The sequence below is a fragment of the Erigeron canadensis genome, chromosome 7 (genome assembly GCF_010389155.1).
Source record: "Erigeron canadensis isolate Cc75 chromosome 7, C_canadensis_v1, whole genome shotgun sequence".
NCBI lineage: Eukaryota > Viridiplantae > Streptophyta > Magnoliopsida > Asterales > Asteraceae > Erigeron > Erigeron canadensis.
Genome location: NC_057767.1, coordinates 36515023 through 36659201, shown reverse-complemented (window position 1 = coordinate 36659201; position 144179 = coordinate 36515023). Strand labels below are relative to the sequence as shown.

The window sequence follows — 144179 nt, the reverse complement described above, 5'->3', positions numbered from 1 at the left end:
AAATTCTTCCTTTTGAGTCATGCAACATTTTTTGGCCTACCCTGTAGTGCTACATTATGAACAGTGCCACCTCCACGTGGTATTGTTCTATTGGATGATTTTATACATTGTCCCACTATTTGGATTTTACCATATCGAATTCCATTTGGGTATTTCCTTTTTTTCTTTTTTCTTGGTTTTTTTCACATATTTTATTTGTGAATAGCAACTCGCATGCTTGACGAGTCGCTATTCGTTCATGTCACAACCGGTACCACTATTCGAATTTTGCCACATCGCATCTCTTTCGGATATTTTTTACGGGTTACTTTTGGTTTATTACACAATTTTTTTCTTCCTTTTGAGTCATTCAACCTTCTTGTGGGCTACCTTGTAGTGCTACATGCATTTTGTTGCATCGCATTTGCTTAAATTTTGAACTAATATATTAATGTTTTTGTCATATCACATCCCGTTTGAGTTTTTACTACGAGTTACTTTTTAGTTTTTTGCACACTTTTAAACAAATATATTCATATTTTAATAGAGTGGTTGAAGGTTCAACATAAATATACTAAAATAACATAGCCATTTTAGCAATACAATGGAGGGCCTGGAACGCAAGATCCAATTTTTATAGTCTATACTATTACGATTATTCAAACAATTATATTTTTGTACATTTATTATGAATCATGGGACTGATATGCTTTTAATTTATTTTTTTTCTTGGTTGTTATTACTATTAGTATATTTGATTATTATTATTACAGTGCTTTAAGTTAATTGATATATTGGTTAAAAAATAGCATGGTTCTTTTTGTATTCCGAACGATTTTTTATCTTTGATTTTTCTTTTATGATCATTGTTATTAGTATATTGATTATTATTATTATTATTATTATTATATCACTATAGTATTTTAAGTTAGTTGATTTGGGGCCTCAAATAATAATGCTTATTCAAAAAGCATGTTGAAATTTTAGGTCAATTATATGTTTAATTTGGCCACAAGCATACGATTAGATTTATTAGATTTAGGCGGATCGATTTAGTTTTCGTGTTATGTTTTTCCTAATTACATGTTATAAATTTTGTTACCACTACTTAGACATTAATGACTATTGTCAAAGACATCTGATGGTAGAGGGTATTACTCCGAAAACAATTGATCCTTATATTTGTTCGTGCATAATTTGAATATGAAATCATCTTTTTTTTCTAATCCATTGTTGTCCTAAAAATTTATGATTATTTTTCATATCAAGAGTTTTACATTACATACTTTTATAATACCCACATCAAATAAATATATAAACCTTATTATAGATAAATTGAAATATAAGTATCAATATTATATGTTAATCAGTAGTATTTATTTATAATATGATAGATGCAAAAAAAAAATTAATCAGTGGAAAAGAAATTATATGAATAAGTTTATTTACTTACTATTTGATTAGTTGTATGACATATCAACTATCATTAATCCACATCACATTGATCCCATATCTCACCAAAGAAGATTTTCTTAATATAATTAATTTGTTTACTAATTTATTCAACCTCTTTATATATTAAAAGATAGTTACTCTAATAATTTATTAACCAATCATATCGTATGGATACTAGAACTAGTTTAATATATATGACAATCAAATAAGAACAGTCTTAAAATAAGAACACGGTGAGAACACTTAAAAACTACATTTTTATGCATTAAAAGTCCATAAACTAACATAGTGTATAACTATTTATCATTATTTAAGTGTTTAACAACACATTGGTCCGTCAAAATCTAGAAAATCATGTTTTTTTGTTTTGTGCATCCATCTTGGATGCATATTCATCAAAATGATGCATCCAACAAAAAACTTGATTTTTTTTTTATTTTGACGGGTCAATGTGTTGTTAAACACTTAAATAATGATAATTAGTTATGCACTATATATGTTAGTCTTGTGGACTTTTAATGCTTCAAAATGATGTTTTTAAATGTTCTCACCAAGTCACCGTTCTTATTTTAAGAGTGTTCTCACCAGAGTGTTACCACACACACACACACACACACACACACACACATATATATATGTGTGTGAAAAAGATAGTTATAGTACAAGCATTTAAAAAAGTAGAAAAAGTACAAGGTTTTTCCTCCTTCTTTCTTCTTCATTCCATCTCCGACCACCACCACCACCACCATGATCATCTCCGACCACCACCATGATCCTCCGGCGATGGCGATCATCTCCGACGAGACTTACACATGTGTTTTATTTTAATAGTCCTTGGTATATAATAACTATGATTATATATAGGGAAAAGGGAATATAAGGTTGTCCGGTACCTAAGCTTAGGTGTAGAACCCTCACATACTAATATTTTATTATTTCTTGTTTAATGAATAAATGCATTGGTCCCTATGGTTTTTATGGATTAAAAAAACAATATGTGAGTGTTCCACACCTAAGCTTAGATACCCGACAACCATATATTTTCATCCCCTTATGTATATGACTATATACCAACATATGTTTTTGTTTTTTTTTTCTTTTTTTATCCAAATATAATGGATATAAAAATAGAAGATAGATATATATTTCGTGTATATATATATTGTTGATATATATATATATAAATTGTATCTGAAGGATTTTGAAACAATTGCTTTAAGGGATTTCTAATTAGGTATTAATTGATGATGAGTTTTAATAAAATTTAGGAAATGAGGAATGGTGATAATGAATATTATTGATAAAAAAAATGGCAGTTGTTTGGGATCTGTTACATCGATTAGGTAGGTTTTGGTAGGTGGAGTGGAAAAGGCGAATATGATGAAAAGAAAGTGGAGTGAAGGAAAGATGGAGGTGTTTTGCAAGTAAAAGGACGATTATACTGCATATGAGGCATTTAACGGCCAAAACTAATAAAAGTTAGTGTCAGGGACTATTGGTAATGAAAATGAAAAACTAAGGAACCATTTGCAACGAAAAAAACACATAGGGCAAAATGCGAATATGACAAACCATATGGACCATTTGTGACATTTTCTCTCTCTCTCTCTATATATATATATATATATAATTCTAAGTATATGAATCAAAGTTTTAGTTAAAAAAACAAATACTAAAATAAAACATATAAAACAATCATTTTTATTTGACTGAAATTGTTATGCATTATGAAAAATTTTATCCATCTCTATATATACTTATACTTATGTTCTATAAATTCTCATGCATAAGTTTTATTTTATCAGGGTCTAATGGTCAAGATCTTATTTTATTTATTTATTTTTTCAAACAGCAGTGGTGATTGGACTCAACAGCATGCCTTTTCATCGTCTGGTAAAGATGGACCATGTCACCAGCACAGTCAATCCGAGGGCATGACTGGCGGTAAAAGTCCCACTACCGTTCTGGAGGAAACTAACTAAATGCTAGAAAAACCCCCATGCTCCACCTCATTGGCAAAGACTTCCCAATATGTCTTTCAAATGTTTTGAACATGTGATCAACATTTGGCTGAAAGACATAAAGAGCATTAAATGTCCAGTTGGGCTGAATCCTAAGGATTATTTGTTTTATTTTAATACATGTTTTTACAATAATTAGCCCTTATTAATCAATATAATATGTACAGTTGGTATATATATATGTATATAATATAATAACTATGATTATATATATGGTTAGAGGACTAAGTATATTAAAAAAAAAGTTGTTTATATGATTATATCCATTTTATAGTTGAGATGAGTAGATAGAATCTTTTAGCGTCCATGAAGATGCAAATTAAAGACCACGGGGGCTTTGAACTTTGAAGTAATTTTGTCAAGACTGCCTTTTAAGCTTGATTACAAACACGTCGTTGAGGTTATAATCATTATTTTGGGCTAAACACGATCCGCCCATTGCAAGCATCTAAATCATTGGAATTTATGCATGTTATGTCATGAAATATTTGTAAGGTCAAATTTTATCAACCATCCTATAACGTGGCTAATACATGAGCCTTATCATTTGATATCTTATTATGACCCACATTTTGAGGGCTTCATCACATGATAAATAACACAAAAATATGAAACATTGAAACTAGTTCTCATATAAGCTACGTATGATCACCCAATTTTTTAGGATTATATCACATGGCCATGAAAGGTTAATTAAGCACTATAACTCGACTTGTTTTTCGAACGGCGAAAATTTTATTAATGGAGATCTACTAGCAAGATACTAGAGATCAAACCAAAGAAGTCAAGATATACAACAATACATAAGAAATAGCCAAAAACTAATAGACATGACTGAAACACGATTCAAAACTTTAACTGCGAGGATTGCAAGAGGGGTTACGAAAAAAACTCTTGCCAATTACGGTAAACCAAGACAAGAGAAAAACCCCATCAACGGAGGCCGAGCCATCGGTTTTCACTCCGATATGTTTTTATTGCAATTACATACAAGTCCTAAGGTGGCGGAATGCAACACTTAACCAAAGCTAGAAAACCGCAAAGAAAATAAATGGTACCACTTGACAAACAAGTTGTCGACCTTGGAAAACATTACCCAATAGGATTCACAGTCCATTTAGACCATTGCTTGACCATAATTCGACTCTAAATTGGTTTATTTTCGGTGTTTTTCGACCGATTTCATGACTAATTTATTAATAAATCTCGAAATATTATAATTAATTATTGTAAAGTAAGAACTTGAATTCTAGTCTTTGCTTGTGTTAGTTTGATTAGCGGATCATTTTATGTTTAGAAATCCCACTTTATCTTTGCTCGTGTTTGATTAGCAGATTATTTTATGTTTAGTAAACCCACTTTATAATACAATGACAAAATCAGAAAAATTATTATCTACCAATAAACTAAAACAGAATTGACATGTTCTTGAAACAACACGTGACGTAATCTTTAATCGACACGTGTCATTTTAATTTATTTATTTTATAAGTTAACTTTTTTAATTGTATATAGATTCAATTCCTTTATTAGACTTAGAATTAAACTCTAACTATTGGCTTATAAATACAAAACACATTATAACTTTATTTATTTATCGTTTTCTCATTAATAAAATTGTTTTTTTTTCCTTTCTCAATTCTTCAACTCCTATTACTAATATTATTTGTCGTCATTCATTATGCTTATAAGTTTTGATTTTGACGTGATTGTAAAAATTTAAAGTAAACCCAACGATCTAACTAAACATATATTATATTTATCATTATTGTTTATTATAATTTAGCTTCGATCATTGGTTTACTTTTAAACCATAATTTATTTCATACTCATGAATCATGTATGTGACATATTCAAATTTATTAATAATACAATCAATATAGTTATTGTACATCATACGGGTAATAAGATTAGATTAACCTAATATAGTATGATTGGCCATTTTTTTTCTTTTTATCTTTGAAAAGGCATGCTATGCTTGCCATTTAAACCCCTTTTTGGTGTTACGAATTACGAATTTTAAGTAACATCATTCACTAATTTGTCTTTAATGTCCATTCAATCAAAGACATCTCCGACATAAAACTAAAACCACTCATATATTAACGTATCTTAAAGAGTTTTATGTCATCTCAACATCAACCTAACCCCTACACTTTTTAAAGCATCCCATCAATAGTTCAATACCCTACTTGCTCCAAATCTTTAGAAAAAGTTGCCACTTACATTATCATTATGTGCATCCATTCATTCAAATGTATGTTTATCTATATGAGTAACTTTTATTTTTAAAAAAACTCATCTATCATCTCCAAGTCAAACTTGGTCTTAGACTATTTTTTTCATTACGTTAAAAATTGTTCTGTCATTTACTAAACTTCTTATTTCAATTCAAAGTATTTTGTTCTAAACCCCACTTACCAATACACTCACATTTCCTTATTTTTCACACTAAAAAACAAATAAAACCAAACATTCCACCCGTATCACTTCAAAGTAGATCTTTCACGTTGGCAACATGCTAAAAGCCGACGAGAAAAGCCTCTTCATGCTAGCTTCCGAGCATCTTTTGGAGATGAACTAACTAATTGTATCATTTGATTCATTTTAATTCGTTATTCATTAGTTTATGAGCCTTTTTGAACTTGAATGGATTTGAATTAAATTTGTTACGTTTGGAACAAAGTGCACCAAAATTCCGAGTATTCATTGTCGACACGAGTTTCTTTAAAGACATATAATAGTGAACGTATATAAAGTTGAAGTCACGTCATTCTGTATGTATAATATTGATCTGGAAGAAATTAACTTGAAACCCGAACTTTATTTTTAAACCCGAACCTAAAACGAAATTCAAACTACTTTGATCTAACTTTGTTAAATAACTAAATTTAGCAAAATTTTAATACCTTGAGGTAGTTCGAGTATGTATTTATTACCAGAATATAAGGGAGACGGATTTTAAATATTTAATCAACCATTGCCATCCATCAAAACCCACGTGCGACTATGTAGTAATTTTGTAACAAAATATATAGGAATCCTCTACTTACAAACATGGATAAAGATCTTTTCAAGTTAAACGAGAAATCAAGTTAACAAATTTTCAATCCTTATAGCGTATTTGGTTTATAAAATATTTTTAGAAAGATGAAATTTATAAAAAAAAATTGGATTTTAAAGGAATAAAATATAACGAAATGTAATTTGTCCTTTGAAGATTTAAGTGATTCGAAAATAAAATTTCTTCTTACAGCCCCAATAATTAGATATTCCATCGAATGTTTACGTTCTAATGAAATTAAATGAGATTGATCATTCCATTTTGAACACCAAATATATTGAGGAATAAAGTTAAATTTTATTTCCATTATATCTATACTATCTAATAAAACAAACCACCCCATTTATCATTAAACTTTCAGTCTTTGATCATTCCATTTTTGAACACCAAATATATTGAGGAATAAAATTAAATTTTATTTCCATTATATCTATACTATCAAATAAAACAAACCACCGCTTTTTATCCTTAAACCACCCCTTTGTTATAAACCAAAAATATTTGAAAAACAAAAAGTATTATGGGTATAAGAAAATTCGGGTAATAAGGATCACCTTGGCTCGATTTATATAAAAAAATTATCCAATAAATTACTATTTTATTTATTTATTAATTTAAATCTTCTTACTTATAGCTATAATACTTTTAATTAAATATTTCATAACATATATAAATTTCTCAAACTTTAAAATAATTACACTACTCTCCTTATTTTAATCACTTTTATATTCACTAGCACACCAATATGTGTGCACTAATCCATGAATGCAACTAGAGATTTTATTAATATGCTCAATACAACTCTGATTTACAATAAAAGATAAAAATATATATTGCTAAACAGATTATGGTGATTTGCTTGTTGGACAAGAAATTAATCGACATCTTAAACAACCTCAATAGTAACTATTGACCTCTTAAACAATCTCAATAGATCATGTCCTATGCTAAATAAGCCAAAAGGGCTTCACAAACCCGACCTTTGTTACCAAGATAAGGTGAACATTATGAAGGTTTTGACATGATATGATGTATATTTTATGTAAATGATTTGATGTTAGAATTACAAATTACTTTTTATTTAAAAAGCATACAATAAAATTTTTCTAATGGTCATTATCACAAATTATTCACGTGATTTGTTATTTTAAAAAAATAATACTTGCATTTTCTCTTAATAAACATCAGTAAATATAAATTTGTATTAGTGTTTGTTGGTTTATATCCACGTGTAATATATATGAGGAGTGATAAAATACATGAAGGGTGAGAAAGCTGATCATCAATAAAATTGACATAAACATTATTAAAAAAAAAACCATGAATATCTTCTAAAATAATGATGAAACACGTTACGATTTGTGATAACAATCAAGTTTTTACTTAAAACCCATAACATTTTTCCACTACCCATACCAAATTCATCTAATCTAATCTAATCTATTTTTTTTCACGTGATAATTATGATGTCAATGGTGAATTCAACATTTAGTAAAGTGACGAAAATTGACGGTGATATACACATATCTGTCTTCACCGTTACATATTCATATTCCTACACATTCTCACTCCCTACTTTCCGTTAATTCCGCACGTTACCCCCTAAACCCCACACACACTCACACACACATATAAAATACACACACCTAAAATCAAATTTTTCTTTTTTCTAATTTTATTTTCATTTCAAAACCTTTTCACTAATACTCCTACTGTTCAACCACATATATATATATATCAGATTCACAATTATATATATATATAACTTCTATTTAATTTCAATTATAATTTATTGTAAATAATTATAATTATGTATTTAAAAATTAATAAAAAATAAAAATAGATGAGCTAAATTTCAGCTGAATATTTGTAGATCTGGACGATTCATGTCCGTCGGTATCGCTCGGTGATGTCTGAACCTATTATCTCGCTTACTGGTGTGTATCTTTTATTTTTATTTAATCATTAAATTAACTGTATTATATAGTATATCCAATTTAATTTAATTTAATTTATTGTTAGTTTAGTTAATTTTTGTTTAGGTCCTTATATTTTCGTAATTATCTAATTTTGGTGTAAAAATTAGGTTGTTATTTGAAATTTGTTAAAATTAATTTGGCAAACTACATTTATTTTATTTTAATTGCAGTTTAGGTCCTTTTATTTTTATTTTCTTTGTAAATATGGCAAACTGCAATGAAATGTGTCTAATTTATGTTATACATGTACTGTTAATGTATGCATTTGTTGTTCAAATTTAGGACTAGTTGACATTATAGCTCACTGAAAAGGAACTGACCGTCTTCCACGGTTTGTGGACCCCAATACCTCGACGGTGTATAGGGGAGGTTAAGATGTACTTAGACCTTACCTCTACATAGATAGAGAGGTTGCTTCTAGTATTTACCTAAATGTTAGAAAAGGACATCCAGCCTTTGCATGGGATGAAGATCGAACCTTTGACCTCTGTTGCGAGAGGCTAGACCGCTACAATGAGCTAAAAATGGCTTACCATTCGGGGTTACCTTTAACCAAAGGAAAATCTATTTTTAGAAACTATAAAAATCATGAGAAAAATACATACAAAAGAATGTTTTATCTTATGATATTCCATAGGGTTTTGTGTAAACTGTAAAGTTAGATACATATTAGAACAAGGAAATCTATCTGCTGTTTTATGCATCTGGTGACCATTTCTTTGGGTATCCGGAGATCCGTACATATTGGTACAATGAATTCCATATAAGTTTCCATATAAGCTGCGTCACTCGTAGGTTTTCTTTTTTGTTTGCTGACGTGACATCCATATAAGTTGCGTCTTTTGCAAATCATTATAACTGCCACCACCTAAGTGCTTTACAAGTTATGATAGGTTAGATATACATACATACAATAGTAATGAAAAGAAAGTTTGTTATTTCAATAGGTAAAGTTATAAATTATTGCACTACAATAGCAAAACGTATATAGTTGAATACATTTCTACGCAGTTTGCCCTTTTATATAGGGAGGTGATCATACAAGGTAGAGCTGATTATGTTAATCGTAATTCATTTTGCAGGTTCAGTAAACAATACCCGTTGTTTGTTGCTCAAACAGTTGCTTATTCTTTGTATTGTTATATGCGTTGTTGATGCTAATGTTACGAATAACGGATCTGGTGTACGTATTATAACTCAACCTAAGAGGCGACTTTCTCACCATGGTGCACCGAAGACGGTGCTGGCACCCGCGGAACCACCTAATTATGGACCTTTTATGACTTCTAGCCACCCTCTTGCAAGCTCACATTTGTCAAAACCTTCGATGAAGAAGAGTGAAAGTGTGTCACCTGTTGCAGGGTTTACACCTCCACAGCTAGCTGATATTGCTCCTAGTCAATCTCGTCATGGTTCATTACCAACTGGTTTAGCCCAGCCCCCGTTATCCCCCCGTGCTTCCAGTAAGACATCTTTTTTTATTTGTGCTTTAAAATAATTAATATGAAGAAACATCCAAGTTTTCGCTACTGTTTTGTGATATCTGTCAGCTAGTTGGTTTGTGTATATGTCTAGAAATGCCTTTTACTACCCATTTATGTAGGGTAAGGACCCGTACCCATTTATGTAGGGTGATGACTTGTACTATATAATAATGCGGAACACGTTTGGTAGTATACGGCTATAAAAAAATGGTGTACGGATCACCTCCCGTTTATGTAGGAACAAGTCTTTTTTGGTCTTTGTTATATCTGAAATGGGTCAAATGGGTTCAAGTTTCGCAATAGTTTTTTTTTCTTAATATATTTATTGCGTACAACCTCTGTAATGCTTCATACAAAGATTTAAATTATTATTGAAAGGATTGAAAAAATATGGTGTTTTGTTCAGGATTCAGCCATCATAGTTAGGTTTTAGGACTGGGTACATAAACGTGGTGTGGGCTAGTAGAAGCCGTGCCAGACTGTTTCAAAAGGCTACTAAAATGACCCTTTTAACCAAACACCCATTTTGCAACCTCTAAATAGCTCTATGTTGAAGGGGTGTGTATTCGTTCTTGTGATATGCTTCTCCTGTTAACATTTGCTTGTGTTTCTCTTTTATAGATTGCTGTGGGCCTGAATCGGTGTTGAAGCGCGGTACTGAGGGATGTCACTGTGTATATCCAATAAAGCTTGACATTCTCCTTTTAAATGTCTCATCAAACCCAAATTGGCCTCTATTTCTTCAACAATTTGCAACTCAACTTGGTCTGAGGGCTTCCCAGATTGAGCTAATAAACTTCTATTTGCTCGGCTTATCGAGACTCAATATTTCAATGGACATAACTCCACATACAGGAGTCAGTTTTAGTTCCAGTGAAGTTTCTGCAATAAACTCTTCACTTTCTACGCACAAGGTTCAGTTAGACCCTAAGCTCGTGGGTGACTACAAGCTTCTCAACTTAACTTGGTTCAAGCCGGTTGCTCCTGCTCCAGGTAATTATGTGATATTAATCGCTGATTTTATTGAGTTCTTATTTTTTGCTATTTTAACCCTAATTGTTTCTATGTACTTGCAGCCCCTCGTGTCACAACTCCTCCAACAAAAGCACCTCCTGTAAAACCTTCATCTACAACATCTGCAAATACTTCAAGTAGTGGAAAACACCTCAGCTTAATTCTTCTTATTTGCATTGGTGCGGGTATCCTTTGTGTTGCTGTTATCTGCGTTCTTATCCTTTGCTCTTGTGCTTCGCATCGCCGAAAATCTGAACAATTGCCAAAAGAAACCGGTATGAATAATTTGTGTTGTCAAGTTGCATATAGTCAGTTTTATATGATCAGCTAAAGGACTAGTGGCAACAAAACTGGTTATCCACGGCAACAAACTTACCATAATACCTTTAGATTCCACTTTAAAAACTATTGATTTGATCTCTTATTGCTGCAACCCATTTTACTACACTTGATTATCTAATTCTGATTCTTCCATATTCATATATACTTTTTTAAGCACATGCAGACACCCATGTTTGGGGTGGTCGGTTTTGGATGATCATCCGTAGTGAAATGATCATCCAAGGCAAAAAGAAAGTTACCATAGCCTGTTTTGTACTATATTTACAACTGATTTTCTGATTCTCCGATTTGAGGGTTTCATATCACATAATTGCTTTATAAAGCTCTCACATCCAAATTCCAAACACATCCAAGGTTTTTTTTGTATTAATCTCTTACCTTTTTTTTACCTTCTCGTTTTCTTGAAAACAGTCAAGCCAAGGACGGTGGAGGCTCTTACAACTGTAGGATCTTTTGCGCATCCTAGTAGTACACGGTTTCTTCAATATGAAGAACTAAAAGAAGCGACAAACAACTTTGAACATGCTAGTATACTTGGCGAGGGTGGATTTGGAATTGTTTTCAAGGGTGTACTGAGTGATGGGACACAAGTAGCCATAAAGAGGCTTTCTAGTGGAGGTCAACAAGGTGATAAGGAATTTCTGGTCGAAGTTGAGATGCTTAGTAGACTGCATCATCGTAACCTTGTGAAACTTGTTGGTTACTATAGTAACCGTGACAATTCAGAAAATCTTCTTTGCTACGAACTTGTTCCAAATGGAAGTCTAGAGGCTTGGCTTCATGGTAACTTTGTTTAATTTTTTTTTTAACAAGACTGACTTTTTATAGTACTTCGTGTTAATAGCATTTATGTCTTTTTCGCAGGTCCACTAGGGGTTAATTGCCCTTTGGATTGGGATACCAGAATGAAAATCGCCCTTGATGCAGCAAGAGGACTTGCATATCTGCATGAGGATTCTCAGCCATGTGTGATTCACAGAGATTTCAAGGCCTCTAATATTTTACTTGAGAACAATTTTAATGCTAAAGTGGCAGACTTTGGCCTAGCTAAACAGGCGCCAGAAGGCAGAGCTACTTATTTGTCCACTCGTGTTATGGGTACATTTGGGTTAGTTCCTATGAAGCGTTTCAACTATTTCATCACTTTAAACATGTCATTTGTCTACAATTTGATGAATTTGAACTCTACAGGTATGTGGCACCTGAATATGCTATGACTGGGCATCTTCTGGTCAAAAGCGATGTCTACAGTTATGGGGTGGTCCTGCTTGAATTGTTGACGGGAAGGAAGCCAGTCGATATGAGCCAACCATCAGGACAGGAAAACCTTGTCTCTTGGGTTAGTTTAGTTGGGTGACATAAGTAATGTAGCCAGAGAAGATCAAATTGCATAAAAATAAGTAAATGTGTATTGATTTCTGACTTGGGAAACCGACACAAAAAGTCAAACTGCTCGAGCTTTCAAAATTTTTGATGAAAAACATCATAAAATTTTTTATTCAAGTCATTTGGAAATTGGCGCACTTAAATGAAAATTCTTTTTGGAAGTTGAAAATAAGCTTTTTACTAAAATTTGTGGAAAAAGAACATCAGAATTTCTCGGGTTAAGGTAAGCTGACCCGATTAACTGGTCAAAATGATGATATGGCAGCTAATGTGTCAGTAATCTCGACCAAACTGATTTATTTGTCTTCTTCCTGTTAAAATGATGATCACTCTTATTAAAAGTTGGAGCATTTTTTTGAGTGCAATATACGTTAGCTAGTGGTTATCCATGACAGAAATTTGATCAAAGTTGATAGCTTAATAGCAATTATACATGCTAGGACATGATTCACTCATGATTTACCCTAATTATTATAAATTCTGGTTATACAGTCAAGACCAATTCTAAGAGATAAGGAGCGGCTGGAAGAGCTAGCTGATCCAAAGCTTGGGGGAAAGTACCCAATTGAAGATCTAGCTAGAGTTTGTACAATAGCAGCAGCTTGTGTATCTCCGGAGGCAAACCAAAGGCCGACGATGGGGGAAGTTGTACAGTCGCTAAAAATGGTGCAACGGGTGACAGAATATCAAGACACATCAACAACAAATGACCGGGCCGCCCAGAAGCAATCATCCACTACTTTCGAATCAGATGGGACATCTTCTATCTTCTCTTCAGGTCCTTACTCAGGTTTAAGTGCCTTTGATCATGACAATATCTCTCGTACAGCTCTCTTTTCAGAAGACTTGCATGAAGGCAGATGATCTGCATCTTTTTGAAAATCCAAGGATCTTACGAGTGGAAGTTGGATGATCTGTGCCCGATTTGGAGGCAGTGCAAATGCTTATCTGTTGCTTCCTGGCCAAGATCAAACCTAGAGCTCCTTTGTACCGGAACAGAAAGAGGAAAGCCGCCACAAGTTAGCATTCCTAGAATTTCATTGTACATTAGCTACTGTCAGTTACGGTGTTTTTAATTGTTAAAAAGTTTCTCTTTTTTTTCCCTTCCGTTTTTTGTTTTTTTTGTTTTCTTTTGCCAAGTGTTGATTTACTAGTTTCTAGGTTTTTTCTGATCATACCGGCTGTCACTGATCATGAGACAAAAATTGTTCATCAAATCATCTCATTCTCTGCGTGTGTCACTGCATCATGATTATAGTACATGTTATGGTCCAACAATAAGATTACAGTCACCACACATTGGAAGCATTAAGGAGGCTGATATACTTGACGAAATCCTACATGCAAGCTCATGCTAATCTATATTCAAGTAAACGTTACATAAACATTGTTGGTAAATTGTTTCCGTGGTGTGGTGGTTCTCACGCTGGTCTTACACATTGAAGGTCTACAAGTTCGATCTCTGTTTTCCAGTAGAGGTCAGTTGAAGTCGGAATGCATGATTCCAGTTCCCTCTTCATACAGAAAAATTGATATGAGGGAATCAAGAGTTCCTTACGAGTATTCGCGTCATCTATCATCTTCCTTTTGGAGCAATAATCTGTGAGAATGCACCAGCGCCATTGGCATCATCATCATCATCGTCATCATCACTGTCTAGGCTTAATGTGTTAAGATGCATGGCTATCATATCACTGCTTTGGACTGGAAATTCCACCGCTCCACTAGAAGACCCCGATTTCTTATCATTTCTTGGCCTCTCATCATCCGTTTCCATTTTAAGCACGTATTCTAGGGTCCACAATACATCTCCCATCGACGGTCGCTCCAGCCCATGGTCTGCCAAACACCTCAATGAGCAATCAGTAAACTTCTGAAATGCCTCAGGCTTAATCGTTCCTTTCAATTGCGGATCTACCATCTCTTCCAATGTCCCTTTCCTTGCAGATTGCAAGGCAAAATCAGCTAAACTCACTTGTTCTTTCGGCAGACTTGGGTTTAAAGCTGGACGTGCACACAACACCTCGAAAAGAACTACCCCAAATGAATAAACGTCTGATTTTTCTGTCAACTGTTGCCTTCTAAAATATTCTGGATCTAGATACCCGAAACTCCCCTTGACCACAGTGCTAACATGGTTCTGGTTCAAATTCGGGCCCGTTTTTGATAACCCGAAATCCGACACTTTTGCTACCCAGTTATCGTCACACAAAATGTTGGTTGTTTTCACGTCGCGGTGAATGATAGTATACTTTGCCCCGGTGTGAAGGTAATGAAGTCCTTTGGCAGCTCCTACTAATATATCCAATCTTTGTTTCCATGTAAGTGTAATTTTGTTACCTTTGTAAAGATGTTCTCGCAATGTTCCCTTACCCATGTAATCATAAACCAACACCATTTCATTGCCTTCTTCACAAAATCCGATCAACGACACCAAGTGTCGGTGTCTTAATTTCGATAACATCTCAATCTCTGTAATGAACTCGTTAACACCTTGCTCGGAAGATGGGTTTGATCTTTTTATAGCCACCTTCATGTTTCCATCGATGATCCCTTTATAAACTTTCCCGAAACCTCCAACCCCAATCACGTTAGACTCCTCGAAATTATTCGTAGCACTTTTGATCTCCACTAAAGAAAAATACCGGCAGTTGCACACTGCATCTGTTGACAAACTGCTACCACATTGACTTCTCCCGGATATTGTTGATTTGCTAGTTGAATGACCATAAATTGGAAGCCAACTTGAAACAGCAGAATCTGAGCCTGGCACCCTTTTTCGTCGACGTATCATGAACATCACAGCAAATGCGACCCCGATTGTTGCCATTCCACCAACAGCACCACTAACAACATGTTTGATCTTAATGGCATCATCAGCCTCCCGGTTCGCGATTAATTGTTTCTGCATCAGCTCTGATGGAACTGGATTTGGTCCAGCCAGGTTTGATTTCGAGTCACTAAGTTTAAAAACCTCCAATCCATTCAAAAGTATATCATAAAACTCTGGTTTCAAGTCAATATTTGTATGCAAAGTCACCCATAACTCAACATCCTTACCGCGCTTATCACCAATATAAACCGCGTAATCCTTCCTCGTAGGGACCCCTTTCTCACCCGTCCATGCGATGATATCCGCCGTAGCAAACGCAGTTTCGTTGTTCAAATATATCTCAAACACCCTTTGGTTAATCTTGTCAAGTTGATACTCACAAAAATGAAATCTTACAAGATAAGTAAAATTTGCATCAACATGGAACACCCATGTCACATTGCTTTGTTTGTTAATATTTGGATCTGGTCCTTGAGATCTCGCCGTCCGATAAACATCCACCGGAGCCGTAGCCTCTGGCAGGTCTTTATAATCAACAGAAATATTTCCAATGTGTGTTATAGTACCTGTTTGTTAATCAAAATAGATTTAATTACATTTATATATGATTGTATAACTTTTTCATTTTATCCGGAAATGATCAGGTTGTTCTAAGTCCCAACACTGATCATTTCCGAGCCTTTCTGTTTTTCTTTTCTAAAGTTCTATATATACATACATATCAAACATTCCAGTAATATTACCTGCACCAAATATGTAGGGTGTATCATCATACCAACTTCTCATCAACCCACCCGAGTCATTTGTTGGCGGAATGTACTGTCCGCCAACGTTTAACCTAAACATGTTTTGCATGTTTGACGTTAAACCATCGATGGTGCCAGCACTCTCAGCCACTCCAACCAACCCAGCTTGATCATCAAATAGCTCGGGCTCCGTTATCAATTCAATCCCATTAACAAATGCAAATGATTTAGATTCTGGTTTGAACGTAAGAGTAATGGAATCCGAATTAAAAGCTGCCAATGAATACTCTTTAATCAAATAGGCTTGTGAAAGAGCTTCCGCAGTTATAAACGCGCTAAAGTTTCTCAACAATGTGATGGAAACATCATCAGGGTTTTTTGTTGTGACAATGAAAAATGAATTCTTGACATTGTAGTCAGGGTATTCCGAAGGGTAAAAATGTAACCGAATAATGTAACGACTAGTTGAATTAATGTTAAACTTATACGAGGTTTCACCCGTAAAGATTCTTGCTGTCATGTATGGAATGTCGGATGAAAGGGATGGTTCTTGTGTCAAGGCGGTTGATGTAATAGATTTGTCCGATGATACAAGGTATTTGTTGTCCGGTTCCCATTTTCGATTGTCCGCATCATTGCCACCTTCTTTCGAGCCGCAATTTAGGGATAACGGTGGTGGGGTGGAGGTGGAAGATGGTTGAGCAAGGGTGATGAGGATATTGGAAATATGAGATGTATATATGATGATTATGGAAATATAAATAGGGTTCATGATAAAGAAAAGAAAATGTTGGTAAATTTGTTGATGAAGAATGCATGGAAAGAAGTTGATAATTTAGGTGTTGTTAGATGGGCTTGTGAGATTGGCAAAAACCATAACTTGTTGGCCATGGATTGGGGTTTAAAGATGATAGATATTCAAAGATGACATTAGAGGTTTGTTGACAAATCTTGTTCTACTTCTATTTTTACTTTTGGTTTTTGGAATCAAAGAATGAAGGAGAGTGAATATAGGATGGAGGGATTATGATTATGATTCTCATACGGGGTTTAACTTCAGTTTGTAAAAAACATTGGGGGTGATATTTTCCATTACTAGAGAAACGAATAAATTCATGAACACTTAGATTGGTTACATCATGATAAATTTATGCGTTGAATTAAGATGGCACGAAGACAGAAAACAAAAATTTTATGTTAATAATAAGTACGATTCTAACATCATATTACGAGTAACAATTTTTTATAAAAAAAATAATCAAATATAGTGTAATGGCAAGTTGAATTGAGTAGGGATGTTTGTTAGCCAATACATGGTTTCGTTAGTTGAAATTCCTTGATTAGTTGATTTGACATTTTTAAGCCCAAATTGAAAATCCAGTTAAAAATCGACTAAAAACGAAACCAATTACCGTATTAGATTTCGGTTCGAATTCCATTAAAAAACTAAACCAAATTTAAAGGGTGGTAGGCGTTTGATAGGACAATTTTTAAAAATTTAACGTAGAAATATATTAACTCTATAATAGTATAATGTCAAAAGTTACAAAATAATAAACTTTAACATATTTTTATTATTACAAATTTTTTAAATTTTTAGGTACGAATATATGTAAGCATAGTCTTAGCTAGCGTATTCAACAAAATGAACCAATGAAATGATGGTTGATATTATAAAAAGCTTAAACTAATGCAATTTTAAATTTTTTGTTAAGTTATTGCACCCAAAATTGGATTTTATATTGATTTTAATTTTAATTGCAACATTTCCTAAAATACTTATACAGTTGTACTATATACTCAACAAGTTCAATAGTCAATACCATCAAAACAAATACAGAAAAGGATTATACAAATTCACACGAGCATTGAAATAGAAATCGATAAGTCAAATCGAAAATATAACTTTAAAAAGGAAAAAGGTAACGACCTTAACGTTATTAACTTGTATGTACAAATATACCAAAAGTCAAACCAAAATCCAATATAGCTTTCTATTACGAACGTAACCTATTCGTATTTAGTCGGTGACCTTCCAACATCCTATGTTTCACCTTTTTAAGCAAATTCTATGAAAGCAACATGTGCAAGTGCAAACAAAATTTATGTAATGTAATAATGTAATAATAATACATGCACAATACGACGGTGGTTGTGATGATAATAATGTGGTGGTGAGAGCGACTATTAGTGACGAAGACATCGTCGAGTGGTGTAGAATATAATTGATGTAAAAGTAATTGATTTAAATAGTTAATGTAGATATTTTAAAAGATAAAAGATTAATAGTGTAATTTAATAATTAACGGGGTAGTGTATGTGAACATATTTTAATAGGTGGTAAGGAAAATATACATATTTTTCAACACTTCCAAAAATAAAAGGTTGTTTTTTCTTATAAAATAATAGCACGGTACCCAACGCAATGCAGCGGTGGTCGCGTCGGCGACGTTGTGAAAGAGGGAGCAAATGTCGTTGGAGGTAGAGACGGGAGTGATGTAGATAATTGATGTAAAGAGTTAATAGAGATATTTTTAAATATAACAGATTGATAATGTAATTTAACTATTAAGAACATTTTCAGCAATTCTTTCATTTAACCTTTAAATTTTTTAATTTTTTATTTTTATAATATGGTATAAAAGTATATATCTAACCTTAAAATCAACCTAACTATAAAATAGTCATATTTGAAAAAACCTATAAATAAAACTAGAATAAATAAATAACGGAATTTGTATTAAAAGCTTTTAAGATTTTTGGTTGATTAATCAACCAATATATTGACTTATCATTTTAGAATAACTTTATTTCTATATATTTTTTTTCTCGGCAAAGAACATAGGAAGAATCTTTCGTCCTCAGACTCGGTATATCTACTAAGAGTTAAATTACTCATTGAACAAATATATCTTTCCATGACTATAAGATTGAATTTCAATTTCTAATATATTCCTGTCTCGACAAAAAATCGTCAAATACAAGGTAAACTAATCCTAATACCCGTATAATATACGGTAGTTATATAAATTGTATTATAAAGAAATTCAAATATGACTTATACCAGAGGCGGCCTTGCTAGTGGGCTGGATGAGCTCAAGCCCAAGGCAGGAAAAAACATGGAGGCAGCAGCTAGGTTCACTTTTTCTACTTTTAACATCATTTTTTTAAACAGACTTTTGTCAGAGCATTAAATAATAATACAAGTATATTACTGGCCTTTCATTATCCTTTTACCTTATTTTCATTCTTTTGTCATTAAAACTGTCGTTCGTGACTTCGTGATTAAAACTTCGATTAAAACACAATCATATATCAATCTAGGTGACATATTTCCTTTATTTTTATATATGTTTTATTTTTTCATATACAGTTTAGTTACTAATCAAATATATATATATATATATATATATTTGGAGTTTAATAATATGATATAGAAATGTAATATATATTTTGTAGTATCATTTCATAAATTTTATAATTGTTTATACATTAGTTCATATGAATTTCGTTAAAATATTTATATATTTCATAACTATATATATTTAGTAAAATCGGTGTGGGATGAGCCGTTTAGCTTGACTAGGTTCCAACCCTTCAAAAAATTGGGTTGTATTACTACTTCTTTTACATTGGCACAAATTATATCATCTTGTCCTGAGTATCCAAATCTTCTGGACTGACTCTGACTCATACATGATTCATGAGTATTAAATAAATTGTGATTAAAGTAAACTAATGATCGAAGCAAAATTATACGGAGTAATAAACGGTAATGATAAATATAATATATGTTTAGTTAGTATTTTGGATTTACCTTAAATTTTTAGAATCATATCATAATCGGAATTTATAAAAATAACAAATAACCTTGTTATTTCGGATCGTAAACTCAAATTTTGAAGTCTTCATGTTAATAACTTGTTAACTTGTTATAACTTATAAGTAATATAAGTAATAAGAGTTGAAAAATTGAGAAAGAAAAAGAGACAATTTATTAACGATAGAACGATCAATCAAATAAGGTTATAATGTTTGTTTTGTATTAACAAGCCAATTATTAGAGTTTAATTCTAAGTCTAATAAGGAAATTGAATCTATATACAATAAAAAAAGCTGATTTAGAAAAAATAAATTAAAAGAACACGTGTCGATCAAGGATTACACCACGTGTTATTTAAAAAACATCTCAATCTTGTTTTAGTTTATCGGTAAATATATTTATTTATTTTTAACTTGTGAAACACTTACAAATGTTGTTTTAGGTGACCAACAAACAAGACAGAGCTTTAATGGAAGTAAGTCATATATAAATACAAAATACAAACATGTAATGTAGTTTTATGTATAATAGATGCTTTCGAAATACTATGCAAGGAACGCGGTTTATTTTGTTGTGTGTTTATATATTATATGCAAATAATACTATATTTTAAATTTGAAGGTGAAGCCCGTACGGTTAAGACATTTGACTATCACACTCTATGACCTATCACACTTTATTACTTATCACTTCCACCATCTCACCGCCGCAATGTACGGGTACTTACTCTCGTTTTTTTTAAAAGAAGGAAGAAATAAAATGAGATATAAACTTGTTAGAATGATGAGATTATAAAAGAATAAGAAATATCGAATGACATTATGTAAAATAGTGAACGGTTCGTGATCACTTAATGGATTCTTATTAACGGCTAATCGGCTATGTATCTGTGAACCAACCATGAAACAAAAATGATTATCGATGTTTTGTTTAAAAATGAAATGACTAATAATGCATCAAACTGTAAATTACTTCGATAATTTAAAGAAAAAGAAATTCAAAATAGCTACCATTTTGTATGCCCAAAAATAGCATAACCTAAACTTAAAAGTATCAAAACTAAAAAACAAACAATAATAAAAAATATATATATATATATATAAATCTTATAGATAGTGTAGTACACTGTTATATACAACTCTTGTTGACTAAAACTCAGCTCATTTTAACTTTTATGTTTTTGGTGAATATTCCAATGTAACACAAACACACACACACACAAACACTCCCTCTCTCACACCTAATCTATACATTTATCATCCCTGTATCTATCTATCTATCTATCTTTATCATCATCATCATCATCATCATCATCAAACCCTAATCATCACCGTCATCTTATCCAGTCATGGCATCATCAACACCACCCACTTTGACCACCGCAAAGCCATACCAAAACCACCGTATCCAACCCATCCAAAACCACCACCACCACCGCCGCCAACCAGTTCAAAGAAAACCCGCCGGAGCCGCCGCCGGAGCTTCCAGTAAACCGCCGGCAGCCGTACCCGGCACCGTTTCTTCATCTGGGTCGGCTTATCTTCCCCCTAGTTACATACCCATATCATCAAAATCCGAACTTGCTGCGGATTTTTCGGGCCGGAGGTCGACCCGGTTTGTTTCCAAGATGCATTTCGGTCGGGTCAAGACAAACGGGTCAAGCCGGCATTCGGTTTTGGCTGAAGATGCTTTACATGAATTGATTCGGTGTAGTGGTGATGATCGGTTAGTTGAATCTGTTTTGATTAATTTTCAAAATAAATTATATGGTTCTGATGATTATAATTTCTTGTTAAGAGAATTAGGTAATAGAAATGAATGGTCTATGGCTATACATTGTTTCGAATTCGCGGTTTCTCGCGAAAGACGTAGAACCGAACAGGGGAAACTAGCTAGTTCTGTTATTAGTGTCCTTGGTAGGTTAGGTAAAGTCGAATTAGCGAAAAAAGTGTTTGAGACTGCTGTCAGTGAAGGATATGGAAACACTGTTTATGCTTATTCTGCTTTAATTAGTGCTTATGCGAAAAGCGGGTTATGTGATGATGCTATTAAGGTTTTTGAAACCATGAAGTTGTCAGGGTTGAAACCGAATCTTGTTACCTATAACGCGTTGATTGACGCTTGTGGGAAGGGTGGGGCTGATTTTAAACGGGCTTCGGAGATATTTGATGATATGTTGAGTAATGGGTTTCAGCCCGATAGGATTACTTATAATTCGTTGCTTGCCGTTTGTAGTGGTGGTGGGTTGTGGGAGAAGGCGATGAATTTGTTTAACGAAATGAGTTATAGAGGGATTGAGCCGGATATTTATACTTATAATACGCTTTTGGATGTTGCTTCGAGTGGCGGACATATGGATTCTGCTTTTCAGATAATGGCGGAAATGCCTACTAAGAATATTATGCCTAATGAGGTCACTTATAGTACGGTGATTCGTGGGTGTGCTAAATCCGGGAGGCTGGATCAAGCGTTAAGTTTGGTTAGTGAAATGAAGTATGCCAACATTCGTCTTGACCGGGTTTCTTATAATAATCTTTTGGCTATTTATGCTAGTTTGGGTCGGTTTGAAGAAGCTTTAAATGTCGTTAAAGAAATGGAAAATACGGGTTTTAGAAAAGACGTTGTGACTTACAATGCTCTTCTTGATGGGTTTGGGAAGCAGGGGAGATACGATAAGGTTAAAGAGTTGTTCAAAAGGATGAAAACCGAACGGATTCCTGCTAACTTATTGACTTACTCGACTCTAATTAGTGTGTATTTAAAAGGCGGGTTATACCAAGAGGCTACAGAAATGTACAAGGAGTTTAAGAAAGAAGGTTTGAAGGCCGATGTTGTTTTCTACAGTGAAATAATTGATTCTTTGTGTAAGAAAGGGTTTGTTGAATCTTCTGCTTTATTGCTCGACGAGATGACTAAAAAAGGGATTCAACCAAATGTTGTCACTTACAATTCCATCATCAACGCTTTTGGTCAGTCGACAGATGTTGGTTTTGCGATTGATCACAAACAAGAGATCCAGTGTCTAGCAAACGGTGATAAAAGACCTGATAACAGAGACGAAGATAGGATTATCAAGGTTTTTGAGCAGTTGGCTTATGGGAATTTGAATATTGTTGAGAAGGGTGGCAAGGGAAGAAAGGAGATAATATGTGTCTTGGGAGTTTTTCGGAAGATGCATGAGATGGAAATTAAACCAAACGTGGTCACATTTTCGGCTATTCTAAATGCTTGCAGGTTGGCACTAATCCAGTAATCCCTACCTTTCACCAATTCATTAAAAAAATATTTTTCCTTGTTTCCAAAAAACAATCGTAACACCTGTGTCACAACGTATATCTTTTGCAGCCGCTGCAGTACATTTGAAGAAGCTTCATTATTGTTGGAAGAACTGCGTTTATTTGATAACCAAGTGTATGGAGTGGCACATGGGCTACTGATGGGTCATCGAGAAAACGTATGGGTTCATGCTCTCTCTCTTTTTGATGAGGTGAAACGTATGGATTCTTCAACTGCATCCGCCTTCTATAATGCTTTGACCGACATGCTATGGCATTTTGGACAGGTAATCAACTACTTGTTTGATTAGAATTAGTGTTACTTGGGTAATTTTATATTTATTGATGCTGTAATTATTTAGAAACGAGGTGCCCAACTGGTAGTCCTTGAAGGGACGCGCAGACAAGTATGGGAGAACACGTGGTCTGATTCTTGCTTGGATTTACATCTCATGTCTTCTGGTGCTGCTCGAGCCATGGTTCACGCCTGGTTGCTAAATATATGCTCAATTGTTTATGAAGGCCATGAATTGCCAAATCTATTGAGGTAGCTTTCTTATTATTTTGTGAACAATTATTTATGGCAAAATGGGCTAGTTTGGTAGGTTGAGTAACTAGTCAAAACGACTCGGTAGACCTGCCAAAACAATTTATTTGTATCTTGATAAATTTATTTGCCAAATAACTAGAATTACATAATAAGTTGAATTTTTAGAAGGAAAATCGTTATGCATTTGAATATACTTGGATTACTTTCATACTGAGTGAAATATATGCATGATGCATTTCTGGTTTTCATCGTTGATGCAGCATTTTAACAGGATGGGGTAAGCACAGCAAAGTAGTAGGCGATTGTGCGCTTAAAAGAGCCATTGAAGCTCTTCTTGGCAGCATGGGTTCTCCTTTTAGGATTGCCACATCTAATATCGGCAGGTTCATATCACCTGGGCCCATGGTAGCTGCCTGGATGAGAGAATCAAACACCCCAAAGTTGCTTGTTCTTCAAGACGACAGAGCTTACCCTAAAACCGCAAATTTGCAACCACTTTTATTATAGTATTCAAGTATTGTGTGTTTATTTATACCCCCCCACTTTCTGCCTTTCGGTGGTAATTTTGTGTTATAAAGGGGAACGGATTGTAAGAGTGGTAAATGGTAATACAATGAACCATTTATCAATGTAAATTGAACTTAATTAAAACAGTAAATATGTTTTAAAGTTGCGTCTCATTTTCATTGTTTATTACTGTGCTTTACTTTTCATTTGCTCAATAATAATTTATGTCAATGATTTTGAGTACAAGCAAACATCAATGTATCTATCATGGAGATACAGAACCCATTGTGCTCATTTCTTGTTACACGTGAATAAGAATTAATGAAAGACATTAAAACAAGATCGTTCATTACTCAACCGTAACATTAAATAGTTGTACACAAACCATTCTGTATATAAATGCGTCTGTTAACCAGGACAGAAACATAATTACATTCGGTAGCAGGCTTGGTTTCACAAAACGAGTGATTTATGGCAGGCGTTTATAGAATCCTACTGATGTCAACTATCATGCTGCTGGTAGTAGTGAAAGGGCGACAAATTGATAAAGGAAGTGTCAATGAAGTTAGTGTTGTCGGAGGATTTGGTGGTGGTTGGGGAGGTGGATTTGGAGGCGGATGGGGTGGTGGGTATGGAACAGGAAATGGAGGTTTTGGAGGGGGTGGTGGTGGCGGCGGATACAACTTCATGTGGCTATGGAAGTTTTTAACCACTACAAATGACAACGTAAAAGGTTAATGCAACATCTCAGGTCGTTCCTCATTATTGGCAAAAGTTGTATTCGATCTTGATCTCGTTATAATCATACCTATTCTATGTTCTCTCTCGTAAGCATTACCACATTATTCTACTACCTAAATGAACTCGCTCCAAGTATGTTTGTATAATTCCGCATGAGATTTTAGTAAAGAAAAACAAACCAAAACCCTATGAACCGGCACATAGAATGGAAAATTTGCTCTAACAATTAACTACTCATTTCGACTAAAACTATTGTCGATCTTACTATATTAACACTACTAATGCAACTCTTTAGGACAGTTATTAGTACTATAAGTAAGTTTTTTTTAGAGCTGACAATCCTACTCCTGCTCCTAAACTACACAAATGCTTAGGATGCAGCGTAGGACTTTCCAAAAATCGCCCAACAATCCACCCCACAAATATAGAGAGTGAGACGCTGTTTGAACTTCCCAAAGTCAAAGACATGACCCATGGGCCACCAACCCCGTTTGATAACAAAATATTTCTGTCTAAACAAAATATTCGCCTACAAATAACAACCATAGACCAGTAACAGATATTACCAAATATGGATATAATAAATAAAAAATATTCTTACCCAATAAAAGGTTGATAACTGGCAACGCAAACAATATTTTTAATCGTATGCAAATGAAAAGACATATTACGAGTTTGTGCGTGAATCTAACGAATATACATATATGTGTATACAAACACACATTAATTGCCCAACAATTTATAAATTATCTTATTTTCTGGGCTTATCAATTTATTGATATCTCAAAAATCAAAGAAATTAGCAAAGCTCAATTTCCCAAATATATATATATATATATATATATATCAATAAACCAATAAGCCCATAAAACAAGCTAAAACAAATACGAGCTCAATATATTATATTAAGCTCGATATTTTAGTGATCTGAAAAACTGTTGGGTGACGATGAGATTTAAAGTATCCTTAGATTCACACACAAACACGAAATACGGCTTTTCTAAATTTCTCCGAAGAAACATGTGAGAACAGAACAGAATAGATTGGATCTCAGGCCGTTGGCTTGTCGTCGGTTGTGATTTTATATGTGCTGTTGGATGATTTGATATATTGGATGTAACCTATGTGTCAGGCCCAAAGTTCATATAGGCCCAAATAAACATGTTTCAGTGCTTCGGGCGGATTAGCAGGGAGTTTTCCCCCATCGAATATTTAAAATAGGCATTTTTACTTCGAGGGAGTTTTCTAACACGGACCCGATTAAGACATCGTATGTTAGACCTCCCGTTGTCGAATTGCGACACGAAATTCCAAAACGAAATTCACCTTTCAAAAAAAATATACAACTTGGAACATAGTGTACATACAATTTATGTTTTGTATATGAAAAATGATAAATAGATCTAATATATACATTAAAAATCAGTTTAAAATTTTAAACTTTTGACATGTGTATTTCATTTTTATTTTTTTTAATTTTATTTTTTAAAATTTTTAAATGTTATCATCTTATTATTAGACATATCAATTAAATTGATATGTCATTATCTTTTGTATATTATTACCGGTTTTTCTTAAAGAAAAATATATTATACTAAATACACCAAATGATCTTAAATTACATCATTAACAATATATATTAGAGAAAATAACCTAGATGACCAAAAATCATCTCCAATATACGAAAATACCCAACTTTTTTCGAGTTTACAAAAAATACCCATAAAATTGCAACTCCTCAAGGAGGAGGTGAGGATCGCAAGCATCTCTTGCGGATCGCAAGCACTGCTTGAGGATCGCAAGGACTGTTTGCGATCCTCAAGCAGTCCTTGCGATCCTCAAGCAGTGCTTGCGATCCGCAAGAGATGCTTGCGATCCGCAAGGAGTGCTTGCGATTTTGACTTTTTTTGACTTATGGATAGGATTTTTTATGAGATTTTCTTGTAAGTGTTAGGATAAAAAGCAATCAGGATGTTCATGTATTTTTTTTTATGATAAACAACACCATAATTTATTTTTTTTCAATTTGCAAAGTAAAAGGTATGTTTTTCTTAGCTAAAATATTTAGTATTTAAATTAGTTTTTATTTAGTAATGGAAACAAACAACGTTTGGATAGATTTGTGTTATGGAGGGTCTTGGGAGAACATAAATGGTGGTTTACAGTATACAAACTCTATGAATCGTTCACTAAAATTGCCCCGTTAAAAAATTAACTTACAAAAAGTTAATTTTACATGTTGCAAAAAAGTTAAGTTTAGCTCTTGAAAGTGAGGTGAGTCTAACTTATTTGAAAAATGGTAAAGTTTACTTGATAAACGATAATGAAGATGTTGATCGATTCATGAGTTATATTGGTGTTGGTGATGATATTGTTACATTGTGTGTTCAATCTAGAAGTACTGAAATTGGATCTGGAACGGGAAGTAATCAAGTAAGTTCTTCAGCTCCCGTTTATGGCAATGCACAACTAAATAATTATCATAATCAAAATTTCATGGTTCCACAACAATTTAATCACCAACAAATTTCTCATCATTTTCGTAGTCAACCCATTCAAAATCTGCAACATTACCAAAATCCACAATCTTTTGATCCAACCCCAAATAAATATTTTGATATTAGTCAATATGATGATCTTAAAGAAGATTCAGATTGGTTTTTTGGTAAAAGTGAACAAAAAGAAACACTTCATGTCGAGGAACAAGTCATTGATGATGATGATGATGATGGTTGTGGTGGTGATGGTGGTGGTGATGATGATGATAATGATGGGGAGGATATTGATGTGAAAGAAACTATTGAACACCCATTTTTTAATTCATATAACCCAGAAAAAGATGTAAATGAAGATGATGATGATGAAGAAGTCGCTGAAAAAGAAGAAGTCCATGAAGAAAAGAAAAACAAAGTTTGTGACAAGAAAGCTTGGGATGCTAAACAAGAACCACGTGAGTACTATTGGAATATGCCAGAATTACTTCCAATACCAGAAGAAGACTTGGTAAAGATACCTGTTGATTTTTACACCAGAGTTGTTCGTATCAAGAAAGGTGATTGTTTTGATACAAAAGAAGACTTGAAGATAGCTTTGTATACGAAATGTGTGGAAGATGGCTGCCAACTAGTTGTTTCGAGATCAGATAAAGATCGTTTTGAAACAAAGTGTAAAATTGATCAACAAGGTTGTACGTGGCGTATGATGTCAAGGAGGGTAAAAAATTGTGAAATGTTTCAAGTCACTACATTCATTGATCAACATACTTGTTCAAGAACTCAACTTTATCCTCACCATAGACAAGCAAACAAAAAGGTGTTGGGTGGATTTTTGGCGGAGTTAATGTTTGTGAAAGGAAGGGTATATAGGGGTCATGAGATTATGACTGACATAAATGCTCGGTTCAAGATTAATATCTCATATTCTCAAGCTTGGAGAGCCAAGTGTTATGCCTTGGAACTGTTGAGGGGGTCACCAGAAGCATCGTTTGCCCAACTTCCAGCTTATTGTCACAATTTAAAGTTGAAAAATCCCGGTTCGGTAACTCATATCAAAACAGATAGAGATGGACGTTTTGAGTTATTGTTTATCGCCATTGGTGCAGCGGTTAGTAAATCAATATAACTTTTTCACATGTTTTTACTTTAACTACTTGTTCAAATCTAAATGATTTATTCTTTTGTAGATACGTTCGTTTGTTTCTTTCTTGCGGCCAGTTATTATAGTTGATGCGGCACATCTAAAAGGTCGATATCTTGGAACGAACTTATTAGCAGTAGGCATGGATGCTAATAACGGGATACTACCAATAGCTTATGGGGTTGGCAAATCTGAAACCTCTGATTCGTGGACATGGTTTATGGGGCATCTTAGGGATTGCATAGGTACGGTTAGCAATTTGACAATCAAATCCGATAGGGCAAACTCAATTGATATGGCTATTAGAAGGTGCTTTCTAAATGCCTTTCATGGACTTTGTGCTGTTCATTTGTATAGAAATCTAAAACCAAGGTCTCCTGGTATAAAACATCATCAATGGACATATTGGAAAGCGGTGAAAGCTTATCGAGAAGTGGATTTTAATAGACATATAAATCGTTTGAGACATGTTATGCCCGAGTCTTCCCAAACACTAGAAGCTATTGGGTTTGAAAGATGGTCAAGAGTACACGCTCTTGGAGCAAGGTATGGTTTCATGACATCTAATAGTGCAGCATCAATCAACTCTCTAAGTCGCCATTCAAGGAAATTACCCATTACTATGTTAATGGAGTTTTTCCGCGCATCTCTTCAAGAGTGGTATTATAGGAAAAGAAATGTTGCAGGTATTATTTGTTTAACTTTCTCACTTATTATTATTATTATTATTATTATTATTATTATTATTATTATTATTATCATTATTATTATTATTATATAAATGATAATAGATTTTAGTAAGTAAATTACTTCTTTAAATGTACAGAATCATTTGAACGTCGTGTTACACCATGGACTGAAAAAAAGATTGCAAAACGTGTTGTGAAGTCAACTTCTTGGAGAGTTGAACCATGTTCCAACACATTGTTTGAAGTTATAGATCATAACTTGAATGGACTTGTCGATCTAGATGCAAAGACGTGTACTTGTGGAAAATGGCAAACTTCTGGTTTTCCATGTGGTCATGTTATAAAAGTTGCTCTTCATCTAAACCAAGATGATTCAAGTGTATATGCTATGGAGTGTTACACTTCAAAAGCATATCGTCAGACGTATGCCGAGATTGTCTATCCCATACCACATCCATCTGAATGGGAGATACCAGATGACTTACAAACAGTTTTGCCACCGGTTATGGACAGAAGGCTACTTGGCCGCCCCAAAAATCGTGATCGTATTCCGTCTAAGGGTGAGGAGAAGAAAAACCCGACATGTAGTCGTTGTAAGTAACGTGGTCATACAAGGATGACATGTGGAGCACCGATGCCATCACAAACATCTTTTCCTCCACCCACAAAATATGGATCTTCGTCAAAATCAAAAGTTCATTCGGCGGCAAGTAAAGGGAAATCGAGATCCCAACCAAAGTCAAAATCACACTCATCACCTTTTGGGACTTGAGTGACTTTTAGATGCAAAGTTTGTATTAAGTATTAAAGTTATGTTGTTATCGAACTTGTTAGGTCCTATTTGAACTTATGTTGTCATTTATCCAACTATAAATTTGTGGTTAGCTATAAACAACAACAAAAAAAACAGCCCAAAACTGTTGAAAATTGCTGAAAACAGTTCAAACTTGCTGAAATGCAGCTAAAAACAGCAAAAAAACAGCCCAAACTGCTAAAACTTGTTGAAAACAGTTCAATCTTGCTGAAATAAAACTAAAAACAACCCAAAACTGCGAAAAAATCTGCTGAAAACCTGCTGCAAACATTTCAAACTTGCTGAAATACAACTAAAAACAGCCCAAAAACTGGTGAAACATTTCAAACAGCCCAAATACAACTAAGCTAGCCTGTCTCATATATATTAAAGCTTAGCTAAAGATCAGATCATCAACTACATACAAACAACTAAAATGACGACAAAATGTACATAGAAGACATTATGCAATGGAAGCATAGTAACCATTCAAGACAAGGCCAATCCTGCAATAGAAGACATTATGCATCTTTATAATCCGCTGGTAGAAGACGCGCGACATATATGGCAGCTGCCATGTAATGACGGTAAGCCAACCCTCCTAAAGCACTCGTCATACCACACTTGAGTTTAGGTTTCTCGTATCTAAGACAAATCTGCTCCAAAAACATGCAAACGAATACACCACAGTCCCCTTTATCCTTAGCATGTTGAGGCACACTCTCGTCTTTATAGATGGTAATCGATATCTTTTTTGGCTCTTTAATTCCTAAATTCTTCCAATAACGGATGTTATTCAAGTACTTTGGTAGATGTTTACTCAATTTTGGCACTATTAGTCCGTCCAATTCCTTATCCTTATAGTATCAATTGAAGCTATTATAGACTATCACCTTAAACGACGGAAGTTGTAGCTCAATAAGAAACCAATGGTGTTTTGCACACATGGGGATAAACACCTACAAATAGATCTTTAAATAAATACTAATTGATTTGATACATATGTGTTGAAAAAATTGTAAGCTAACCTTATCAACTATCCACCATGCAGCATGAAGCGAACAATAGCCATCAGCGAGAATATATGACTCTGGTGTCCCAACATATAACTCACAATCCATAAAGGATGGAGGCATGATAGTCCAACGTATTTTTGATTCAAGCTCTTTCCGTTCTTCACCATCATTCATTTGCATTGATCTCAGCCTTGTTTTGCTCCTCCCAATCAAAACTCGAGTTCTCCATACATCGATATGCTATTTGAAATATGATAGAAAAGCATATTGATTATTACATTATATTAAAATAATAAAGACATATAATATATATATATATAATACTTACACTTGTCTCGAGATAACCACATTCTTCTACCCCTAATAAAATACCCCACCATTTACGATCAAGACGAATATGGCGTAGACGGTGTTGAGAAGAGTCAACATAACATCCTTGGCCCCGCTCATGTAGATAAAATTCGACTGGAGTTCTTGCCCAAAGGGAGTTATCCTCAATTGTCTCTACCAATTTGAACCGATCATCCATACTAATGGTACTTTTGGGTAACTGATATGTGGCCCAATCTATTTTTTGAATGTAACTAGTATCTCTATACTCTCTGGGCAATCGACAAATAACTCCTAGTTGAATAACAGGTGCCTGTGGAACGGGAGGTGCCTGTGGAACGGGAGGTGCCTGAGAAGTAGGAATGGGTTTTGGCTCACCACATTTAACATGGTACTCATCATTAGGAGCTTCCTTTTTCTTGTGGCGTCGTCTGAAATGTCTTGTCGTGTATGGAGATCTTAATTGTTGTCCAACATGTTTGGGGCGTAAACCCTGTCTTACAGAACGAACAACGAATGCAGATGGCTGGTCTGGCTCAGAATAGCAAATGTCATCCATTTCCTGCAAATACATAAAGTCAAGTACATAAACCAATATCAAAATTAATGTATATTCAATTATAAATACATAAATAAATGTTGAAATAAACTATACCGCGTCGTCTAGCGACTGTAGAGCAGTGACATTCGCCTCCAAAGCACAAACCTTCTCTCGCAAAGAACGCACCTCGTCCCGTAATGGTCGTAAAGCAATCACCTCGTTCTGTAAAGATCGTAAGTCGTCCCGCAAAGCACGTATCTCGGGGTCAGTGGATGTCACATGATTGCCTTGTGGAGAGAGAGGAAGATAATGCATGCATGGCATCTTTTCTGGTCTTGTGGGAGATGATGATGGTGGAGAATTGGGTTGATCACGGTGAAGAAAAGATGATGGTGGAGAATTGGGTTGACGATTATGTTGAGAAGGTGGTGATACATCTCAGTGCTGGGGTGGATCAGAACCTTGAACCTGAAATGCTGGGGAATCCTCGTCATCAACCCCATCAAAAAAGCGTTTACTAGCTTGCCACCAATCACTCGCCGCCTCACCCTCTGTGGGTATCAATGTCAGTTGTGGCCCATCCACAAACCATCAACATATCAACAATATATTCTAAGTCGACTTCAAATATTAAGAATACATATACCAATATAAATAAGTATATCTATCACTTACATCATCAATCGGCATAATCTCCATCAATATTAAGAATACATATACCAATATAAATAAGTATATCTATCACTTATAAATAAGTGTATTTACGGCCCTCTGCTTCCTTAAGCTTTGCCTGACTACCGGATAGTTGTTCATATACCTTTCACCAGAGGTATGAACCCCATGGAAACATGTTCCATGCTTCCATATTTTCAGCCAATGATAACATATCGGGACTAACAAGTTGGGTTGATTGTTTTCCAGTAAAGCCGACCTCGACAAGCAATATAACGCATAGTCGAACAAAATCAATATCACTCAACCTACCTGAAGGACCTTCTTGCAACACTTTCTCGAAATCAGACACTTTCAGACCTTCACCACCCCTATTGTAGCCTGGAAAAACATTAAATACCCATAATGGGCCGTGGATATTCTGGATGTATGGACCGAATGAGTCATGACGCCCGAACCGTAGGCCGGTCACTAAGCAAAACTCTTCACGTCCAAATCGAGCATAGTGAAATGGTGGAAAATAGAACCAGAACTCCTGTTCACCACGTTGGATCCCGATTGGTTGTAATTGCAAAAATAGATGAGTCAAAGCTGGGTCTCCTCTCGTTTGTTGTAATTGCAACCATGGGCCAAAACAAGTACCCTGAAACAATTCTTTCTGTCTTGGTGTAAGAGCCCTTGCAATTTCATTAACTATGTTCATTCTAGTCCTCAAAGTCAACGAAGACGAAATGTATTCCTAAAAGACAATAAAAAACCATGTTATTAATCGATTCAATCCATATATGAAAATAGTAGTTAACAATAAATACGAGTATTGTTGTAAAGGAAAAAAGAATGATATGTTTGCCGTAATAATACAAATATAACTAAACTAACCTTAGGTGGTGGAGCTTCTTGACTTTCTTCTTCCATTATCTGTTTTTAGGGGTCGGGGAAAGTGTGGCTCGTGCCTACAAATACATGATCAAGTTATAAGTATATCATACCGAGCCAATTCATAGTGATTATTATTACTGATACAATAACAAAGCGTAAATCATCATCTTTAGTAACAATAACAAATCTTACGACGTTAAAGAATTAAAACGGTCTGCTCCAATGGTGACATCAATGATCTTTACAGCAAAGCAGACCACTGATCACCACTTCCATACCTAGGTATCAGAAGAAGGTTTATAAACATCATTGCATCTTATACTATTGTTTGTTTGTGCACATAAAACAGACCAACAGACCACATGTCAATGGCTGATGAATAATAGTCTGCACTTAAAAAGACGCCAGGAGCCTTACACCAAAAAGTCATTGTCTCCTCAAAGTAACTAGCAGGACTAGCTGTATACATCGGTTTCTTTTGCAACTTGAAAGTCACAAAACTCAAAAAGTTTGTCTGCAACCTATACTTCTGTAAATATCATATATTTATGCGTTTCCTCCCACAACCATGACCAATGCTTGTTTTCCCCATTGGTAACTACTTGCTTATGAGTTGTATCTTCTATATGTATTGGAAATAACGTAGCTTTTTGTTTTTCCTTCACACACATGCTCACTGAAGCATCCAGTTTTGCACATTTCAAATAGTGATTTTGTGATTCCTTTGTAACGGATTCGTCCTGCACCTTTTGGCTGACAACTGAAAAATGATAGCTCATAAAACAAACCCAGTAACTATTAGTATTTTGTAAATTTGTGACTTCTAGGAAAATAGGTAAATGACAAGGTGGCTCAGTCTCTCCTCGAGAGTAAACTATAAGGCGACATGATTCCCAAATTGAACCTTCTTGCTTTTGATACAAAATCCAATTTTCTTTCCCTTTTAAAGTAGATCCTTCCACCCTAAACGATTTTCAAGCCTCCATGTGAATTTCCTCCTATGACCCACTGAATTCCAAGCACCACGTCCAACCAAGTCCCCAGTCCTAAAGAATTTGCTATGATCCTTGATCACTTAGAATGACATGCTAAATACAACTAAAAAATCCAACTCAGCCACATAAAAGTCCATCATTTGGAAAAAGTCCATCAATTAATTAATAAAACACTTAATGTGAACATTTTATATATTCATCGAAATCTGAATGTTTAATTCAACATATAATTCGTTCATACCACATGTAACTAATCAAGCTATGGAAAAAGAAATAGATATACAAATTTATTAAGTAATAAGTGGTACATAAGAATAATGGAAGAAGAGAAACTTACCACACAACGATTTGGGATGGAGAGTGGTGGAGGAAGTGGCTAGTGATGCTGGCGATGCAATTGGTGCCGACCTAGGTACTGATGATGGGAGCAATTTGGAGTGGGAGAAACGTGGTGGCCGATGTGGGTGGTGATTATGGCAGACGTAGGCAGATGGTGGTGGACGTGGGTGGTGATTGGAGGTGGCGATTTGGGGTTGGGGAGAAAAGGGGCTTGCGATGCGGTCTAGGGCTTTAAAATGCAACTGGGACAAAAAATCTACTCTGTAGTCGTTTAGGGATATGTCGGTACAGAATTAAATGTAAATAAAGAGAAAATAGAAAATAAAAATTAAAAATACTAGGACCACGTTTGTCATGTATGGAGCATTTGTAGGAATGTTGGGCTTGGGTAGCAGCCCCCATTTGCTTCCATATTGCTAGATGTCGTCGGGTTCTTTGATAATCGCAAGGGTTCCTTGCGATCCTCAAGCATGCCTTGCGATCCTCAAGGAATGCTTGCGATCCTCAAGGAATGCTTGCGATCCGCAAGAGATGCTTGCGATCCTCACCTCCTCCTTGAGGAGTTGTGATTTTATGGGTATTTTTTGTAAACTCGAAAAAAGTTGGGTATTTTCGTATATTGGAGATGATTTTTGGTTATTTAGGCTATTTTCTCTATATTATTACCCGTTTTAACCAATAGATATGTATGATTACATATGTTTATTAATTACTCCGTATTATAGTTAGTGTATGTACAAAATTTTAAAATGAACACTTTTTAAAAAAATAAAATAAAGACTGTAACTAGGTAGAGAGACTGTTTTTAGGTAGAAAAAGACTTCAGGATGAGGATTGAATCCATAAATTTTGTCTCTTTTTTTAATTCTAAATAAAAACTTTACTTCTATCCTAAGTCAAAAAGGATTGACGCTCAAATATATGAGAAGCTTGAATACAATTAACTAATACACGAGATTATTCTATTGATAATGCTAACCACTCTTGGTGACAAAACTCAAAGTAGATATGTTTGCTCGTGTTTTGTCGAAACCAGATGGGAAAATTCTGGGATAGTAATGGATCAATTGAGTCATAAATATATCCAAAACTTAAGTACAAATTTGCAATTTATTTTCTTCATACTAAAAAGCTCTAACAAAATCCACAACTATTTTTCAACTCAACTTTTTGCGATATAAATAAAACCAATGTATAAATGTGTAAGCATCATGTATCTTTCCTGATCCTAATAATACTAAGTTAGTGGGTCAAACATCATTGTCCATTCGCTAATCACACCAAAATCATACTGTATAATAATACTTAGTGAGTGGGTCAAACATCATTATCCATTTGCTTATCACACCAGAGTCATATATAAGTGAAGTGAGGATACATCTTCGTCATTAGTTTAGTTGTATTTTACTCTAATTCTATTACCATTACTCCCCACTTTTTCTACTCAATTTTACCCTAACTACACAGAATACCTCACCACCTCTCTCCGTTCAAATAAAGACAAAAGAAACAAAAAAAGACAAAAAAAAAGAAAAGGAAGAGAGGCTGGTGAGGAACTCGACAACCGGCCACCTACTCATTAGGTACCTGTAGGGCAAAATGGTGTGCAACCCGGTGATTGACTGGTACCGGCTTGATTCGCGGTGTACACACCGTTCACCCTGGAATATACGAAAGATAAAATGACACCAAATTTAAAATACATGGACCCGGCGTATTTTAGAAAATTTATTTTATTCTAACAAACTTTTTTATTTACGTATTACGTTAATAAAAACTATATGATTTATGGGCACCCAACTAAACATATTTGAGTTCGCCCCTGCAGGTCGTGGACCAAAAAGGTATATATGAAGATTATACATGTTTAAAAGTATGAAAATTCATTTTCATAACAAAAAGTAGGACTTAACAAGGAAATTAGTTAGGGTCTTAGTTATATGACAACTAAGAAAAGTTTGTATCTAACTATCCATGGTTGACACGTTATGGGTAGCCCATCTGAACCATTTAATTATTTTGTAATTTTGACAAAAAAAAAAAAATAGTTTCAATTATTAACCAAAAAAGTTGGAAGAGAATCAACTCATCGACGACGTCCCACAAACCTCACCCAATGACTAGCCTTGTTGGCTTGTTGCCCTATATATATTGTCTATATCGAAGGGTATAGAGATATGAAAGCTGGTGCATGTGTGTGTATGTGTATAAAGACAAGTGAGTAAAAAAATTACAAAAATACGCTTTCAATAAATAGCAAATTAAGAGGCGCCAACTCAACAATATGTCAACGTATATAAGAGTTTGGAAGTCACAATCGAATGGGTTCAAAATTAATTAAAGCCATAACGATATATAAATATAAAAATATAAATATATATATAAAAATGAACACTACTTGTAAAATATGGTGTACGGGTAAATGTAAAAGAAAGTTTTTAATCATCTATTATTTGCATTACCTGCTTTCAATGGCCTTTGATGATGAACTCACATTCAAGTAATTAACTAAGTGATTAATGAACTGAAGTTTGATTTTAAAGTAAATAAAAAATCTTGTTAAATACAGCCCAAAGATACATAATATATATATATATATATATAAGGGGACAATCAAATAAGAACAGTTTTAAAATAAGAACGGTGAGAAGACCTTAAAAACATCATTTTGATGCATTAAAAGTCTATAAAACTGACATAGTGCATAACTAATTATGCATTAAAAGTCTATATATATAGTTATCATGGGTCAAGATTCAAAATTAATCAATGAATCTTGACCATTGATTTTGATCCAATGATCAAAAATCTCTCAACTTTACCTTTCAAGTTGGGATAACTTGAGGGAATCCTCACCCAAAGTTTATGAAGTATGTTTTTAATATCAAAAATTCAATTTTTAATGCACTTTAAATACAACGTACATTTAATGTTTTAAGTAAAATGAAGTTTTTTTAAAAAAGTGAAAAAAAGGGTAATGGAGGGAACCCTAGCCCCGGTATCACAATTGAATACCCATTGACTCACCCCGTATGAATCATATGATTGTAAATACTTGTAAATGATTGTAAATGACGGGAGATTTACAATACATTGGTTTTGGGGTTTGGACTGTTACTCAAAAAAACATGATTAAAATTACCAAGTTGCTTAGCGAAGCTCACATTGAATTTCATACACATGGGTTTTATTATTATTGCTATAATAAACAAGAATGATACCCGCGCAATGCGGCGGCGAGCCGGCGATGACGGTGGTGGCGGTATCTATTGGTGTAGGTAAAAGTATTTGATTTAAAGAGTTAGTAGAGATATTTTATAATATATGGACTAATAGTGTAATTTAATATTAAGGATTGATGGTGATTTAATTCATTAAGGGTATTTTTATCAATTTACATGTTCCATTTTTATAAACTTTCAACATAAGTGTTATAATTTTTATATAGTAGTATAGATGGATAATTGGTGAGTAACACTTCAACATTCGTCTTTCATATTTAGCGAAGATAGATCGGACCAACTATGACATATAATTCAATAATTGTACGTCTATCCCTAATTAGAGTCCTACTTTAGTCTTGAATCTTGATTAATCGATCATCGTTTTGAACTAAAATTAATTAATGCTCAGTTAAACATGTGTGTATAGTACATATTTATATTATATAATCTTATCGTTTTTAATTCGCAAAATTACGCATGTAACGATTCTATAACATGTTTAATTTATAGCTAGTTTGGGATATAAATATATCGATTCTTATAGATAGGTTATGATAATTAGAAAACAAGTTCTCAATCCGAGTTAATTAGGTTAACAAAATGCATTTAAGATGTCATTATTATTAGTAAACAATTTAATTATTAAAGTTAAATAAAAGTTAGAACTATGTATATTTCTTTTTGTATGAAGAATCATTTAATTCTGTTAGGTCTATATGGTGAATCCTAATCACATAATCATATAGAAACCACTTTGACAGCTCAAAGCCTACATGAACCCATGTTCTTGAATTGAAAGTGGCCGGCTCATGAAACACTACGTGTAGCTTGTTTCGTCATATATATATATATATATATATATATATATATATATATATGTGACATCCATTTAGAGTATAATTCAAGTTTAATATTGCTTGTTGCCTAATCAATTACCTCAATGATCAATGACACGTCATCAATATATATATATATATATATATATTGTTGTAAACAAGTAAAAATGTTTTTATTTTAACAATAATATGAACGCTTAAGAAGTTTAAATTTAAGTCATGATACAACGAATTACTAAATTTAGGCTATTTATAAAAAGTCTCACTAAATACCGTCCTCCTAAAAGTCATTTTTCCTTGTAGTGGCATGAGAATGCAACCATATACTATACATATATACACACTTTTGGTGTTTTTTTTTTTAATGACGAGTGCGAAGGTCGTTCCATTGAGCTGAGCAGTGACATCCAAACGGACAGTATGCTCAGGGTTCGAGACCCCTTACACCGCTGATACCCCCAAAGGGAGCTCATTTTACGCTAAAGAGGTAAATATCCGAGGTCAATAGGTCGATCCCATGACCTCCAAACCAACATCCCCTCTCGCCAATTTGATACCCAGAAGGTATCCTGGCTGGCCGGCCACTTGATCGATCACATGATAATTATACTTTAAAAATCACAAAAGAACAAGAAAAATACATAAATAATAGATTCTTCTGAAATTATGCGCGATTCGAGTTTGATTTTGAAGTAGATGCATGCATGTATAATGAAGCTAGCATGCATATAATTTTTGAAGTAGCATGCATGATCCATGTATAATATAATTTGTATTGCAATTGCTATAGTGGTGGCCGCATAGATTAACCAAAAAAACAATACCAGACATAAACTGAACATGTTAAAACATTCAATCTAGCTAGACTACACATTTGGTAGATTAAGTATTATTATAAATGAAAAAAGGTTAAGCTTCGTGTTTGGGAACATGGGAGCTAACTACCGTGTGCATATGATGATGATGATGAACCAAGCTGGATTTAGGGATGGAAAAAGTGTAAGAAAGCATATGTGCCCATTTTTCTGATTTTATATGTGCATTGTATTTGGGAAATTTGGAAGAATAATCCAGAGTGTTTTGATGGGAATGTAACATAAGTTTCTTTATGTTGTTTTCTTTATTATCATAGAAGATATAAATGAAACAATCATTTGGTTCCATGTGCACTATTATCATCCTCAGAACATGCCTCCCTATACAAGCCTAAATCATATCTTGATTATTATTAAACTTAAATTCTATATATTGTTCTTGGTCGTTTCTTGATCATGCATGTTGCAATGTTATTTGGGTTAGTTTAAAATATCTAACAAAAATCATTTGAATTGTGTTGAGAATTAAGGAAATTAAACACCTTAAATGATGGTCATAAAAAACCAATCTTGTTTAATCTTGTTCTATTGATCGAAAATAACTTAAGCACTAGTTATCTTTCAAGATATAACAATAATTGTAAGCTTTTGGCAATTACAAAGTTAACCATCTATATAGTACTCCTCCATATAATAATTTTTAATATTATTATTCTTTTTGTTCGAAACTAACGTTTTATTGTTATAACTAATAAAAAACAACCTATTCAATTCGTTGTCGAGATAGAATCTTACCTGTTTAACGGTAAGTGAAAAAGGTATATTTCCATTTCTATAAAAAACAACTAATGGAAATACATTTAAAGGTTTAAAAATGTCATATATGATCGCTTGATCATAGTTAATAACCTCTTTCTAACATCAAGTTGGATTAGTTACTGATTACTGGCCCACCCGATCATCTTCATTCTTAGAGTGCAGGACCGAAGACTGCTCATATGAGAAAACTCATCATAAGTGAGTGAAAACTATTTGGTGAACCCCAATTTTTCTTTTTGCCATATACATGTGAGGTTTTGAACTCAAGACCTCCTATTAAAGTTATTGAATATTCCATCTCAACTATTTACCTGAGATCATTGGTTGATACTTGATAGTGTCTTATCTACGTTCATCAATAATGAAAAATAGATACTTGCTATGAGTGAATGGAGTATTAATTAACTGCATTTGCTACGATAAACTAAATTGTGTTGTATTATTGATAAAGAAAATGGGTACGAAATATTTAGGATTATTCGCAAAGTTAGTTTAGAGTACTTTTCATTAGTTAGAGCATCAACTTTACATGTTGGAGGTCTCGAATTTGAGACATGGAAAAGACTATTTAAAGAATTCATAAAAAAAAGTGTTTAACTGAAACATGTTTGAATCACATATATTAATTTTATTCCAATTAAATGTTATGCATCGGGCGGTTTAGTTGAAAATTTCTCCTCCTACAAGATTTTGGAGGTGAGGAGTCTCTCTTGCACGGTCCCGATTAAAATAACGTATGTTAGACCTTCCGTATAATTCGCACCTTTCAAAAAATAAATAAATTATAGTTAGTTGAGAAGAATGGCTCCAATTAACTTAATGATATAGACCAAATTATATATGAATGAAAAAGCATTAAAGAAATAATAATCTCAACCTTAGGTATATACAAATACACGTATCACTTCCACATTCTTAATATAACATTATCCTCAAAAATGGCAAGTAATCCACCTCACAAAACACATATAAAAAGCCCTCAATGCCTCCAATATATTCCATCCATTCATAATTGAGTTGATTTATATGAAAAACAAAGCTCAAAAGTCTATCCATTCCTATAATTTAAAGAATCCAAAACTACTGTTTGAGGCCAGGTCAAGTTTTTTTTTCCTTCATACAAATCATGGGTGGTGATCAAGATTTCCAACAATCACTTGGTGAGTTATTAGAAATCAAAGGCAAGTACATCAACAACAATTCAGCAAGAAATCTTTTATGGAAGAAAGTGATGGAGGCTCAAGCCAAGAGAACATGGTTAGGGAGTTGGAAACAAAAGATGAATAGCAACATCCTCCAAGGCATTAATACAACATCAAAAGGAGGCCAAAAACATCATTCGTCAAACTCAGCCATAATGAAGCCTAAAAGAATTCCTACAAGGAATAATACTTTAAAGTTGATGAAGAGGAGACGTGTTCGGCGAGCTGGCCAAGAAGGCTATAGACGATCTACCACGACTGTGATAGAAAAGAAGGTTCGAACGTTGAAGAAATTGATCCCAAACGGCGAAGCATCGGTTGGGTTGGATGGGCTGTTTAGAGAGACTGCTGAATATATATCAAATTTACAAATAAGAGTAGGACTCATGCAAGCTGTTGTAGATGCATTGTCAAATTCTGAGTGAGTCTTAATAGTGTTTATATCTCATATATTGATTTACAAAATCATTATTAAGATGATGCATGAAAATATATGATCATATGATTTTATGTATGTAGTTAATTAAAGATTCATCCTTTACTTCCACGATATTAAATTTATTGGTTTAATTAGTTTCATTTTTAGGATATATGGTATAGACGATTGATGATTGATTATATTTATTTATTTATGTCTATTACGAGTATTGTTTCCTACCTAAAATCTTTCTAATAATTCTTGATTTCAATTCGAATAATTTTAACTATATGATGATTAGTGTGGTACTTTTCACACCATCATGTATTAATTACATAGCATTTGTGCGCATACCTAAAAGGTTCTTCAATTATTCAAAGTTGAGCAATGAATTGCAAGTTTCATTATGATGTTGTTTAACTGGTTCATCATGTAGCTAGATAAGCTGTTTAACGGCTTTTAAGGGCTTATTTAACTTTCACGTACTTGATAAAATTTTCATTATAAGATCGAACTAGAGGATATTTCAAAAGATTAAAATTACCTTCAGTTTATTAACGAGGTTATAATCCATGGAATCACTAGCTAGCTATATAATGACCATCACCTTTTTAAAAGATTTGTAACTTTTTCACGTTTACCCACCTTCACTTTCAATTCTGACATCAGTTTGGGTTGGTTTCTTTGTTAATTATGCTCCCATTTTCTAATAAAACTTTTTAATACTCATTCTTGGAAACCCCAGTATCCATTCTTGAAACATTTTGTTCACACTATGATTTAAACCTTTAAGACTTTTTTAAGTCTCAGACTTCACTATGTTATTATAAAATTTTGTTTATTGAGTTATTGACAACCTCTTTAATTCTTGTGAAATTATACCTTGTGAATTGTGATTCACGTATGAGGATAGTGATTTACCGAACATGAGTTTTATGCGGTGTGCGTTCTGAGTATCAAGGTGGTATATGAGACCAGAGGTTTCCTACCCACGTATCTTTAATTATTTTTTCAAACTCTTTAATATACTTACAAAAATAAAATTCAACAATGCACCAGTGTAACTTCTAGTAACCGAACAACGGCCTCAACATATAGTAACAACTTAAAGTCTTCCTTCGTCATCAATAATGCATATGAACTCAATTCCCTAGCTTGATCTATTATTATCCTTCAACCCTAGGACACAGATATATAACATGTTAATTAGCTGTATTGTTTAGTAAGCAACACATGCGACTTATAATGATACAAACCTCGTCTTACGGTTGGCATTCCGTGATGTTTACAAGATACAATTTTTTAAAGTCGTTACCTAGAAGTTTTAAATCTCATATCAATATTTTATATTAATATTGGAAATTGTTGCAATCATATTACATTACATATATATAATATTGGAGTATCAAACATGAAACGTTACTGGTAAAATAAGATTTTGGTATTTGATGATAAGTCTATCAAAATGAGTATTTTAGATTGACAAAATTCGGAACACCTTTGAATCTTTGATTGTGAATTTGTGATAATTTGGTAAGCCATGAGCCCATGAGAGTGATGGGCTGACAACAATGGGGCTGGCCTGTTGGGTATATTAGCTTTCGGATTTTTGCAAGATATTGAGCCCAGTCTTTGCCATAATTTTAAAGATTTTCTAAAGTAATTATATGATGTTTAAGATTTAGCACTAAAGTTAAACAAATCATAATAATTGTTGGTATATTTCAATTTCAATTGTATATCAATCATGGAATACAAATATGAAAATACTTTCGGATATTATGCCGGCCGGGTTGGCCAATATTTTGTACCTTATTGATCCTGTTAGTAATTTGTACCTTGTCATGAGAAGAAAATTTTGTCAATATTTACCAAATATTTAAACGCTTTTGATAATGCATGGGAGCAGGACGTACCGGAAAAAAAAAAATTGGAGGACTTTTACGATATCACAAAATGAGTCTCACATAAAACAAAATACATAATCTATAAGGGCCTACAAGATAAAGTCTTCAAATTCATATGTTAAAAAACTCTTGCCAAAGATAAGGAGATAAATATATTTTGTGCTCGATACGTGAAGATAGTGTTTCACGGGGGCATGAGTTCTTTGCGATATGTGCTTTGGGTATTAAAATGGTAAATGGATTTAGGGAGTTTCTACCAATTTACATTTTTTTACTACTTTATAGAAAAACTATTCCTTCCTTTTAAACTTTTAAGCAATTTTTTATCCTCAAAATATCCCTCTCTGTTTAGTTCTAATTTTTTATCCATTTTTTTTCCTACCAAAACTACCCCTAAAATTTTATGTAAAGTTGTGACAACTAATTGTACCAATTTGCTAAAACTGTCAATCGACGCCGCCAACAATCTCCACCGCCACTACCACCAATCGTTTATGTTGCACCTGTCAAAATTTTCCACCGATGAAAGATCATTTGTGCAATTCCCACGTATTCGAACCCCTCTGAAGTGGTGCTTAACTGAATTCTTAACAAAAAAAACTTATATTCGTATCTCATTATTTTAGGAGTTAGTAGAACAATCTGAAAACAACCACATATTATTTTGATTAAAATACGTGTATTTCGATTTATTTGAATAATTTCCACATTATTTCTTGTGATTTATCCATGAATGCTAGCATGGTGAAAGCTCCATCATGGGAGCTCTTATGAAACTGTGATGATGTCTCCCTAACTTAAAATCTAGTAAGCAAGCACCAATGATTTTTTTTTTACGGATTTTGAGTCTCAATAATTTAATGGTGTATGTGAAAAGTTAAGATATAAACTGAGAGACTATTTTCAAGTTCTAGTTAAGATAACTCCAATCTTATAAGACATGAGGATAAATTATTAAAATCTGTCTTAAGGGCAAAGTTTTAACTTAACATCTAGTCATATTGATGAACCATATTAATGGTAAATTGTGTAATGGTTTCTAGCTATCTACTGACTTTCTATAAAAATACAGGGACTATATATGTAATAAACATATAATATAAGGACTATATATACATATATACACATTACATACACAGGGTATTTCTAGAATCAAAAATATAATTCAGCTAAGCCCTAACATCTGTTTGCCGTCGCCGGTCAGTCCTCATCCGCCGTTGGTAACATCACCGGATTTCCCTTTTCATTATATATATATATATATCTATACATATTATTTGAATTGTTTATATTGATATTGATAGATTTTAATATTTTAGTGACTTTTGTTGTGTGTTACTTTGTTTTGTTTTTTGTTTTTTTTGTTTTTTTTTTGCAATTTTAACCTAAAATACAGTGTATTCTGTCGAAACCTGATATTTATCGCCCGTCGCAAAATAAGTATCCACCGTTTTATTTTAGTTATACGGGTAACATTCTTTTCACAAAAGGGTTTGTTTTACTTGTGAAAGTTCGATTTTTTTTTGTAAATAAAATAACCGAAAAAGGACGATAAATATTATGTTGTTGTTGAAAGCATTTTTGAGGCGAACGGGTTTTTTTTAGTATGTAAGCATTGGATTCGGGGTTAGTCGTGCATAATTAAATAGCTATTTTTAATAAAGTCAACACCTTGGAAGATAAATATAGTAAAGTGTAGAAGATGCGTTTTCACGCGAAGCATACGTAGCAGGCTTATCTAGTTAAACGAATGTGAGTTAACTATAGATTGCTATAGTTCGTCGGTACAAGTTTGTGAAAAGATGCAACTGCATTACCATAATAAGCACTTATAGATGAGCACGTCAAGATAATGGTATAACTTAAACAACCATGGTCTAAACACACCGGAATAGTTTTCAGATAAGTAAAATGTATACGCATCATATGTAATATTTCACTACTTTTTTGCTTTGAAAATGTTGTACAAGTAAAGTTAGGATTAAGTGCCTAAGAATCTAGGATCGAACAATTGTAAGTTGAACGGAGTGGCTGAATGGTTGTACACCACAGTGCAAAACATACACATCTCTAGCTTATTGGTTTAGTTCAGGCAATGTGATGTCATTACTTTTATATCTTAAGCACGATGATTATAAATACTTGTTTGAGTCAATGAAATAACTATGTACTACTCAAAAAATAAAACAAAGTAACTTTGTAGATCTAGGTTTGAATATTCCAGAGTGTTGCTAAGTTGTCGCATGATAACTCGTTAATATAAGAAATTATTAACCAGAACAGATATACGGATTTCTCATACATTGTTATCATCATTCCAAAGCATATTTGATAGACAAGAATAAGTTAGATGTTTCTCAAACGAACTTTCAAATGTTCATAATGACTTTCTACCATTTTAATAGTATTCCCTGATTAGTTGTATCCTTTGCGGATTGCAACATTGTAATCTGTTCAAGCTCGGGTGTTCTCTATATGGAGCTTGTCTATTTCAACATTAGGTTGAATGGATTCGAGGAATATTTGAACGGTATTTTGAGAAACACTCGGAATATCTTTGGCCGTTTTCAGAAACATATCGAGATGCGACTAACAGTTAGTGCTTTTCTGATTCTTCGTCCTAGTTCGTTTATGTTTTCCTATTGATGAGCTATCAAGGTTAGACTTAGTATCAATATGAAATGGTCAAATGTAGATGCTAGGTTATATTCTAAACAATTTACCTTAATAGTGGGAGTTTTCTGACATTACAGTCTTAACTATATGAGACTGGTGAATTTATGATGCTACTTTTGGAGACTTATGCTTTGTACTTTGGTGAACAATTTAAAGCACTAAATTACATTTGGTTGATTTTACAATCTCTGAATACTTGCTGTTGTAAGTCGGGGTGGCCTTTGCAAAGCTATAAAAAAGCAGATCTATATTCGACAGCGAAATATTGTATCGTCTGCGTAATTTCTTTACTAAAATACAAATTATGTTAGTGCGCATGGACCACCATTTTTTTGGTTAACGCTATTGCTTTGACTGATGGTTTATGTTCTCGCTTGTTTAGGTAAAATGGTTGCATTTTCACCTAACGTGTGAACATTGCATAAACTGGTAGTTGCATTTGCCTAATCTGGTAATGAAGTTACATATGCTTGTTATGAAGTTTGGTATTTTATTATAAATAAAAGTGTTTTGGGTATATTCAGTATATGGTGGTAAGTGGTAATAATACTCAAACTGTCAAAGACTTATCTGAGATGAGAGAGTATGGTATGCGGGACAATATTGGTAAGCTAAGAAATGATTTTTATTATCCTTTCACAGTTCTGGTCACGTTCATTAGAGATGAAGTCACATTATTAGTAAATAATAGGATAATGATTAGGGATGATAAGTCTGGTCATGTCTAGATACAACCTCTTGTTGTAAACAGCCCGCTTGTCAGTCTGACCTTTGTTTATCCAGTATGTTTTTATGATGTAAAGTTATGCTGTCCACTTAGAAATAATTATGCATCTAATTGGGCATTAGCACTTGTAGTTGTTCTGTGTTCTTCAGTTTTGCTATACAACTCCTCGTAGGTTAAGGGTGGATAGTTTTTAGCTGAAACTGTTTTGCATTTCTAATACTTTGTGCTTGTTAAGAAATATTTCCACTTTACTATATAGAATGAAAGTGAATTTGTTGACTCATCTTTTTTACTCGAGTGTACAGTGTACTTACTCAGATGCAAATTGATGGGATGTTTATGAAATTTGGGGAGTCGTGGAATAATGAATTCTATATTAATGTTGAAATCATCTGCAAGGGGGAATTTATATTTTCAAAGATGCATTTAAGTTTACTTCTTACTTTCTAGGCGCGTATTGGCACATCACATGTCACACTAGACTTTTTGCTATTTCATGTGATTTGATTTTTTAATTATCATTCTATTTTGGTTTTATTCTTTTTTGTTATGATGACGATTACTGATTCTGTATTATATGCTTGTAGACCAGGGGCTAGGGATAGTTAACGACCACTGATAATGGCCGATAGAGAAGATTCAGACATTGATGATGATTTTAGTGAACTTTACAAGGAATATACTGGTCCTCCAAGATCAACTACTGCTAGTGTGCCTGAAACCACAATACCGAGTAAAAGGTCTCATGCCGATTCGGATGAAGAAGAGAATCCCTTGGACCCTAGTGCCGTCCCAACTGGTTTTACCAGTCGTGATGCTAAGTTTTGGGAGGCAAAGTCTAAAGCTACGGAAAAGAACTGGAAGAAAATGAAGGAAGAAGAAATGATCTGTAAATTATGTGGAGAATCCAGTCACTATACACAGGTATTTGATATCATGATCTCAAGTAATTATCGGCTTATCTAATTGGTTGTTATAGCCTGTTGTCAAATACAGTTTCAATATTTAGTACATATTAGAAGGTCGATGGTAGGATAATTATAAATCACCTTACCGTTGCCATTCTGTTACACTTTTCCCCCCATCAAATTCATATGTACTTTTAGTGTGTTTTTGGTCTTTAAAACTAATTTAGAAGAGAATTATTTGTGGTGTTCAATGTGCCATCTGGTAATCTTAGGGTTGCCCGTCTACACTTGGGGCTAATCGCAAGTCTCAAGATTTATTTCAAAGAGTCCCTGCAAGAGATCCTCAAGTGAAAGCACTTTTCACTGAGAGGGTTATTAGGAAAATTGAGACGGATATTGGGTGTAAACTTAGAATGGAGGAGAAATTTATAATTGTTAGTGGTAAGGATGGCCGAATTTTGTCAAATGGTGTTGATGCTGTTCACAAAATTAAGAATGAGGGTGACACCATGGTTGAATCCAATTCTAACATCGAGCGGTCCAAGTCACCGAAAGGAAGAAGTCCTGTTGCCTCAAGGATGGTACGCTCTGATTCTCAGAGGTCTATACCTAGTCCTCGAAACTCTTCAAGTTTTAACCAGAGGCCTGGCAGACAAGACAAAGTCATTGAAGAGCATGTGCATGAGGAATTTCAGAAGTATCCTAGGGGATCCCCACAAGGTAGGGACAACATAGGGTTATAGATGGCAAATTCATACTTTTAGTTTATGAAAACTTGTTTTGATCTTTCTGTTGTTTGAAGTTGTTTGTTAGTCAAAAGCAGAGATTTCGACCCTCTTACTTATATATGGGTTGGTTTGGGGTATGGTTTTAGGTCAAACAAATTATAAATAGTTGCTTAAAGGATACTGGGTCAAACTGGTTGAAGTTTTGAGCAAAAGTAGATTATTTTTAAACTAGTGTAATTCATGTAATCTTAAATGGCATACCAAGTATTTATTAAGAACTAATCTTTTGGACACAAAGTGATTCAAACCAAATCCGATTCTGCCAGTTTCATGAAATTACCCATTTCCCATCCTTACTTGCACCGCACGACCAAATGGCTATCTCTACCTCTCTAGTTACAGTTTTCGTATGGCCACAAAGCGATCTAGTAACTTTTTTTGTTGTTTATCTTTTTCTTTGCAGCCCAAGGTAAGTTCTTATGTTCAAGAATTATGTTTTGGATTCCGAAGTAACTTTGTGGGTGGGTCTGGATAGAACCGATTGTCTTCATGAAAGCATATCCTAGACTCCTTGCTACAGATGTGTAGTTAAAGTTGACTTCGCCGTCTGGCATCTTGAATCAAAGTGTTTAATACGCTCTTCATTTGATGAAGCTTATGGGAATGATGGCGGCCGGAGCCGCTCAGCACACTCGAAATCTCCTGCTCGCACTCCATACGCTGGTGGATCATATAGCTTAAATGATAATCTCGGCCAGGTAAGGGATATGCACCGGAATGAAGGACGGGATGTGGACACACGTGGCCAAAAGGGAGGCTTTTCTAGTTTCTCTCAGACGTTGGAGGAATTAGAGTTGGAGTATAAGAGGGATGCTATGGATATTGCAAAAGTTCGAGACAACGAAGAAGACGAAGAGAATCACAGGCATCGTGAGGTATACTCATTTTTCTGTTTGCCCTTAATTTTGTCATCACATCTAAAAATGGGTCTGGGCATAAGACAGATCTTGACCTGGGTCTGAAAAGGGCTGAGTTACTTTAATAGGCCTGGTTCTAGACTCTGTTACGTCTAATTTTATCTTCATTAGTCCGAATTGTTAATATTTATATTTTTATTAGGAAATTCTTTAGAAGTACTTTTGCAGTTATAGTTTAAATTATATATTTTATAACTATAAATAAATAGTTAGTTTATTTAAATAAAATAAAGAATACTGATTGATTAGGCCATCCAGGCACTTTGGATTCTCCTTTTCCAGCCGTAGACCAGGCATTTAATATTGGAGCTATGGTTAATTAGGCCTGGTCTCTTCGCATTTTCTTTAGCCCCTCTTATTGGCATACCAGATTTTTGTGGCAGAAACAAAATCTACTTGTTTTTTAAAGTTCATAGTATTACATCTTTGCTCCCTCATGCTGGATCTTTTTTCAAAACGGGTGTTCTGACTTGGTGCGTTTTATGAACAGGCTGTCAGGGAAATGCGAGAAAATCACATGAAAAGATTGGCAATGACACGGGAAACACATGCAAAGCAATGGGAAAGGTTTCTACAACTTGACGCACGAAGAAGGCAACAAGAAGGTCGACAACAAGTTCCTGCTCCAGGGTTTGGTGGTTATAAAGTTGAGGGTCATTATGATTACGGTAATGCTGCCAGTAATCCTTATGGTAATAATATGTCTACCGAGTCAAGAGTAAGATATCCTGAACTTGATAATTATCCTTTGAGATCCAGTCACAACTATGAAGACTTTCAACATCAAAGACACGAGGATCATGGCCATGGAAAAGCATATAATCGATATTAGATTATATCTACAGTACTCTGGTGAGTTGCCTAGTCGGAATTAGTATGTGCAGATATTAGTTCAGTTTTATCTCTTGCTCTATCAATTAATTATTCATGTGCCCCATCATCCATCAACCTTCTGCTGTTTTTTGGACTTGTTGCTACTATTTTGTACCCTTCGTTTTAGTATCCTTAGTTGAATTGAACATAATATAACTTTGTGTAGCCTTTAGTTTCTGGTCTGATGCTTGATATATTAATACCCGTTGAAAGCATTATGATTTTGCTGAAGAATCGTCTTACAATGTATGCTTCACAAACGGGGTGTGAAGACTCGAGTGTTGTTAGGTCAGCAATGTTGTCTAGGATGGAATTTTTCCAGTTTTAGTTGTTTTTGCTAGGAAAATTTGAAATAAGAATGATGATCATTTGTAAGGAAAAATGTTCCCTTCTAGCTATAATTCCTAGGCTCCTTATAACAATAGAGTTAATTTTCGTAGAAAGAAAAAAATATAACTCAGATTCTACGGTGTATTTGATCATGTGAAGATTAAATTTAGATGTGCTCAATTAAACTGTCACCCCATTCATGTTTAGTGTAATCCGTTTATTTATCATATACTGTTGGAGTGTTGGTGTGTGATCATAGACTAAATATCTTACTGCCAAAAAGGAGAATGTCAAGGTGATGGGAACTGATACTTTGACAATTCAAAATGTGTGTAGTTAGTGTTGAATTTATGTCTATAACGGGTATATACAAGCCTAGGACGTTGGCTATTTTGCCTCGTCAACTGAATGGAGTAAATGTGGCACGTAGCCAAGTATAGTATATGCATAGATGTGTGTAGTTATCGTTGATTTAAGTCTATGAACGCGTCCGTACAAGCCTAAACGTCGGCTATCTTCGCCTGGTCAATTGGATGGAGTAAATGCAGTGACCCTAGAAGATGCCTGGAATCTGGATTTCAGAACCCTACCCACCTGTTATGTTCGTTACCGGAGCCTTCCAAAAAGCAACTAAGTAACCATCTATCCAATTGACTGGGGGCAAGTGGGGCACAAGAAATAGCCTTGGGAATGACTAGGTGTTCTTTTTGCTTGTGGGCAACCAAACTAGTTAATTAACCTAGTGGGCAAGTTGGCATGGACTATATTCATCCCATCATATATGACCTGATATCAAGAATTCATTTGACTTTTATATATATAATTATTTTACATCCGGTATCCATTAAATTACTATACTATGGAATAAAACACATTTTATGATGACGAGAGATAGTGCTTGTGCTTTGCGGCGGTAAAATGGTGGAGGTGATAGGTCAAGTCATAGAGTATGATAGCCAAAAGCTTTAGCCGTACAAGCTCCGCCCTCAAATTTGAAAATTCATCGAAAGTATATCGAATGACATCTCTAATGAAAGTGCATGAAATTTTAAGAACATCCATATAATTTTTATAATTTATCGATATGCGGTTTTTGAGATAAAATATTTTGACTGATTTAGAGAAATAAAATGATTTATGGAGGAGAGAAAAAAAATGAGTGGTTAAGATTTGATAAGGGAGAAGAAAAATAAATGTTTGAGATTTAAAGATATTATAGGTATATTAGGTAGAGATGTTTATATTAGTGAATAAAGAAAAGGAATAATCAGGTAGTTCGAATTACTTAATTGAAATTTTAAAAAAGAGCAAAATGCTTTATAAGATACTATTAGATGTTAGATAAATATTAGATGTTAGATATTAGATACTATTAGATTTAGAAGTATTAGATATTAGATATGTAAAACGAGTTTAATGAGTGAGTACAGGATCGGGTCTCCAACTGAATCATACTTATTTTTTTAAGTCGAATACTCACATATCACATCGTGGTTATCGGGCCACTTTAAACATTGCTAGACCGAAGGACCTTCAGCTTTAAACTGAATCAAAATAATACCATTGTTACAAGTCTTATTAGCCAGAATGACTAGCACACCGTGACTAAGTTTTAATCGTGTAATATCCCTTTTCCCTTTCCTTGTCCACGAGGGACCTTCCTTAGTGATGGCTGTGATTTGAAAAAAATTGAAAATGTTCACATACGTTTCAATAAATATCAAATTGAATTTATCACACGTATAAAGACTTAATAAATGATTATCCACTGTTGGAACCACGTTAGTGTGACCGTCACTGATCATGTATCATTCCTGATATGATAATTGACAATAACTGAAATCCCTATGTCTAGGTAAATATATGATGGACGTATTTACTCTTAGAGACGTAGTATAGGGTTTCCCATTAAGTGATTGTAACTAAGAGGACTAATGATACACACATTAAACACCAGAAGGGTTGAATGTGTAAATACTAAAGGGTTGAATGTGTAATTACTCTCATTATAAATAGAGGGTAATTAACCCTAAGTTAAGGTTAATCCCAACACATAATAAACCCTAAAATTCGTGTGTGTCTTCCTCTCTAATTCGTGCATCATGTTCCAGCCGAATTTATCATCCCATTATTACTCAATCACCTTGTTATGTGAACCCGAAATCAATAGCAATTATGCTTTAATGTTCTTACAGCTTCCACAGGACGATTGGGGATATTTTATCACTCGAATCGAATCATGTTTATTCCAACATCCACCTCTTGTAAAATGTAGCAACTAAAATTCAAATGGACATTTGCTATTTCAATTCATCTTATTTATTGTTATCACACAATGACACAAGAAATATATCAGCGAAGTGTGCAGTGCCAGTCTAATGGGTGATGGATGAGTCCTTAACTTCTTAAAATGCGAATTTAAGTCAGATATAAAAACAAAAACTCGTATATGGTAAATAGTGACGGTGACCAACGGTAATACGTGGGTCAACGGGTGTGTGTGCAATTTTTTTTAATTAGGATTCTTGTATAAATGAAAGTGATTAAAGCATCTTGTTAATAACAACTTTATAGGTTGTTACAGTGTGTATATATTTGTATTTTTAGCATAAAATTAAAGGTTGTGACTTTTGATATAAAAGTTAAAAAAATTTTTTGTTACATATTCTGTAGTTAGCATTTTGATATGATTCAGATAAGTAAATGGTATTTGTATACTTTTTATCAAGAAGAAGGAGAAATGCTAATCAAATACCCATTCTTCAGAGAAAAGTCCAACGCTGAAGTTAAGATATTAAATTGACAAATTAAATGTATCGTAATATATTTAATGGTTGTTCCACTCTTTGATATTTATTTTGTTTTTTTCAAACACTAGCTAGTATGTATAAATTAAAAATTTTGTCACATTTTTATGTGTGTAAAAATATGTAGAACTAAATGTGTGTAGAAATTTATTCACACTAAAAAATGTGTAGAATTAAAATTTCACACTTTTTAGTTTGGACTTTCATAATTATTCGTATTTTGTAACACCTCATTTGTTTACGCTACCTTACTTTTAATTCTACACACTTTTTAGTGTTGAGAAATTTCTACACACTTTTAGTTCTATAAATTTTTACACACATAAAAGCGTGACAAAATTAAAAGTATGAATAAATGCACCATTATTTGTACTAAAAAAAAAATGAGACCAACACGGAGAAGTAACGAGACTATCATTTATAATTTAAACAAATTTTGCTGCTACATCTGTCTTAATTATGTGCTGGTATCGTAATAGTGATCTTGAATTAATCTATATTAATGAAAGAGGTTTAATTTCCCGTTCTTATTATCTGTTAGATTTCTCAATTTGGATGTATACGATTTAATCATGTTTTAATTTCATGAACATTTTTAAATCATTTTGTATTTTTGTTGGTCATTTCCATGATATTTTCATAGTGATCAATATGTTTGAATATGAGGTCTAACCATCATGTCACCTCAATGACGGTTTATGCATTAATCTATATACTACAAAATATACTTATCTAATGTCTAAAGTTAATATATATATAAATTGGATTTTGACATTAGTGTGATATATGGGCCTATTGGTACGATGTATTTACAAAATACAATAAATAAAATGATTACTAATTATTTATCTCTGCATCAACTCCTTTTTATTTTTTCTTTTGCTGACGACGTATGTGTTTAACACTCTCACTGTAAGAGCCAAAGGCGGAACTTCCAAAGGGAAGGGGGTTGGAAAACTTTGTATTTAGGATTTATTCCCTTTTTGTTATATGAACCATGGATGCCTTTTTGTTTTTAGTCTATAAAGAAAATATTTTTGCTAATATAAATTGACCCCCTCGAAACAATTGGTCAAGTTCCACCACTAATAAGAGCCGAGCATGTGAATTACAAAATCTTTAATTCTAGGCGGTCAAATTGCCTAACTTAGTTAAGAAAATACCGTGATAGTGTAATTCATAGAACTAAAACATATGTTTGAAGATAGGTTTGAAAATTTGATTGTAGATGTTTATAAATTTGATAGGTTTTATCCAAAATATTGAGTTCAATCCTTAGGTTTGATAAGTTTTGGGATTTTTCCTTTAAATACTTGTAATGGTCTATAATCAACATATAGTTGTCTAAGATGCGTGCAAAGTTTCATCATTATACGGTGAGATTTCTCTAACGTCATATCCCAACTGAATGTTAAAAAAAAAAAAAAAAGCTTGAAATTTGAAGTTAATAATAGTAAATCAACGAGAAAGAGTGTATATTTATCTAAATGATTGGGTATTTAGGCCTATTTTCTTGGTCTACTTTTAAAACTATATAGGAAAATAATTGTAAATGTAAGATTAGTTCAATTGCCGGAGGTTTTAATTTGTCTTTTGGGGTGAATCGGGGTTTAATTTTTGGTATGAGATGATTTAGGATTATTGGGGGTAATTATTTAAGAGAGAAATAAATTGCCGTTAAAAAAAAATTAAAATAACTTATATATAATACAAACAAAGGTCTGTAGTTATTTTCTAGAGTGAAAGAAGCGTATAAAAAATGCCAATAATAATCGACCTTTGACACGTTATTTGCAACTTTAATGGTTGGTATATATGACCTTATGATTGAAAAGTTATTGTAAAATTTTATAAAGTAAATTAAATCAGAGTACCTTTTGTAGGAAAATGTTATTATATACATTTTATTTGCATGATAGAGTAGATTTAAATGGTTCAACTATGAAAATCTTCATAGCATGAAATAACATTACTCACATATTTTGCGAAGCTAACTTTAGAGAACTGATAATTACGTCTTAATTAATAGTTGGACTTTAAAACATGGTTTAATTAAATATAATTAATTTAGTATGTGAACTTTGATTTTTTCTCTCACTTGATCATTCTCATTCATTTTCTTATATGTTTTTATTAAGTAGTTGGATTGCACTTTATTAGTTAGGAAGGAAAGACTTTTGCTGCAAAGTAAGTGAAACGCATAAACTATAAGTTTTCTTTTTTCCTCAAATTAAGTTAACATTAAGTAAATGAAGTCAGTTCAACTGTTAAATGCATTATAATATTTTTGTTACATATTTTGAGTTTGACTTTCTGAAATAACAAATTATGGGTTTTTTTTTAAATCACTCGCATGCAGAGCTTCAATTCACCATTTATTATGTAGTGTCTTATCAATTCGAATAACAACTGATTGTTAAAAAAACATAAAACTATAAGTTTACTAATCACATAAACCGCACCAAACTATAGAAAATAAACTTTTATAGATTTAAATGATATAAATCTGGATGATTAATTACTTGAACTATAAATACATAGAAATAAAGTATGAAATTGATAGTAGCTTTCACAAAATTAATTTTGCAATATCTTATTTACTTTGACAAAATATATATATAAGGCTATTACAAATTAATTTGTCTTAAGTTATTTGTTCTTGCGGGTGTGACTATATATGAGGTAATATACACTTAATAATATAAAAAAAAAAAAAAAATTTAAATGCCACCCTTAACCATTTAACGGTGGTTTGATCAATAAAATCCTCCACATAGGAGACGACGTTGCCATTGACTGTTTCTTGAGCAGCTCTAAGATATATATATCTTCAAATGTAACGTCACAATATGTGTTATGTTCTTCCTATGGTTTTTATAACGACAAATATTTATTCATTGATTGTTTTACTCATTTAGTTTTGAAAAATAAAAAAAGAATTAATTACTTTATAAACTAAACGTTTTTTCAAATATAAATATTTGGCAAAAGTAATTAGCCATAAAATTACTTTAGCCTAATTACTTTTGTCAAATACTAATTCATTGATTGTTTTACTCATTTAGTTTTTTCAAATATATACTCGTATTTTTTAATAAAAATGGATGGGGGAAATTGTCGCTAACAAGTCAATGATTTTTCAGAATTTCTGGGATTTACTTGGCCCAAGGTTTTCTCTCAAATCATTATCGATCTCAAATCTTAATTTATTTAAATTATAGCCCAAATGATTATCACAATAATTGAAATTATCTTGTTGCAACTTTGTTATACAAGTAATTAAACAAATTCTTTTTCTGAGCTCTCTTTTCAGCAAACGCGCGCCATATATAAATATACGGTATACTACTACACAAATACATTTTTTGGAACTATCATTTTAGTTGTTTTGAGTGGTTTTTGAAGTGATCTAAAAGTAGTATCATTTTAAAATGTGATTGAGTTAATGTGGTAAATATAAAAAGTACGTATCATTTTATTGATAAAAAATTTTTTAAAAGTTTAAATTAAATTGGTTACATGACTAGTATCCCATATTTATTTGACACACCTAACATAAATAAAAAAATACATTTTTTTCCGAAAAAGTTAAACTACGTAAATTTAACGGACCCATAGCACGAGCTACCCCTAAATTTAATGTAGTTCCGCCCCTGGTGTCATCTCAGCGTCGCATCACCAATCTAAACTAATAACATACATTTTCACCTTTTTGTCACTTTATTTACATACATGTATATATATATATATATACATTATATATGGATACAAAATAAGCAAATCTCTATCTAAAAGAAAAAAAGAAACTCGGTAACAAGAAGTAATAGTCGATGAACTGATCGATGTGTTAGAATAGAAGTAAAGCGGCGGTGATGGTGTCATGGTACGTGACAGTTTGAAGTCCGAAGTAAAAGAAAAACTTTTGACCCGATCTAATAATAAACATGAAAGATCCTAAAATACATGTCATGATTGATGATCCATTGAATTTAATTATACATATAAAGGGTTGAAATCATACATATATATACAAGAATTATAATTTTATAATTTATATATTAGGGTATATATATGGCGGCATTGGATGTATGTATGCATTTTGACATTTTGTCGAGAAATAGAAAAAGGTGATGGTGGTGCTAGCGGTGGCCAATGAGATATCCAATAAATATACGTATATACGGAGCATATAGTTTTTTATAATAAACATGCTTGCGCATTCCAACCTCCAACGGTATATGTTGACCCTTACTCGAAATTCGGCGACATATATATTGTCTACGTACCATATCTAAATACATGCAAATAAACTAAAATTTCATAACATATGATAAAATTAAGGTTGTCCGACCTTTTGATAAGATTTTTGGCTATGAAGTTTATTATTTGTAGAGGTGCATTAATGGTGGTCGGACTTTTTGAGGTATAACTTTCGTCACGACATTAGTGGTTTAATTAGAAAATTATGAGTTGTATCATAAGGTAAAAAAATATATATATATATCATAAAACTGAATTTACTAAAAAAGGTAATATTGATTGCTGTATAACAATAATAATGCTGCATGTTACTTATAGCTAGCTACAACAAATGACAATTTTTTATTACATGAATGATAGAAAGAGTCAAAGAGGAATTTGTTCTCAACTTTTGTAATAAACGTACGAGTAATATTAATATTGTTGCATGCCATACCATTTGACCAATTCTAGTCAACTCAAGATTACAGTTTCCAGCTAATGAAGTGTTTATAAGGGCTAGTGTCAAATTCGTTATATATGGAAAATCTTGGTCCTTTTTCTCAACTCAAGTACCATAAATAACACCCATTCTATTTCCCATACCTTCCATAACCATAAATCCCAAAACTTTCTCATCATTTGAGAATTAACAAAAATGGTATTCAGAGCTTTACCTTACACCCTCAAACTCATTCTCTATGTATCTCGTATTCTTCTAAGACTCCATAAAAAACACACAAAAGCTCTCAAGAGAACCCTAAGCAATACACATAATGTTTCTCATTTCAAGTCACAAAGTACTTTAGTTTCTCAAGTTCAAACATCCAATCTTTCACAAAAAACGTTGGTCTTTGACGTCGAAGGAACCCTTTTGAGATCGTTGTCAGTGTTTTCATATTTCATGTTGGTTGCATTCGAAGCCGGAAGTTTGGTTAGGGCATTTGTGCTTTTTGTGCTTTATCCAATTCTTTGTTTGGTTAATGAAGAGTTGTCTCTCAAGATAATGGTCATGGTTTGCTTTTTTGGTATCAAGAAAGACGGTTTTCGTATTGGAAGCTCGGTGTTGCCTAAATTCTTCTTGGAAGATGTTGGTATGGAAGGATTTGAGGTTTTAAGAAAAGGAAAGAAGAAAATTGGTGTTAGTAAGTTGCCACAAGTCATGGTTGAAAGTTTCTTGAAAGATTATTTGGAAATTGATCATGTTTTCGGAAGAGAGTTGGAGGTTTTTGGTGGTTATTATGTTGGTCTCATGAAAGAAAACAAAAACATCATTAAACATAGTATTAACAAAGTATTAGAAGATGATGATGAATTGGTTTGCTTCGTGAACAAGTCCATTAAGCATGATTGGATCTCTTGTACCAAGGTAACTTTCTACATATATGCATATATATATATATATATATATATTTTAGCTAAACTAAAATAAGTATTAAAATAAAACAAATAAACAATAAGATTCTCTTCACTGAAAATCACTGTGCATAATGAAAATCATTGTGTATCAATATATACACTTGTGTTTCGTGAATCTTCATGTATCAATTTTATCATGATCTAAATGTCGATCAAGATCTTGTCTTATTTATTTTATTTTAATACTTGTTTTACTGTAACCAACCTATATATATATATATATATATAATGTATTCAATCCTGACATAAACGAGGTAGGAGAATACATGCATATAAATATAGATATATTACTAATAGTGTATAAAATTAGGTAGATAGTTAGTTGAGCTTTTATTAATGATTTGTTTTATGATCTTAATTACAGGAGGTTTATGTAGTTAATGATGGAGACAAGAAGTCATGGCAAATCCTTCCAAGAGAAAGATATCCAAAAGATTTAATCTTCCATGATGGAAGATTAGCTTTTAGACCGGAGCCATTAAGTATGTTAATCATGTTCATGTGGTTCCCTTTTTCCATAACTTTAGCCATTTTTCGAGTTATCGTTGCGATAACGATGCCTTATAGCGCATCGATCCCTATCTTAGCCTACACCGGTTTGCAACTAAAGCTCACAAACCACAACTCAACTCAAAAACCGACATCTAATGATAATAGTGAAATACATAAAGGTCGTTTATATGTGTGTAACCATAGAACCTTACTTGACCCGTTATATCTCTCATTTGGGCTCAAAAAACCATTTGCCGCGGTCACATATAGTCTAAGTAGAATGTCGGAAATCTTATCACCGATCAAAACCGTACGATTGACGCGTGATCGAGATCAAGATGCAAAAATGATGGACAAAATGTTAAAACAAGGAGATCTTGTTGTATGTCCAGAAGGGACAACTTGTAGAGAACCTTATCTTTTAAGGTTTAGCCCTTTATTTGCGGAGTTAAGTGATCATATTGTCCCGGTTGCATTAGATACTAATGTTAGCATGTTTTACGGGACAACAGCCGGAGGGTTAAAATGTCTTGACCCGTTTCTTTTTATGATGAACCCAAGACCGGTTTATAGAGTTCGGTTCTTGGAGCAAGTCCGTGGCGTGACTAGATGTGGAGACGTGAATTCTACAAGGTTTGATGTCGCAAATTATGTGCAAAGCCAGATTGGTAAGACCTTAGACTTTGAATGCACCAGCCTTACGAGGAAAGACAAGTATCTCGTGTTGGCTGGTAACGAAGGGATCGTTTCGTCGAGTAAGAAAAATGATCGATGATATGCATGCATGATCGAGCATCCATGTCTAACACGGATTAGTGAAACAAATTCAAGTTTCAACCGTTCGGATATATATTTTTTGTTGATGAGATTATTTGGAGTCTTAATTAAGATGTGAGGTACCTTTTGTAAGTTGTAACATATATACATACTGTATACTAGCAATCTTTTTTGTTTATTTTTCTCTATGTACGTTTGTATATATGTTTATGTTTATATGCCTTTTTTTAGGTCATTGATTATGATTCTTAATTTATTTGGATGATTGGATAATATAAATGAAATGAAATGTGTTCGTTTTAGATCGATGATCAAGACTATATGTTCATTATCACTTTTGTTTATGTATTATTAAGCTTATATATATCGCATTTAATTTTAAATTAATTATACACAGTAACTAAATAAATATTTGGCTTACTTTTATAAAAAAAAAAACTTAAAAGTGTTTAGATATAACCTTAAGATGAGTATATATATGATTTTAATTTGTGATCATAAAATTACGTGTGTTATTTATCCTTACAAGATGTAATGGCTAAAAATGAAAAATGAATTTATGCTGTTAAACACATGAACCCGGCAGAAAAAGTGTCAAATGTTATTAAATGTTGTGTGGCCATTCTTCTTAGTTTTATTCTTTTGGTATTTAAGATTATGTATTTATGTTTGCATTTTCAGATTTATATATACAAACAAATACATTAAATAATCTTCGTTTCTGGTTGATTTGAAATATCATGAAATTAGATGTGTATATTATGCTCATGCATTGCACATAAACTAAAAGAAATATATCATTATATGCCATTAATAAAAAATGATATCATCAAGTTAGAAATTAAAAGATTGATCACTAACGTTAATATTGTCTATATATTCAGAAACAGAAGTGGTACGAGAGTCTTTCAATGATGGCTTTGGATTCAGGAGACCGGGTTTGAATCTGGAGGGAGCAGAGTTTTCCCCCAATTACATTAATTGGGGGTTTCTCCCCCATGTGGTATATTGGAGGTATCGGAGTGGGTAGCATTCTGGCCTGGAAAACTCCTAGCCAAAGTCAACCCAACGATCGTTAAAAAAAAATAAGTCTTTGATTAATTAATTATAAACTCTAGATAGGAATGTATATAAATCTATATATAATATAAAAGTTGAGTTTTGAAATCAATTTTAAAATTTCAACTTCTATCTTCATAATAATTATGATTAATGTTAAAGTTGATTATGAGAATACTTAATGATAGTTATGTGTTAAATGAATTTGAAAAGACTATTATGTATGTGTACAAAAAAGTTAATTAGTTCTTGGAATGCAAAATGATAATTATGTGTGTAAAAAATATTAATGACTTGCAAAAGTTATTTTGAAAAACCAAGAATATTAATCTTTCTTCCTAAATTTTAAAAGTCAATTATGTGTGGATGGAAGTTAATTACATATATGTATTAAAGTTAATTACTTGCAACGCAAAGGGAAAATATGTGTGTATGTGTATTTTATTTATGTATAAATATAGTATTAATCTTTAAATAGGGATGGCAAAAAAACCCGACCCGACGGGGAAAACCTGAACCCGTTCGGGGTAGGGAGTGGGACATGTTTACCCCGACCCGACATCAATACTTATATCTATATACTTATAAGTAATTAGTTTTAAATCTATAAATTCACTTTTGTAAATACAAGTTCCACATTAATATCAACTACTTTTTATCTATATTGTATAACTTGAACATTCATTTCTCAAAATATCAAGAGCATGTAGTATTATTTTTCAAATCAAACAAATTTTGATAACTATTTTTGAAAAATAGCTACTATTATCGGGTCGGGTTTCAGGTTTTGTGGTATTATTTTACCCCTGACGGGGTCGACAATAAAGTACCCAATAGGTATCGGGTTGGGTTCAGTTAACATACATCTGTATCTATATTTATATATAAATATATATATTGTTATAGATTTATTTCTTTTTGGAATTTGATAGGTCCTTTTATTTTATATTTTATTTATTAACAAATATATATATATAATAATATGTGTGCATATTATATTTTTAATTAGTTGAAAGTTATTAATAGAGGTGGTGTTTGAAGGAATGTGAGTGGGTTGTTGATTATATAAAATAACTTATTAATGAGAATTGATGATCATGACAGTATTTGAAATGCTTTCATGTGTATATCCTAATGTTTGTGTATTTGATGGAGTCTATAACTAGCACACACCAAAACTTTCCCCACTATGACCTTGCGATTTCTACAACATCTCAGTCTTAAAAAACTAACCTAATCAATGGGAAAGGTAGCAGAAGTTGCAAGAAAGCAAAGTGAACCTTTGTTTTTATATCAGTTTCTGTTTAGTAGACAAACTAAACATCTACTCAATATAAATTAACTCTTCTGTAAACCAACCAATTCAATCATAAAAACAACTTCTCTTCATTCCCACCGTCCAACGGACGGGTTTTAAGCTCTCGTAACCTATTACAACCCTAAAATAACATCCAACTTCATCATTTTCATGTTATTTACATTACTCGTTTTAGTAGTATTAATTTTTTTTGAAACATCATTTATAAATACGTAGCAAACTTCACGTAATTAAATATTACATACATCAGTTGACATTAATTTGAAATATCATCGAACATATATAATTAATAAACATTCATCTAATTAACATAAACATTGATTACTTTGTGACTTTAACATATATCGCTTTCAATTCAAGAGTAATAAATTAGGTTTCGTTTAGTCTTGGACTAAGTATTTTACAAAAAAATTTAAACTTAGAAGAAAAGAAACTTACGTATATATGACAAAAACTATTACGATCTTAGTGTAAAATTTATATATAAAAAAGAACACGCATTAGATAGTGTTTATAACAGCATATCAAAGATTGTAATGCCAACATAATTAATTATTATCGAAATATCGATCATTTTCTTATAAATAGACCAATTTATGTATAGTTTTTGTTATCTTCCGTAAAGACAGATCAACCATGCATTGATGGATGAACTCGATAAACTGATATTTAATTGGGAGAACCTTAAGATTTTAAATATATTTTGGGTTTAAAAGATGTAACCAAAATATAAAAGTCCATAACAATTATATAATATATATATATATATAACTTTTGCCTATATATATATATAATTAGTAAATATGAAAATTCATACTTAAATTGTGAATTTCAAAACTTTATACATTTTAATGTAAATAAATTTATATATATTTTTAATTCAATATAATACGTTTTACTTCTATAAAAGCTTAACAAATAACTTTTAAAAATTGCATGCTCATGATAACTAAATATTTGAAATTTTAATATATATCTTATTTGTCACAAACATGTAGTTCGACAGAGAAATCAATTATATTTACGGGCCGCTATTAAAAAGGGTGGTGATGATAAGGATAGTAATGACAGAAAAGGCATATCATCAGACAATTTATAAGAGTGTCCCCATTAGACTTCTTTTCTCCAGCTTTTTTATAGCTAGATACAAAAATATGTATTCAAAACTCATTACCTCCAGCTTTACTCAAAGGGTCCTCCTATTATTAATATATTCTAAAATGCTACAATTAAACATGTATTGCCGCACCGTATATAGTATTAAAAAAATACGTACACGCTACGTTTCTTTCACATTTAACAACATTTGGTCCGACCAGCTGTTTAGTTGGTACGTATAAGATGCTAGTATTAATACGTACAGCGTGTTTGTATATATACGCGCATTTCGTATGAATCTCATTGATCGACCTTGACCCTTTATTTTTGAGGTCATATCTATAAATCAATCGACACTCAGTCACTTTAAAACGACTCGAAATATGTATTTATTTTTAGTCTCGATCGTGGGCCTTAGCTATATTGTATATACTCACTAAGAGTCAGATAGCAAACTCTATAGGGCATAGCCAAGAGTTGAACCTGATGTGAGCACATCAATTATCGAAATTTATAAATAAGTTCAGTTAATTCAAATACAAATTTACATAAAGATTTATCTATAGTAGTTGAACTATAGTAGATTATAAAACAAATTTTTGTTTAATGAGCTTTGTTTCGGGTGTATGTAGGTCCATGTACAAAAAGCAAATTAACTTAAATTACTCACATTTCAATGTCGTCATCAACACTTTCAGGTAAATATATATATGCTTTTGCTCGTGTGAATTCTAAGATTTTGGTACTGAGACTTTTCTTCATCTTTTTTGTTTCGATTACTAAAAAACAATAAAATAGTTTGACACGTTTTGCTACAAAAACAACCATATATTCATGGTTGTTGACTTTTCGATTGGCTGAATAATTACCATCAGACCTATATCTTATCCCGATTTCATGGAGTCATAACTAGAGTAGCTAGATATATACACTTAAAAATAAATTCATTCAATCAATACAGGAATGCAAAATACACAAACACCACATATTATTGCCACATAAAATAATTTCATGCAGTTGCACTACATTTATATTGAAGTTACAATAATACATTTATATTTATATTTTATATTTTATATATACCATTTACACTACTAATAATCAATGGCGGAGCCAAAAATATCATCTTGGGGTCGCCAATGAGTTTTTATGTAACTAACAAGAGTAAAAACAAAAGTATATAATCAGTCTGGGATTGCCAATTACCCTTAAAATTTGATAAATACATAAAATAGTACTAGAATTATAGAGTTTTATAAAAATTATGGGATTATCATGATACCCATGGCTACCACATGGCTCCACCACCGCTAATAATGTAAAAAAACAATAGTAATAGATACGAGTCTTGGTATAGCTATTATCCATTATTATTTATCCCTGGCCTCACAATTACAAATCAGAACTTAATTTGTTGTGTCCTTTTCTTGTATATAAATATGCATTGGAGATCAAGTTAATTTGTTTATGTCAAAGCCAAGTGAATAATCCAAATGCTATTCCAATATATATATATATATATATATATATAGTAATTTGTTTGAAATACAATGTATTTACTGTAATATTTTCAATAGTTTTTTAGCTTAATTAGCTAGTATAAACACCTATTTCATTTCTGAGAAATGTCAATGCTATTGACATAGACTTTTCTGGTTGCAATTATGGTACGTGTTGTTTGGATAGAAATAATTAATGGCTTTTGTACCGTTCCTGCAATACCAAAATAACTGAAACTTTGCACACCACAATGTTTGCAAGCTTGACAGTTCGGTACCAAACGGTGTCATACCAAAATACTGATATCGAACCGGTTCTAATATTGTATAATCAAATGGAATTTCTGACGTAGTGTTAAACCTCGCTTAAAATGTTTTTATAAAATACTTGATGGATGTTTTTTGTTCCGCTTAAATAATCTAGGTTGTATATATTCAAATTCATCGATCATGTTATAGCAAATGGATCAATTGATGAGCAATGATCACATAGTCGTATGTTATTTCATGTTGTGTTAATATTATTAACCTTGTAAATGATACAAACTTACCATATGAAAAACAATTAAAAATGTGTGTTAATTTTTATTTGCTTGTTTTTACTTGTCTTTTGTATTCCCCCTCATTAAAAAGATCAGTTTGCTTTTTGTTGTTTCAATTTTCAAACTTTCAATGGACTTTTTGTTTTTGTGTGTACTGTGTAGTCAAGTTGGGTTGTAAACTAAATGCAAACACAAAAGCTGTAGTTTGATCGATAGTCCAAAGCAAAGTATACTCTGGGCCATGGGCTGAACATATTCCTTTTCAGGTACACACTTGATGAGTGAGCCCATGTAGCCCAATCTCACTTTCAAGAGTTGAGAATCTGATCATTGATGATAGCCCCCCAATCTCACCTTCAAGAGTTGAGATATATGATAATTGATGATATAAATAGATTAATAATGGAAAAATTGGTCTAGATTTAACATGTAATTTAAAGTATGGAAACCTATAAATTTTTTTCTATATTTGGTCATACATATCTAATTATCTACCTTATTAGTAAAAAATACAATTAACCAATAAAATTAGACATATAAAAGTAGAATATACATAAATAACTATTTTCATATTTTGTTATATTGTTAGCATTGGCAGTATGTGTGTTATATGGCCAATGAAATATTTGTATATAGTTTCGTTACGTACGTTTTACCAAATAATAACTTGTTGTGTTGTTTGAATGATTATTAGAATTTTAATACATGGTATCTCTTCTCGCAAATTCTTACACTGATAAGGGGGTGGGGAGTGTATCTCTTCCCCTCACCACCTTTTTACATTCTCTCTCCTCATATCCCTTCCCCTCTCTCATGCAAGGAATGCGCCTCCCTTCCCTTATACAAGGAATGCCTCTCACCTCCTTTCACCACTTTCATTCAATACTAAAATCACGATATAGACAGCGAGACCTTTATCCTCTCTCTTTTCCCCTCATCACGGTATCTATAACAAGGATTAGTGTTCACCTCCCCTCATCACGGTATCTCTCCCCTCATCGATGCACTCCCCACCCCTAATAGAGGCCCAATTTCATAAAACAATGTTTCTTTTTTATTTTTTCTTATTTTTATGTTGAAGAACGATTTTCCTCAGTTAAGTGGGCATCTTAGCAAACTGATGGTTACATATATATAACTGTATCTTGAATAATCCGTATATAACTCGTATATTTGAGACGAGACTAAACTTAGTTTCTTTTTATATGCTATAACAAAAATTTACATTCTACATAAAAATTTTAAATAAATATAAACAAAATATAAATATTTCGATTATTTGAAAAAGACAATTAGATCTGATGTTCAACTTGAATATTAGATAACTCTTTTTAAATATTTTCCAACCATCTACGAGATTTATATATATTGCATATTTAAAAATCCTCTATATAAATTTATTTAATAGAACATACTTTTTATATTTAATAAATGTATGTAATGATTTAAATAATTGCATATTCTAAAATAGTATAGTAAAAGTGATGACAAAAGTCAAGTGTCTTCTTTGGGTTTTTTAAAACGACTCACGTAACATTTGATTTGTGTGTTGAGTAAAAAGTGACGACAGAAGGCAAGTTTAGTATTACAATTTCTAAACTTATCTAACAAGTTTGAAAGGACACGATCAATATAAATATCATACATGAAAACGACTATTTAGCACTTGATTTTATGTTTTAACCACAGTAGTTATGTGTTCTATATGTATAAAAAAAAACTTTAAAAAAATTTGAACCATAAAATACAAAAATAACTGTTTTAATAATAAACTAATGAATTTAAGTATTTTATTTGTGTGTTAAACTTGTATAAGCCGACCTACAAAGTAAAATAATAATAATAAAAATAAGAAATCCTCTTTTTATATTTTCCCCTCGCAACTCAAATTAGGGTTTCATTCATTCATATACATACATTCTCTATATATCTATACATCAGGGGGGAGCGAAACGCATCGCTTTCAAATCTCCCCACCAAACAAATCTAAAAATTAGGGTTTGATAATCAAAATCAATGGGGACAGAAAGGAAACGGAAGGTGAGTTTATTCGACGTGGTGGACGACGGAACGGCGGCGGCGGCGAAGATCAATAGAGCGAACGGCGGAGCGGCGGTTCACGGAACGCCGATGGTGAATCATTGGAATGGACGGGCGTATTCAGCGAGATATTACGAGATATTGGAAAAGCGAAAGACTTTGCCTGTTTGGCAACAAAAAGATGAGTTTTTTAAAGTTTTGAGAGAGAATCAGACTTTGATTTTGGTTGGTGAAACTGGTAGTGGTAAAACTACTCAGGTTAGCTCACCTTTTTTTTATATATCTATATATATATATTTATGTGTTTATATGTATGCATATGTGTATGTGTTTAGGAATATGATAGTTTGCCATTAAATATAATATATATATATATATATGTATGTATGTATGTATGTATATGTTTAGGAATAAGATAGTTTGCCAATATATATATATATATATACGTATATATGTGTGTGTGTGTGTATGTATATAAAGCAGGAGGCTTTGCCTAACTGGGATATCTGTGTGACCATGTCACCTCCCAAGATGTCCAGCTGAGGATGTTTTGAATTCGAGACTAGTGAGGAGACTATTTATATGCTGTGAATTTGGATAGTTGTAAAGATAATTGCATGTTTTATGTAAAAATGTGTGTCATTGTGTGAAGTGGTAAATAACGGAGGTTTTTGCAAGATTAGGACTAATATGTAGGCAGCCTAACCTGAGTATCACATCCTTTTCTTGACCAACGACAAGATGTTTATATCGTGAGACTTGAAGCCTTGAACTTCAGACTTGAGACGCCTGACGGCAAGGCCACCTTGGTGATGGTTTTTTTTTGTATATGTATGTATAAGATTATGTGTTTAATTTGGGATTTGTGACTTTGTGTATATATGGATGGCATGGGTCTATTTTTTGTATAGATATCATTATATGGGGATGTGGCTTTTGAAAGTTTTTTGTTGAAGTATTAGAGTATTGGTAACAATAACATTGGTAAAAACATTGAAAAAACCCAAGAACATTGAAAAAAGCTGTCATATTTACCCAGAAACCACATGGAAACTTTTTACCGAAATAGTCACGTTGCTTTTTACTATATGAAAAGCAGAAAAATAAGTGTAGTTTTGGTGAAGCTCCATGTTTTGGTGTTTCCATGTTGAATATTATCTTTGCTATTACTCCTCTTGTGATGTTATTGTTAGATTAAGGCTTTATAATTCTTCTGCACCAAAATAAGTGCAGTTTTAGGAACGATTGCACTGTGTAATAACCAAAATGAAGTTTACATTGTTCATGTACAAACTTTAGGAAATCTATTTTGTGAAAAAATTATTAAGGGCAGAATGGTAAAGTTAATGTAGTCTTAATTTTGGAGGTAGACACTTATTTTTGAAAGTTTGAAACAAACTTAATTAGAAAGGTGGACTCTTTAAGTCTTTTTGGGATGGTGGGGTGTATGATTACTAGCCTTCTCTCAGGTATTGAAGGTGGCATCTTTGACCCGTTTTATCTTGAGACGGTTTCTTAAGTTCACATATTCACGTCACTTTGTCCGGTGGGTTAAATCATATGTGGCATGGTTCCAGCTTTGTTAGGAGAACAAGTTTATTATGTGTAAATGTCATAAAATTAGTTAGCGAGTTGTAGGGTCACTGTTTCAATAAGAAGTACTCCGTATCAAGTATGTGGGTCTATATGTAGTTGAATAAGTCAAATACATACCATGGGATGCAAACCATCTGTTCAGTAGTTATTATGTTCTCTTATTTGTTTTTGGTTCTGCTTTTTTGATTTGAGAGATTACGCATCATTACACTAACTATATCTAATTTGAATGTTGAATTTGTGGCCAAATAGATCCCTCAGTTTGTCTTGGAAGCTGTTGAGTTAGAGAGTGCAGATAAACGGAAGAAGTTCATGGTTGGTTGCACCCAACCTCGTAGGGTGGCTGCAATGTCTGTTTCTCGTCGTGTTGCAGAGGAAATGGATGTCACAATTGGAGAAGAAGTAGGTTACAGCATTCGTTTTGAAGATTGCAGCAGTGCCAAAACTGTCTTGAAGTAAGTGTCACAAACTCTAACTTAATTTGGAAATAAATTGCTTTCAAAACTTTTACAGTTTTAGGTGACTGATGTTGTTTTTTCAATAGATACTTGACAGATGGTATGCTACTAAGAGAAGCCATGACCGATCCTCTTCTGGAAAGATATAAAGTGATTATCCTTGATGAGGCTCATGAAAGAACGTTGGCTACTGATGTTTTATTTGGGCTTTTAAAGGAAGTGCTGAAAAATAGACCCGATCTTAAACTAGTCGTTATGAGTGCTACTCTTGAAGCAGAAAAATTCCAGGGTTATTTCTTTGGTGCACCATTAATGAAAGTTCCCGGTAGGCTTCATCCTGTGGAAATCTTTTATACCCAGGAGCCTGAACGGGACTACCTTGAGGCAGCAATCCGGACAGTTGTACAAATACATATGTGTGAACCTCCAGGTGATATACTTGTTTTTCTTACCGGAGAAGAGGAAATAGAAGATGCATGTCGCAAAATAACGAAAGAGGTTGGTAATATGGGAGACCAGGTTGGGCCTGTAAAAGTCGTTCCTTTGTATTCGACGCTCCCACCAGCTATGCAACAAAAGATATTCGAGCCTGCTCCTCCTCCGGTAACTGAGGGTGGGCCTGCTGGTAGGAAGATTGTGATTTCGACAAACATTGCTGAAACATCTTTAACCATTGATGGTATAGTGTATGTCATAGACCCAGGTTTTGCAAAGCAGAAAGTTTATAATCCACGTGTTCGTGTTGAGTCTTTGTTGGTTTCTCCAATCTCAAAGGCGAGCGCTCACCAGAGATCTGGTCGTGCCGGGAGAACACAACCTGGTAAATGTTTTAGATTATACACGGAAAGAAGTTTTAATAATGACCTTCAGCCTCAAACCTACCCGGAGATTCTTCGCTCGAACCTTGCAAATACGGTTCTTACTCTGAAGAAACTTGGTATTGATGATCTAGTTCATTTTGATTTTATGGATCCGCCTGCTCCTGAGACTTTGATGCGTGCTTTGGAGGTTTTGAATTATCTGGGAGCATTGGATGATGAAGGAAACTTGACCAAATTGGGTGAAATTATGAGTGAATTTCCACTCGATCCTCAGATGGGGAAGATGCTGGTTGTGAGCCCTGAATTTAACTGTTCGAATGAAATCCTTTCTATCTCAGCTATGCTATCAGGTACAGGTTACATTTGTTATCTTTTACTTTCTATGGTTTATGTTTCATTTTTTAGCGGATTAAGATATATGAAGTCAGAGATATGTGGCTGCATATTGGTAAATACATTTAATAATGCTTTTGCATGGACCTTAATCTCCGCATGTGGTGATACGTGAGTATGTGGTTAGAGAGGGGAGGGGGTACTTGAATGAGCACATTGAAAGGAAGTTCTGTGATATTGAATAACCAGAATCAGATATCTAGCTGTAATACTTTAATTTGCAGGGTGTAGTGTTTGAATGTGCTACATTTTAAAGTTTAAAATTCGTTGTGTGTTTAGTGTTGGTCTGAAGATGTTGATGTGTCATTTTTGGTGCTTTCCCCAAACTTATTTTTATTAGACATGAGTAATGTCTCAAGCATGATTAAAACATTGTATTTAAGTTTCTTTATACTAAAATGATCAATGAGGTTTTTTGCTTAAAGAATTTTGGATGGCTTTCAAGCCATTCAACATTTTTGTTATATGATTTTTCTTTGTTTGACCTATTGGAAATAACGTGTAACCTAAAAACCGCAAACGAGTATATGTTACCAAAGCTCTCTAAGCTAAATAATCACTTTCAAAATGCACATTCAAAATACCCCTCGATGTGTCTTAGGTTGTCATCAGCAACTGTTTGTCTGGGTTCTATGCCATCCCCCGGTTGGCATGCACCATAGAATTTATAAGCAAGTGCTGATGCAAATAGTTGCCATTTCTCAGTATTCTCTCTCATGAAGCAAATGGTGTGGTCTCTCTTCGCCTCTATGAATCTGCTGACTGACCTACCGTGGGCCTCTTCTGTGATAACCCAATTTTTTCTTTAGTACCCAATTGCTTCGTTCGGCCTAGAGAAGCTCAGAAGGCTGCTGATGAGGCAAAAGCTCGATTTGGACACATTGATGGGGATCATCTCACACTTTTGAACGTATATCACGCTTACAAGCAAAATAGTAAGTACCTATTCTCAGGTCTTATCAGTCTTTTATCTACTATTTAATAAATATATTGTTTAATGTTCATTCTTGTTTCTTTCAGATGAAGATCAATCATGGTGCTATGAAAACTTTGTGAATCAGAGGGCACTTAAGTCTGCTGATAATGTGAGGCAACAATTAGCTCGTATTATGTCCCGTTTTGGCCTCAAGTTATGCAGTACGGATTTTAACAGCCGGGACTATTACATCAACATCAGAAAAGCTATGCTAGCAGGGTATTTTATGCAGGTTGCCCATTTGGAGCGCACTGGACATTATTTGACTGTGAAAGACAATCAAGTATGTTTATGTTTCCTTGAGCTCTTTAAAAAAAAAAATTTTTTTTGGTGAAACATGGTGGGATTGGAAATTGTAAACTTAACAAATCCTTACTATGTCTTAAATTCACAGGTTGTTCACTTGCACCCGTCAAATTGTTTGGATCATAAGCCTGAATGGGTGATATACAACGAGTACGTTTTAACAAGCAGGAATTTCATACGTACCGTTACAGATGTTCGTGGTGAATGGTTAGTCATCTTCCCTAAATTGATGTTTGAATCTGTCTTTTTGAACTCATTAGATAATTATTGCAGCTTGATGTTACAACGTATTTAATGTTCAGTGAGACTTTTAGTCCTATCTTATATCTTATAGGGGGTGAATAATGAATTGCTTCTGTACCCCATTCTTGTAACCAACATAAACCACCATTTTTTTTTATACAAAATATGGATTTAACCCTATAATTTTGTAAAGCTCCCAAATGATCAGAAAATGGTGAACTAGCGATTTGATACTTCCTACTATAAATACCTAAAGCATGTCCAAACACTTGAATACATTTTTTCTTGGTAACCTAGTATAATCATGCAACAGCGGTATAATTCTGTTTTGTTTGTGTTTCTTACCTTCAGGATTGTTGATATCGCCCCACACTACTATGATCTTGAGAACTTCCCACAATGTGAAGCGAAACGTGTGTTGGAGAAACTCTACAAGAAAAGGGAAAAAGACAAGGAAGAGAGCAAAAACAGAAGATAGAACTGGAACCCTCTGGCTCGTGCAATTAGGTCTTATTTGCCACCCTATTGGCTCTTGCAATTAGGTTTTGCTTCTATCATATCTACTTGAGGGCGCTCACAACTATGAAATTCTAAGTTCAGCAAACTGTTGCTGATGATGTCATCATGTATCCTAGTTTAGTAAAAGTGAGTTTGTTCTGTATCAACCGAATAATCCTAAATGAGTTTTGTGTTCTTTTTCTTCCCTGGCACCTGATATGTTTGTTTGACGCGTTCTGAGAAGAAATTGTTGGTATGCGACTATGCATGTCTCATTGGCTGGTTCTGTTTGGGAAGGGAACTAGGGAAGTTTATCATTCTTATAAACAAAAACCCGCTTTAAGAAATGTTTAAAAAGTGTAAACCTGAGCTTGAACATGTTTTGCAGTTGTTATTTTTGCACATTGCAAAGATCAACTATTTTAGACATTTCAAGATATTGGTTTCCGCTGGGTGCAAAATGGAAGACCGTAGACTTCCGTAACATATGGCTTGTAGTACTTTCTTTTTCTATTCATGAATGAAATGCTTGATCACTACATTATCACGCAAGACCAAAGGTTAGAGTATCCAAGTGAACTGCGACCAGAGTTACATAGAAGTTGGTTAAATAGTTTTTGTCTCTCCATCAATTAGGTTTTAAAGAAAAAATAAAGGGGTTCTTGTCTTGGTTTAGAGAATATGCTATTAGTATTAAGACTCGTACAAAAATATCAAACAAATTTGTTAGTCCCCCACTCATTTGGAAAGATGTACGAGTTTGATGAGGTTGAAATGTGAATTAGTTGCTATAATCATAATAACTGGTAATCAGTTAACTGGGTTTGTTTGAGTTGAAGACAGTCGTGCATCAATATTCTTGGTTTAAAATGCGCTAACAGATTAGCTCATCAAATGACCATTTGCTTCAATAAATATGCAAGAATAGACGCTTCTGAAATAATTTAAACAACGAGATAAAGGTACAAAGGGTAGCACACTGCACACAAACTTAAAAACATTATCACCCTTCTAGTCATTACAGATGCATCTCAGCGTTTGTTCAGGGTCAAGCTCTTATAAAGATCGTCAATTCCTGCCTGCATCATATCACGAAAGCAAACATTTTTACAAAAGCTAAAAACATCAATGCTAAGTCAGAACATATAGCTAGATTCTTAATCTACCTTGTAATGGTTGAGCAGTTTAGCTCTTCGTTTCTTCATAGTTGCAGTCAACAAATCCTTTTGCTCTTCAAATGTTTGCGGCTCAACAATTATAGCCTTTATCTGCTCAAAACCTCTTAGCTAAAACAACCAAAAGATTTACACCTATTAGATATTTTGTCGATATAAAGCTTCTTAGGACAATGTATGACGAGCATATACCTTGTTCCTCTCTGCAGTAGATTTAAGCTCAGATAGGATATAGTCCTTGAACTGTGTAAGCTTACACAGCTCAGCGTAAGAAACTTTATGTTTGTTCTGATGGGCCCATTTTTCAGCGTTCTCTTTGTTTGGTACTGCTACTGCAACCAATGATGACTTGAAGCCATCTCCATAAACCCAAATCTAATGACATAATTACCGAGCTTTAGTTGATAAATACAATATAAGCGATATTATAGAAGATGAAGAGTTACAATATATACATCTTCAACAATGGGAGTGATGCTATAAACTTTCTCCAAATATTCAAGTGCGATATACTCCCCTTGAGATAGTTTTATCAGATGTTTCTTTCTGTCGATTATTTTCAGGACACCGTTTGGTTGCATCTCTCCTATGTCACCTGATGATATACAAACATTAAAAAGTTAATTAAAAGATAAGTTAAATTCTCATAACTATGTAAGGGGGGTTAATCACCTGTATGAAACCATCCGTCTATCAGGACCTCATTAGTGAGCTCTGGATTCTTGTAGTAGCCAGCGAAAGGAGCTTTTCCCCTAAGACAAATTTCACCTCGTGGAGGGTCAGATAATGGATCATAACCCATATCTGAAACTTCCTCTAGACGTAAATCTGTATATACAAAAGTTGAACCGACGGTTCCAAGCATGCACATTTCATCTGGATATCCTAGAGTAGCCAAACCACATGTTTCTGTCATCCCTGTATCAAACAAAATTGTTCCATTTTAGGAGACTGAAGGGTATGCTAGGTATTGAATGATTTTATTAGTCCTGATGATTTTGGTTAGAGATGTGAAGATGGACAAATGGGCGGGTTGGGTAATGTCCTGATAGGTAAAAACTGGTATGGATTGCACGTTGAAACGGGTCACTTTGGGTTGCTGTTAAATATTATTGTTCAAACTAATATAATTCTTATAATATATAATTAGCTTAGAAATCTGAATAAACTAATTCAGGACATTTCATGCAAGAAAAATACTTTTGGGTGACGTTTGACTTCTTCAACCCGTTTCCTCCTAATAAACTAATCATCAGTTTTTATTGTTTACTTTTCTGATACTTACCATATCCTTGACATACAAAAGCACAGGATGTTACCCTTAAGAACTCTTCAACCTCACTGCTTAACGGAGCTCCTCCAGACACTATAAGACGAATACGACCACCTAGCCTGTTCTTAACCTAAAAGTTTGAAAATTTGGTGAAAATATTAGATATTAAAAGATTTGTACATATATAAGAAGTACCAAATGGCAGCACCAACCTTTCTAAAAGCAAGCAAATCTGCAAGTGGTGATGCATTTTTCTGCTTATAACCTGCTTTCATATATTTAAGTTTGCTGCATATCGACATAGAAGCTTATGTTATTCACCAGACGTATCGATAACGAACCTATTGTTATATTCATATTCTTATGCATTTTGAAATAGAAAGATTAGAGAAAGAGAAATGATTAAGTACTGATTGTATAGAATGCTGAATATTTTCCTCCTCCTCGGGTTAACTTCTTCTAGCCCTTTAAGCACACCTGAACAATAAATTCCAAAGTCAAATGTGAAACACATTAACATTTAAATAAAAGTTGTATGCAGTTTGATAACAAAGAGACCGCACCTTCGTGAATTCTCTCCAAAACTCGAGGTACTCCAGCCAAAAATGTCGGCTTTAGCTCTACCAAATCATCCCTCAGTTCATTAATATTCTTCAAAAAGTAGCCAGTAACCAAAATTAAGGTAATTTATTGAGTGTCCTAGCTTTCGGTATAAAACAGGAAGGCCTTTGAAGCAACCAAAATAGGAGCAAGTCAACAACTTACCCCATGAAAGAATCCGACTGAAGCACCATTACGAAAAAAGTATTCTTCAATCATAAGATCAAGAATGTGAGCAAGAGGCAAGAAAGATATATAAACATCATCCACGGTCATCTGAGAAGATAGCATGTAAGAAGTCAGAATAATGATACATTAAAAAAACCCACCATAAATTGTGACATATCCAGGATTTCAGACCAACAAAGAATGCACCACCATTTTAAACTACAAGTTTATTTGCAGGGTATGCACGTCTATACCTTGTCCTCGAATTGCTCCATGAAAAGATCAACTCCACGAATATTTGTTATTGCATTCTCATGAGTCAATATAACACCTTTAGGATTTCCACTAGTGCCACTAGTGTACATGATTGTACATATATCAGATGATTTAGGTGTTTGCAGCTCTGTTGGATTTTTACTCCCCTGCTCGACATCAGAACAAAGATTATAAATCTTGAAGAGCAAACATGTAATAAAACCAAACGGGTCAATCAACTAACCATATGAAGGAACTCGCTCCAATCATACGTTTTAATCCCCATTGATTCTGCCTTGTCCTTTTCCTCCTTTTCCATTGTAGTGAAACAAACAATCACTGCAATGATCCCATATAAAAAAAATGTTAGTTAACTCGTTTTAGAGCCAATTCTGCAACTGTTTAGAAGTGATCCTTACACTTTAATCGTTGAGTATGCGTACACTCTGCATTCAATAGCTGCAAAATTAAAGCACTGTTATATAAGAAAGTTGCATATTAAATGGTTAACATACTAATTTTGGTACAAAAACAAATTTGGGTTCTCACTTCTTTAACTTTTTTATCTTGGACAAAAACAACATCAACTTCAGCATGGTCCAATATAAAGTTGATTGCTCCTGCCCCTGCTCAGACAAAAGCTTAAATTTCATTAATTAACATTCTAAACAAACCAAACAAGTTTAGGACAGCGTTGGATGTGCATTATGAAACTGATTATCAACGTAAAATGAGATTACTTAACTTTTTTAGCTTAATTATAGAAACTTATACCTCAGTAAACAAAATTTTTGTACAATTTATCATACTAATGTTCTCTTTAATTTGTCATTTCATCTAGTTACAACTATAAGCTGTAGAAGCAAATTGGAACGTCAACTTTTACGTACATTTTGTGAAGTTATAGTTGTTTTATGTTCATTTAAAACGTGTATTCAAAATCCTCCCAAGCATCAGCAAAATACAAGTAGTTATAAAAGTGTCTTACCAAGTGTATCGTACAGAGGCACGGCAATGTAACTTTGAGCATTGCAAGCCTGATCAAATACGAAAAGTTAATGTGGATTCAATTGATCATCATAAAAGCTTAAGAAGCATTGACAAAAAGGAGTCGAGAATTGAAAACTGACCTCAATAGCCACAATCCATTGAGGACAGTTTGCTCCATAGATTCCCACTTTACACCCCTATATATATATATATCATATAACCAATTAATTACCAAAAGTTCAAAGTAGCTAGAACTAAAAAGTTATCTATTTCACTTAATAAAAACTTTAGGACAATGCATAGGAATAAGTGTTAGTTTCAACATGTTACTGCTAGATGGGTAAATGGATGAGGTTTTTTCGTAGTCTTTTTGACTCAGATGTACGCGTATATCCTAAACCTAGCTTTTCCATGGCCACCCACAAGATTGTTTTAGTAGGATTCAAACTTGTGGCCTTTTGTAAAGAAGTTCAGGATGTTATCCATTAGCTAGATTACCTTGGAGGTGATTTTAAATGGATGAGATTTTTCCGGTTATTCATGTTACTTGGAAATCTAGCTCCTAATTGACTCATCAGGTATAGCGGCCTAGCTAGCTAGCTAATTGGGTTTAATTTATGGGAAATGCTAAATATTTAACGTGCATAAAAAAAATTTGTACATTCCGTATTAAAAGCTCGTCCCTGAATTTCATGGTAAATGTACAAACAATTTATGCACCTTAAACACAGTCCTAAGGGCTGTATTTAGCAAACCCCTTAATTTATTTACTCGTGGCTAGTTCCAACAATTAATCGGGCTGCCCCCAACTTATTTGTTAAGGCCAGCTTGCTTAACACGTACCATCCAATACAATTGATAACAATATAACTTATTAAAAGCTAAATAGAGAAAATAACATTTAAAATTAGATACTTGTAATTAGCTAATTTCTTACTAGCATTTTTAATATAATATTATAATGCCGCTAAAAAAAAACTATAATTAAATTTCGACATACTTAGACCCACAAATATACACACATGCACTTACAGGCTCAATTCCGGAAGTCCTGGTCGCGGAAGCAGTGTGCAATACCTCATCATATACTGTTTTGTATGTTTTCCATTTATATGGCCCCCACTGAAATTATAACACAATAGATATTACTCATATACTAGTAACAAGCTAATGTGGTGCATGGCATGCACCCATATATAATATTATATATATATGTCACAAAAAATCACCAAAAGCTAGCTAGGTACATACTTTGCCATCTACAAACTCACGCCATCCCAACATTTTGTTGTTAGGATACTTTTCAACTGAATTTCTGTAGATACATATATATAACAAGAGATTAATTATGTAACATCACGTACATTGTATTATAATTAGGATCAAATAATATTTACCTAAAAATTTAATAAGATTTCAAAAGAAGAAGAAGAAGGAAATATGTGTATATTACTTGAAAACCTCCCAAGTAGATTCTAAGTTAGTGTCAAGAGGAGGAAACCCATCTTTTGATAGAAGATTACGATAAACCGGACCGATTGATGGTTCACCATTTACTCCTTTTTTTCCTTCTTCTACTATCACTGCAAACTTTTTATCCATATTCCACTTCTATGTATATATATATACTTGTTTAAACCCTGCAAACATTATTTTTAGGTAGTTAGATATATATAAACTAGCACATTTTCATTTTAGTAATATATAACATATGTACATATAAATTTGAAATTCTTTACATTTTGTTGAATGGGCTGCTGGTCATTATTTTGTGTTATGTAAACAAATGTAGCTAGCTAGGCAAAAAAGTTAAGCCTCCTACAAAGCATGCATGATCTATCTATAAAATACACAAGATGAGTATATATTACTATTGGGTTTGGTGATTATTTTATGTTTCCTTGAAGGTGATAGCTAGTAAAAAAAATTTATTAGGGAAAAATCACATCTTTGAGCCCCCATACAAATAGTTTATATAAACAACCACTTAATTTCACGTTACTAAAATACTTAGTAATTAAGGATTTAAACTTGTCAACATGGGTTTGGTAACCATATATCATGTTAAGCTCTCAATCATAGTTAGTAGAGTATGAAAATTTTTAGTGGTGCAAGTTAGACCACCCATCCATTTAAACCTTCGTATACTAATAATGTATCATATATGAGGGTATAAAAAGATTTGATGTTTCTTTAACTTGTATCACTAAAATCCTCTTTAAATTAACACTTTTTTGGAAAGTGTTGGTTAAGATTTTATTGTTTTTTTTTGTAGGGATGAGAAGAAAGAAAAACCCAAAAAGACTCAAAGAGAAAAGTAAGAAAACATAGAAATTAAAGATTAACAAAAAGGTAAAAAGAATCCTTACTTTACAAGAGAGTAGTATAAAATCTTATGGGGAAAAAAAAATGACATCCCTGACTAGAACTTATGTAAAAGTGCATGGAAAAATCACAATTTTATAGAAAAAGTTTACATAGCCCCCACCCCCCAATACATAGATATGTAGCTGGAAAACTCACCAGAAAGAAGAACAACTGTTGAGAAAGGTAGATGGTTGTGATGATATTAAGATGAGCTTAATATACGTAGAAGAAGTTCATAGTAGGAAATATATAGCACTATTAAATTAATTAAGACAAGATAGTTAAGTAGGGGCCAATGTATATATGCAACTACATGTAGCTACGTACTTATATTGTATCTTCAAACTATAACATGACATATCTTAATGCAAAATGTACAATATATGTGATATATTATCATTATTTTATTATTATTCTATATATATATATGCCTTGGTTTGACCGGTATGTGAAACAACCATAGTTTTGGAGGATTTATCAACACACAAGAAAGGGAAAAATAATAAAAGAAAAAGGTTTTTGTATATATTAAAAGTCGTTTTAACAATATTTATGTTTCACCAAATTCCTTGTCCCTTTTTTCGTGCTACATGGATGACTGGTATAATTATAATTAATTCTCACTGTTTATATATGTTCATTTGCTTTAAAGTCATTTTGTCATTATCATTATAGCTAGAACAGATTATAACTTAAACTTTCTAATACAACTTCTTTTTTATATAATTGATTTTCATTGATTTAGCGTTAATATCAATAATTTTGAATTAGTTATTGCTCTAATCAACCACAGGCTTAAACCGGACCCAGTGGTCAGGAGTACCTTCTAAATCCACCATGTGAGCCCCAAGGTGAGTTTACCCAAGGTCCCGGGTTCGAGTCTTGGGGTTCTCATCTCAAAAGAATTTTCTATGAGGAGTGTGTTGGAGACTTGGAGGTCTAGAAAATCTCTGATTAAAATTGCCTCCAACACGTTTGAATCGAAACTCACTTAAAAAAAATTATTGCTCTAATCAACATAATGTTTTTTTGTTTTGTAACTTACCATCCTTGTTTAATTTGTTTGTATTTATAAGTAACTATATATTGTTTTAGTAGTTGTATTTTGTTGTTTAACTTATGGATTATCGAGCCAAATTTTGGTTTGATCTTTAAATGATCGATATGATGTTAAAACTTAATATTATCAAATTTATGTTCTAGATTTAAGTTGCGTTTAAGTTAAAGATTGTTTTGAGGTACGTACTATGATCAATAATTCCTTTTTATGTTTGGTCTAAGTCCTGATCCGATCAATAAAATGTGATAAGACCGATTCGATATTTGATACAATTTTAAAAAGATATGTAAGAGGTCAACACAACAATTTGGTTCAAAGATAAAAACATAAATTACAAGTTTGTAATCCATAAAAACAAAAAGTCAATCTGTTAGTGGCCTGTTGGTAAAGTCTTAGACCTTGATAAATTCATTAGGATTTGAATCTTACTTTTTACATATGTAGGAGTAGATTATTAGGGGGGGAAAGGGGGGGGGGGGTTCGAGAGCCCTGAGTTTTATCTCAGACATGTGTGGTTTGAGCTCACATATTGCCCAATTAGATATCACTATGATGTTTTGAATGCTAACTATTAATTACTAATTTGCTGTTAAAAATTTAAAAAAATCTATAAAAGGAAAAATGATATCAAAGTTTGAGGTATAAAATTGTAGTGCTATTTCAGAATTGTTCAATGATCAAGTTCTTATGCACCTACTAACCTTGAAGTTTTTGTTAGGTTGCATCTTGTAGGTAAAAACAATGTTTCCAAACGGCGTTGGAATCAATAAACCATATGAAGCATCTTTTCAATATTTAGATGATATATAGATAGAGCTTTAAAGATTTTTGAACAATATGTTAACTTATATAAGGTTTTAATTAGGAAACATAAGAACGAAGCTACATATATCCGACAAGCTAGGTGTATCTAAACTCGCCAGACAAAAATTTTCTTCATGATATAAGTATAACATAAAGCAAATTTCAAATAAATTCGTATTTGAACCTTAAAGTTTATTTATAAATCTTAATAGTTTTGATTATAAACTTACTCGATGTTTAATTATGACCAAATATGTTCGTTTTGTGTTACTTTTTCTTTCCAAACAAATGGAAGAAGCAAGATGGTGGTCGACTAGTGGATGCATAGTCGTTTAATTCGTTGTATGTGGAAAGAGAGAATACAAAGGCAGGTAGTTGTATATCTTCAATGCCACATAAATGCTATTTATATAAAAGGACCATCATCTAACCAAACAACTTTTACATCTATAGTTTTGATTGGTGCCTTTACTTTTTGAACCTCTATATCTACTCTACTTCTAAACTAACACAAATATTGTTAAAATTACTTGTATCAGAGATTGAACACCATAATTCATCCCAAAAAATAAACAAAACCTCACTTTCTAGGTTAACCCCACGTTTATTTTAATTTGGTGCCCTTGATGACAGCAAAAACTTAAGCCATATAATTATTTCTTGTAGGTTTTGCTAACGACAACGCATAACGTACATAAATTAATCATATTATCATAAAATTAAGGGGTTGATTTTTGATATGAAAAATACAAGTTTTTTTATGAAAGTTAACAATATTCTTAAACCTTAGGACTATCATTAGAAAAATTCTTTTTATTTATTTATTTGTCAAATGGATTTCAAAGATCTTTATATAAAAGGATTACAAATCTATAAACAATTCATAATATTCTGAAAGAGAAATAATATGATCTCTTATAAAATTAGCCTGAAATTATCCTAAAAACATAAGATATGAAATACACTAATCTGTTTCCTAATTTTATCAATGCATATTACCACTTGTTATTATCTTATAAGATGCATTAAATAGTTATAAACTTACAATAAAATTTAATGATGGACTTTTGATATAGAATATACAATTTTTTTATTCACATTAAATACAAGCATTTAGCATTTTCCATCTTATAATTAGGGGATTTTAGGTTATTTATTATGAGGATTAATCATTTTCTTGATTATTCTGAATATAGGAGTAATTATATAAAACAATGATCATTACTTTTACAAGTCGAAGAAAATTACTCTTTAGTGTCATTACTCTACTCGAAACAAAATGTCGATCCAACCATTTAATTCAATACTCATTAATTGATCTAAGTTGATATCACCAATATGTTAAGTATCTCTATCTTATGACCTATAATTTTAATTGACAACTTAGTTCGCAAAACTTTGTTTACATTCTATACGTAGGAGAAAAACATTGAAGCCTAATTCTTATTCTTCTTATCTATCTTGATGAGGTCAAAATTAGCGTTGAGTTATTTTTAAGTGTAATTTTCTCATTTACATGTATAGTATTACAAAGGCACTTACCGAATGGGCTGCCCCATATTGACCGGAGTTATATAGTATTATTCTTTTTTTTTTTTCTTCGAACATTTGATCGGTATATGATATTGGGGAGATCTCATCGTATAATGGTAAAGCTTTGTGTGTAAACCGAAGGTTCAATCTAATCACAAACAAGTGAAATATTGAAAATTTGGTTGATTGATATCCTCCATCAAAATTGAGTTTGATGTATTCCAATATTTGAAAATGTTGATAACCTTTTAATTATAAGCGTGGAATAAGAACTTGGATCCACTTTATGTCAACTCACATCATTATCCGAGGAGGCTTGGTCGTGCTATTATCTAAATTTTATATATTTTATGTCATTTCTATATAAATATGTGATACATTTCTTGAGGCTAAAAACACAGATTCACTAGCTTGATATTTCATCTTTTTGTTTGACCACTTATATTATATTATTTTCAAAGACTTTTTCCTATATAACAAAAGACATAGTCGCGGAATTTTGATATATTCAATTAACTTGTCATTTTTTACATAATAAGTCTTCGATAATCAAAGTCCAAAGAAAAAAAAGTCTTTGATAATCAATTAAGCATTGATATGGTCACTTTTCCATGAGAAAGGCAATCTGTTAGAAGACTATTGTGACCTCATATACATGGTCGTGTGACTTGGATCAATATTATCTCGATTAAATGGATGAAGTTTTTATGGGCATAACAAGTTATCTTGATCGAGTTAAAGATATGCGATCCAAAAAGGGTACTTTTTCCATTTCCAAATCATTTCTCTAAGTTCGAACGTAAGCCATTTTGTGAAAAAGTCAAATCGGAAATAGGTTAATTAAGCTTTGAGGAAATGATTTGTGATATGTTGCTAGGGTCCTAGTTTGCTGTTGGATTATAGCTTTCACCTTTTTTTTTAGTCCGTCATCTTTGATTTTTCGTATTTCAACTTGAATTAAGTTGTATAGCGAAAGATTGTTGTGGGCAGATTAAATGTTCGTTGTTGCATATTAACTTGTGAACAATTAATACGTATAAGAGTATTTAAGGGATATGATCGATGACTTGAAAGCTATATAAAAAGTTATAACTTAAATATCATACGTACTCACTTTGCAAGTCGTCTACTTAATTTGTATACAATACGTACAAGAGTATATAAGGGTATTTGAAAAACTAATTAATACTTCTTTAACCTAATTATCCTATCTGAGCAGACTAATCACAAAGCTTTTGTTTGTAATATTTGGTTATTGATGATAAAACTAATTAATACATTATATATAGACCTAGTATAGTAGTATTTGCACTTGGTATAATTGTCACAACCGGCTACCAAGGGTAGGTACACCCACTAGTTCCATGCAAACAAATAGCGAATAAAAAGTTGTAATAAATGTTAAACCTAATTTACCATGATTTTCACTTCGGGTAATGTACTACTCTCTCTAATCTATAGAGAACCAAACATATACTTTCTAATTTTTATAGGGTAAAAAGTGATTGAAATCATTCGTATAGGTTAATTAGCATGTTACGTGTTTAAGTGACATGACAACACAAAACAAAAAACAAAAAAAAAAAATTAAAAAATGGATATATACGGCTAGAACGTGAGTTTAAAAGCAAACCTAAATATCTGATACAAAAGCATGTTAAATATCAAATTACTAACATTTTCAAAAGTTAAAAGGTTGTTAATTTTCACTAAAGAATATTCACCATTGATTTTGACACGTGTAAATATCATACTTTTTGAACTTGCTATGCTTATCGGTTTAAGTGTATATATATTATCAATATATCTTATTTGTGATCGACTTATCTCTATTTAACTCTTTTTTTTCTTTCCATGTAAAGCATAGCCCGTCAACTGCTATATGTTGCCCCATTAAAGCACAATCACTTTTCATGACCATGTTACCTGTGATTTTTCTTTGATATTTTTTATAAAAAAAAGATTTATATGAGAAGGATTTTAAAACTTAAATGTTGGTTATATGTCCTTTTTGTTATCCATTTGTCACGAAAGAAATAAAAGAGGGGGTGGGTTGAAGTAGTGAATATGATTTGATGAGTTAGTACTTGTGTTTTATGAGAAGCTCATTCATCAAATTAATATTGGCAAGAGCAAAAATCAATGAAGGTGAAACTTGAACACATGGTCATGTTGAATGCATATTTAAACAACACCTTTCAACTTCAATACCCACATTTATGAGTTTTGTACTTTGATACTACTTGTTACAACAATCTTCACAAATTATTGACATTTAATTATTTATTTATATTTATCTCAAATGTACATTTGCACACTAGGAAAAGATCGACAAACTAACCCGACACGGTTAAGCAATCAAAGAGAAAACAAGTTCAAAAAAACAAGTTCAAAATGTAATGAATATTGTATCTAGGACGGACAATGTGCACATGGAGTACATTGAAAAAGATTGTACATTTACATTTACACATGAAAATAAAATCAAATTGTAACCAAGACAAGGATCTTTAAAATATAGCTACCCAAAAAAGGATAGGAAAATTTTTAATGTTGGTATGAATTCAAAGTGACTCGAAGTTGTCCATTCTAGTCCCATTGTTAGACAAAAAATTGAAATTGTAAAATGTAAATTAGTCATGATGCAATGACAAGCCCATTGGGCTGAGACTATTCAACTGCTCATCAGGAGGCCCACCTCGTGGAGATCAGAATGAACCAGAAGTCCAGAAGGGGAGGTGATTTGTTGCTTTGTGTTTAGAGGTGCACAAAAAAACCGGTTAACCGAACCGATTCAAAAGTTAACCTATAATCATAACCGGTTAGTAACCGATACAGTACAAACCGATTATAGGTTAGGAAAAACCGCCGGTTAGTAATCGATTGTACTTTCAAAACCAAAAACCGATTCCTGATCGGTTAACCGATAATCGGTTTTTATTTTTAGTTTTAACCGGTTAATCGATTAATTATATATAATTGGGATTGTTTTCTTTTTTATACTTACCACTCAGTACTCACCACTTACTGGGTGATATATATATATATATACATCGAGATATAAAAAGAAAAATGAAGTCACATACATCTGGAAAGAAAGAAAAAAGCATCGGAGACCGGAGAAAGAACCAACTGATCACCTCTTCAAGATCCTTCACTGAATCACCTCTTCAAGATCATCAAAAATATTACGTACTGTGTGGCTGTGTGCCTGTGTGTGTATATATACATCGATATATGTGGCGGTTTCGAGGGGTAGATGATGATGAAGAGAAGTGGTGTTATCAGTAGTGTTTGTGGGTAGATCCGGACAAAACAACTTGTTTTATGTTGAAAAAGAAAACCCCTTTTGGCTTATATATTATTGATAGTGGGCGGTTAAAAAAATAACCTATTAGGTTAACCGGTATCGGTTAACCGGTTATTATTAACCGAAACCGATTAGACCGGGTATAGTTTTTTAAAACCCAAATCGGTTATTAACCGGTACCGGTTAACCGTAATCGGTTTTTTTTTAAAAAAAATAACCGGAATCGATTACTAAAAAAAATAACCGGAACCGATTAACTGGTATTTGCACCTCTACTTGTGTTGGTATAAAAGCTTGAGCAAATGTTTTAGTTTAAGTTTTCCTAATTTTTTATTTTTATAAATATACTCCTAAATTACATGTCACTCATGACTCTCAAAAATCCCCAAATAATCCACCACTAGTCCTAACTGCATATGTAAAAAATGAAACTCAAACCCTTGTAATTTTACATTTTATTTTATATTTATGTTTATAAGACTCGTAGTTTACCTAGATTGGTATCTATAATATAACTAAAAGAGGGGGTTGGGGGTACATTTGGCACCCATAATCCCCCTATTTAAGCCTAATATACTCTCTTCTCATTAATCCTCTATTTTTTCTAATATTATTTATCTATATCTATAGGACCGACCGTTTACTTTTACTTCAAAAACTTTATTATTTTTATCTATATCTATAAATATATATAAACCCAAACCCAAAAATCTATAACACATAAAAAAGAAAAAACCTACGTAGGTTTTTGTTTGACTATTGTTTGACTACCAAGGTATGTTCGACTATTATGGTTTCTTTAATTCATACTATTATAGATTCATATTAATCATTATTATTATAAACTATTAGTCTTTATATGTTAGGTTATGGATGTTTGTCATAGGACTTTTTCAATTAATGATCTTATATCTTATCATGATTTTTTAATCCATGTTATAGATTCATTGTTGTTTGTGTTTGTAGTAAGATTAAATATAATATACTGTAAATTTTTTATTTAAATTAAAGTTGAAAAAAAAAAGATAAACTGGAATAATATTTGTATAAAATTAATTTTCATACGTTTTCTTCTTTTGTTTTCGTATTGATTAAGTTGTGATATTAGTCATAGGGATTTAATATACTTGAATTTCAATATTTTTGAGACTACCCGTCCAATAGACAGGTCTGAGCACTAGTTCTTTTATATTCAAGAGTGATATTCACGGTAAGATAGTTTTGATTTTTATTCTCGAATTAAAAAACTTGTGTTTTTAGAACCTTTACCTTCGATTTATGTAACATCCTTAGTATTTGAACCATTTGATTGCACAAGAAAGCCGCATCAATTTGTAGGCTTTGCTTTTTAGAAAACGATATGGGAGTGACAAAGATTTTAAGCAAAACCCTTGGGTGGGCAAGGAAGATTGGCAATTTAATATGTATCAACTCATGTCATCAAACACGAACCTCAAACCAAGCACCCCAAACATCAGTTCAGCTTTTGGCTAAGCTAAAAATTCGGTCTGAAACTGTTAAGCTAGTAATCAAAGTCTAAACTCTAAACTAATGCCACATTCATTGACACAGAGAACAAAAAGAACACTAAAGCAACCTATAAGATAATTCTGAACCCAAATGAACATAAATGCGCTTACAATGATGTAGCAGCTAAGCCTTCAAATGTGCAGCGGGCTAAAGCCATACCCTTTTTGATTTCTTCAAGTTCAACTTTCAAACTCTCGAGCTCTGAATCTTTTTCCTCCATAGATTTCGTGATCTGATCACGTTTTTCCTTCAGCTTCTTCACCTGCGTATTGATCAACTCAATCTCTTGGTCACGTATTTTAACTTCAACACTTCCTGTCTCGATTTTACCCTTAAATTCATTGGAATTTGTAGCAAGTTTCTCATGTTCATCTTTAAGTGAAAGTAATTCATTCAAACGCTTCCTTATACGATGAACATCAAACCCGTGACTTTCGAGTTCATTTAGTGTATCCAAGTGATCTCCAATTTCAGTTCTTGGATGATCAAATCGCAAACGAGACATATCCTCGAAAACACCCGAAAAGTTAACCATCAAATTGATAGCTTGGCGTTCCCGGGCAGTTTCTTTATAATTATCCAGTGGACGAAAATGCGGGTTTTGGGGGAACAAGTGAAACACTTCCATTGCCTCTATTGTCCCCCAAAGTTGACTACGTTTCTCAAAAGTTAACTTTGGAGCATCGCCATTGGCCATAGCAGGAGGGTCTTTTGAACTTTCAGACGATTTCTTGCCTGCAAAAGAGAATAAAGTTCGAAGGATTTTTAGACCGCAACAACAAACAACCTCTTAGTTCTGCAAGCTTTACCTGTGGAGTCAGGAGCTGCTGATGAGTGCTTTCCTACAAACCACTTTGCGAGAGGTTGATCATCGAGTACTGAATCAAGTGATTTTTCAACGGAAGTTTCAATAATTTTGTTGGATATTTGTGTGGATGGTTCTTGAGAATCTACAGCAGATGAAAGTAATAATATCAATAATTCAATACATATACTTTATGAACCACTGATAAACAAAGTAAATGTGTACCTTGTGGTGGAGACTCCATGTCTACGCTACCCAATGTACCTGGTTTCCCTCGTTTTCCTTTTACTGTTTTAGAATTCTCCTGTTGTAAAGACAACTCTATCCCAGAAATTCTATTTGGCACCTTTTCAAAATTGACTTCTACAGTCGATGGCGGGCTTCTCTTCTTCCTGGATACATATCCCATCACAGTAGCTTCATCTGGAATAATTTTTCCATTTGAATGATTTTCTGCAATCACCAAAGAAGTTGTTTGAGCCACAAACAAACATGCACACGAACCCATCTGGGCCGAACCTAGTGCAAGTGCCCAGTCTCCCCCATAACTCCTACCGTAGCCAATACTCTAGGCCTGTTAAAGCCTGCCACTCCTAACCATGGTTTTCAGAAACAGACCAGACTGGCAAGTTCAACCAAGACCATTTGTGCAACCAGTCCGCATATTATAAAAAGTAACTCTTTATAATAAAAGCTGTAATTTATCCGTGCGATCTGATGGAAGAGGGATGAATCTGTTGGGCTAATTTTGATGGTTCGGAACGTTGGGTCAATTATGAGTCAAGTAATGGGTCAGCAGCAGACTTGGGTCATGCAGTTGGATGTTCCAGAAAATTTTAATTAGTTTTTGTTGCCCCCTAACAAAGAGTTCTAGGCAGCTATAAGGCGCGGGTTCGAATCCTTGCTAAGCAGATTCCCTCCCACCTAGTTCTCTGGGGAGTCACCGACCCATTTACCCTTTAATTTATATATATATATATATATATATTTGGGTTGTGAGTTTGCAGTTTGAAGGGCCTGAAACCAACAAAGTCCCCATGCATATCGACCACAGAGATGGTGGTGACTGGTGACATGCTTTCATATAATACACTTGTACACATCCAAACTCCTAGATATTTTTAAGGAAGCCAGTTTTTCCGGTCATGTCCGACCACTTCAACCGGGAACCGGCCACTTGACCAGTTCGAGTTCCGTCTAATTTTGTAAACCTGGCTCCCAACCGATGCTTTAAGCACAATCCGGGTCTTTTTAATAACTTAAAAATATTTAATCATATGTTTGGTTATCCATCAGTAATAATTTGTTTTAAGACTTTGATTGATATATTTTATATAGGTTTTAATAACTACAGTATATTCTTTCAAAAGCTGAAATAAACTCTATTAAATTGATTTCAATATAATACAACATCAAATAATAAGTTTGAGAATGTTAGAAAACATAGAGTATCAAGTATTAAGAAATGGAGAGAAAGGTATAACCAAGCAACAATCGTATTACTATTAAATCATATAGCCGGTTTCCGATTGTCAGACCTAATCAGTTACATGAAAGGCCTGGCTGCATATTATAACCATGCCTGAATACAGACTGGGCGCTAGGGCTTTTGTCTGTGCATTGGGTAGATTGACGAGATATATGTAAATACATGTCAAGTAGAACAGTGACCAACAAAAATAAAAGTAAAACTAAACCTGCTAATGAAGTCTTCTGGTTATTGGCTTCTGTTTTGAATGGCCTTCCTCTCTTCCTTTTTGGAACTGTGCCATCACCCTCATCATTATCCTACACGAGAAACAATGGGAAAAACACCCACAATCATTTTTTTGTAAAAAAAATTAGTTTAACTGCTAATAGCATTCGGACACATCAACAATGGGCCTATCTAATGGTTGTAAAAGGTTCATGATTGAGAGACTTGTCATATCGGGAAAAAAAAAGTCTTTCAGTTTTTTAATGTGTCAGGCTCTCACTTTCAGATAATAATTGGCAACTCATCTTATGACTGATTTGAATATATCTATCTATGACAGAAAAACATTAACAATCTGAAAGACTACAACTAGTGTCAATAGAACAAACAAAGACTGTCTAGTATTAACTAATGGAGGTTAAATACATAATATCAAAGACAAGTCCAAAAGTTCATGAACTTTCAAACAGTGTGGTTTATCATGATTCGGAAAGGGAAAGATGTGATTTACTTGGTTTCTAGTTTTTTTTCTTTTGAAATTCAAAGGCTAAGATTTAAAAAAAAAAATCATATCCATAGACACACAATGAGTTGGCAGACAAAAATTTTAAGTAACAACCTAAAATTTAGCAGACACCCCTAAGTCTTTAAGCCTAGCAATGAAGGTTGTGCCCAAGTGCCTCTTCTACTAGTGTCTCACTTCATTTAAAAAAAAAAAAAAGAAGCCCATTTCCATGAACTTAGGTGTGCCACACATTTTGGCTTTATTTCAAACACGTTAAATCAGCAAGAAGGGGAATAGGTCCAACGAGTGAAAGTCAAACAAAATTGTACTTTTGAATCTCATGAACCATTTAATTCAAGGTTCTAGATTATTATTGTAAAGATACTGTTTGGGTAATTTTGATTAGCACAGTACATATATATATATATATTTCAACATGGCACCAGCCAGACCATTATTGTTACATACCAAATGGGAGAACACAACCTAAAAGACTAGCCTAACGGGTGAGAGAGCCCATTTGGTATATAAACCCCACATTGGTTTCCCATACAACCGATGTGGGACAAGTCCCACACCTTGCAATGGTTTTGATCCGTAACAATTATGACCACTACTGAAGAAAAAAAAACCCAAACCCCTGTTGGCCAACCTGCTTTCCCACCAATCTTTTGACGTCTACAAAAGATATATACTCCTATTTAAAAAAAATAAATTGTAGATCGTGTACCATATTGCCTGTCCTCTTGGGTGACAATGGAACAGATTGTTGATCTTGTACCATATTGCCTGTCCTCTTGGGTGACAATGGAGCAAACTGTTGATTTTGTACCATATTGCCTGTCCTCTTGGGTGACAATGGAACAAATTGTTGATCTCGTCCGCTCGTTCCTGTTGTCTTGGGTGACAATGGGGCAAATGATCGAGTCGTCTTAGGTTTATTGCTCGCTGACATTGCAATACATTGTAAACCCATAATCACAGGAATAGGCCAAATTCGACTTGCACGATCTCCCTCAACAATATCCGGGGTGATGTTTGCTCCTGTCCAGTGTAGTCACCTTACAGCTTAATGTATGTATAATGAACAAATATAAAAACCGATAAAGCAAAATAAAATACCAAGAAGTTACATTTTGTAGATTAACAGACCTTTGGGTATTGCTTCCGGCTCTGTATTATCCGCAGATAATTTCCCCTTCTTTCTTGCAGATATAACTTTAGGTTGCTCCAACTTGACACTTTTTCCTCGCTCAATAGGCTGCACAAGTAGATAATTAATTACTATGTTACATTATCCATATCCACCGTACATTGCTTAATATATTGAACCCACCTTTTTATTTCCACGAGTAACAATCTTACTTTTACTGACAGTTTTAACAACGGTTTTGTCAACAGGTGACTTGTCTACTTCTTTACTTTGCCCCACATTTGCTAGGCTCGGGTCATCAGAAGTCCCTACGGCCTTTATTTTCTTGGAAGACTTCGAACTTTTAGTATTGCTACCAAGACTTGTTGTCTTTGCTCTCTTCATTGAAGTTGTTTCAATAAATGTTTGTTTATCAACAACAAGAATTGCGTCCTCGATCAGGTTTGCTAAGTTCAGGGAAATAGTTTCTGTCACTTCAGTGCTGCAATTCACAGTGCCTGAATCACCATTTGCTACATCATCATCGGCATTATCAAAATCATCAAAAACAGGAACCTGAATGTAAACAACAAAACGAACTTGAAACACCATTAACACCACCATGTTCATGGTATATAGACACAAAAAAGTTTCTATATCTCCACTAGAATAAATACTTGATGTATCATAAATGGCGAAAATCCTTCAACAACCAACAAACAACAAGAACAATATTTAAAGAATATGCATAGTAAGCAGAGTGGGATTAGAGCAATGAATAACACATGGTCTCATTCACCAAGAAATGTTGTTGTATACCTGATAAGGTGTTAACCATTTGTCTTCTTTCCACTCCACATGAGGTCTTAATTCCAAATGACTAAGTTCCTTCACCTTATTTGTATGTTTAAAGTACACAACATATCTATTATCAGCAAGTTTTTTGGTAATTACTCCACTCCACCAGCCAAAATCATAAAAAGCATCGACCTTCTCTAGCAAACCAAAATTTGTAGACCTAAATTGAGGTGCAAAGGGGCGAATATGAAGATGATCTACTGTAACTTTACGAATCTCTGCCTGATCATTAATCCCTATACATCGATATTCAACAACGAACAAGTTATTGCCCAAATCTTCAACAATCGTTGCCGGGAACCAAACGCCACGGAAAACGTGTTCCTCAAAAGAAACTTCCACCTTTGTGCCTATCCTGATGATCAATCTTGCTGTTTTCTTTCAGATTTTAAGGGAAATGAAATCAGAAACATTTAATGAACAATCTAACAAAAGATTCACGGATTCAAGATCACATACCACATAATAAAAGCATACAATAGAGGGAAATGAACATAGTAAATTAGGGCAACATAATCAAGTAGCAAAAAATTTCAATCGAGTATATAAAAAGCAAAAAGGTTGAATCTTGTATATGAACCTAAGAAATTAGGGCAATTTACGAATTAAACATATAAAGAAGCTTATATCGTAATTTTTAAGGAAAAGTTTTAAGTGGTGTAACCACTCACCCATGGTTTAAAGCTGAGACAAGCTAATTACTGCATAGTTGCGAAACAGCCATCACAATTTTTTTTACATTATAACATATTACTAAGAATAAATGAAAGATATATAAATTTTCTATCTTTCATTTTCTACGCTAGCTCTGTTTCTCTCGGGTTTGATCACAACCTTACTTTATTTTATGGGTTAGTGATTTTTTTATGTTTCATATCTCATTTCTTTCAGTATTTAAAGTAAACGAGAACAAAAACATTTAATGAAGAATTTACCACACTAGACTATCTAGAAAAAATTCATTAAATAGATTCAAGATTCCAAATACAAACCTCATAGTAAAAGCATCCAATACTTGAAATGAGAATAGTTAACTAGGGGAAGTTAATAAAATGGCAAAATCTTTCAATCAAGCATATAGGGAGTGTTTGGGATTGCTTATTGAGGTGTTTTCTGCTTAATGCGATCATTATAGCAGATAATCAATAACAAAACACTCTTTGGAAAACTGCTTATTTGCTGATTTTGAAAGGAATAAGCACTTTAATATAGGCAATAATACCTCTTTTAAATAAGCAAATCCCAAACGCCACCATCAAAAGCATAAAGTTTCAATCTTGTAATGTGAACCTTGAAAATTTGGGAAAGTTACCAAGCAATATAGAAACAAGCTTTAAGAAAAAGACTTCCAATGGTTTAACCACTCACCCATGGTATGTAGGCTGAGACAAGCTGATTAGAAAGGATGCATAATGTGGAAACAGCCCATCAAAGTTTTTCTTTTTCAACAAATTGCTAAAAATAAATGTATGAATTTAAAAACTTTTACCACTTTGTCTAATGTTTTGGTGATTACTTTATGTTCTTGTAATCTAATCACAAACCCTCTTTCAAAAAAAAAAAAAGGATTTTCGTGAAGCTTTAAACTTTTCAACAAATAAATCACTATAAATTCCATATATCTTGAAACTTCATAGCATTTTATAACAAATTGCATGACATATAGACAACACGAGAGTATATGTATTATACCAGTACAATAAAAAATAAAATAAAAACTTTCTTGCCATCAATCAAAACCCTTCTTCCAAAATCCATAAATCTGTAAACTTTTTAGCATTTAACAACAAAATTGCAAACCCTCTTCCAAATTCCATAAATCGTGAAACTTTTTAGCCATTTACAACACATCGCAAACCCTCTTCAAAATTCCATTAATGTTGAAACTTTTTACCATTTTACAACAAATTGCATGACGTATAGATACATCAAGAGTGCATATATAATTATAATACACTTTTCCAGATTCCATAAATCTTGAAACCTTTTAACATGTTACAGCATATTGCAAGCCCTCTCCCAAATTCCATAAGTGATAAATCTTGAAACTTTTTACCGTTTTACAACAAAATGCATGAAATATATATACAACAGAGGTCATGGGTTCGATCCTCATCCCATGCAAAGGTTGGAGGGCATTTTCTACCATTTAGGTAGAAAATGGAAATAGCCTCTCTACTTAGGTAGAGGTAAAGTCCGCCTACATCTTAACCTCCCTCATACACTTTCGAGGTATTGGGGCTCAAATCCCGCGGAAGGCGGCACTTAGAAGTTTCTTTTTAGTCTATGTAGAATAGTACTAGACTAAAAATCAAACCCTCTTCCAAATTCAATAAATCTTGAAATTTTTCAAGATTTTACAACAAATGGCATGACATATGGATACAAGAATAGTGTATCTATGATAATACTAATCTACAACAAATAGCACCCTCAGAATTCCATATACCTTCAAACTTAATAACACTCACAACAAGCTGCATGACATATATATACAACAATAATGTATCTATGATAATACTAATCTAAAATTCTTATCTTGAACTTTATTCACAAACTATCTTCCAAATCCTGAAACTTTTTAACATTTTAATACAAGTTGCATGACATATGGATACAGAAAGAGTGTAATTCCATAAATCTTGAAACTTTATAAAAAATTTCAACAAATTGCATGACATATAGATACAACAAGAGTGTATGTGTAATAATCATCAAGTAGAAATGAGCCCAAAAGAAGAGCAACTTAAAAAGAAAGGAAGCAAAGCTAAACCTTGTGTTCGGGTCGGACCCATTTGCTAATGACCCATTTTAGAAATTTGTCGTGTACAGAAATGGAAAGGTGATGCCGTGGAATGAAAGATGATATTCGTGTGAGTTAAAATTCAATCGGAAAGTTTTGGGGTTTTTTATGTCCTCCGGAGCTCCAAAACCCTAAAAGTTCGGTTTGTTTTTCTTACTCTATTTTTTTTTCTTTTTTTTGCTTCATACAAGAAATCATATTTGAATAATGATTTACTAACATGATATCGTTATAATGCGGTGGTGGTAACGACGACGACAGTCTAGCGGCGGTGGTAACGAGGAAGACAGTTTAATCGTGTCAGTGATGATATTATTGATGGTGTTGCGGGTCAAGTAATGTAAATTAATGTAAAGGTAATATACTGATAGTATAATATTTTAAAGAATTTAGATGGAAGATGAAAAGAAAATTTGAGGGTTTTTATTATAAAAATAAAAGGAAAAAAATTGGTGACCGGTAACCTATAGATTAGCCGGTTACGTGCATTACATAGACACAAATACGTTTTTCGTTGCATTGCATAGACGACTTTAAAGATGGTTACATTACATAGACATTTTGGCTTAGTTAGTTACACTCACAGGTCATTATCCATAATATTTTAGAAGATAAGTCCTAAGAATGTTAATTATTAAAATAAGAGTTTGGAGAGCAAATTAATTCATTAAGGACAAATTTGATAATATATACAAGGGGATAACAAGTATGATGCTAGAAGCACCATACTTTCATGATTTTGTGAGGGGGGGAAGATTTTGTATTTATACATATGATTTTCATAGGGGGAAGTTTGTGACTGGGAAACATGTTTCTTCCCTACTGCTAGAAGCATATTGGTTTTTCCCATAGAAAAACTCTTTTATAGTGAGTATTTATTAAGGGTAATTTAGTAATTTCATATATAACTATTGTATAACACTTTTCAAAATTGAAGGGGTGTAATCATTTTTATAAAGAAGTATAGATGATTATAATGAAGTATTTATGCTTTATGTTATGTGAGATGAAGAATACAAAACTTTTTTTTTTTAATATTGTTATTGTTCTCTTTATATCTTGATTTACCGCAATAAAATCAGTGTCACTAAAATCAAAATGATTCTAATGTGATATTTCATTTTTCTTATATAGCTAAATGATTAGGAAATGATGTAATTTTTCCTTAATAATGATTAACTTTCTAAAAATTTGGTGTGATTTTGAATTAACTAAGACTAGATGGGTGTCCGCGCGTTGCAGCGGTACCTCAAAAAAGTGATGGTTAAGTGGTGGTACCAATTGCGTGAATGTGCAAAAAAACTCATGGATTGTATATAGTAGATTACACACCAGTAACTAAAACAAATTCAAGTAACAAATAAGTTGGCTCAAGCTTGAGGTCGAGTACATATAGTGTGATATCTAGATACAATCGTTGATATTGATTGTTAACAATATTTTTAAATAGTGGTTCATATTTCGATGGATTAGTGTAATAAAAGTGTGAGACGTTGCTGGGGGTAGAACGCATGGGGGAAAACAGCACCTGCATGAGAGTTTGAGGGAGAGTGAGTGTAAACATAGTTAGAGAAAAAGAGTGATGGAAAAAATGCTCCTATTAAGAATTGGTGTAAGAGATACTTTTTATTAATTATTATTCAAATCCTATACAAAAAAGCATTAAAACTAAAACCATACATCAACAAAGAAAATGTGGACATACTTAAGCTTTATAGTCTGTTAACAGAATTCTTAGTCACAACCCAGAGCTATATTATGGTTAGCTTCTTAGCCACAACCAACCCTGATCAGCCACACCAGTCTACTTAAAAGGTTAAACACAAATTTCATATGAGAATAAGAAAAATAAGATAAACATTCAAATGAACTAACAGTTAATAGATTTGCAATGGGAATAAGAAACAGTAAAATAAATTAATAACCAGTATCATAGTAGAATGACTCTTTGGAAAATTAGATGTTAACAACCATAAGTTCAAAAACTTCGCTCCCTATGCGACACCATATCCGAATCTTAAACATGCCACTAACCGCTTCCAAGTAATTTTTTTTATGCAGCACCAAATGCACCAAGAAACATTATAAAAATACCTGGTTATAAGAAGGGTGTAAACTTCCATGGCACATGACAAACCAGGTAGCCGATCACATGGCCATATTTAGATTAACATGACAAACTGTAGTAGACAAAAATTTGACCCAATTACTTACGAATGGGATAACATGGACTATGTTTCTTATATCAAGATTCAAACATGTATAACAATAAACAACTTAGAAGCAAGAAAGGTCAAATAGATTGGATGGGTCAAAACTTAGAGGATGCCTAAAGTATATTCTTAAGCCATGGAACCTAAAGAATTAGATTATTACTGAAATAAAGAAAACACCTAATTAGCTATAACCCAGGCCCAAAAGCAGTATCTCATACATCAAATTGTATTGGACTAATTGGTTTACAACTTCACATGAAAAAGAAATTCAAATCTAACCATTTAAAAAAGGTAAAAGTTTCACATAACCTATCATATTCATATCCATCTACCAAAACGTAAAACAGTTCACCATTAACCAAAGAAATGCATAATGGTTGTCTCACCACATACATTTTTATCAAAATAATCATTAGCAAGAAGAATGCGCACCATCAGAAAAGTCATGAGTTGCATACCTGAGATTAACAGATTGCATTCAAGTATCTTTGACCCTGTTGCTAGTCATCTTAGGCTGGCCTACAGACATCACATAGCCAATTACATCTGCAACACATGAAGGAGTCAATATGGAAAGCTTCATTAGAATACATTGGTTATTACATTAAATAAATACGCCACCTCAACAAACAAATGTTTCTTATCTGAAGTTTTTAACACCTCAAACTGAACCGGTTCAAAAGGATAATGAAGGAAACCACCAGCAGAAGCTTGTTTTGCGAACTTCATTATCACCATTTAGTTCAATTATGTAAGAATCCTTCTGTATGACCCTGTACTCCACCTTGCTTTCATGTACTACAAAATCCTTCCTTGTGTAAACACATCCTTTTCTAGTTTGGTAATAAAACCGTGAGCAATGTTGCTCTTTGAAGTGTAGGGAATAACATGATCCTGCTTTATATGTAAAGCACACTTCTATTAATATACTTATGAAGGCAATGAAGCGAATTGGATGAAAATGACCCACTGCATAAAGCATTAAAAAAAGTCGTCAGAAAAAAATAATTACAATGATAATATTGAGAGATATCATTTTATGTCGAACTTGTATTACGTGGAAAGATTTATAGTGAATAAGAGTATAAGACCATTGTCACCTTAACCTAATTTTATGATTTCTGTTTTCTTCTTTAGGGCCCTCTTACCATTGTATATAATTGAATCTATGATCCCGACAATTGTGAAAATACCTAACTACAACATGAAAAGATCACGTCATGAATGGACATAGTTGTAAAGTATATGGGTTGGGACTGCATTTGTGAAACTGGATGATTTGACCGGTGGGGTAACGGGTCAAGTTGGATAGCCTCAATGCTTGAATATTTGTTTTTAAACATTCAAGATCACAAATACCTCAAAAAATTTAATTATAAACTACATAATGGCCAGTGTAATCTGATTTTTTTTAATAAAGCCTTTTAAGAGATTTTTATGTATAAGGATACTCTTTGGATTACTTTCAATCTGTTTGATCCACTTAGCCAGGTTCCATTTAATTAAATTCTTTAGCTTAACCCATTTACCCAATTAAAAAATTAGAATTATATATTCCTAATGAACCCATTATTGGTTTATGATGTCAGGCTAGTGAGCATAATCAAATATATACCTCCAACTATTGCACAAATAGTGGTCAAAAGTGTAATAAAGAAGTGTTTTGCGTAATTCACCTGCAACAAGTTTTGTTCCTTCATGTTTGTATCAGATATGACACATAAACCACCAAATTGACCCACTTATCTCTACTTATCATCTATCGATCTATAATTTATAAGAATAAAATAGCAAACAATATATATATATATATATATATATATAATTCAAAGTAATCCTGGATTAACCTGGATTAGTTCCGGTGCAATCTGGTTCGAAGAGCAATTGAAGATTCCCATCATCTTTTGGGTACCTATAAAACGAACAGAAGAAACAATAAGATAGAGAAAAATATCGATTTGCGGTCGTATTAGCAAATAAGATAGACGAAATCTGCTGAACAATATCGATTGATGAATGGTTTCGACGAAATCTGCAGTATGGCAAATCATTTGCTGGTGAGAAAGGAGGAAAAGGGGGAAACATTGTGCTGCCGATTGTTTGGTGGGGAAAAAAATTTGGGTAGTTATTATTATTGTTATTATTATGTGAATTAAAGAAAAAAAACAAAAAAAAGTAAGTCCAAAGACAATTACGTAATTTTAAAGACACAAATATATTTATTGGGGGAGGGGGTGTTTCTTTTATAAGGTAGTAGAGATACATTAAGATATTATTTATTTATTGTAAGATGTAAATATGTAATATTAAGGTTGTGATTAATATATTTTATTTCTCTTATTATAATGTTTAATGATATGTGTAATGTAATATTTATGATGCAAGAAAATAAACTTACATCATATATCATAATTTCATTTTCTACCTTGTATGCTTTCAAGTTTTTTATTAGATCAAGAAACACATATTATTGCGTAATTTTTTTTTCCATCCATATCAACCTTATTACTCAACATAATGAAATCTACACCGAAAATTATTTCATAACATCACGCTTCATGTACATTGAATCAAACATATAAATTTATCGTTGTCACATGATTTCATGTCAATAATTTAATTGCCTACTCATAGTTTTGTGTTTAGAGGTATTAAAAGAATAAAAGGGTACATAACGCAAATAACGTAGAAATATGTTTGGCAAAATAAGTGATTATATACGTTTTCAATAAACAGAAAACACAGTATAAGAAAAACAGCTTGGCACATGATTTTCCAAAACATAATCCATACACTATACTGTACACATCAGTGCTGTCCTCCGTTTACTTTTTAACTCAAAAGGGTTAAACATGTAAAATGAAGCAATACATAGGGACCAAATATGTAGTTACTATTTGCACTTTCACATAACCAGTGACACACTTGTGGCGGAGCACCTTCCTTAAAAACATCTCCCACGGCGGCGTACGGTGGTTCTTTACAACCATGGCTTTCACAACACCCATCTTTACATCTCAATCTTTATTTATCACAAAACCCAAAACCCAAATCTTTCATTCACCATTATCAAAAATCATCATTACAAGAAACACAACAAAATCTTTGGTTGGTCAAAGTCAAAGGGGTATCACGGTCAAAGCCATGGCTGCCAGTGGTGGGCTTTACTCAGCCCAGCAATTTGAGCTGACCCCACAAAACGTTGATACAGTTCTTGATGATGTCAGGCCTTACCTCATTGCTGATGGTGGAAATGTTGATGTTGTTTCTGTTGAAAACGGTGTCGTTTCACTCAAGCTACAAGGTTTGTGTTCATTATCTTGATGAAGGGTTTTAAATTATTTATTTTTTTTTTTGTTTATTATGTTTTGATTGATTTGTTAGTTAAAAGTTTTGATTTTTTTTTTGTATCAAGCAACTAGTTAAATGCATGGTGTATATAGTTAGTAAAGTAGCAGAAAAGTATTTAAATGTTGGAGGTCTTTTTGTAAGCGGTCTCTCTACCCTCGGTATTATTGTTGTTGTTGTTGGTTTATCAAAAATCAAAAAGCTAATAAGCTCGTTTTGATAGTCTTATGAGCTCATGAGCTTGTGAACTTAAAGCCAAAAGATGGTAACTACCCGGATGTCCACTTAGGTAACTATGAGTTTTTAGAGTCCGTATATGTAACTCAAACTTAAGTGCATTGCCTAACACCGATTAAAAACATGAAAGTTGCATTTCGGACTTTAATTTTGGATATGCACCGTGTAGTTACAATAGGTAAGTTCTAAAATTATATGCTAGAAGGAAGGTGTTTGGATTTACATTTTGATATTGATAATTTTGCTTATAAGAACCTCCAAGTTGCAAAATTTAGATTATAGTGTTTTGTGCATACTATTGCATATGCCAAGTAAGTGTTTAGGGCCAACTAATTAACTTTGAATCGCCAATGATGGCCAGCTCAACTGGTCAGAGGCACTTCCGGTTTTACCCAAGGCCTTGAGTTCGACCATTAGGGATGACAAGTCTTGGGGTTTTTCCCTCTGAATACATGTAATGGCTCATGGTCAACATCTCGTTGTCTAGGGTACGTGCAAGGCTTCACCATTACAAGGTGGGGTTTCCCTGATGTCGTATCATGACTGAATGTTCGGAAAAAAAAAATTAACTTTGAATCATATGTTTATCTTAGTAGCAACTGATTATCATTTTATAGAGGAGATTGCTTATAATATCAGTAATAGTAAGAGTTTGTCAAATAATCAAACTTTTTCAAGCTTCTTTTATTATTATTGTGTTTGGATTCTTGTTCAACCTTATGTTTCTTGGAACTAGTAGAGACATATCAATTTTGGAGATGGCGGTATCATTTAAGAAGACCTCAGGGTAGTGTTAACAATTTTAAATGTCTTTCATTTTTTGCCAAATTGTTTGGACTTATGGGCATTTTGGTAGTGGTAAAATCCGATGTTCAAATACTGGCAATCACAATGGGTTCTTCATATACACTAAATATACACTAAGGGACATGTTAATAGATAACTGCCAAGTTTGGTTACCATGGAGTTTGATTTGTAGTGGAAGCTTTGTTGACAGGGGCATATGGGTCTTCAAAAAATTGGTCCAAAAGAGGGGGGGGAAATTGGTCTAAAATTAAAGTTACATGAAGTTGTCCATTCTAGCCCCATTGTTGACAAATTGTAAATATTTGTAGGTGTGTAGATAGTTTTGCCTTATATGGGTATGACAAGGATTATAAGTCCAACCCTTGGGTGGGTATGAAGATTGGTAATTCGATAGGTATCAACCCATGCCCTCAAATAATAACATGTAACCTCAAACCAAACACCCCGAACATCAGTTTAGCTTCTGGCTAAGTTAAAAATTAGGTCTGAAACTATTAAGCCAGTAATCAAAGTCTAGTCTAAGGCCACATTATCAAAAAGAACATTAACGCCACCTATAAGATAATCTTGAACCCAAATAAACATAAACGCACTACAATGATGCAGCAGGTAACCACAAAATGTGCAGAGGGCTTCAGCCAAATCTTTTTTGATTCCTCTAAGTTTGGCTTTTAATCTCTCGAGCTCTGAATCTTTTTTCTCCTTTGTTTTGTGATCGGATCACGTTTTCCCGTCAGCTTTTAGACCTGCTTATTGATCAGCTCAATCTCTTGGCCATATATTCTAACTTCAACACTTTCTGCCTCGAATTTATACTTAAATTCTTTGGCATTAGTAGCAAGTCTTTATCTTTAACCGCAAGTAATTCATTCAAGTGCTTCCTTATACGATGAACATCAAATCCATGACTTTTCGAGTTCATTTAGCGTATCCAAGTCATCTCCAATTTTAGTTCTTGGATGGCTAAAGTGCTAAACCGCAAACGAGACATATCCTCAAAAGCGCCCAAAAAGTTAATCATCAAATTGATAGCTTGGCCTACCCGGGCACTCTCTTTATGGATATCCAGAAGACAAAATATGTGGGTTTTGTGGATACAAACAAAATACTTCCATTCCCTTATTGTCCCCCAAAGTTGACTATGTTTCTCAATAGTTAATTTTGGAGTATCGCATTGGCCAAAGTAGGAGGGTCTTTTGAATTTTCATACGATTTGTTGCCTGCAAAAGAGAATAAAGATCAAAGGATTTTAAATCCGCAACGCCAAACACCCTTTTAATTCTTCAAGCATTACCTACAGAGTCAGGAGCTGCTGGAGCTGCTGGAGCTGCTGATGATTGCTTTCCTATACAAACCATTTTGCTAGAGGTAGATCATCGGACACTGAATTAAGTGATTTTTACTACAAACACCCTCTTAATGCTACCCACCGTACCTGGTTTCCCTCAATTTTCCTTGAACGGTTTTGGAATTACTTTTTGTAAAGTCAACTCTATCCCAAAAATTCTATTTGGCACCTCTTCTACATTGACTTATGCAGTCAATGGTAGGTTCTTTTCTTTCTTGATACAGATCCTTTCACAGTAAATGATCACGTACCCATCCAGCCTTTGACACGCAGACTATACGCAGCCCTTGGTTTTAAAAAGCGATAAGCGCACAAAAGCGATAGGGTCCATTTCGGAAGCGCAAAGCGCTAAGCGCAAAAGCGGCGAGCTTTTCGTACGCAAGGCACACATTTATGAAGAAATTTTATTAATTATTTATATAGTATTTATAACACATAAAATACCAAAACAACATGAGTAAGATACTCGTTTAAGTCCGACTTTGATCAAATTTGGTATTTGTAAAGAAATTCTCAAAAGATTGTTGTTCTCGTTGAGGAAAAAGAAAAAAGAGATCAATCTTGTTGAGAAAGAAGAGGTAAGAAAAAAATATTACTTATTTCTATAAAAAAATTCCTCTTGTGTACAAAAAGCTCACGCTTTTTAGCGCTTTTTGGCGCCTAGGCTCACAAAAAAGGCCCAAAAGCGCGCGCTTTCTGTACACCCTGCGCCTTGAGTACCAAAAAGCTCCAAGGCTTGCGCCTAGTGCTCAGGCGCGCTTTTTAAAACCAAGACGCAGCCTTCGACACGCAGACCATACATGGCCTAAGTCTAAAGATAAGAATGAAATAGGACCCTTCTATATCATTTCCTGATATAGCGAGATCTCCTCCAGAAATAAAGGAGACCCAGCCGTGTTCTCAACTTAAGCAAGAAGGGGGCGTAACAAAGGGGATATACAAAAAACCCTAAGAAGAAACACTCCACATCTTAACCGTCGTACAAAAGGCATTGCCTCACCGATAGGGAATCACCACCAAAACCTAATACATTTTGTAATCCCTCTTGTAATCTTGATCCTCTAAATTGGCTGTACAAACAGTAACTGCATCTGGAATGATTTTTTCATATGGATGATTAACTGCGATCATCAGATAAGTTTTTCAGTCACAAGCAGACATGCACAAGAACCCGTCCAGGCTGAACCTTGTGCTAATGCCCAGTCTCCCCCATAACTCCTAGCGTAGCCAAAACTCTAGGCCTGGTAAAGCCTACCACTCTTATGGTGTTCAGAAACAGACCAGACTGGCAGGTTCAACCAAGAACCGGTTCTGCGACTAGTCTGCTTTATTGAAAAAGTAAGACTTTTCTTATAAAAGCTGTGAAATTAAAATGAGGGAGAGGGTCATTGGCCCTGTGATCTGCTGGAAGAGAAATGAGCCCCCAATCCTTATGCATATCCACCACCTAGATGGTGCTGACATGCTTTCATAATTCATACACCCTCTTAGTTCTGCAAGCTTTACCTGTGGAGTCAGGAGCTGCTGATGAGTGCTTTCCTACAAACTACTTTGCGAGAGATTGATCATCGGACACTGAATCTAGTGATTTTTCATCAGGAGTTTCAGAATTTCTGTAGGATTTTGTGTGGACAATTCTTGAGAATCTACAGCAAAAACAAGTACAAAACGTTCATATATGTTATGAACCACTGATCTTAAACAGAGTCCTTGTGTACCTGGTGATAGAGACTCCGTGTATATGCTACCTACTGCTTATAAATAAGATGTTCAGATACCCGCAATTACAATGGATTCCTCATATACACTAAACAACATGTTAATAGATAACTGCCAAGTTTGGTTCCAATAGAGTTTAATTTTTAGTGAAAGATTTGTTGACCTCATTCAAATAGATACCAATGTATGTGGATATGTTTATAACTAGAATCCTGCATATTAGTCTTGTGGTTTTCCTTTAAGCTCTTGTGGCTAAACTTTATAGAATGACTTGAGGTGAGAATATTGATGTCAAAAGTAGCAGTTTAGTAGTTGTAAATTAAGATTTAAGACTTCCAATTCTTTGAGATGTCTATAATCTATATAGGCTGCAGCCATTGCTTATACTGTATGTACTGTTTACGTGGTGTGACTTTATTTTGTACATAATTTTTATGTTAAACATATCTGGGTTGGGGCTAAAAAAAAACGGCTCGCCCTGCAATTGAACAGAGCCCACCTGGCTAAAATCCCCAAAACATGCTCTGAAGCTCTGGGCATACCTGGTCAAAGTTAGAAAACCTGGCCAATCTCTAGTAGTTGTAGACTTGTAATGAGTAGTGATTGAGAATATGTATATCATCAGGGGCATGTGGGACTTGTCCAAGCTCAACAACCACCATGAAGATGGGGATCGAAAGAGTACTGAAAGAAAAATTTGGGGATGCTCTCAAGGACATTGTTCAAGTTTTTGATGAACAACCTGCTGAAACAACTGTTGAGGCTAGTTTTTTTTTTTTTTTAAATAATTAATCATATTTTAGATACCTATATCCGTTTCATTGTAAACGGTCAACTGGTTCTAATACAATTTTTATTTGCTTTTTGAAATAAAATACATTTATTATCTTATAAATGAAGTGGTAACGGGATGAATGGTTTAAAAGTCAACCAAAGCTTATATTTAAATGCGAACACACTTCTACAGCAATACTTTCCTGAAGAAGGGGGTTTTTATTTAAAATGTAATCATGCACATCAATTGTCTATAAAGAATTACACATTTCGATCCCCCATTTTGACATATCAATCCCACTGACCTGCTAAGCTTGCAACTTCTGGTTTATCAAAACAGTATAATCTAAGTTTTAATACTTGCAAGTTGCAATTGCAGGCAGTGAATAGGCATCTTGATATACTGAGGCCAGCCATAACCAACTTTGGTGGAAATGTGGATGTATTGTCCGTTGAAGGTGGGGAATGTGTTGTGAAGTATACCGGCCCCGAGTCAATCGGGTCGGGGATCAAAGCAGCAATCAAGGAGAAGTTTCCAGACATTGAGAATGTCGTGTTAACAGAGTAGGTTCCTCTAAGGTACTTGTTTATATCTTGAGTCTAAGAATGTAGCATAGTTTTTATACATAACTGTATATCTATTACTTGGTTGTGTTTCACAATCCATACATGTAATCAATATGTTTTGAATCTGAATTGTAGTAATAAGAATCGATTATTCTGTGGAAGCTCTGAATTTATCCTTTTATGCATACCATAAAACATTTACACTTTAGACAAGTGTTGTCGATTCACCGCATTTTTCTACTTGTACAGGCTTTTATAATCTCTTCAAGTAAAAAGGTACCCGGAGTGTGTTTATACACAGAAGCTAGAACATAGTGTCTAGACACATGTTTTAAGCGTTGATGTATAGTTGTCAAGGTTACAAATGAGGCCTTACAAGTTATAAGAGATTTCTTCTTTGGGCAAGTCAACCTAGAAAATGTGAAAACTGAAATTTTTTTATCTAAATGATTATGTGAAAGTTAGAAAAATAGAAATGCTGATTCCTTATGATGCCGGTTTTATTTCACTGGGTGATTTATCTTTATAGAGACAAATGAAATAAAACCGTATGTAGTTAGGCCATGCAAGCATCAACCATTTTACATTTAGTTCCATTGTTTAATATATTTCACCATGCCGGCGGTCTTTCCACCAGCCTCCTCTCCGCCTGCTATTTGAGGTATGACAGTCTGCAGCTCGTATCGGGCATTTGTTGTTACTTATGTATTTCACCACCGCTCTCAAATCTCAATATGCAGAGATATTTAGAGGACCCAAAACGTTTATATTCTTATAATTCAGTTGGATACATTTCATATGGGTACATGGTTTGGGGGATAATTTAATTTCCATGCCTTGAATGAGGGGAGAGGATCATTGGGCCATGCAGGCTCCCCTGTGATATTTATGACCCATATGGCCATACCATAATGGATGGACTTTTTAGCTAAAATCAAACATCAAAATGAAAAGCTCGGTTTTAATAACTAGATAATGTTGGGTTCGGTTTTTTAGTTTGCTTTTAGTTTTGGTGTCTTTTGGTTTTCTAAAACATTCAGTTGTTAAGCTGATAATAGCAAATAATATGTTAAAAGAAGCTCAAAGCATATAATTGATTTTATTACTTAACCAGTATAATCTTATAGGTGTTAAATTTGGTGCATTTTTTTTAAGAAACACCGAATAGATTTTGTTCTCAAATTTCAACTAAAACGTGTAATTGATTTTGTTATGTAAATTTAAAAAATAAAAAAGTTCAAATACACTAAAATATTTACCAAACATAAATAATTGATTTAATAATAAAACAATATAAATATTAAGTCAATAATGCAATATATACTTTCTATGGATCAGTTTTTCAGGAAAACAAAAACCAAAACTATTGTTTTTTTTCTTTAATTTTTTTGGTTTTTAGTTCAGGTTTTAGTTTTTCCAACTTCGATTTCCAGTTTTTCCAACTTCGATTCGGTTTTTTCCATCTTCGGTTTTTTGTGTCGTCCGTTGAAAATAATCTATAATATTCCAATGTGATAATATAATATTGATGTGATAAGTCAATATGGTTCATGTGATAACCCCAAATGCTCTTGGTATATGTTCATATGATTTGATGCCGCTCATATATATTTAAGATATACCTCGACAGATTGATATATACTTTTTAATGCCATATTTGAATATGTTGTTTCACACTATAACTTTTACATTATATGATAACAAAATAACATTAACAATAGTTTATACAAGTCCATAACCGACGGTCAATCCATTATGGAGGACACATTGAATTCCATTAAATATTAATGATTTGCACGCTAATTATCGATGTCTAAACATGAACTTTGTTTAAAATAAGATGCAAATGGAATATTTGTTACATGGGACAGTGTCTCATAGTGATATGTTGGCATATGATTTCTGTGTTTGTGGTTTAAAAAGGACACGTGTCTTTTTCTTAGCCCATACTTCATCAATAAATATATAAAAAAGCCGGCCGTTAACGACATTCCTAAATCCCACCGAACATTTAACACGACATATATTCCCTACCGTTATTATTTAATATGGAACGGCATCTTCCTGTTGTCTCATAATAATACTTTATTTAACAAAAATTAATGTTTTTTTTTTTTTTTTTTTAAAAGATTTATTCTAGTTGATCTTATTTATGTTTCGCCTGCTCCCTTGATTGCATTATACTATACATATATTCGTATTATTATTAGATAGTTGTTATTTTCTGTTCAAAAAAGATAGTCGTTATTTTATGTTGTCATCTAATTATTATATTCTTTCAATCATCAATTTTTTTGGTATAAAGTAGTAGGGATTAAAATATCGTGTATGTAGTTCTTTATATATATATGAGCAATATTTTTTAAGTGGGCTAACTTGGTTAGGCCACTTTCAAATTGAATAATTTGACCAACCCCTTCTCAAGATAACCAACAAAACCACACAACGACATTGCAATTTGGTCAATCATTCTATTATTATCAAAATCACATTATACCTGTAGAAGTCATTGAGTCAATGTACGTCTGGACTCTAATTAATTGGGGATAGCAGATAGTTTTAGATAAATTATATATATATATATATATATATGTTTTTTTTGTTTAAATTGCTATATATGTTTCCTATATATTAATAACATTTTGAATATAATGTGATCGATCAAGACTATAAATTCTATATATATGTATACTTTCACTCATTTAGTGTATATATAGTACATACTTTTCTTTCTTTTGTTTTGTTTTTCATATCCCATGACGCATGAATTGTTCTACGTATCTAGAAAAACCTACGTGTATGATTAGTCATAAGAAATAATTGTAAAATTGTCAACAATTAATAGTATTAAATACTGCTGTCAACACCTAATTGGGTCTATCTATGTGATACTCCATATGAATACGATATAAACCATACTTTTTTAGGTAAAATATATCGAAGGTTGACTATATATATAATAAAGGTTATGTGAGAACCGTTCACGTATAAATATAGTTATATTCTGATCTATTCATATGAGAACAATTTATTCGCATATATATTTACCGTTAAAATTTAAAGGTTCTCATGATTCTTTTAATTTAAATGGTCGTATGAACCTATATATCTATGTAGGACAAAGTTTATGTGAAACTACACATATGCAATATACATGCAAAAAGTAAGTATGAGGCTGTTATGCACCTAACTTGAGTGAAAAATCCCCCACATACCAATATTTTAATATTTTGAATAAATGTTTGTCCCTCATAATTTTTAATTTATATATAATTTATAGTATTCGGTTTTGGGTACACGAAGCGTTTTCACTTCCGTTTCCATGAAGTTAGTCACATGACGGTACAATTAAGCGAATATTGAGTAATGATACATAAGACTAAGATCAATAAGCCTAAATATGAATAAGCAACTCAATTATTGACACATAATGTATTTCACTCTTTTTTTAATCTCATTTTCAGTTCTTAAGCTCAATCTTACCATATGTCTTGATCTCCTTCTCGGGTATGCTTAGGGTATGAGTATTAGTCAGTATTAGTCATATGGATGATTTTAGTACACGAATTAGAAATGACATGTTTAAGAAAATGTTTTGTGAGGTGAGTAACGGGTATAAAGATGTATCAAGAATCTATATATGACATTTACAAAGTAAGTTGTAACAATGTGTCATAGATATGTTGTAACAATGTGCCATAGATATGTTGTAACAATGTGTCATAGATATGAACGAATTAAATTTCATTAAAGCCGAATGAAGTTATGATTCACCATATCTTATAAGGCATTGCAAATAGCAAAGAGATATGGCTTAGTTAACTCTTTCCCCACTTCCAAATCCCCAACTCAAAATGGAAATAAAACGACAATGTTTTTTATGTCGAATTTGTTTGTGACAAATATAACGGAGATATTAAAGTTAGAATTATGACTGTATGTATATGACATCTTTCTTAATCTAATAAGTAAAGTATATTGAATTATACAAAATCAAAGAGGAGAGACACAGAATATAAAAACATGGTTGTAAAAAATATATCGATTGTAATGGAGAAAAACAAAAGGCAATTAGCCAAAGTTTACACGTAAATTATATCTATCTATATAAATTAATTAACTATATATATACGCGTTTTGTGCATAATTTCTACGGTCAAAATTGTGATTTTCATTATAAAAGTATTATCTCGACAACTTTAGCAATTTCAAAATGAAACGAAGTCTTTTAAACTATAGTCCAGTGACTGATTTTATCAACCAAGTTTGATTGTGTTTACACATTAAACTGATCAATATTATATAACGAGAGTAAGTATCCGTGTGTTGCGGCGGTAAGATGGTAGGGTGATTTGTGATAGATCATTGGTTGTGATATGTCGTAGAGTGTGATAGCCAAATGCCTTAGCCGTACGGGCTCCACCCTCGGATTTAAAAATTCGTCTAAAGTATATCGAATGAATAGAAAATTTTAAGAACACCCATATATTTTTATAATTTATCGATTTACGGTTATTGTGATAAAAGATTTTGAATGAGTAGAGAAATTTATGAAGGCGAAAGAAAAATGAGTGGTTGAGAGATTTGAGGAGAGAAAAAAAAATTGAGTCGTTAAGATTTATTCTAAAGGTATAATGAATAATCGATAGGGGTATTTTAGGGTTTTAATTTGTGTAAAATTAAAAAATAAGGGAACAAATGCTTTATAATGTAGTAGAGATAAGGACAACTTAGTTATACAAATACTAAAACAAAGTCATTTAATTTTATTTACTATGAGAATGATTATATTCAACCAAAAACTATATATATAAAATGATTTGAATATGACTAGCTAAACAAACCGTTGAATAGATCTTTCCTGTTTTGTTGCTGTCAAAATTGGTGTATATTTTTATATACTACTGACCATGACTAATTTTTCTTATTTATTTTGAAATTTGAGTAAAAACACATGATTATTATCAGGTTATTTATGTAAGAACAATTATAGATATTTTTATGGCTTGTATTTGTATATATAGTTATAAAAGCATCTCTAATGCTATGAACTTAACACTGTACTAATTTTCCAACCAATAAAAGAAGTTTTATTGGTAGATTTTACTACTTCTCTTTCCAATTTGACCTTTGACTTCTTTATTTGCTGTCTTTTGACCCTTTGACTTTATTATTTGCTGTACCTTTGAGTGATCTAGTTGGATATTTAGTCCACTTACCACTTATTTGTTATTTATGACACTTAAGTTTAATGAGAAATAATATCTCATATTGCGCTTTTTTATATGACTTATGCTATTTATAAAGGAAAATGACAAATATCACAAACAAGCATAAAAATGAGATAAATAAGCTTAAAATATATGATGTGTTTAAAGATTTAGACATGTTTATATATAAGCACCATGTCCTTATCTTTTGATCTCTATGTGTTGCAAAAACAAATACAGTTCTACTAGGACCGGTGGTTATAGAGCGTCTTGCGAAGCGTCCAACCATGCCAAGAAGTCAGACGCCATTGTGAGTGAGCGTCTTGAGGCATGTGTCCGGCTAAAACTTCTCCAAGAAGGAAATGGAGGATGTGTCCGAGTGGGTCCAGAGAGGTAACGACTAGCGTTCAAAATCTTTTTTTAGGGAGGGAGAATGGGTCCAAAAGCTTTTCTTATAATCCTAAGAGAAGTCATGGGTGATGTGACGCTAAATTGTCCGATAAAAGTTCTAAAAAATTCTCCCTTAATAGTATCCGGCCTAATATTTTGCTTCCTATCTCATTATAATCACTAGCCATAGGCTTCTTCATCTATGTATTGCATGTAAGCATTTTCGTGAAAAATGACACTGTTTCACGAACATAAAAGTTCAATTTCTTAGTTTACTTTTAGGCACTCTGGAGACAGTTGTATGCATATATATTTCATAAGGATAGAGACAGCTAATGCAATGGTCAATAAACATGTATTATTATTATCAAACAATTAGGTCAATTTCCTCTCGAGTAATTATGCAACTTCTTTGTGATTTTGTTCCGTGTTCAACAATTGTACCTTTTCCTTTTCATACTAGGAGGTGGAACAAAGCTAGAAAATAATGAAAAATAAAGTAACAAATTGATGTTGATAGACGTTTGCGATCAAGTCTCTCCTCCGTTAACATTCATGTCAATCTTGGAAAACATTTCAACCGAACAAAGGCGGTCAACGTGTTCCAATTGTTTCTTCCACGTTAGCATTGAAAGATATGAAGTGGCAGAAAGGGGCTGCCCAGTGCCCGGGTCATATTTTAGAAAGATTAGTCCTTGTCAGCTTTACGTCAGTACCTCATCATTTATACCACTAATCCGTTAAACATATCACAAATCCCTTAAATATTAACTTGCATGTCCCTGCAGAAACTAATCACCCAAAGATGAGTGAGGGACGAGTCCCACCTAATGATGTTCACTGGAGGGGGAATCAGGGACGAAGGCATTGTGATGCCTCTAACAATACACATAATGATTGATGTCTATATGTTTAAATTATATTACGAGTAGCATTTAGATTAGTTGTTATGATCCTCGGAGTACTTGACAATCTACTTACGCTACCCAATTTACTTAACAATGAACACAGCAAAAATAAATAAAACAACTATTGCTTGAAAATAGGCACACACAAAAGAAAACGAAACCTTACAATATAACATGTTATTGCAGCCTTAATATATGTTGTTACCATTTTAAGTATTTGATTAGGAAAAGAATGGTGTGATTAAGTTATCTGTTTAATCAACACTTGATATATTTAGTTACAAAACAAACAAACCAAATCCATCCCTTAATACCATTTTACTACACAAGACAGAAGATTATAATTCGAACTTTAGAAAAGCAATTTTTCCATTTCTAGGTAATGAAATAATTCCATAACATTTTTTAACAACACTTGTCTTTTAATTAATTAAAGATAAAGTAACCAATCATCAATAGATATCTCCATTCAGAAAGAGTTTTATAATAGTATGTTTGGTATATGTATGATACATTTGGTATATATAAATCATATCATATCATACTTAATAAACAAGGTAGACCAATTATACCAATATCGATCATATCATAATATACAAATAGACTATATTATTTCATATTAAATAGGAAAAAAATATATATATAAACAATATAAAATTAGTATAACACATACAAGATATACCATATTATAGATAGTACAATTAACAAAAAACAACTATTTTGTCCCCCATTAAAATAAGGTCCCAAAATATAGCTGTGGTACCCTCACCAAGCAATATTACGTAACAACAACTAGTATTTAATCCCACCATCAACCTCCATTTCACATTCCCCTTTCATCTTCAAATTAACAATACTCAAGACAATATATACAAAGATATACATACATACCATCATGGTTGTTCTCTCTTCTCCTTCCCCGTTACGAACCAAGAAAACCCGCGCCATTGGCATCCCTGTAATCGACCTATCTCTTGACACCGCCACTTTGGCTAGCCATATCATCACGGCTTGTCAAGACTACGGTTTTTTCAAACTTGTGAATCACGGTGTCCCAATTGATGTCATCTCCAAAATGGAGGAAATTGCACAAGGTTTCTTCTCTAAACCCGCCTCGGAAAAAGTCAAAGTCAAAGCTAACCCACCTAGCCCTTTTGGCTATGGGTGCCGAAATATTGGGTTCAATGGTGATATTGGTGAACTCGAATACATTCTTCTTCAAGCCAATTCTCTTGCATTTGGCTCGGAGGACACTTTTAATGTCATTTCTGATCATCCAACAGATTTCAGGTATGCAAATAGTAAACAAACTAACCTTTTTAATTAATTTGTCACATTTGTATAATTATTATATATATATCGATGCCACAACGACAAAAACATGTTGATTCGCGGATACGATAGAGACATGACACCCTTTTACAACGCGATTTGTATAGAGGCATCATCAAAACGATTAATGTCTGCCAAAATTTCGAAAAAGTGATATAGTCCATTTAAATAAGTGTACGATCGAGTGGTCCATATATGCATGTATATATATATATATAAACTCAATGAGCTAACATTTTCATATCAAGTACTATACATATGGTGTTTTTTCTCATCCATTGTGTCCATAATTTAGCCAACATTTTAATGAGTACGAGAATCTATATTATATGTATGAGTTGTGGAAGATGTCTTCCGACACATGTAATGTTTTTCAGTTGTACTAATTATGTAGGCCCCTATTTATTACGACTAGTATTTATTTACATACACTTAAATATCCAAGTACAAAATTAAATTCAACCCCATTTAATAAATATAATATAAGATAAATGAGATAAACCCAAGCTTATGTATTTCATAAACCCAAAACTATGTAGTACGTATATCAGTTCATTATTTTCATAATAAAAAATAATAGGTTGTTCGGCTGCCACGCTGGCCGATGATTGGGCTCCAACAAAGTAAAACAATATAATTATAATTTGGTCATCTTTTTGCCTAAGGGCCACCACCCTGCTTTTTAGCCGGCTTCTTTGCATTATACAAAACATTTTTTCTTTTTTTAGTTTGATTCTTTTTACCTAATTTCAAGGAACTCATTTCATTCTTACATCATCAAATTGAATATATTTATTATATGGATAGGATATTCCTAGCCTCCTAAGCACAGTTTTTAGAATGGTTATATATGTTCATCAGGTCTTAGCCAACTCTGCAGTTTTTTCTATCTTTTCTTCACTGTCACGTCAGTTTTTCTCGCTCTTTATATCATCTCTTCCTACTCACTACTAACCCTACCTCTTTCTCACCTCTTCCTCATCTCTTCCTCACCAAAAAATAATATTATATAAATCAAAAGGTTAGTAAAATATTGCATGGAAGTAAACGGTGACCCCACATATTACTTTTTTTCCTCGTTTTCACTCGGCGTCACAAGGAAGAGGAGGGGAAGGAAGAGACTAAGAAGAGTGTGCTGCCAATGCAAGAAGAGAGGAAGAGAAAGAAAGACAAGGTGGTGGGACGGGGTTGGCATGGGCCTTAGTACATGATGACACATATTAGTTTGAAGTTAAGTTATTCGGTATAAATATTGGTATCAAAAGTTCAAAACATTTAAATATATCTTTTTTTTTTCCCTTTTCTATAACATATATATCTTGATACTTTGCTCTGGTTGTCTAAAACTTTTTGGCTAAAAAATCACACATTTAAAATGAAGCTATATAATAGCAGTAACAAAAAAGGCCTCAAACATGTTTCTCATTATTGATAGCTATGAGTAACAAGTCCCTTAAATAGTCTTATGTTAGCTTTTATTTTGAAACACAAGGTTTTGTGATCAACAATTAGCAAAAGAAACATTATACAAACAATTTAATTTAATTTAACTTAACAATCCACTTTTGTTCATTATAAGGTTTTTCATATGTCGCAAATTACTTTTTTAAAAGGTCACCATTATTTTTTCTTTATGTATCTCATGTTTAAAAAGGAGTTTAAAGCTTTATTTTTATAACTAAATTAAGCAACCCACTTGCGATGGATAAATATGTGGGTTTTGAGATCATGTCTTACGCAATCTCAAGATTATGACCCAATTAAGTCAAACAAAACTTTTCATTGTATCGAAAGTCAACCTTGCTTCACGTGTGCCCTTTAAACACGCAAATATACGTATTATCTGTTGATTAAATTATAAAATGTCAACTTAAATGATAAAAAATGATAACCTTTCATGAATTTGTTGGTCGTTAAAAAACCAAGAAAACAATGAAAAAAAATTGTTAATCATAGGTTAACTCGTAGTAAAGTAGAATGAATATATTATGTGAGATGACGGTTATATTTATGTATCATGTTTCATTCCGTGTCATTTATGTATTTGATAACATGTTAAACAAAGTCATTTACGAATATTATAACCTATTAAATGTAACACGGAGTACGTTATGTTTATTATTTCTATAATTATAATAGACCTTGTCTTAATTACTACATAATTTAATTGATTGACATTTTATGTATGATGATTTATATATGATGAAAAACTATATAATGATGAATGTCCTTAAAAGGGGAAAACGGAGGTTAGGAACAATCCATGTGTCGGTACCCAAAAATAGAGTAGACAAGTGCATTAGTTTTCATGTCCAAATAAAGGGATCTTAAAACCAACGTTAGGTGTGATTATAGTTGAAGTGGTCTTCTTTCATTAATATTTAAGGAATGAATTAAATGTTGTGATCGTTTTGTGTCTAAATCTTGATATCTTTTTTGCCATTTGATTTTTGTGTGTAGTCATGCCGTGGACAATTACATCAATGCAGTGAAAGGTTTGACATGTGGGTTGCTAGAAATATTGGCAATTGGCCTTTCATTACCAGACACTGATGTTTTTAGTCGTTTTATACAAGATGTTGATAACGATTCATGTTTTCGGGTCAATCATTATCCCGGGGTTAAGACTGATGGTCATCCGTCCAACCAACCCAACCCGGTTCATCGGATTGGGTTTGGAGAGCATTCTGACCCACAAATCTTTACCATTTTGAGATCTAACGACGTTCCTGGCCTCCAAATATCTACTGCTGACGGATTATGGATCCCAGTAACTACTGAACCTACCGATTTTTGTGTCTTCGTTGGTGATGCTTTAGAGGTACTTGGCAAAATTTAATTAATCAATCTCTCATTTTTCTTTTTTTTCTTTTTCGCTACGGTTAAGTTATAATACATTATGATTAAAAATGCAGGTTATGACGAATGGAAGATTCAAAAGTGTAAGACATAGAGTTATGGCAAACATGTCGAGCAAGTCAAGAGTGTCGATGATGTATTTCGCGGCACCCGCTTTGAATGAATGGATATCTCCTATCCCACAAATGATCTCACCTGGAAACATAAGGCTATACAAATCATTTACTTGGAATGAATACAAGAAAGCTGCATATTCTCTACGTTTAGGAGATCAAAGAATTGACCGATTCAAGTGTCATTCAAGTTTATGTTGATAAAAAATAATTGTTCCATATATTCTTGGAACATATCTATATAATTATATATATAGGTTAGAGTAGAAGAAAATCAAATTGAAAAAGCAAAAAATATATATTATAATGAACTAAGTCATCATCTATCAAAATGATTTTTTGCAGATGAAATTCTTGGTTGTAGTACCTAGTACGTAAAGGGTGTCTCGAGTGGGTCTTGTAGACTCAATATTTTGTAATATGTATTAATTTGATTGATAATGTTGGAAAATCATTGGAAGAAGTCTTAAACTTTTGCAAATTAATATATATATTAAAAATAAAGGTGTAGAAATACGTGTAAAGAATAGTAACGAGTCATTTTATTTATTTGGGTCTGTTTCCATTTTTTTAATGGGCTAACTTCATTTTATTTTGGACCCATCTTATATTCTAAATTTTGGGCTTGACAAATTATGCTTTGATCTTTTAAATTGCTTCTAATTTGTTTACAAAGATCACTTATTTTAATTGAATATTATTATTTTTTAAGTTTGTAACATTTTTAAGATTATCTCATCTTATTACAAGTGAATTATTACATAGTATATATACACATAACAGTAGGGTGCATGTTTTGAATATATACACCTAACCATAATTATATATATATATATTAAAAACAAAAGTACGGAAATGCGTGTAAAGAATAGTAACGGGCCATTCTATTTCTTTGGGTCCGTTTTCATTTTCTTAATGGGCTAACTTCATTTTATTTTGGACCCATCTTATATCTAAATTTTGGGTTTGACAAATTATGTTTTGATCTTTTAACTTGCTTCTAATTTGTTTACAAAGATCACTTATTTTAATTGCATATTATTATTTTTTAAGTTTGTAACATTTTTAAGATTATCTCATTTATTACATAGTATATATACACATAACAGTAGGGTGCATGTTTTGGATATATACACCTAACCATAATAATATAATGTTTCTAAAAGCATGTGATAATTTTTACACAGTACGGAACACAATAAATATAATGTCTCTCGGGGCAACGTCCGGATAACGTATCTCGTTAAATTATAAAGGCAAAAAGCTACATGACATATATATATATGGACAAGTACGACTTTCCCCAACTCTATAATGGTAAAAGCCACCACATGGTTAATCTTTCGACTTCTAAGTTTTTTTTTTTAATGAACGAAAGAAAATAAGGAATAGAATAAGATCTAAGGATATAAGACAAACACGTAAAAAAGAATGACCTTTCATGAACGAAAGTCTTCTAAGTTTCTTATCTTATTATTTGATGCATTATCTATCTTCACTAAGAAAAAATAACCTCACTTTAAACCTAGCTCTACCAAGAACATGGTTGCATTATCATGGAATTCTGATGGCAAAACCAAGAACGGATAATACGTACTATATAAGTTTACAAAACATTTAATTCTGGTTATTTTTCTCTAACTAGTCTTAATACTCATACGATGTACGGTAACTATAGAGATTTTATTATAAAAAAATTCGAATATGTCTCATACATGATTTGTGAGTATCAAATAAACTGTTGTTAAAGTAAACCGATCGAAACTAAGTTATATAATAAATAGTAATGATAAATATAATATATGTTTAGTTAAAGTTTTAGATTTACTTTAACTTTTTAAAATCACATCAAAATCGGAAATTCTAAGCATAAAGGATGACATCAAATAGCCTTGTGATTTCGGATCATAAACTCAATTTCTTGAAGTATTCATGTTATTAACTTAGTATAAGGAGTATTAGTAATAAAAGTTGAATAATTAAGAAGAAAAAAGAGACATATATTAATGAGAAAAAATAATATAATATAATGTGTTTTGTATATATAAGCTAAAAGTTAGATTTTAATTCTAAGTCTAATAAGGATATTGAATCTATATACAACTAAAAAAGCTAACTTGATAGAATAGATAAATTAAATAGGCACGTGTCGATCAAGGGTTACGCCACATTTCGTTTCAAGAATATGTCAATCATGTTTTAGTTTAATGTTAATACCTAGTGCGTTTTAGAATAGTCATCTATACTATATTAATAAACAAACTATACCCTCTTCCTTTACAACTCTCTACCTTTAAAATATCCAAAATACCCTTAATTTTCAACACATTCCTAACTTTCACACTAAATCTACCAAATATATCCCTAAAATATTTTACACCCATATTTATCCAAACTATCTATTTTCTTTATTAATTAATTTAAATATTTCCTTATAATATCTCTATAATATTCTTAATAAAGTTATTTACAAAAGATACATCATTTAACTATAAAATAACTACACTATCATTTACATCAATTACTTTAAGATTAATAACCACATCGTTACCACCACCGACATTAGCACCACTACCGCCGCATTGCGCGGGTACCCATCTCGTATATTTATACTCTTTTATAATAATTATCAACCCTCTATTTTTGGAAAGTGTTAGAGAATGTTTAGATGCAAAAGTATTAAATTACCCTTAATAAACACCTTATATGGAAAGGGTTATTAGAAATTATCAAATTTACCCTTAATGAGTTAATTTACACTTTAAACTCTTATCTTGTTAATTTACACTCTAAGTCCTTATCTTCTAAAATATTTTCACTATCACTATTACATCAATTTACACGATTACACCACTCGACATAAATTGTCGATGTTATCACCACCCGTCACCAACATCACTAAACTGTTGTCTCCGTCATTACTATCGCATTGTACGAATACCATGTTACTACTTTTGTAAAAATATACACCACGAGTCCACGAGAATAAAGTAATGCGGTTTATATTTATGTGTATCCCGAAAACATCTGGGTCCACCCCTGCGTGTAATCATCCACTACCTCAAGCTATATGTTAAAAATGTGTAACTTCTAAATGTTCCCCACATACTTTATCTCATTGATCAACCATCTCCGTCATTGACTTAAACTCTAGACACCCAACTGTAGATTCGACAATTCGTTCATCTACGGACTTGAAAATATTATGCATCTCATATTTCAAAAGTTTTTTTTTTTTAATTTTTTTACCCGCAATACATTATCTTCTCTTAGAGGGTGCCCAATGGGGCTCGTCCCTCACTAGTCCGGCATGGAGAGACTAGTCTACACCATTGGGTGGGACTAGTCCTCTACTCATCCTTGGTCCTCGTCCGGGTCATTAGTCCCTGCAGGGACGAGTCTTTTATGATTTTTTTTAATGCTATATACAAAGAAGAAGACAAAAAAATTAGTAAGTCCAAGACTAGTCCTTGAAGGATAAGTCCATTGAGTGCATTTTGGGGGGATTAGTCCTTGGAGTGTTTTTTGCTAATATGGCGCTGACAGGGACAGTCTTTGGAGGATGAGTCCTCACCATTGAGTACCCTCTTATTATTCTTGTTTTGGTTTTTCTTGTTTCTAGTTTATCTCTCTCTCACAAAGAGGGAAATTAAGGAGATGTAATATATATAAAAAGCATAGCCGGTCCTGAGTTATCTAATGGTCAGGACGAGATAAACAGATTATGCCCATACCAAAATGGATATCAAAATGGATGATGGTTCTGTCAAGTTTATAATCGTAAATATGTTATATGAAGTTGATATATTATTATCTTATAAATTTTAAACTCTAAAATAACTAGAAAGTGTTATGTATGGGGAACGATTTATGTTGGAATATATAACAAATATCATTATTCACGGGTACGCAACGGAAGCAAATAAAATCATGTAATCAAATAATTAACATTGAAATAGGATTAGGATTACCTCTTAATGTATATGATAAAGTAAAGAACTTTATAAGGATTTGAAGTAAATCTCTTTACGATTGCACACTAGACACCTCTTATACCATATACTAGTACCCCGATCACGAACTCATAAACCCTTTTATGAGATCCCTTGATGTAGTCGAAACTCAAAACCAAAAGAATAGATATATTCCTTTTGATGTTGACTTCGACAATTAGATAGGAAGGAAAAGCAGAATCTTTTCTTTACTATATGTTTTGTTTGTACGACCAAAACTCAAGAGAGAAAGAAGGATTTATTTAAGGTTTTTACAAATCTAATTGTCATATCTAAAACCCTTAATCTTTAAGCCTTATTTATAGGACAAATAGTTAGGGTTTTAAATTTGATGGACAAGTTTAATCAAGGCTTTTCCAAGCCTTAGAAAACCGGCCCCTTAAGTGATATTTAGGAAGTTTCCTTAATTCCTAATTTTCACTTAAGTCATTCTCTTTTAATTAATAAATAATCGTTTATTAATTATTTCGTGATCATTTTAATTAATATATTACTTTAATATAGTAATTAATAATATAGAGTTACCGTGTCATTTCGTGTGGCCTCGTAGGCTTAAATTATTTTCGGACATACGTTCATTTTACGTTATCATATACTAACTATATATATATATATATTATAATGATTTATATGTGTATGTAGTATGTTTTAGAATGTGAATATTTTGTTAAATAAAATTTTAAAATGAACTTATAAAGTTGATTGGAAAAGTTATAATATGTGTTGCTATTTCTTTATTATATTTGATCTGTCTTTAAAATTATTATATCCATTATATTTTATGATTAACGAATATTCAAATATAAATTTAATTTCATGCTTATGGTTTATAAAAAAGGCATAGATGACAACATATTTAAGTTATTTTAACAACATAATGCGTATAAAACATATAAGTTAAAATGAAAAAGATTTTAGTTGTGAAGGGTTAAGTTTAACAAATTAAATAACATAGGATTGTAAGTGAAATTTTAAAGAAAGAAGGCATCAAATTGCCTTTGTCTTCTCCACACTAATGCGGCGCCTGCAATACTTATTAAAGCTCCAAGACTTTTTTTTTTCATCATCAGCTTTTCATCATGACTAAATGAATCTTATATGCCAAAATTTTGATGACTAATTAACCTTAGCATAATATAACTTCGATCCAAATTTTGATGCCCGCAATTTTTTTGATTTTTTTTTGCTCCGGGTTGTCGCCCTCTTCGCACGGTAGCAGGGTCGGCTCTGTCAGTGACGGCTCTGAGAATTTACGTGTCTAATCCGAGCCTTAAAAAAATGCCCTAAATTCTTAAAAATCCAATTATAGAAGCAAAATTTCTTTTTTATAATGTAGATGTTATAAAAATAAAAATCTTTTCAGATGCGTGCAGCCCGTATCATCGCACCCTTTATCTCTAGGGGTGCCTTCGGATACCAACCACTAGCATACTGCTCACTTGAATGTCACTGCTAGGGTTCGAATCACTAACCAACTAACACCCTGTTCAAGAAAAATATAAATAAAATATATGTTATTTCTTATTTATTTATTGTTATATTCTAATTAAACTTATATTAAAGTCAAGGACGAATAAATTAAAAAATTTCAAATCATATGAAATTGTAAATAATATCAAACGATATTCTTAAAAAAAATCACAAAAGTATGATCACGAAATAAAAAATAATAACTAATCAAGAAAACATTAGTAACAGAATCATACATTTGATAACTAAGAGTAAAACTAAAACCTTTTGTTTTCTAGTCTTTTAGAACACAATATGAACCATTTGTGAGTGAAAAGTTGCCAAGAGGATTCACTTCGGGAAGTGATTTCCCCACAACACAAATTAGTCATTCACAACATATGTATATATTCTACTGCACAGTGTACAACTGTGTAAAGCAATGATTGTTGTGGATGACTAATTTGTGTTGTGGGGATATCACTTCCCCGCTCTTTATCTTTTAATGTCATTTATATGTTTAATTTTTAATTAAAGTATATTGGGGACATAACTTTATATATATATATATATATATATTTAGTACCTAAAATATTGTATATTTATAATTTTAACATTGACTTGTTATTAGAATCACATATATCTATCTCTATATAATATAATATGTTATACAAAAACATATATAATACACAGACGAATTTTCAAAAATTTTGTGCCCTCAAAGTGGTGTCGAGGCCGGAGGTCTTGCTTGCCCCATCTCCAGACCTCCCTTGTTAGTGGTCATGCCAATTTGCCGGTGTGTTGGAGCAACCAGTGGCCGATGATGATTATTTTACAACCTCTTTAAGATTGTATAAATGATCTTGAAAATAGAAAAGTAAAAAACCAAAAAATTATGTACATGGGGAAAAAAACGAACAAATTTGAATGACTCTCAAAACAAATATGTGGATATTTCATGTTCAAAAATTAAAATGTGGATATTTCAGTAGTATTGATCTATCTAAAGTTAACATCACAATACTTCAATACTTTATAAAGTAACAAACTGAAAAGAAGTTAGAATTAATTTTAGTGCAATTTTCTTATAATTCTAGTATTTCAATGTGAAAGACTTTGTCTTGCTATATCAAAAGCTTTCAAAAGGATGACAATTGAGTTGATTTTCTTTTCTCGTACGTTGTAGATTTAATACAAATTTGGGATATATTTTATGTATGTTTAATTTGAGTTTTGTAATGCATGTTTGAAATTTTCATAATTGAACTTTAAAAAATATATTATAAACTAGAATAGACTAAATGGATTTAATACATAAGTTTGACAAAATGAAATACCTAATAACTAAAATATAACCTATGATAGCATATAAAATAATTTGTGTTGAAAAGGTGATTGTGTTTCTTCAATCTTAGCTTTAGTTCGATTCCTAAAGATAGCGTGTTTTATTGACATAATCAAGTTGAAGGGCTGAAGTGTATTTTCCATGTAAATGAGGGATCAAAGTAGTATGGGTTATAACTTCTTTATACCCGTTAGTTGTACTATATCTGATGTAACCGGTATCTCTACTTCCCCTCTATCGACACATAGTAGCAGTTAAGAATATAACCTCTTTCTATTCACTCATTTTTGTATTTAAGAAAATTGATAACAATAGATCGTTAGTGTATTTTGTGTTCATAATCTGATGACTTTTCTCAAATTGGTGTTTTGTATTAAAACCTGTATTAGTTAATCATTCAACTTCTTCATTATCATTATCTTCTTTTGTTCTTTTTAATTAATCATATAATTTGTTAGTCATATATATGTTGCTTTGATTTTCTCTTCAATTTGCATAATTAACTATTAGATAACTTAATTCATTTTTGACATTTTATAAGACTACAATATGTATAGATATATTTTGATATTTTGAAGTTTCAGATCGGTAGATATTAAAATTTCTTCCAACTCATTAAGTAACCTAACTCTTTATTTACAGAAAACTTATATGTTAGGTGGACCAAAACTTGTGGTACGAATGCATTCTAGTGAGCCCAGTTGAAATGACCACAATCAGGCCCACCAGAAACAACAGGATCCGGTCGACGTACAGTGGGCTCAGTACTCTGCCATATAATCTGCTATAAAGATCAAAGTTGATAATTTGGATTAACTTATTTGGAAATTTGTCCATATTGGTTATATTCGGTCCAAATTAAATCGGTACATTTTAAAACTAAACTAACAATGAAACATTTACAAACGGCTATAAACCAAAACCATTAGAAGTAAACACATCCATATAATACACAGTAAAATGTTAGACATAAACTAAAAATATAATACGAAGTAAACTATTCTTTAAATTAAACATACGAACATAAACAAGACTTCATTTATATTCATTCAGTATTTGGTTCGTTTACATCAATACCTCAAGAAAAGTGACATTGGTATCATACAATTTGATTAATTTATCACACAATACAAGTATTACAATGAATTGTACAAACAACTAATACACTGTTATAGTAAATTAATCAAGTTATGTGATACCAATATTTATTTTTATACCTCAAACTCTCAAAGGCTCAATATATACAAAATTTAGATCGAGACATATGGTAAGACTAGGGAGCACGAGCCTAGCTAGTTGAAAAGACCTTTGATTAGGCTTTTTAAAGGCCATATCCAAATCCATCTAGTCATCTTTTTTTGTTTTATAGAGATCACAAATAGGTAATAAGTCATATATAGGACATATAGATATCACATGCAGGTTTGCATTGAGTAAGCAGGTGCACCTGTTGGCTGGATGGTGCGTGAGTGGTGAATGGTATAAGAACTTCACAAAAGAAATAAAGAGTATATATAATGAACTATGTGAATTTCGACTTGGTTTAAGTGCTGGCTTAAACTCTCGAGATCTTAAACAAGATCAATTTTGGGGACCTAGCTCACTAACATACAAAAAATAAAACTAATCATAAAAATTAGCTTTACAAATTACTCGTATAGCATTAATAACAATAAATATAAATAAGGAATCACAAAAGGCGAGCAATGAACCTAGTGGCACGGACGCCATTGGTGGACCTGGTAGTGGATGTTTTTATGTTTCGTGAGTCGTCGTGCATCAATTTTATCATGACCTAAGGGTCAAGATCTTGTCATATTTGTTTTTCTTTAATATTTTTTTTACAATAACCAACCCTTAAATATATATAGGGTAAGGTTCATATGAAAACTATTCATATATGAACATACGTAATATTAGGTATAACTTGATATGTTCACATATGACATCAAGTTATAATTTAAAGGTTCTCATGGTTCATCAAATTCAAATAGTTACGCATGAATCTTTCCTATACGCACTAAAGAAAATACTAAATGGAGCCTTTAAGACTTCACTTAACGTGCATAAAAAAGTTGTACGTTTCCATATCAAAAGTCCATCTCCTGAATTTTCTGATAAATGTACAACTATTCAGTGCATCTTAACGAGAACCCTTGGGAATTCGTTTAGCGAAACCTATATATAATACCAGTTGATCATATGTTAGGTTGTCGAGATGTATGAAAATAATAGAGTAGTTTGATTATATTTGACATGAAAGGCTTTGTTTTAGGCAATTCTAGATCTCCAAAATCTATGTTTTCATGGTAAATGAAAGATTGGAAGGCTTCCACGTCCTAGTAATAAGAGCTCAATCCCAGATATACAGTGTTGCAAGATTTTTGCCTTAATACGGTAGGTCCAACGCCAACCAAAAAAGGAACAAAACAAATGAAATAAGTACAACTTTTATTAGTTGGATGCCTCTAGGCTCTAGCAAAGTATTAGTTTGAAAAGTACTAATTTTTTTTTTTTTAATGGCATTGAAAAGTACTAAGTAACTATAGTTTTAAAGGACGTACTTAATTAATGGTCGGGGAAAAAAATTTGTGTGTGTATGTAACTTATCTTCAGTTACTATTGTAGGAAAGAAACTTTGTTTTGGTTCATTGTATGTAGGTAACCTGCTAAACTGAACGAATCGTGTAAAAATGTTGATGTGGTGGTCTCTTATTGGGCCACGTATCAGATGTTTGATGGTGCCACGTTAGTATCTGACCGATTTCTTACACAATTCGTTCAGTTTTGAGACAAACTTACATACAATGAACCAAAACAAAGATTTTTTTCCTACAATAGTAGCTGAAGAAAAATTACATACACACAAATTCTTTTCCCTTAATTAATGTATATAGATCTTTTATATTAAACGTCTATCTTTTTGAGTTTTATTATGATAATAAAAGTAAAGTTATCTTATGCACTAATACACATAATACACGATAACAGAGCTATCATAAGCAAAACCCTATTAGTTTTCTGTTTTTAGTTACACATACCAACTTGGTAAAAGCTATCCATATATATTATTGTTAGTTTTATTAAATTAAGTTTTATTAAACGTCGGTCTTTATGATTTTAGTGTTACAACTTACAATAGATTTCTTCATTTTGGACGCACTAGTGATATGAAATTAACTACTTTTTGGGTTTAAGAAACAAAATTCTGGTGGTAAAAAGCATGGATAACCAAAGTATCAACCCCCTTCACCCCTTGTACAGTTGTACTTAAACAATGGCCCAAGCCTGATCCAGATCACTTGGGCCCAAAGCAGGCCTAAGGGCTAAGACCTCCACTATTGAAATACTTACTAAGTTTTGCAAGTCGATTATTTTCCTAATCTATGACCCGATTTGTTTGTTGCTTATAACAAGTAGTAAAAGCTTAAAGTTAATTAGTTAGGCAGTTTCAATCATATGATAACATCCTTAACACCATTACCACCCAACGCTATTTTGACATTGTAACTTTTATACGAGTGCTATCTTTTATTAATTATAATCGAAATAACTATTATAAAACACTATTTCTAACTTCTAAGTAAGCTTTTTGTGAAATGAAGAAAATAACACCACACCATAACTCCAGAACATAATTATAAGGTATTTGACTAGATGTTAAATTAAACATAGAAGTTTAACCTCATACTTAGTCTGCACCCAAGCCTTCGATCGTGTAGGTTTAATTTCTTGATATGAAATATGCCTCTTTTTCAACTATTATATCAACCGCGTACCTTTTCTTTTTCAATTACCTCGTATCTGGCCAGACTGTGATCTTCGATCACTTAGAATGTACCATGATAATTTGTGTTAAACTTACTAAATGTTATAAAAAGCCATTTATAGTAGACATTTGTACGCTTGCATTATGCAATTTATATTATACTAATAAATTATAAAATAGCTAACATATAATCTAAAATAAAAATACACATTAATGAAATACATATTTTATTGAGAAATACAATAATTATTATTGGTAGCATGTGTAAAAAAAAAGGTAGTACAAGCCAATAGGTGGTAGCTCATTGATAAAGTCATTGACTTTGAATGATCCATCTGAGTTTGAGTCTTATTTTCTCACATATATAAGATGAATTAACAAAAGGATTTTTAAGAGTCTTGAATTTCATTTCAGATATACGGTTAAAAAACACATAACATGAGCCCATACAACACGATGAAGCCCATAATGTGATTACCACGCATTGACATTTGGCACTATGGTATAAGGGCGTATTGTAGGCACATAGACGATAGACTGCACCAAGAGGAATTGACAGACCAGCTCAATACCAAAACTAAATCGATCAACTCTATAACCGATGTAAATTACACTGGTTTTTCAATAATTATAAAAATGAAACCATACAGCTTGATAATCACAATATTGTGAAAGGTGTGGCATCACAATGTGAGACCCTTTGTCACACTCAAGTTTCTCTTTTTCATGCCGATAGAGGATGCGTACTTCCCTCAGTTTTGGTCATAGATTCCTATAACAAATGCTTTGATTATTAGATTTATTGATGTACAATTAAAAATAAGATGTGTATATATAGAACTATAGATCACCTCTTTTTTTTTTTTTTTAATACCAATTGGTCTAAATATTGAAATTTGAACATTTAAATTATTCGTTTCGAATAGCCAGATGATTAAGTTTTTTCAACGAGTTACCGATAACATAACAAAGTTTTGTATATGGGTTACCCTAATGCCATCTGGTAAAGTCTTCGATCAAAAATTATAATCATCTTTTGTATGTCTTCTTGTACCAAGCCACCAACGTTTCCTTTGAGAACACGTTTATCAAAAGTTGAAATATATATAATTAATTAATAACACCCGTAATAATTAAAATACACTATGCTGCAAAAAAAATTACTTCTTTTTATTATTATTATTTTCATTATTACTCATATAAAAAAAAATATTTTTTTTGAGGTGCACCACAGCACCACAATACTAGCTAGAGGCATTCGATCAAATAAATATAAATTAATAAATTAACCTCTTTCATAAACTTCAGATATTGTTTTCACATGTCTTAAATCTCGACCACTAAATAAAATACTACAACAATAGTAAACTTCTACATGAGTCCAGTATTTTCTATTACACACCAACTCGCTCACAAAAATATTAATACCTTGCTTCTTGCCTGTTCCAAATTACTACTTTTTGTTAATAATAATTAGAAGCCTCTGGTAAACCATCTTTCCACCATTCACTTCCACGTGTTACCAATCACAAAATAGTTTTAAGTTTTAACTAAACTTTATTAATTTACTAGCTACTAGTATATACCAACATTAATACGTATACATATATTTCATTTTATTTATTTTACTATATATAAACCACCATTCACCACCTTAACTCCCTACTTTCAACTCCACTCACTAATAGTCTCACACAACAACATTAATTAATCGCACTTTTTTTGTTTCAACAACAAAAATAATGTCTCCACCAGCCGTTAACTTTAACAACAATATGCTAATGAAAACGGGGTCAAATATAAGTAGTACTATAGATACAAATTATAAAAGAGCGTACATAAGTTTTTTGGCAGGAAATGGTGATTATATAAAAGGTGTGGTGGGGTTGGCTAAAGGGTTAAGAAAAGTTAACTCAAGGTACCCACTTGTTGTGGCGGTTCTGCCTGACGTTCCGGCGGAACACCGTCGTGTTTTGGAGTCACAAGGGTGTATTGTTAAGGAGATTGAACCTGTTTATCCACCGGAAAGTCAAACGGAATTTGCTATGGCTTATTATGTCATCAACTACTCCAAGTTGCGTATATGGGAGGTACGTGTGTTTGTATGACATGTGTGTTTTTTTTATATGCATATGTGGTTTTATACCAAGTATACACGTGGATTTAATCAAAATTAGAAAATATTTCATTCTATTACATTGACTAGCGAATTTACCCATTCAATCCGGGTCTTTTAATAAAAATTATAAAGCCAAAAAAATATACTGAGATTGATTACATGAGCTAGTTTTAAAAGAATCAATCAATCAAGCTTGGACCCGTGCAATTTATAGGCCTCCCTCAAAAGAAAATGTAATTTTTGTTATAAATATAAATCGATATGGAGATGGTAAATTGAATATACAATAATTTATGAATTAAAGTACCTTTTGTACTAACAAAACATAAAAGAGTATTATACTATATAAAAAAATTTCTTTGTTTGTAATTAGTTAATAATTTTAAATAAGCATTTAGTGAGCTTTCTTTAATTTAAAATATTATAAAATATTTATGACATCATAATTATAATAAAGAATTTTTCTAAAAAAAAAAGTAGACATACCTCACATTTTTTCTAAAAATATTTTTGAAAGAAAATTATTTTTTACTTAGTATAGAGATCATTACTATTCTTAGTTTGTTTTTAGTTAATTATATATTATCTGTTTCGGAAATAACTATATATATAGTAGTATATTCATGGTACATACCTATAACTGAAATTAAATAATAGAAGTCAAATAAGTTTTGAAAAGAAAAAAAAAATTAACAAATTACCGCAAACTATAATTATAAAAAAAATTCCATTTTGGATTTTGGAAGAATGAACTTGTCCTTTTGTATTTTGTACTAGCTGCCTAGATGGGTTTGTTTTCAGCTAGTCCTGAATCTGGGCCACACCTGGGCCTCTAACCTTAAAGTGATTCTTTTTCCAGCCCGTACTGAGCCCATAAATTCCTAAAGCTAAAAAGGTCGGGCCCTTCTTGGCTTCTTGTAAATTGTAATATTGGCTTACAAGTTACAAGATATAATACGAGTAGATATCACCAATTAAAAACTGGAGTATGATAAATATGGCCCTTAACTTTATAAACAAGAGGCTTGAAAGGGTCGTATACCAAAATAAATATAATTATTTGGTACCTTGAAATATTGGCTAATTATTAATCATGTGAGTTACTATCATTTCTAAAATTGCAGTTTGTGGAGTATGAGAAGATGATATACTTAGATGGCGACATTCAAGTGTTTGAAAACATTGACCATTTGTTCGACTTGCCAAACGGATACTTTTACGCCGTGATGGACTGTTTTTGTGAGAAAACATGGAGCCATACATTGCAATATAAAATCGGATATTGTCAACAGTCACCTAATAAGGTTCCATGGCCAACAAAAATGGGTCCAAAACCTTCATTGTACTTCAATGCCGGCATGTTTTTGTTTGAACCTAGTATTGACACATATCATGATTTGTTGAAGACTGTTAAGGTTACCCCTCCAACATCCTTTGCTGAACAGGTATTTACAAAATAGTTAAATTTGATGTTACTTTTACTATTATTGTTATCAGTATTGCATGTTAAAAATGATTATCGGAATATTCCGTAGTTTAACTTAGTGTCACGTCATATATAGTGATATAATATATGGGTGTATGTTTGTATGGCAGGATTTTCTAAACATGTATTTCAAGGACATATACAAGCCACTCCCATTGGATTACAATCTAGTTCTTGCAATGTTATGGCGACATCCTGAAAATGTCAATCTTGAAAAGGTGAAAGTCGTACATTACTGTGCTGCTGGATCAAAGCCATGGAGGTATACTGGTAAAGAAGAGAACATGCAAAGAGAAGACATAAAAATGCTTGTTAAAAAATGGTGGGAGATTTATAACGACAAATCTTTGGATCTTAATATGGCAACTCGTCATGTTACAAGCAACGGAAACAATGGAGAAATGGTTTTACTTTCAGGACTTTCTGATGCTAATATAGCTGTTTGCGCACCCTCGGCCGCTTAAATATCGTTTTTGGAGTATCTTTTTTGGTGTATTATATGTATGTATGGTTTTGCGATCGTTGGACTCCTTAGGATTAGGATTCTGATTCTAATGTGACGTTTGTAATGATTGATGAAAGTATAAAGTTTATTTCTGGATTTGTAGGATGTGGATCAATGGACTTAGTGTTATTTTGTGTAGAAAGATCGTGTTTTAATTATAAGTTGCAGCTAAACAAGTGTGATGTTGATAGAAAATTTTTGAGTCAATGTCTTAAGACAACAAGTGTGTCTATGGGTTTACTGTAGACCCTAGAGTATAAAGATAGGGTGTTTTGATTATTGGCACGTTGATTTACCACTACCGTCCTAGACTGTGTGAAGTTAGATCTGAGATACCAAGTCTTTAAGCGTTGTATGATATCATCATAATTTCCAAGGTTTGGCCAAATCGAGTCCCGCACTCCCACGAGCCTCGACCAACATGACAGATAAATCGTGTAATACCAAGTGACATATGGACCAAATTTGAACCCCCCAGGTTCTACTTTTATACTACATGTTCCAACCAAACAAGTAACCATTGTGGACACCTTTTTTGCCTTATACGAAACAAAATATATTAATGATACATTAGGAAACAATGTATGTCTAATATGTTGAGGCGTCGGGCCATTGACTTGATAGTTCTAAATTGCAAGGCAGTTACTTGATGATTGCTTTATCTTCTTTTGAGTGATATTTGGTTATTTTCACTCGCTTAGATAAGCGGCATGATATAATCAATTCTTGATCGATGACATTAAGCCAGTCACTAGCACTAATCAACTTCTTTATAAGTAGGTGACCCATATCGTTGTGTTCATTGATCATATATTGATCATATCACTAACAAAATAATAGCAACATCAAGTGTGCCTAACCTATTATAAACTTTCAGTATCACTTGTGTAAATCTCTATTTTCATTCCTTTTTTACATCATTACATGTATACTTCGCTCTTCCTTTATAAACAGCCCCTTGCCTCTACACGACTACACCTATCATCAAATCACTAGGTTGTTGATTTGTTTTGATCAAGATGGATGGACGCATATATGATAGCAAAACTATTTACCAAGTGAACAAAACTTCTTATCAACCTCACTAATGATGCGGTCAACATTCTCGAACTCGTTGCTTTTTGGTTAATCCATGCAAGCTGCACCCAGTGGACCATCCTAATACACCGAAGACCAAATCAACACGTGAACACGCACTGACCTGGATCCAAATATCAACTTAAGATCCACGAACAATTAATAATTAAATCAGAATGTTTATTATCTATTACCGTATCATCCAAGCTTGATTCAACATGGAAAAGAATGACGGACATTCCTCTTCCTTTAACAACCTCAGCCTATCCAATTGCAGACAAGAGATGGCAAACATAAATTTTAATAAAAATAACAGAGAGAAAAGAGGTGACTAGATGCACGGGGCGATGAAGATTTAAATCAGGTTCAAGTTGATACAAGGTGCCTTTTTAGTGGTTAAATTGGGGTTAGATTGGGTGGACCTGCAATCACTTTTTTTGCACAGGTTAACATTTATAGAAAATAATTAATAAGGTAAATACAATAAGTCGATAACAAAACTATATTTACACATTAATAGTCTTTTTTTTTAAAGATAAAGTAATTAAGGACGGTGTATGCATTTCAAAGATATATTGGGTGACTTTTGATCTCTTCAACTTTTTCAGTTGTTCCCTTGGTTTAATTTAATGATTTAACCTGCTCTAATAAAACAAATTCAAAATCAACCTCTAAAACAATTTCAAAAATCGTCATTCACTAGTCACCTCTAAAACATTACATGCACTAGTCAAGGAACATCAAGGTCAGTAACTCACCGCACACGAGCATATTGTAAGGCCAACGTTTGACAACGTCCTTGTTATATCAGCAAGCATGCCTGTAAATTAGTAGCAAATGTCAGTGGTCGATAGCTATAAAACAGAGCTCCCTTCCAGTACCAAATTTTGATTGTGTTGTATAACCAGAAAGATCTAAGATTGTAAGGTATCTAGGTGTTAGTTTCGCAACTATCATGTGATGCAGATGATCAACACTAATAAAACAGCAGAAATGAAACTAATAATCCGAAACTATATCTGACCCATATTAACTCTTTTGATCAGATAATCAATATTTCTCGAATCGGTTAAGCAGTAATAGTCATGTCATATGCTTACATATCTAATTATCAAAGAATTCTAACCACTATTTGCTTGAAAGAAAAGTATACCTTTTCGATCTATGCAGACAATGCACATCCACTGAATAGAGTGTCCTTCAAAATCACTCCATGATGAAACCTTCCCATCACGCCAACTTTCAAGACCGGGGAACACTTCTTTATGCATCGGAACATCAGCAAATATCATCTTAGCAACACCGTTACCCTGATAAAGTGTTTCTCCTCTAGCCTTAACACTTACACTTTTCATATGCTTGTTATGCTTCCCATTGACCTTTGGAACCTTGATACTACCATTTTTGAACTGAAAAAGGTCTTCACCAATCATCTTCATAGATGACATTTCCATCACATTCATGAGAATCTTCTCCCACGTGTGCTGACTCCCTTTAGAATAGTCGATAACCTCTTCAACTTCACTATCCTCTCCAGAATCGGAAAGAAACTCATTGATTGAGTCAACTGTTAGTTGATCTGCAGATTGAGCAGCTTGCTCCTTCAAAAACTGTGGACAGAAGCATGGCAGGGAATATAAGATATGTGCGGTGGCATTAAAAGGCAGATCCAAATGGGCTAATATTAACCTCAAACAGATCAAATGGGCAGATCGAGAGCATATTCTATCTAAAACAGCCAAGAATAAAAATTTTAAAAGGGAACGAGTCAAACTGGCTTAAGGGGTTGAAAGTCACCTGAAGCGTATTTTCAATGTACTCCAACACTTTACTCGAAAATATAGATTGCTATTGTAATGATATTGTTTTTCAAATCACATCTGATGCATTATCTATCTATTGAAGAGACATTATTTTCAGATCAACCGACCCAATGTGTTTTGACCCATTATGACAAGTGATCCACTATAGACCCAAACCTGTTTTGCAACCCTTTACCCAACCTAACATCTTTCCATCTCTAGACACAACCACCATATCTAAGATAACCTACATTCATAATCTTGTGTCTGGCACTGCGTGTTTTTGCATGTTGTAACCATTGCTTGTGCCTCTGGAAAGCAGACTTGCTTGAGAGTGCCTGAAGGTTAAGAAACTTATTAGGCAATAGAAAGGGATCCAACATAAAAACATCGCTACTCCGATCCCTTGCCCCAAAGTGAGACATGGATAGATTTCATTTGCATATGATATCAGAAAAGATACGTTTCGCAGTTTATTCTAATAATTAATTGTATATGCATATCCTTCGAATTTACTTTACATGGAAATTAAGACTGGTTTATTAGGGTCACCAAGAAACGAAATCTATGGTACTTATTCTCAAAAAAAGTAGCCAATAATGGTCGAGAACAACTAACATTATAAGTCACTATCTCCACAACTTCGGCGTTTGCAAGCACATGCAAGGGAGGAACAATATTTCCATTAACCTGAGGAGACAAGATCATATCATCTATTTCAGACCCCAGAGAAAAAACAAATACTAATAAAGCAGATATGACATACCTTTGCAGCCACCATGTTGTTTCCAGTATCGGTGTTGATCATATAAGCATAGTCAATAACAGTTGCTCCCTTAGGCAAATTTTTTATCTGTCACAAGTAACGAATTACCTCAATAGGAAACAAATACAGTTTAGAGTCGTACAAATGAGCATGCCAAGTAGATATACAATTCCAACCATCTAATTAAATTTGGGTTACATTTGATCTATCAACAGCCAAATTAATTAAACATGAAGGAGGTCAAGCACGTTAAAAGTTGTCTAAATTGTTGATCAAAATATTTTAATCTTCTAAATTGATTAAATAAAAAAAGATAGATTTTTATAGTACATAAATTTAATAAACATACATGATGCATTAATTCGATATAAAAATAAAACAAAATGGACAAATTTCACCCACATCTAAGTTACCTGTTTTAAAACGACCCTACCCAAGCTGACCTATTTCCCACATGTAATTAATATAGTTCATCATATTACCTCTCCCCTTGGTGTAAATACAAAGACGCGACTGCCTAGAAGATCTTTGGTGATTGTATCTACAAACTCTCTAGAGCTCATGTTTCCAACGAACTCTTCTTGCCATTCTCTAATTGCGTTGAGCCAACCAATCTGAAGAAAGAACACAAATTTATCAAATCATTAGCTATGTGTCTGGAAGCTGTAGTAATTTTGTCTTAAATATCCGTTCGAATGAGTAAATTACTATCATACCCTGAGGGCCACATTTGCATTATTAAGGCAGACTGGTTTTCCTTTTAAGTTTCTCTCATTAACCATTGTATGTTTGACTAACCCATTGACGACTTTCCCACTGTAGTGAGCAGCAATACCTCTTTCTGCTATCAAATTCATCTCTTCAGTTCTAATCTGCAAACCATAATATGATGGTATATAAGCATTGACACTAATCAACCAAAGGCAACTGAAAACAGCTTAATACCTGCACTTCCAGACGGAACATGCTCTCATAAAGAAATGGAATTACAGTAGTATGAAGACTCTGATAACCATTGGGTTTTGGGGTCGCAATGTAATCCTTCATCTGTAAATTAGAAGAAGGTTGTTATTTCCATCATTAAGACAATAAGGAGTTGACAATCAATAAAAACTAAAGGTGGCAAAATTGGGAAGACGGGCATGTTGTGCGGCTGGTGAAAAATTAGTACGGGTCAAAACAGATCATTTCTGTATAAAAAATTTTGTTTTATAAAATGTCAGTGCATTAGTCATGATTACTACAACCAAAGCATTTCAATAATACATATCTTTGGCATAAAGCGAATTAGGAGATGTATACTTCAAATATACACTTTGGGTCACTTTTGACCAGTTCGACCCACTTCCCTGTTTATTTCGACTAACTTCATTAATTTGGCTCACTTCAACCATTTAAGATAAAACATGACACAAATCTAGCCATTCATACACAAATGATTCAAAATTGCCACCTCCAAATAAAACAAAAGAAATTGGGCAAGATACCCACAGCTCGGGGAATAGGAGTCCAGATGCCATGTACCAACCCAAGAACATGGTAACAAATCTGCATGAAATAGCAATCATGGTGAAGTATGCAAATAGATGAAAGGAGTTTATCGGTTATGTTTCTCTAAAAGCTGCAACAAGTATGACAAATGTAACTTTTACCTGTTGTGCATTACACAAAGGCCCTACACCAACGCAAGGCTTAGGTTTAATGATAATCCGCAGCTGTTAGCGTAAATACATAAGAGATGTCAGAAAAAGTATCAGAATGAACTATAACTTCTAGAGAAACACTAGCAGGCCACCAGTTAACTACCTGTGCAATTTGATTAACTTCATTAATTGAAACTTTTGACTTCACTACTGATTTATGGATGCTGCAAGTGCAAGGTTGAAAGTCAAACATGACGCAATTAAAAATTTCATAAATAAAACAAACCAGCAAAAAGTATATTTTTAGAACCAGAAATGGAAACAGATTAATTCGGATCGATCACCATACCTGTAAGGTTCCTTACAAACAGACCGCACTTCTGTTTTAACAGTCATAAGGTCTAAGAACTGGTCATCTTCAATCTTCTTGATCAAAATTCTATTTGCCTAAGGAAAGAAGATATAATAAGCCATACAAATTGTAAACTTTAAGTTTTTAAGTAAGCTGCATCTATACTGCATTCTTCACAAAGGAGTAAAGTACCTCTTCAATTTCTTTCTCCTGCTCTTTATGGAGTTCTGCAACTCTTCTCTTCACTTTAGCGTAATCTTGAGGATTTGTGTACATAAAGGACAAGTTCTCGAGCTCAGACTGTAAACAAAATCAAGTTCACTAAGATAGGTATGTACATACATAAACGGATCAGTGGTAAAGAATTTATACACTCACATACAAGTGATTATATTTCACATTAGAAGTTGTACCAAAATAAAGATATCCGTCTATAGCATCTAACTCTACCTTAATTTGATACATTCCAAGGAGCTTTGCGAGAGGAGCAAAAACTTGTAGCGTCTCCATTGCAATGCTAGACTGCACGCGGTAAAAACTATGACAACGATGAGAACTTACACACTTATTGTGAGCAGATATTTGATCAAACTTGACCCCACCTGCTTATGTGAAGGCATATGAGAAAGAGTCCGCATATTATGTAATCTGTCTGCTAACTTAACAATTATCACCCTGACCTGGAAAAAAGCAGCAAATTCAGCAGCAGTTAGACGTAACTAACTAGCTTAAAAATCCATGAATATATCACCTCCTCAGTCATGGCAAGAAACATTTGTCGAAGATCGTGAGCTTTCACCTCTTGTACAGAATGACTATCATTTTTATACTTCAACTTTCCTAGTTTTGACACCTAAATCAGACTAGAGTCAAGTTTGACAAGTGTGATGTCTAGCAACAAAGTTTAACAATCACAAATACAAGAATAGAACACCTTAGTTTCTCCTTCAACAATGTGACGGACAGTAGGACCAAAATCCTTCTCTATTTTTTCAAAAGTAACAAGATTTGTATCTTCAACTGTGTCATGCAATAAACCAGCAGCAATTGACTCCCAGTCCAATTCCTTGATACACAGCTATGGTCAGCTAAAAAATCTCAAATAAAACAATTTTAAAAACTAATTAAAGCATAAAAATCAATACACTTAAAAGTAGGGCTGTAAACGAACTGAACCGTTCGGCGGGAAGTTCGTTTGTGTAGTTAAATGGACGAACATGAGCATAAAAATCGTTCGTGAACCATCGTTCGTGAACAATAGTTCGTTTATGTTCGTTTAAACATATTAATGCCTAAGCAACTATACTTTAAAAAATATTTTAAATATAAACATTTCTTTTATATCATATATAATATATGCATATATATTATTAATACCTAGTTATCTATATTTTAAGAAAAAATTCAAATATAAATACTTTTTTTTAATAAATATTTCGTTCGTTTGTGTTCGTTCATTAGTGTTCGTTCGTTTGTGTTCGTGAACATTCATTCATGAACACAAACAAACAAACAGGAACAAGCCATTATGTTCGTCTATCCGTTCGTGAACATAACATTATGTTCGTTTATATGTTTGTGAACCGTTCGTTAAGTTAAACAAACGAACATGAACAAGGTCCTGTTCGTGTTCATTCAGTTCGTTTACAGCCCTGAGCCCTACTTAAAAGTCCCTTTCAATTGCTGATGGGGTATGTAACAAGCTATTTGTATAAGAAATTAAGTACCAGTCAAAATATTAAACAACTCACAAGTTCTCCCAGAATTTTTGCAACTTCAACAGGGTGAACAATAAAGGGTTCTCCACTTCGTCGTTTTTGCCCATCATGTGCCTCAAAGGCCAGCTATAACACCACAAATATAAAATGGTCATCAACACATGAAATGTCATACCAAAGGACTTTTACCCAAGCGGTATTAGGGCCATCCATCAATCTAGAGGTTGTAGTCTTGAGTCTCACTTGAGACGGTGTAAGGTGTGTAACTAGAAAGAAAAGAACTAAAAATAGTAAACAATATGTTTTCGGACTATTGCAAGTTTATTGGTTGTTGGAAGTGAAATGTGAAGTTCAGTTATTTGAACTAAGAACATCAATAATAAATGATAGTTGTAGATAGCGACCGTGAAACTGTGAAAGCTTACATTTAGTGCATTGCGTACTGACTTCAACTCTTCAGACGTAAGGTATGCAATAGCTGGTTTAAGATCCTGAGATAAATAAAGCAAAAAGGCATTAGTGGCCCATATTTAGCAGCTCAATTTATATCCACAATCTTTTTCACATTATACTCATCTTTTATCGGATAGCATCTACTACATCTCTGGCATAAGTATCAAGTTTCAGGGGCTGTTCAATGAATCCACATACCTTCCACAAGTTCTCAGGAGTAACCTCATCATATGAAGAAAAAGAGGACGAACAACCCACAGCCCATCTCCTACGTCTCTGGAATAAGTATCAAGTTGCTAAACAATTATCAGTATTTAAAACAGAAAATCAGTTCGAATCTTGCACATAGATATATAACTTATCAACAGACATCCCATTCCAAAGGAATTGTAAACTAAAAAAGAAGTCTGTTCATTTGCAGTTTCACTATCATTACAGACACAAATATTTATGTGACTTATACTTTGAAGATTCGATGCCACTAATCTCAGGAATACTCACATTAAATCAAACACCATTCGCTTCAACTTTTAGAACTTTCTTGCATGGTAAAAACAACCTATATAACACGGTATAATATGGATGCTGAAGATGAAAAAACAAAAAAAAAAAATCTAGAAAAACAACCAAGCATTTTATGTATCTCTCTGTTCTGTTTAACCCCTTTTGTCAATGTTAACTCCCAAATCTATCTTCTGCCTGTTAGCTTTATGGCATAAGGTGGGTCTGAGCTCTGGACTTCCTGGCTTATTCTATCACATGAATACCAGTTCCCTGATCCTGCTATGTCTTTAAAGACATAGTTCACAACTAAAATCATGTCATATCATCTCACTCCACCCCCATCACAGACTTATCAAAATGGGGTTGGAGTTGGTGGATGTGCGTAAATCAAGTTATCAAACAAAAAAAAAAGATGAATTGTACGGAAGTTATTTTATGGTTATGAATTGCTTCTTGTTTCTAGGTGGCAGCTACAAAACCAAACAAGACAAAACTTTCTGCTCTGAGCTTCATCCTGAACTACTATCTCAACTACCCTTCAGTCCTAATTGCAGTTTTTACCCTAAGAAAATTGTCACAACTCACAAATAACAACAGACCAGTTGTGTCCCCTCTCATTGAAGAGGTTGAACAATTTAACCCATCTGTAACTAAAAGAAACTAGAAAACCGATAACAAATATAAAGTCATCCACTATGATATATTATGTTTTATAGTTATTGGATATTAAGATGCCAGGGCAATCAATCTATAACTGAGCATAATATAGCCTCCTAGTGTCTATGAAGTATGAACAAGGTATTCAAAAGTAAGTTAGCTCATAACATTGACACAATGTGCATTATGTTCAACAACTATCTAAGAAACAGACATGAAGCATCTTGCAAAACCATTATACTAAGAAAGGTAGCCAGGTATATCGACAAAGATCATCACATTCCACCACTAACTCTAAGCACATACCAATCCACGCCAATATAGCGTAAAACATATCGCCAGAGCATAAAATCACTACAATGCAACACGACTACAAGATCAATTACTAACGTAGCATCCTAGCATAAAAATAAATCCTATTTAGCAGCTAGTCACATATCATATTACAAAGGCATAATAACAATAAACAATACTAATAAACGAGCAATGATATAAGCTAGCATATACAGATACTAGGGGGGAAAAGCAACATTACATCGCCACGCCATATCCTTTTTTCGTAATAAAAAGCCGACGAACTAGCTGTGCTAGCTAACAAACCAGTCAAAGCCCTAGGAGCTTTCCAAGCACACGAAATCGGACTACAGTCGCCTTTTCCGGTTCCACTTCCACCTCCTTTTGTATACTTACATAATTTTACACACTCTACATACGCTGTCACATACACAATATTCGATCAATCACAATCCATATCCATAATCTATATATATATATATTCATGTGCATTTTCACATACAAAATGATCAGGTGATCGTAATCCTCAAGCAATACATATACATAAATATAGATATAGATATAGGTAAGTGAGTATGTGTGTGTGTGGAAATTAAGTGAGAGAATTGATTAATTAATTAATTAATATAACCTGATAAAAAGGAAGCAGAAGTCATAGCTACTGAACAGCATCGGAGAGTGATATCAGTCTCATGGAATTTGAATTTGTTGTTATTTAATCAGAGTTTACTAAGAAGTTTAGTTTTTTTTTTTTTAGGGGTATAATAAATACTGTAAGAAGTTTGGTTTATTTTAGGGGTATAATAATTATTAAAAAAAAAAAAATTTGATGAAGAAGAAGAGGAGGAAGAAGAAGAAGAACAGGATAATGAGAAAAATGGTTAGCAGGAAGCCACAAATTTATACGATCTTATAAAATAAATCAAAATTAATTAAATCAAATTTATTATAGATTACAATTTCCAAATAAGGATATGTTAAAATAAAAGAAACAAAAATAAAATAAAAAAATGTATTTTTTCGGATATATTTATACTATACTAAAAACTTATAAGAATGTACAAGTAATTATGCACGGAATGTACAAGTTCGTATAACACATAATAAACTTTTACCATATTTTATTTTTAACTTCCTAAACTTTCTATCTTTTAACTTTTGTCCCACATTAAAGTTTTAGTTTTTATTTTCTTGACATTAAATTATTGGGTTCTCATGTTTTCATCGAATACATTTCGCCTGGTTACGATTTTACTTTTAAACGTTTGGTTTGACTATCTTTATTCGTCTTTTTATATACATCACGTTTTTTAATTTGTCCCACATCAAAGTTTTCGTTCTTATTTTCTTGACACTGAATTTCTAGGTTCTAATGTTTTCATCAAATAACTTTCACCTGGTCACGATTTTGCTTTTAAACATTTG

General features: G+C 32.9%; 16 protein-coding genes across 26 annotated transcripts; 10 read left to right on the top strand and 6 right to left on the bottom strand.

Annotated features, from left to right (window-relative positions):
• The first annotated feature begins 8208 nt into the window (after nt 1-8208).
• On the top strand, nt 8209-13949 carry LOC122606669 (proline-rich receptor-like protein kinase PERK3). The gene is made up of 8 exons (XM_043779508.1): nt 8209-8456; nt 9581-9961; nt 10604-10975; nt 11059-11271; nt 11750-12121; nt 12203-12446; nt 12530-12677; nt 13217-13949. Exons 1-8 carry the CDS (start codon nt 8429-8431, stop codon nt 13586-13588), a joined length of 2130 nt encoding a protein of 709 aa, XP_043635443.1. The 5' UTR covers nt 8209-8428; the 3' UTR covers nt 13589-13949.
• A 231-nt stretch (nt 13950-14180) lies between these two features.
• Nucleotides 14181-17105, bottom strand: LOC122606670 (receptor-like protein kinase ANXUR1). Its single transcript, XM_043779509.1, has 2 exons — nt 16301-17105; nt 14181-16123 (listed from the first exon to the last, which is right to left on the bottom strand). Exons 1-2 carry the CDS (start codon nt 17073-17075, stop codon nt 14301-14303), a joined length of 2598 nt encoding a protein of 865 aa, XP_043635444.1. The 5' UTR covers nt 17076-17105; the 3' UTR covers nt 14181-14300.
• A 4193-nt stretch (nt 17106-21298) lies between these two features.
• On the top strand, nt 21299-24631 carry LOC122606790 (pentatricopeptide repeat-containing protein At2g31400, chloroplastic). Its single transcript, XM_043779645.1, has 4 exons — nt 21299-23360; nt 23472-23688; nt 23764-23948; nt 24212-24631. Exons 1-4 carry the CDS (start codon nt 21475-21477, stop codon nt 24456-24458), a joined length of 2535 nt encoding a protein of 844 aa, XP_043635580.1. The 5' UTR covers nt 21299-21474; the 3' UTR covers nt 24459-24631.
• Nucleotides 24632-27542: 2911 nt separating this feature from the next.
• Nucleotides 27543-30125, top strand: LOC122609450. The gene is made up of 4 exons (XM_043782493.1): nt 27543-27930; nt 28033-28802; nt 28882-29521; nt 29662-30125. The coding sequence occupies exons 1-4, from the start codon at nt 27543-27545 to the stop codon at nt 30123-30125; spliced, it is 2262 nt and encodes a 753-aa protein (XP_043638428.1).
• Nucleotides 30126-30578: 453 nt separating this feature from the next.
• Nucleotides 30579-32768, bottom strand: LOC122607446. The gene is made up of 4 exons (XM_043780420.1): nt 32319-32768; nt 31662-32225; nt 31346-31573; nt 30579-31276 (listed from the first exon to the last, which is right to left on the bottom strand). The coding sequence occupies exons 1-4, from the start codon at nt 32526-32528 to the stop codon at nt 31184-31186; spliced, it is 1095 nt and encodes a 364-aa protein (XP_043636355.1). The 5' UTR covers nt 32529-32768; the 3' UTR covers nt 30579-31183.
• Nucleotides 32711-35332, bottom strand: LOC122607447. Of its 5 annotated transcripts, none has more exons than XR_006325038.1 (5): nt 35088-35332; nt 33948-34033; nt 33756-33829; nt 32954-33615; nt 32711-32792 (listed from the first exon to the last, which is right to left on the bottom strand). XR_006325038.1 is itself a non-coding variant. In XM_043780421.1 (4 exons), the coding sequence occupies exons 3-4, from the start codon at nt 33789-33791 to the stop codon at nt 33025-33027; spliced, it is 627 nt and encodes a 208-aa protein (XP_043636356.1). In that variant the 5' UTR covers nt 33792-33829; nt 33948-34033; nt 34173-35058; the 3' UTR covers nt 32806-33024. The 5 variants fall into 5 exon arrangements, 1 of the variants encoding a protein (XP_043636356.1); XR_006325037.1 differs by lacking the exon at nt 35088-35332 and adding an exon at nt 34173-35058; XR_006325039.1 differs by lacking the exon at nt 32711-32792 and adding an exon at nt 34173-34853 and having other exon boundaries at nt 32806-33615.
• Nucleotides 35333-41790: 6458 nt separating this feature from the next.
• LOC122608422 lies at nt 41791-42555 on the top strand. The gene has a single exon (XM_043781529.1). The coding sequence runs from the start codon at nt 41910-41912 to the stop codon at nt 42408-42410; it is 501 nt and encodes a 166-aa protein (XP_043637464.1). The 5' UTR covers nt 41791-41909; the 3' UTR covers nt 42411-42555.
• Nucleotides 42556-45458: 2903 nt separating this feature from the next.
• On the top strand, nt 45459-51581 carry LOC122607821. Of its 3 annotated transcripts, none has more exons than XM_043780874.1 (6): nt 45459-45530; nt 48301-48637; nt 48894-49341; nt 49813-49818; nt 50004-50284; nt 50817-51581. In XM_043780874.1, exons 2-6 carry the CDS (start codon nt 48335-48337, stop codon nt 51156-51158), a joined length of 1380 nt encoding a protein of 459 aa, XP_043636809.1. In that variant the 5' UTR covers nt 45459-45530; nt 48301-48334; the 3' UTR covers nt 51159-51581. The 3 variants fall into 3 exon arrangements, with proteins under 3 accessions (XP_043636809.1, XP_043636811.1, XP_043636810.1); XM_043780875.1 differs by having other exon boundaries at nt 45486-45509; XM_043780876.1 differs by lacking the exon at nt 49813-49818.
• A 7619-nt stretch (nt 51582-59200) lies between these two features.
• Nucleotides 59201-61441, top strand: LOC122607032 (probable glycerol-3-phosphate acyltransferase 3). Its single transcript, XM_043779951.1, has 2 exons — nt 59201-59944; nt 60359-61441. The coding sequence occupies exons 1-2, from the start codon at nt 59234-59236 to the stop codon at nt 61259-61261; spliced, it is 1614 nt and encodes a 537-aa protein (XP_043635886.1). The 5' UTR covers nt 59201-59233; the 3' UTR covers nt 61262-61441.
• A 7214-nt stretch (nt 61442-68655) lies between these two features.
• Nucleotides 68656-74322, top strand: LOC122606838 (probable pre-mRNA-splicing factor ATP-dependent RNA helicase DEAH2). Of its 2 annotated transcripts, XM_043779715.1 has the most exons (7): nt 68667-69077; nt 70668-70870; nt 70960-72044; nt 72897-73022; nt 73108-73346; nt 73458-73576; nt 73964-74322. In XM_043779715.1, the coding sequence occupies exons 1-7, from the start codon at nt 68796-68798 to the stop codon at nt 74088-74090; spliced, it is 2181 nt and encodes a 726-aa protein (XP_043635650.1). In that variant the 5' UTR covers nt 68667-68795; the 3' UTR covers nt 74091-74322. The 2 variants fall into 2 exon arrangements, with proteins under 2 accessions (XP_043635651.1, XP_043635650.1); XM_043779716.1 differs by lacking the exons at nt 73108-73346; nt 73458-73576; nt 73964-74322 and having other exon boundaries at nt 68656-69077; nt 72793-72990.
• A 670-nt stretch (nt 74323-74992) lies between these two features.
• On the bottom strand, nt 74993-81171 carry LOC122606679 (long chain acyl-CoA synthetase 1-like). The gene is made up of 20 exons (XM_043779523.1): nt 81095-81171; nt 80025-80211; nt 79823-79886; nt 79604-79693; nt 78712-78768; nt 78570-78618; nt 78131-78207; nt 78001-78040; nt 77826-77920; nt 77581-77748; nt 77324-77434; nt 77122-77209; nt 76969-77035; nt 76771-76846; nt 76571-76688; nt 75958-76203; nt 75741-75880; nt 75478-75660; nt 75277-75396; nt 74993-75189 (listed from the first exon to the last, which is right to left on the bottom strand). Exons 2-20 carry the CDS (start codon nt 80171-80173, stop codon nt 75142-75144), a joined length of 1986 nt encoding a protein of 661 aa, XP_043635458.1. The 5' UTR covers nt 80174-80211; nt 81095-81171; the 3' UTR covers nt 74993-75141.
• Nucleotides 81172-89068: 7897 nt separating this feature from the next.
• On the bottom strand, nt 89069-97122 carry LOC122606678 (DUF724 domain-containing protein 7-like). 3 transcript variants are annotated; one of them, XM_043779519.1, is made up of 9 exons: nt 96945-97122; nt 94133-94542; nt 93518-93889; nt 93334-93442; nt 92912-93225; nt 91678-91768; nt 90206-90433; nt 89985-90125; nt 89069-89910 (listed from the first exon to the last, which is right to left on the bottom strand). In XM_043779519.1, the coding sequence occupies exons 1-9, from the start codon at nt 96964-96966 to the stop codon at nt 89282-89284; spliced, it is 2316 nt and encodes a 771-aa protein (XP_043635454.1). In that variant the 5' UTR covers nt 96967-97122; the 3' UTR covers nt 89069-89281. The 3 variants fall into 3 exon arrangements, with proteins under 3 accessions (XP_043635454.1, XP_043635456.1, XP_043635457.1); XM_043779521.1 differs by having other exon boundaries at nt 93014-93225; XM_043779522.1 differs by lacking the exon at nt 96945-97122 and having other exon boundaries at nt 93518-93846; nt 94133-94240.
• A 4950-nt stretch (nt 97123-102072) lies between these two features.
• Nucleotides 102073-108151, top strand: LOC122607190 (nifU-like protein 1, chloroplastic). The gene is made up of 3 exons (XM_043780115.1): nt 102073-102494; nt 107275-107411; nt 107803-108151. Exons 1-3 carry the CDS (start codon nt 102179-102181, stop codon nt 107989-107991), a joined length of 642 nt encoding a protein of 213 aa, XP_043636050.1. The 5' UTR covers nt 102073-102178; the 3' UTR covers nt 107992-108151.
• A 7134-nt stretch (nt 108152-115285) lies between these two features.
• LOC122608453 (gibberellin 2-beta-dioxygenase 2) lies at nt 115286-119065 on the top strand. Its single transcript, XM_043781561.1, has 3 exons — nt 115286-115788; nt 118291-118651; nt 118746-119065. The coding sequence occupies exons 1-3, from the start codon at nt 115394-115396 to the stop codon at nt 119001-119003; spliced, it is 1014 nt and encodes a 337-aa protein (XP_043637496.1). The 5' UTR covers nt 115286-115393; the 3' UTR covers nt 119004-119065.
• Nucleotides 119066-131120: 12055 nt separating this feature from the next.
• Nucleotides 131121-133533, top strand: LOC122607427 (galactinol synthase 2-like). Its single transcript, XM_043780398.1, has 3 exons — nt 131121-131468; nt 132622-132942; nt 133094-133533. The coding sequence occupies exons 1-3, from the start codon at nt 131121-131123 to the stop codon at nt 133445-133447; spliced, it is 1023 nt and encodes a 340-aa protein (XP_043636333.1). The 3' UTR covers nt 133448-133533.
• A 707-nt stretch (nt 133534-134240) lies between these two features.
• LOC122606796 (putative GTP diphosphokinase RSH1, chloroplastic) lies at nt 134241-143590 on the bottom strand. 2 transcript variants are annotated; one of them, XM_043779652.1, is made up of 24 exons: nt 143386-143590; nt 142996-143174; nt 141498-141575; nt 141272-141337; nt 140880-140972; nt 140063-140194; nt 139880-139981; nt 139731-139808; nt 139579-139650; nt 139321-139428; nt 139126-139223; nt 138940-139000; nt 138786-138848; nt 138625-138681; nt 138079-138180; nt 137850-138005; nt 137616-137747; nt 137134-137220; nt 136986-137057; nt 136619-136705; nt 135719-136175; nt 135324-135385; nt 134760-134828; nt 134241-134646 (listed from the first exon to the last, which is right to left on the bottom strand). In XM_043779652.1, exons 1-24 carry the CDS (start codon nt 143408-143410, stop codon nt 134614-134616), a joined length of 2469 nt encoding a protein of 822 aa, XP_043635587.1. In that variant the 5' UTR covers nt 143411-143590; the 3' UTR covers nt 134241-134613. The 2 variants fall into 2 exon arrangements, with proteins under 2 accessions (XP_043635587.1, XP_043635586.1); XM_043779651.1 differs by having other exon boundaries at nt 134241-134689; nt 143386-143586.
• Between the last annotated feature and the right edge of the window lie 589 nt (nt 143591-144179).

Coding starts and splice junctions, on each gene's coding strand:
- LOC122606669 (XM_043779508.1), top strand. CDS start 8,429: ATGTCTGAACCTATTATCTCGCTTACTG. Junction 8,457..9,580: donor ACCTATTATCTCGCTTACTG/GTGTGTATCTTT, acceptor TTCATTTTGCAG/GTTCAGTAAACAATACCCGT. Junction 12,447..12,529: donor CGTGTTATGGGTACATTTGG/GTTAGTTCCTAT, acceptor TGAACTCTACAG/GTATGTGGCACCTGAATATG.
- LOC122606670 (XM_043779509.1), bottom strand. CDS start 17,075: ATGAACCCTATTTATATTTCCATAATCATCATATATACATCTCATATT. Junction 16,124..16,300: donor ACCCTACATATTTGGTGCAG/GTAATATTACTG, acceptor ATTAACAAACAG/GTACTATAACACACATTGGA.
- LOC122606790 (XM_043779645.1), top strand. CDS start 21,475: ATGGCATCATCAACACCACCCACTTTGACCACCGCAAAGCCATACCAA. Junction 23,361..23,471: donor GCTATTCTAAATGCTTGCAG/GTTGGCACTAAT, acceptor TATCTTTTGCAG/CCGCTGCAGTACATTTGAAG. Junction 23,689..23,763: donor TGCTATGGCATTTTGGACAG/GTAATCAACTAC, acceptor GTAATTATTTAG/AAACGAGGTGCCCAACTGGT.
- LOC122609450 (XM_043782493.1), top strand. CDS start 27,543: ATGAGTTATATTGGTGTTGGTGATGATATTGTTACATTGTGTGTTCAA. Junction 28,803..28,881: donor TTATCGCCATTGGTGCAGCG/GTTAGTAAATCA, acceptor ATTCTTTTGTAG/ATACGTTCGTTTGTTTCTTT. Junction 29,522..29,661: donor TAGGAAAAGAAATGTTGCAG/GTATTATTTGTT, acceptor TTAAATGTACAG/AATCATTTGAACGTCGTGTT.
- LOC122607446 (XM_043780420.1), bottom strand. CDS start 32,528: ATGCCATGCATGCATTATCTTCCTCTCTCTCCACAAGGCAATCATGTG. Junction 32,226..32,318: donor TACAGTCGCTAGACGACGCG/GTATAGTTTATT, acceptor ATGTATTTGCAG/GAAATGGATGACATTTGCTA. Junction 31,277..31,345: donor CATGGTGGATAGTTGATAAG/GTTAGCTTACAA, acceptor ATCTATTTGTAG/GTGTTTATCCCCATGTGTGC.
- LOC122607447 (XM_043780421.1), bottom strand. CDS start 33,791: ATGGAAGAAGAAAGTCAAGAAGCTCCACCACCTAAG. Junction 33,616..33,755: donor AAGAAGCTCCACCACCTAAG/GTTAGTTTAGTT, acceptor ATTGTCTTTTAG/GAATACATTTCGTCTTCGTT.
- LOC122608422 (XM_043781529.1), top strand. CDS start 41,910: ATGGGTGGTGATCAAGATTTCCAACAATCACTTGGTGAGTTATTAGAA.
- LOC122607821 (XM_043780874.1), top strand. CDS start 48,335: ATGGCCGATAGAGAAGATTCAGACATTGATGATGATTTTAGTGAACTT. Junction 48,638..48,893: donor AATCCAGTCACTATACACAG/GTATTTGATATC, acceptor TGGTAATCTTAG/GGTTGCCCGTCTACACTTGG. Junction 50,285..50,816: donor AGAATCACAGGCATCGTGAG/GTATACTCATTT, acceptor TTTTATGAACAG/GCTGTCAGGGAAATGCGAGA.
- LOC122607032 (XM_043779951.1), top strand. CDS start 59,234: ATGGTATTCAGAGCTTTACCTTACACCCTCAAACTCATTCTCTATGTA. Junction 59,945..60,358: donor ATTGGATCTCTTGTACCAAG/GTAACTTTCTAC, acceptor TCTTAATTACAG/GAGGTTTATGTAGTTAATGA.
- LOC122606838 (XM_043779715.1), top strand. CDS start 68,796: ATGGGGACAGAAAGGAAACGGAAGGTGAGTTTATTCGACGTGGTGGAC. Junction 72,045..72,896: donor TATCTCAGCTATGCTATCAG/GTACAGGTTACA, acceptor TTTTTTCTTTAG/TACCCAATTGCTTCGTTCGG. Junction 73,577..73,963: donor ACAGATGTTCGTGGTGAATG/GTTAGTCATCTT, acceptor TCTTACCTTCAG/GATTGTTGATATCGCCCCAC.
- LOC122606679 (XM_043779523.1), bottom strand. CDS start 80,173: ATGGATAAAAAGTTTGCAGTGATAGTAGAAGAAGGAAAAAAAGGAGTA. Junction 79,887..80,024: donor TCTACTTGGGAGGTTTTCAA/GTAATATACACA, acceptor ATGTATCTACAG/AAATTCAGTTGAAAAGTATC. Junction 77,749..77,825: donor GGAGCGAGTTCCTTCATATG/GTTAGTTGATTG, acceptor GATGTCGAGCAG/GGGAGTAAAAATCCAACAGA.
- LOC122606678 (XM_043779519.1), bottom strand. CDS start 96,966: ATGGGTCCGACCCGAACACAAG. Junction 91,769..92,911: donor CCAAGAGGACAGGCAATATG/GTACACGATCTA, acceptor TTTCTCGTGTAG/GATAATGATGAGGGTGATGG. Junction 90,434..91,677: donor CCAGAAGACTTCATTAGCAG/GTTTAGTTTTAC, acceptor TGGTGATTGCAG/AAAATCATTCAAATGGAAAA.
- LOC122607190 (XM_043780115.1), top strand. CDS start 102,179: ATGGCTTTCACAACACCCATCTTTACATCTCAATCTTTATTTATCACA. Junction 102,495..107,274: donor CGTTTCACTCAAGCTACAAG/GTTTGTGTTCAT, acceptor GTATATCATCAG/GGGCATGTGGGACTTGTCCA. Junction 107,412..107,802: donor CTGCTGAAACAACTGTTGAG/GCTAGTTTTTTT, acceptor TTGCAATTGCAG/GCAGTGAATAGGCATCTTGA.
- LOC122608453 (XM_043781561.1), top strand. CDS start 115,394: ATGGTTGTTCTCTCTTCTCCTTCCCCGTTACGAACCAAGAAAACCCGC. Junction 115,789..118,290: donor GATCATCCAACAGATTTCAG/GTATGCAAATAG, acceptor TTTTGTGTGTAG/TCATGCCGTGGACAATTACA. Junction 118,652..118,745: donor TCGTTGGTGATGCTTTAGAG/GTACTTGGCAAA, acceptor TTAAAAATGCAG/GTTATGACGAATGGAAGATT.
- LOC122607427 (XM_043780398.1), top strand. CDS start 131,121: ATGTCTCCACCAGCCGTTAACTTTAACAACAATATGCTAATGAAAACG. Junction 131,469..132,621: donor CCAAGTTGCGTATATGGGAG/GTACGTGTGTTT, acceptor CTAAAATTGCAG/TTTGTGGAGTATGAGAAGAT. Junction 132,943..133,093: donor CAACATCCTTTGCTGAACAG/GTATTTACAAAA, acceptor TTTGTATGGCAG/GATTTTCTAAACATGTATTT.
- LOC122606796 (XM_043779651.1), bottom strand. CDS start 143,410: ATGACTTCTGCTTCCTTTTTATCAG. Junction 137,748..137,849: donor ATGCAAATGTGGCCCTCAGG/GTATGATAGTAA, acceptor TTCTTTCTTCAG/ATTGGTTGGCTCAACGCAAT. Junction 134,690..134,759: donor AATCAAGCTTGGATGATACG/GTAATAGATAAT, acceptor ATTTGGATCCAG/GTCAGTGCGTGTTCACGTGT.